Source organism: Aythya fuligula, chromosome 22 (assembly GCF_009819795.1).
Source record: "Aythya fuligula isolate bAytFul2 chromosome 22, bAytFul2.pri, whole genome shotgun sequence".
NCBI lineage: Eukaryota > Metazoa > Chordata > Aves > Anseriformes > Anatidae > Aythya > Aythya fuligula.
The window spans coordinates 4,188,051-4,326,357 of NC_045580.1; the positions used below are offsets into that span (position 1 = coordinate 4,188,051).

At 49.4% G+C, this 138,307-nt stretch overlaps 5 protein-coding genes across 6 annotated transcripts in view; all 5 read left to right on the plus strand.

Annotated features, from left to right (window-relative positions):
- The first annotated feature begins 12,129 nt into the window (after positions 1 to 12,129).
- OAF (out at first homolog) lies at positions 12,130 to 22,716 on the plus strand. Its single transcript, XM_032201878.1, has 4 exons — positions 12,130 to 12,411; positions 19,899 to 20,033; positions 20,551 to 20,731; positions 21,205 to 22,716. Exons 1-4 carry the CDS (start codon positions 12,181 to 12,183, stop codon positions 21,477 to 21,479), a joined length of 822 nt encoding a protein of 273 aa, XP_032057769.1. The 5' UTR covers positions 12,130 to 12,180; the 3' UTR covers positions 21,480 to 22,716.
- Positions 22,717 to 26,609: 3,893 nt separating this feature from the next.
- POU2F3 (POU class 2 homeobox 3) lies at positions 26,610 to 65,901 on the plus strand. Its single transcript, XM_032201951.1, has 14 exons — positions 26,610 to 26,817; positions 30,657 to 30,710; positions 31,435 to 31,503; positions 41,966 to 42,000; positions 55,129 to 55,233; positions 56,757 to 56,859; positions 59,734 to 59,816; positions 59,936 to 60,118; positions 60,466 to 60,607; positions 61,437 to 61,573; positions 62,791 to 62,952; positions 64,345 to 64,411; positions 64,889 to 65,021; positions 65,862 to 65,901. The coding sequence occupies exons 1-14, from the start codon at positions 26,610 to 26,612 to the stop codon at positions 65,899 to 65,901; spliced, it is 1,521 nt and encodes a 506-aa protein (XP_032057842.1).
- A 5,974-nt stretch (positions 65,902 to 71,875) lies between these two features.
- Positions 71,876 to 73,255, plus strand: LOC116497943 (TLC domain-containing protein 5-like). The gene is made up of 2 exons (XM_032202009.1): positions 71,876 to 72,071; positions 72,717 to 73,255. The coding sequence occupies exons 1-2, from the start codon at positions 71,876 to 71,878 to the stop codon at positions 73,253 to 73,255; spliced, it is 735 nt and encodes a 244-aa protein (XP_032057900.1).
- Positions 73,256 to 76,834: 3,579 nt separating this feature from the next.
- Positions 76,835 to 83,222, plus strand: LOC116497955 (TLC domain-containing protein 5-like). Its single transcript, XM_032202041.1, has 3 exons — positions 76,835 to 76,886; positions 78,930 to 79,129; positions 79,537 to 83,222. Exons 2-3 carry the CDS (start codon positions 78,931 to 78,933, stop codon positions 80,073 to 80,075), a joined length of 738 nt encoding a protein of 245 aa, XP_032057932.1. The 5' UTR covers positions 76,835 to 76,886; position 78,930; the 3' UTR covers positions 80,076 to 83,222.
- A 6,988-nt stretch (positions 83,223 to 90,210) lies between these two features.
- ARHGEF12 (Rho guanine nucleotide exchange factor 12) overlaps positions 90,211 to 138,307 on the plus strand; it is a 69,490-nt gene continuing 21,393 nt past the window's right edge. Inside the window, exons 1-17 of one of the 2 annotated variants that reach the window (XM_032201761.1) lie at positions 90,211 to 90,403; positions 119,515 to 119,538; positions 120,027 to 120,115; positions 121,710 to 121,766; positions 128,901 to 128,999; positions 129,471 to 129,520; positions 130,351 to 130,408; positions 131,101 to 131,279; positions 131,909 to 131,986; positions 132,628 to 132,747; positions 133,361 to 133,495; positions 134,677 to 134,748; positions 135,526 to 135,618; positions 136,235 to 136,345; positions 136,836 to 136,934; positions 137,568 to 137,610; positions 138,006 to 138,111. In XM_032201761.1, the coding sequence (XP_032057652.1) occupies positions 90,372 to 90,403; positions 119,515 to 119,538; positions 120,027 to 120,115; positions 121,710 to 121,766; positions 128,901 to 128,999; positions 129,471 to 129,520; positions 130,351 to 130,408; positions 131,101 to 131,279; positions 131,909 to 131,986; positions 132,628 to 132,747; positions 133,361 to 133,495; positions 134,677 to 134,748; positions 135,526 to 135,618; positions 136,235 to 136,345; positions 136,836 to 136,934; positions 137,568 to 137,610; positions 138,006 to 138,111 (1,445 nt within the window). In that variant the 5' untranslated portion in view covers positions 90,211 to 90,371. The remainder of the gene's footprint in view (positions 90,404 to 119,514; positions 119,539 to 120,026; positions 120,116 to 121,709; positions 121,767 to 128,900; positions 129,000 to 129,470; positions 129,521 to 130,350; positions 130,409 to 131,100; positions 131,280 to 131,908; positions 131,987 to 132,627; positions 132,748 to 133,360; positions 133,496 to 134,676; positions 134,749 to 135,525; positions 135,619 to 136,234; positions 136,346 to 136,835; positions 136,935 to 137,567; positions 137,611 to 138,005; positions 138,112 to 138,307) is intronic. The other variant, XM_032201763.1, reaches the window with a different exon arrangement.

Here is a 138,307-nt window from a genome sequence, read left to right on the forward strand (position 1 = left end):
CGGAGGGGTTTTGCTGGGTGTTAGCTGCAGTCAGGGTCATCGCAGCTGTGGTCCCCCGAGGGGTTTGGGGAGCTGAGGAGCAGAACCAGCTCCTTTCTCTGCCCCGTACCGTGTCTGGGGCTTGGTGGGGTGCAGGGGCATCACTCCAAAGCTCAGGGCTCTCAGTGCAGGGTTTTGGGGTGGCTGTGGCTGCTTGGGTTCCTCTCCTGCCCCCTTCTCCCCCCGCAGGGCTCCTTCTCCCTCCTCCAGCAGCTCCTGCAGCTGGGCCGCAGCAGGCAGCTTTCCTTCCCTGTTAATGAGAAACTCCTGCACTTTGTCCCTTGAAACGCAGCCACGTTGGCCACGTGATTGCGGGGAAGGGCTTCGGCGAAGGCTGCGGGGGAAGAGAGGGAGGCGAAGGGCTAAGCTGGCTCCCCTCGCACACCCCGTCCTGTGCCAGGGGCCGTGCCGGGAGGGGAGAGGAGAGGCTCCAGCTGGAAACCAGTTGCTGGGGAATGGGAGCCTGCCCGGCCTCACCCTGCTGACCCCACGCTGACTCAGCGGCTGTCTGCGCCTCTTCCCTTCCTACCCGGGAAGGGGAATTCAGCCCCACGCACCCACTGCCTCCCCCAGCCCCGTCCTCAGCTGTGATGAGCACGCAGCGGCCGCCGTGCGCGTACCAGGGGCTGTAAATCATAAACTGGGGGGCAGCTTCCTGGAGAGGGGGAGCAGAGGTCGGCCCTCACCTCCTGGTACAGCTGGGCCTGCGTTTGGGAACAGATTTGGGTCAGGATAAGGGAAACCCCCAGCCTCAGCTTCCTGGCATCACTGAGGACGAAATGAGATTGATTTTTCTGCTCCCCCAACTTTGCTGCCAGTGGTGCCACAAAGCTGCTCGGCATCCCTGGGTGGGGGGCAGCTTTCCCTGCCAATCCACCCCCCTGCTGCAAAAACCTTCTCTGAGCCAGCCAGCAGGGCACGGGGCCCCTGTGAGCATCCCTCTGGGTACAGGACGTGCGCCACCAGCCCCGCACAGCGCCGGCCCCGCCGCCCCCCCGCTGGCCCCAGCGCCTCTTATCTCGAGCTGAAGGCATCTCGTCTCTCCCTGATACAGACGAGGCTGCCCCGACCCTGCTGTGGCTCCGTGCCAGTCCCGGATCCTCTTTCTCTTGCAATCCTGCCCCAAGAGCTGGGAAGGGAAGAGGATGCGATCCCTCCCGCAGAGCTGGGGCAGCCCCATTGATTTGGGGCTGCAGACCTCCTGCGGCAATGTGTGATGGATCCTCGTAGGGTTGGCACTCTCAGCGGCTCGCAGGCTGCCCAATATCAGGTTTTGTCCTTCACCAAGCTCTGAGCTTCGTGCCACAGTGCCCTGGGCAAAAAAAAAAAAAGGGGGCTTCCCAGCTCTGCCTTTTGGTTTTTCTTCACGCCACCCTGCTGCCATAAAGGAGTATGAAATAGGATGAACTCGGGATTTACCCCCCATCAGGACTGAAAGGGACATCGTAGAGTTACTGCTGGAGCCGAATCTTTTCAGATTTTGGGGTATCAGAGATTCAGATCCCAGCTCTTTGGGTGAGGGAGGGCTTTGGGAACAGGCAGCATCCCCAAAGGTGCTGCTGGTTTCTCCCACATGGCGCAGGGCAGGCAGAAGAAGGGCACGGGAGGGAAGACAAAAACTCCCCAGCTCCGAAGGCTTCCCGGCTCTTGCACTGCTGCTTCCCCCACCTCCTCCTCTTTAGGGGGGCTGGCAGGGGGGAGGCAGAGCAACAGGAAACTCTCAGCCAGCTGTGATTTTTCACCAGAATCCGAGAAACCGCCTGGAAGCGGCAGCTGCGCTCAATAAAGCTGGGTCATTAAAATGACACAGCAGCTCCGCGGGGAAGGGGAGCCAACAGCACCGGGAGGGGAAAGCCTCTTGTCTGAAGTGACTGGGGACAGAGCAGAAAAGAAAAGGGCCCTTGGAAAGCCTGAGGAGGGAGAAGGAAAATAATCCTCAGCTCCCTGGCCACGTGCCCAGCCGGTGAGATGCCGCAGCTCTTGGCCACGGGTCCGGGAGCTGGGGGCAGGACAGGACGGTGCAGAGGGTTACCTGGAAGAGTTGGGTTTCCTCTGCTGGCCTCGTGCATCTCACGCTTTGTTATCAGCCCCCCCGAGGAGCCCTGGAACCGAGGCCAGGCAAGGAGGGGAAGGTTTTTTTTCTTCTCTGCTCCAGCCCCCGAACGCCACATCAGCAGCGAGCTGCAGGATGACCTCGATGAGGAACAGATCATCCCCTGGCCTGCTGCCACCTCCCTGCCCGCGGGGACACCGGGACCTTGAGGGGGGGAACGGGGCTGAGGCCGGGTGGGCTGCACCACGAGCCCCCCACTGGGGATGTGGGCACCCGGAGCCGAAGCAGCAGCAGCTTTTGGGGCAGGAGCTGGCTCAGGGGGGATTTTTTTCCATCATTTTCAGCCTGATGGCAGTGCCCAGCAGAGATTTCCGAGGGCTGTGATCAGGTGGTGAGGCCAGCTCGTGAGATTGAGCAGGGGATGCTCCTGGCACCACTTTGGGCAGCTCTGAGAGGAGCAGTGTGGCCTGGAGAAGCCATCAGAAAAGTTTTAGTGACAGCACAGGGTAGGAGTTTTGTGCTTTTTTATTTTATTTTTTTTATTATTTTTTATTTTTTTCCCATCTCATTTCATTCCATCCCCCTTGGGCTGCATCAGCCTTGAGTTTTGGGGATGCCGAACACCCGCCCACCTCCTCCACCCCAAAACCCAGGCAGGGAGGTTTCGGTGGAGGCACCCCACGACGGCGGTGAGCCTGTTGGGTCACTGCCCTGCCCAGCCCCAGCTGGTGAGCCCAGTTTCAGGCTGATCCCATGGCTAAACCCCCACATGGCTTTGCTGAGACGTTTACATAAAGTCTCTTTCCAAAGAGCTTTAAGGCCACGTAAGATTAGGTGACACAAAATGCAGGGCATCTGTCCACAGAGGATGTGAATAGTCCTTTCAGTCAGCCTGTTGCTTTTTTTTTTTTTTTTTTTTTTTTTAACTTTTTTACTTTTTTTAAAGCTATTTGGTTCAGCGGGCCCTCCAGTCCAACAAACTGCCTAATTTTGCATTAACGTTCCAGGAAAGCACAGGAAACGTTTCCAGCTAAATCTGCAAGAAAAATATTTGCATTTCCCTCCAGGCTGATTTCTAACCTAGATTGCTGGGGTTTGGGGGGGGGGGGGGGAGCCTGCTTTTTAGCAAGTTTCCACAAAATAGATATTTCGCTTTACTCTGGAAAAAAATGAAATTCAGACCACTGCAGATGCTCCAGTGCCAAATGACTTTCAAGCATGATAAAATTCTGAGATCCTAAGCATAAAACATATGGCACTTTGCTTTGGAATAAGATTGAAAGGGAAAAGCTCAACTGTAAAGCTGAGCCGAGGACATTTTATTATTCAGAATGCTATGAAAAAGTGTTTTCTTTTAGCCAGAGGAAGACAGAATTTTGAGCGGGTCTGTTTTCTGAAATTAATTTTTTTCCGAAGACCAGCAGCAGCCTTATTATTTATTTGCATTGTGGTCATATTAGGTCAATTATGAAATCGCTTAAATGCAAACCAAAAGCTCCTTAGGAATTTATTTTATGTGAAAGTGTGGATGAAAATGGAAACGGCCAACCAGATTTTTCCAGTTTAAGAGAGAAATATTAACCACTGCCTCCCTCTGCAAGCGCAGATTTGGGGCAGTTTTGCGTTTCGATCTGGGAGGCGCAAGAGGGGGGAGGCGTTCGCTGCTCATAACTGGAGGGGAAAAAATCCCCCGGATATGTCATTTTCTTTCCTTACCGTATAGAAGAAAGGTTTAAATGGAAAAAAATGATGGGAAAAAAAAATAAAAATAAAAATAAAAATTCTGATTGATTCAGATCTCTTTGAGCCGCCCCGAAACGTGGCTCTGAGCCCCTGGCCAGCATTGCTGCGTCAGGCCCCACAGCGTCGGGTGAGCGCGCTCAGCCGTGCAGGGATTAGGCACATTCCCACGAGCTCCTGCTCAGCCGAGCATCCCCCAAATCCCTCCATCCCCCAAATCCCTCCATCCCTGCAGTACCGGGACACCAACCAACCCCAGAACCTGGGGCTGGGGGCCCCTGGGGCTCCCCCGAGCAGCGCAGGCTTTATCCTTGCCGCTTTACTCTTGCCCTCTGTGAGCTCCCCCAATTTTGTCCTCCTGCCAGCCGCACGCCGTGAGCCAGAAGCGGCTGTGGCTTGGGGCTGTGCTCAAAGAGCAGCTTCCCTGACCCCGTCTGCAACTGCAGATTGCCCCAGAGCACCGTGCCTAATTAACCTTGGTTTGTTCTTTGTAGCTGCAGGTGTTTTCCTCGCTCATAAACCCGTCCCGGTCCTTTCTCCAACTATTCACATCTTTTGTGCGCCGTGATTCTTTTCCAAATGTCCATTTTATAAATCACTTTAATTAGTTTTATATCACTCTCTTATATTTATATCACTTGATTTAGTTTTCACGCTGCTTCCATTACATCCTATATGTTGCTTTGATTTTATTTATGGTGTTTCTAGTGCATTTGCATTACTTTCCTGAGATGGATATCATTCTGGCTGGATTTACAGTGTATTTCTTCAGTTAGATTTATATCGCTTTAATTAGATTTATATCCCTTTAGACTTTGAGGGCTTCTCTTAGATTTATAATATCTCTTTTACTAGGCTTGTCTTGCATAGGAGATTTGCATCCTTTTTTTGTTTCAAAGGGTATTGCTTAACTCAACACCGGTGTTGTTTTACCAGGACTTTGGTCAGTGTCCCAGTTAGATATATGAAGCAAGAGCTCACCACCAGTGCTTCCATCCCCCACCCCCACCAGTTTCCACTGGGATTGTTCCAGCATAAATTGTGCTGATGTAAATTGTCTAAATTAGCCTCTTCCAAGTTGGCACTGGCTTGACTGTAGTGGAGATCTCACTAACCGGATTGCTTAGAGAAACCAGGGAGAATCCAGCAGATGAGATGCCATTTCTGTCCCTTCCTTTCCTGCCCTAAACGCCCCCATCACACAAAGCTGAGCACCCTCTCCCAGCACGGCAGCAGACCAGGACTCTCCCAGCTGCAGGAGCAGCCTCCACTGGGGGGATGTGGGCTCCAAGCTGGGTTTTCCCTCTCCCCAAGTGCCCTAATCAAGAAGAAACTGGGTGTTGAAAGAGAGATACCATTTCCTTCTGCACATTTCTGTTTCAGAACATGAAATTCCCTTGCCAGCCCCTTGGCACCACAGCAGGAGGGCAGCAGCAGCGCTCCCTTGAGCTGCTCTTCCCCCCAACAGCCCCCGAGGACCTGGCTTTGTGTTTCCACCCAGCTCTGACCACATCAGCAGAAGAAATCAGCTGGAAGGGCTCCAAATCCACATGCTTCAGGGCAAAAGCTGACCTCTGGCTGAGAAGGGTCAGTGGACATCCCCTGGGGGCTGCTGGTTCAGATGCTCGCAGTGGGATATTCGGCTGCTTTCCAGCAATGTGGGGCTCTGTCACAGGGCAGGATGGTGGACGTCTGCTCCCAGGACTTATCCAGGTTTGTCTCTAAACCCGCTGAGGGCCTGAGCTGATGGGAGTCAATTTTTGTGTGGTTTCCCAGCCATCAGCACTCAGTTTGCAGGGGTGGGCTGCGCCCAGGGGTCTCACAGGCAAAACCAACCTCCTGAATCTCTTCTTGCCCAAAACACAGCCAGATCCTGGTGCTTACTGCATGTCCAAAAAAAGTATTAAAAGAGGATTAAAAACAGTATTAAAAGAGATGCAGCACTCATAGAGCTGCAGCTCTGCGGGTCTGGCCATGGGAGATACCTGCCAGCAGCAGAGCAATCTGCCCGGTCACCTATCTTATTATCCCATCCCTTCCTCTTTGTTTTCACTCCCCCTGTGAACAGGACAAGCCCCGTGAGGCACAAAGCAGCGAGGGAGGTGAGGAATGTGTTACAGAAAGCCTCTTGTTTGGTAGTTGAATCCAGATGTTAGGGGAAGCGGCGGAGTTTGCACGAGCGGGACAGAAAAAGGCTGGAGCGGGAGCAAGGCGCACGCAGCTGCCCTCCCGGTTACCCCATGAAACGCTGAAGGGAGCTGAATTTGACTCTTTAGGAGCAAATTCTGGACCAAAAGGGCAGCCGGCCCAAATCTTCAGCGCAAGGGCCGACCCACAAGGAGCACAAAATCCTGCTCTTTTACCCCAGGGTGATGTAGCTTGGCCCAGAGCAAGAGGAGCCTTCTGCAGAGCCAACGCGTAGTCACGACCCTGCTTCACCACAGCAGCTTTACTTTTGTGGGGCAGTCCTGGCCACCGGGGAGATTTCCCAACCATTTCCCAGTAACTCTCCATGAATCCACCAGCAGGAACGGGGCAGAAGCCCCCTGCCCCCTCCCCGCCTGCTCTCCCCCACCCTCTGCCTCTCACCCTCCCTGCAGCCGCACCCGACCTCTGCATAAACGAGCGTGCTATCCCAATTAACGTGCAGCTAATCAGGCCATCGGCATCTCTGGAGGAGAGGCTGCATCCCAGGCCTTGGCTGCAGAGGTCTGAGCACGCTGCTGCCTTCCCCGTGCTCTGCCACTGGGCCCCTTTCATTTAATTACGCCCAGGCTGCCGTACGCCTCAGCCTTTTAATTGCCCAGGGCAGAGAATGGGGCGAAAAACAGGTCGGAAGATGGATAAAAAAACAGGATAGAAGATGCTGGGTATTGTTTTAAGACAGTAAAGCTGTTTATAAACACCACGGAGAAGCTAGCTTTATGTAATTGCCGAGAAAAGGAGGGCATTAAGGGGGGGCAGCAGGGAACACCCCAAAGGGAGGCTGAGGAGCTCTTAATTAACGAAAAATGACTCGGAGCCTGATCCACCTCTGTAACAGCAAGATCCCCACTGAACACTACCGCTACAAACCCTTTCCCGGAGCTTCAAACCAAGCCATAGGCCTGTAGGAGTAGTCCCAGTTGTAGCTGGGATTTAGTCAAAAATTTGGCTGAATTTAGGGGATTGGGAGGGTAAAAAAAATCCAGCTAACTCTCCCTGAGGTCTGTTAGTGCTGTGGTGCTGGGAACAACAGAATAAAGCTGACTTTTATGTGTTCACATCCCCAAAAAGAGTTGCCCTGATTGAACACTTCAAAAAGCACTGATGATTCTTTCATGTATCTTTAAAAGTAAGAGTTTGGCATGGAAATGAAAACGAAGGATGGAAGATTAAATAGATCAAGGCAGAGCGTTTGGGTCGGATCCCTGACCTCAGTTACACCGCTTTTAGTTGAAATTAACACCAGCACGCGGAGGATGAGAAACTCGGGGACTGAACAGGCAGCAAAAGCTCGTGCTTGGTTGGTTTTCATTTGGAAAGCTGAGATCTCCCAGGCTCTTCTGGAGCACGGCTGGGTGGGTTTTCGGAGCACAACCACGAGCCTGTTCTTCCTCCCTTGCCTTTTTGCTCTCCTGATCCCTGTCTGCGCAAGCAGCCAGCCAGAGCGCTGCAAGAAAAACTCTGCCTGGCTCTCAGTGTGTGCGCAGAGCTCGGTCCAGCAAGGGAAATAAACCTGATGAGGCCAGGGCAGGGGATGGAAAGCCTGGTAAGCCACAGGCAGGCTGCCCGGCGGAGGCTGGGAGAGGCTGGGCGGCTGTCGGGATGTGCTCGCAGGGTTAGCAGCCTGCTGAGGGCTGCAGCACCAGGATGTTTCACGGGCTTCTGCTGAGCTTTGCAGGCACACAGATGAGCTAACTCTGCAGTGTTTTCCCTGCTGAAAGCTCTGCAGGGAGGACTGCAGGGCTGGGAGAAGCTCCCAGAGAAGTGCGTGGCCCCAGGACCACGGGGAAGGCTGTGCAGAGGTGTGTGCAGCAGCTTTGATGCCAGCTCCATCCATCTCCTCCACCAGAACAATGCACAGTTCCTTACACACAGCCGAATAAATCACATCAGTGCTTTGTTTGAGCTCTGGATTGGAAAGGACTCCGGGCAGCATGGATCCTGAGCACTCCAGCAGGCACTAATTGCCCTAACGAGCTTCCCCCAGGCCTTGCCCCATGCTTCCCACTGGCCCCCCAGCTCCATTTAAGCTCAGACCCAGGTTTCCTACCTTTTTCTGAGCAGCTGGAGTGGGACAAGGCAGCATCTCTGCCCTGCATGGTGATGTGAGCAGAACAAGCTCAGCAGGGACAGCTGGCACAGCCCCGTGTCACCAGGTGAGGCAGGACCAGGGGATGCTGAGGACACTGGTCGATATATCAGATGTAGGAGGGACAGGCGTGGTTGGACCTGCTGTGGAGCTCAGGTAGGGGATGAGGAATGTGGTCTGAGCTCTAGCAAGGCTCTGGAGGCAGGGCAGAGGTCCCAGCAGCAAGGTATGGCCTGGACCTTCTGTGGGTGCTGCAGCTGGAGTGGTTCCTTCCCCCGCTGCTTCCTTGCCCATGAGCTTCTGCTCCACACCGTGCATGGTACTAGAGGCAAAGATAACCTTGAAAGGTGAAGAAGAAGCCTTCTGAAGAGGCAGGGAGGTTATGTGGAGGAGGGAAGACTTCCTGGGAACCGCTGTGGCTGCTGATTCAGCAGGCTGAGGGGAACCCCGCGGGCAGTGACCAGGCTTGTTTCCCAGCAGCAGGGAGCTGGGGGACCTGCAGGAGGCTCGGTGCTGCATCTGCACCACCCCCTTGCACCCCTCCTGGCACAGGCAGAGCCCCTTTACCCCTGCCAGCCTGTAGATGAGGACAGGAGGCCACAGCTCTGCCTCTCGCCCCTCTGAAGGTGATGGATGCAGAGACTGCAGTCCCTGGTGAGCTGTTCTTCCCAGTGCCCAGCTCCCCGCTGCCTTCCCGAGGTTGTTTCTCAGAATAAGTGGCTCATTCACAACAAACATCCCCGCTCTTTGATGTATTGCTGGTGCTGTTGTTGTGGTGCGTTAAGTATCTTGGTTTCGTGCTTGTAATAAGGAAACTGGCCGCAGAGCCTTACTGTAAGCTGATGAGAAAGTAGCAATAATTATTGCTCTCTCCTCCATGGGAGGGTGAACTTCAGATGCTAATGGGCTCTGGAGTACTGGCTGCTTACTCATGTTGGGGTGAAACAGCAAGGACCTTCATTCTCCTTGGTCTTAAATGCTCCTGTTTTGGGGAACAGGGCAAGAAATACCCTGAAGTGCACAGGAGGTGGTTGCAGCAGCCTGATTTTGGGCTAGGAGAGGGAAAATTGCGTTGTGTGTGTGGCGAGGGACAGGGCAGGTGTATTCCTGGAACGGGAGAGGATGCTGCAGGTGTTTATACCTCATCCAGCTCAGCACCAAGTGGGTGGCAAGTGGTGAAGACAGGGTGGCAGCAAACATTTTTCATTCACCTGGTAAATTTGCATGGGGTGCAGGCAGGGCTCTTGCAAGCAGCTTGCCCATAGAGCCCGAGGTGGGATGCTGGAGGACTTCTCACACTTTCTGCTTCTATTTTCCCCCCTGCCTGCTGAGGTTCTCAGCTTCTGCAGTCCAGCTCTCAGTGGGCACGACTCCCTCCCTGGTTTTCCACGGTGCTGGCGTGACGCTGGGCTGTAAATGAAGTTTTGAGGTGAGGAAGAGGGAATGAAGATTTGCAGCCTGGCCAGATATTAGTGGTTTTCCACAGGGATGACAAAGGATGCATCCAAGGCAGCGAGGCGAGCCCCGTGTCGAGCTAATCCCCTGCTCCCACGCACTGCCCTGCTGCAGCTTCACAACAAAGTGCAGCGGAGAACATTTTCTTTTACCAGCATATTTTTCCTTAACCTCGTTCTCAAGCATGGCTGAGGTATTTTAATGGAAATTTCCTCCCAGTAAAAAGGGCGGCAGCACACGCACGCATACCAGCGACGAGATCATTAACATTCACGAAAACTATATGCAGCTCAGCAACTGCTCCTGCCGTGGGGGCACTGAACCAGCAGGCAGTTTCCTTCCCGATAGCTGGGAGAAGAGATTGAAGAGCTGCTCCATATTAGCAGATGTATAAACAGCAAAAGTAGAAGCTGACACCAGTGAAGAATTGATTTGGTCACTCAGGCTTGTCCCAAAGCTGTGCTTCCTCTTCTCCAGCTGCCCTTCATGGCCAGTAATTCTCCAGCCCCCGCTAATGTGCCCAAACATCCCTTCCTGGGATGTGACCCAAGGTGTCTGTCCCTTCAACAGCAGTTTTTAATCCCAGCAGAGCAGTATTTCTCCTCTCCTCCTTTCCTTGGTAACTTTTCTGCTCTCTGCTCTTACTTTCTCTGTCTAATGCCAGTGTTTTGTTTCCTCATCCCCTGGTATTTGTCTCTGCCCATTCATTTTGGGGCTGGGATTGGATCTTCATTCCAAGCGTCAAGGATCAGTTGTGCCTTGGTCAAATTGTGATCTGCAGGGCTAGGGTTTCTGGTGAAGTGCTGAGCCTTGGAAAGAGGCAGTCCCCTTTCTGATTTCCTTCCCTCTGGGAGGTACCAGGAGATAAAAATGATATCCCTCGCTCCAATTCAGGCAAGGATGGCCCTAAATTACTTATTGCACCCTAGGGTCCTGGTATGCAGTGGGCACTGCTGATGCCTGCAGCCAGGAGCATGTTCCTGTGGCTGTGCAGGGAGCAGAGGCTGTAGCCCCACTCACCTCCCTTTGTCCTCCAAAACAGACCCAGGACCACGCTGTGCTCCAGTTTTGGGGGCTCAGTGGTGAGGTGCTGGACCTGGGGTAACCCCATAGCGATGGGGAAGCTGATCCCAGATTTGAGCTGGGCGAGGAGTGCAGCCCTTTGGCTGGAAGCTCTCCAAGGGTTATTTGTGCGCGCTAACCTCGTGGCACTCTTCCTTCCAGCCCCTGCTGGGGTCCTCCTGTCTTTTTGCATAATCTCCTCTGAATAAATAGACCGTGAGCGGGGCCTTCTCGGCGGCTTTTGTCAGGAGGAGCTGCTGGGTGTACGTTTCTACCTTGTGGGCCCTCCCTCTCTTTCTGTGGCAGAGCCGAACCATTTCTTTCCTCCCGTTTGCACCTCTTAACTTTCTCTGCTTGCCTGCTCTGATTTCTTGGCCCTGCTATTGTCCTGAAAAGCATTTGGAGGATAGAGTTTGTGAGAAAGCCCTTACATTTTCTTACATTTTCAGTCTAAAACTTAACTTGTGTGAGGTCCCACAAAATACATTACTTGGACAAAAGTGATCTCTTCTCCTGGAAGCGTGGATTTAAATGGTTGCTCCTAGACATTTCCGTGCTTCTTGCAAAGCTTTTTCTCTGAGGCCCTAATCCTGCTGCCACAGTGACCTTTGTGTTTGCAGGGAGACCTTTTGAAATCAAAGGGGCCCTTCACGAGCATCTGCCCATCTGGAAGCGATTGCAGGAGTGGGCGGGTGAAGGGCAAATCTGGAGCCTTGTGGCTGGGCTGCGGAGTCTGAAGTGCCCCAGGTCTGCGTGGCTGGGAGAGAGGGGCCAGGGAGAGCCCGAAGTGGCTTGCACGACATCCTCGGGGGCAGGAATACCTCTGGTGTGCCTGAGAGCAGCCCTGTGAGCCTCCTGTGTGCAGTGTGAGCCCGAGCAATCATGTAAATGTTGTTTGATTCCCAACAACCGCATGTTTAGAGGACTCTGATTTGCGTGTGTTTGTGCAAACAGGAGCGCTGGGCTTTGTTATTAACGCTGACCTCTCCTTTCCAACTGCACTTTGGGGATAATTATTTATCCCATGGAGTAGAAAACAATAATTAAAAAAAAAGTGCAGGAGAGCCCAAAAGCTGCCCAGCTCCTGCTGGAGCAGCCCCCCCTCCATCCTCTTGCCACCCAGAGCACCGGGGCTCAACGCAGGGCGGCTGCTTGGGCCAGCTTATTTTTTTTCTCGCCCTCGGGCGAGCTCTGCCTCTCTCCTTTTTTTTTTTTTTTTTCCCATTATTATTCCTCGCTCCCCTCCTCCCCTCCGCAGCTGGGGAGCAGCTGCGGGCCCGGCCTGGCCCTTTAAAGGCGGGGCGGCGCGCCGCTGCCTCTTTAGGGCCGGTCCCTGCCTTTGGGGGAAGGAAGTGTGGGCCGGGGGGGGGCCCGAAAAGCGGCGGCCGAGGGCTCTGCATGGCCGGGGGGGGCGCGGCGGGGCGCTTTTCCCACGCTGCGCTCCGCGCCCCCCGCCCCATGCGGGCCGGGGGCTGCCCCGAGCCGTGCGCGCCCCGCCGGGGGTAACGGTGCGGGGCTCCGGGGAGCAAAGGGGGGGATGCTCGCCCCCCGGCTACCTGCGCTGCCAGCCCTGCTGTGGCTAGCGTTAGCCCCGCTGCCCGGCTCTCCCGGCCCCGCGGCTAAGGCTGAGCTGCGGGTGCGGGTGCGGCTGCCCGGCGGGCAGGTGGCGGAGGAGAGCCTGCAAGCCGACAGCGGCTCCGACTGCATCAGCCTGGAGCTCCGCAAGGCCGACGGCGCCCTCATCACCCTCACGGCCGATTTCAGACAGGTGAGGCTCCGGGGGAAAGCCGGAGGGCGGCCCCGGGATGCTGCGCTCGCCCCGTGGTGGAGCGGAGCGCCCCGAGCATCCCCTGGGTCCCGGGGAGCCCCCGCTGGGGTTTGGTGCTGGGGGGGTCTCCGGTGGGTCCCGGCTGGGCCCTTCGAGCCTTGGGGTGGTCAGGAAGAGGCTTGGGGCAGGACCCTGGTGCTCGCTTGGTGGGGTGATGCTGTGCGGGAGGGTTTTGGGGAGCTGAGACCTGCCTGGAGCCTGGGGAAACCCAGCTGGGGGCTCGGGAGCCCGAGCTGTGGCTGAGGATGGGGTCCTTCAGAAGTCCTTCCACCGATGAGCCCTGTTGGGGTCTTTGTGGTGCACCCCGCAGGCAGCTCCCGGGCATTTGGGCAGATTCTTGGCCCCCTGTGGCACTGCTGCAAGCTGGGCTGCCCGGCGGTGAGCGTGGTGGGGGAGGATTTTGGCAGGATGGGTGGCAAAGCCTTCTCCGTGCCCGGCTGAGCGCAGCAGGTCTGTGTGTCCTCACTGAGCCAAGAGGAGACACGGGTTTGGGTGGCAGACAGCAACGGGGCCAGGGCAGGAGTCCCCACGAGCTGAGGCTCAGGTTCGTGGGGCTCTGCTGTGTCTCCAGGACATCTCGCTCCAAGTGATGGCTTTGGGGAGCACGTGCGTTTGGGGTGTGGGCACTGTTTGAGTGGCAGCTCGCTCTGGGACTGGCAGACACCCAGGGGTCCTCCTGGCCCCCTCCCAGGCCCCTCTGCAGGGAGGTGATGCTGAGACCTTGTGCTTCTCAGCAGGAGATGGGAGCTTTTGGGGCCAGCGTGGCGTCCTTCAGTGCACCCCTAGCCTGGCTGGATGTGATGAGTTTTCATTTCTCTTGCTTGGGGATGAGCTGTGAGCTGTTGCGTGGGTGGCACGGCCACGTTATCTCGTTCCAGCCCTCTGCTCAGGCTGTTTGCTGGGTGGACTTTGGTTCATGGCAGGAGGAAGCTCAGCCCCATGAGGAAGGACCGTGGTGTGCCCCGTCCTGCTGTGAACCTTGGAGCCCTCTCCCAGGCGTGTTCTGCTGGCTCTTCCCCTTCCCACTGCGAGTTTTGGTCCTGGTTTCCTCGTGAGGCTCTCGGATCGCCCTTGGCCACCTGGAGGGAGCAGGGCCTGAGATGCTCGCAGAAGCCGTGGCATTTTGGGGTGTGATGGTGTGCTCTGTGCCAGCACGCACGCAGGGAACCGGTGCCACGGCTCCTGGGGGAGCACGGGGCTCCGAGGAGACACCGCACACCAGGAGGCTTTTAAACCTCAGGAGTGCAAAGCTGCACGGTGTGTTCCCGAGCAAGGGAAATCCCAGCTCTGTGCAGACCTTCTGGGTGGGCCCTTTGGGATGTGACGTGGGGGATTTAGGTGTCCTGTTCATCCCTCCAACTTTTTTTCCCCGCTAATTTCAGCTCTCACGCGGGGTTGCTCTCAAATCTCCTCCCCAAACCCAACAGCGTGTGGTAGCTCTTGTCCTGCTCTCATCCTGCTTTCAGCTGAGCTGCTTCTGGGCAGGTTCTCTGAAGGTTTCTGTCTCATATTTTGAATGCTGAGCTCCATGCAAGCCCTCAGCTCCTGGGAGCACACAGGAGACAGTCCCTGGAAGGCTTGCAAGCATCAGCCTCCCAAAATCTGCTCCTAACCTTCGTTTTTCCAGCAGTTGGGTGCTGCCTGTCTGCTCATGGCTTTGCTGGAGCAGAGCTGAAGAAAGCCAGAGACAGAAGGGACCGAGGAGATGGATTTGTGGTGCAGTGAGTAATGATGTGAGCAAGCAGCTGCCTGGCCAGGCTTCCCCCTCTGACCTGTTCTCCTGGCTGCACGCAGGCATTTCCCTGCCCTGCTGCTCGGCTCCCCAACATTACACAACTTCTCCCCTCCAGAGAGAAGGTCTGGAGGCTCTTAGCCTTTGTGAAAGCAGCTGGGGTTGTTGATCTGGGTTTCCCAAGCAAGATTGTGTGGTCATGCTGTGGCCAGGATGCTGGCTTTCTGCACAAATGATTTTTCCACTCCTCTGGCTTAAACTGCAGGGGGTTAGTCCAAAGGCAGATTTTTTTTTTTTAATTCTTTGCTGACAAAGAGTTGCTGTTAGACCGTGGGGCTGGAGAGCAGAGGAGTTACAGTGAGCTCATGGCTCAGTTCTCCCTTCTGACCCTGGTGGAAGCTGAGCAGTGCTCCAGGGGCGCAGTTCTCCTTTCTTCTCCATCCCTACCTCCCATCCAGAGCTGAACCTGGAGGAGCAGTGTCCTCAGAGCACCCCAGCCTTTATTTCATTCCCTAGAGCACCGCAGACTGGCCTTTGGGACTCCAAACTGGGTTTTGCTGTTTACTGGGATTTTGAACTATTTCTTCCCAGGCGATCCGAATGGGCGCGATGAAAACCCTTCTTTGTCGACGTGGCACCGTCGGGGACAAAACTTACTGTAAAAAGGATCGAGGGGGTGGATCGACCCTAAATGTTGAGTCTGATTCCAATAACGTGATCTCGCCAGTTGTTAAACAGCGGCCTGAGAACAAAGTGGGCGGTTCTAGCCCAAGGTCAGCACACAGATAGAGAAAAGTTTCTTTTTTCCTTCTGGTTGCTGGAAAAAAAAATGCGTTGGAAGTGGCTGCTGGTGTTGTAATGCTTGCATCGCCAGTCCTTTTGGGGTCCTTTGTTAATAAAGCTGGAGTTATGTGATAGTCGGGGGGTGTGGAGGCTTTCCTCGTGCCAGGGATTAATTGTGTTAAGTGCTAAATGACCGGGGGGCGCAGGGAAGCACGTGGAGGAGATGGTGGCTGTAAAATACAGGAGGCTGAGCTCTGCCTGCTGCCAGGGCTGCCCCTTTCTTATGCCATGGCTTTGGGCAGGTCGCTCACGGGGCAGGACCCGGTTTGGGAAGCAGCTTTGGGATTTACTCGTTGGCATCCCTCAATTTGTAGGTGCTGAGCGTGAGGATGCTTCGCTAGGGGATGTTCTTCCAGGCACTGGTAGGAATGAGGTTTTCTGGTAGGAGAGGGGTTAAAAAGCATAATCCCCTCCGAGTGCGGGTAAGTCAGCCGGCTGGCCCCCCAGCGAGGATGCAATAACACATGCTCTGTGCTGTACAAGCAAAACAACTTCCCGGCCAGCTCCAGCTGCTCCCCAGGGGAGTGCAGGCAGGGCCACGGCCACAGCAGAGGCTGCTGGCACGGCTGGGACCTGGCTCTGGGGGTCCCCAATATCCCCAGCTTCCCTATCCTTGTACCCCCCCATCCTGCTCAGACATGGACAGCAAAGACAAAAGCAGGTCCCACGGCAGCGCTGAGCTCCTCGGGGGGAGAGAAGTTTGGCAGGAATGCTGCCTGGGTCGGAGGGAGGGAGGCACCGAAATAATTTATTTCCCTGGGAACGGGTTCGCTCCACGCCGCGTGAAGCCGAGGCGCCGGGCTCGGCTCTGGACCACACAGGCTTGTAGGGCTGCACGGGATCCAGCCCCGAGATGGAGGCTGGGTTGTTCCTGCACCCCAGACAGCAGCCCCCGGGGGGCTGGCTGAGGATGGGGAGAGAAAACTCATTTCTCCATGCCTCCACGCAGCCTGGTTCTGTGCTGGAGTTTCATACAGGCAACCCGGGCTGGTGGGAGCTGGCTGCACGGATTTCCTTTCTCCTCATGCCCCAGGAGCCAAGGCTGTGGTTCCCTCCCATGGCACGGCAAGGATACGGCCCCAGAACTGCCTGTTCCCTGCCCCGCCAGCGCCGTGGCCAGCCCCAGACCTGAGCTGTAACCGTACCCGGCACAGCAGCGCGGGTCAGGGCCAAGGATTCTCACCGCCCCCGGGATGAGTTCATCCGGAGAGTCCCCGCGTTGCAAGGCGATGCTCTGTCGGGGCTTGTTCCCTGCTGGGAAATTTTGCAGAAACCCAGAATTGGAGGTGCGTTTCGCTGCCTTGGCACCGGCTGATCCCGCTCTTCCTGGTGGGAACCGGTGAGGTGCCTGGGGAGGGCAGGGCGCTCTCCAAGCACAAAAAAACTTCGGTGGCTCTTTCCAGGTGAGAAGCGTGGCATGTTTTTGGTGTGATGAGCTTCGGTTCTTGCTCCAAGTGGTGTTGTGTAGCCAGGGAAGAGAGAACAGGGAAGCTGGGCACGGGTTTGAGAGAGGGAGGTGAGGCAGGACCTGGGGAGAAGTTGGAGCTGACCTCTTGGTCAGGAGAAAGTGGCCCCTGCAGGGCACGAGACTCCCAGAATATGGTTATCTTTGCTCAGGGATCCACAGGGAGGATCAGTTTGGGTTTGCTTGGAGCCAGGTAAAGGTGGGATTTCTCTCATCAGAACAACACGTGCCTTAGGAGCCGGCTCCTTGAATAAAACAGCCTGATTAAAGCTGGTTGGTGGCTTGCTGACTGCTGGAAAAGCGCACCAAAGTGGCATCAAGAAAGATACCTGCAGTCCCTGACCCTACAGCACCCCACACCCTGAGTTAAGGCAGCACCGCAGCCCTCTGTGTGCCGGAGCTGCCTCCTTTGGATGCTGTGGGGTGAGACCCACATCTCCGTGTGGCTCCAGCCCCCGTGCAGGGGAGCTCAGATTTGCTGTTCAGATGCAGTGATGCGCTTTTGAGGTATGTTGCATCCCTTCCTGACTTTATAGAGACCCCAGAAATGACGGGAATAAAGGGACTGAAGGTGTCCAGCAAGCTCAGCTCAACCCCAGGAGCGCTCGCAGGGTCGCTGTGTTCCCAGGGAGCCCTTTGAACAGAGCTGCTGGAGGACAGAGGTGGCCAAAAGCCCTGGGGACATGGGGAGGAGAATAAATGCCCCCTCCCTGGGGTCCTGAGCCTGGCGTGCGTGGGGTTGCAGCTTTGATGGTGGCGGCTCGGGGCAGCAGGGTTCGTGTAGATAAGGATCTGGCCTTGCTGTTTGATCTAGGGGCAGCCAGGCGCAGAGCCGCCCTGTTTTTGGCACCAAGGGGCGAGCCTGCTGCCTGGGGGGAGGAAAGGATGGGTCAGGGGCATTGCTCCCCCTCCGGTTCCTGTTGATCTTTGCCATTTTACCCCCTGCTCCCTTCTCCTCCAGCTGTACCCCACCGCAGGACCACCTTTCCCTTTCTCTCCCTCCTCCCCTCCCTTACCAAGGGGCTCTTTCAGGGCAGTTTTTGCAGGGATCTTTACCCGAGGTTCCGTGGACCCGCTGGCCCATAAATCAGTAAGCACACACAGACAGGCAGATAAATATTTAGAATAGCTGAGCGGCGGCCCTGGGCTGCTCGCTGGCTGGGGCTGGAGGCACTGCGGTGCTGTGCGGGTGCTTGTGCTGCTTCCACCCTGCTCCTGCTGCCTGCCTGGGGCTGGAGAAGGGAGCAGAGGCTTGTATTGATGCCTGAGAGCTCCTCGTTTGCTCCACGGGTGGGCTGTTGTGGTCCTGAGCTTGGTTCTGCCTCCCTCGTGTGCTCAGGACCCTGAAAACAAAGCACCACTCTCCAAATTCAACGCTTAGTAAAGCTGCTGAATTAGGAGCTGCTAAGCTGGGAAGTGCTGCGCTGTTGTTAATCTCCTGCATCTCCTTGAGGTTTGCCGTCCCAGCGCAGAGCATGGCTGTCCCCGTTTGCTTTTTCCAGACGGGTTTCTGGGTGTTCAGAGTGAATTGAGATGAAATCCACATGTGGAGGAGGTGCCAGGGTGAGCTGCTGGTTTCGGTCTTCTTGGCCCAGGCAGGAGCTCGCAGCAGAGCTCAGCTGGGAGGCAGCTGGACTGAGCACAGATGGGAACGTGGCTCCTTCAGTGGTGCCAGGGGCTCAGTGGGAACTGTCCCCATTAAAGCAGGCAAGAATCACGATTGAGTCATAACATCACATGCGTTTCTGTGGAAACTTCGTCCTGGATTTTTCTTGGTTGGTGGGAAGTTCGGGAAATGTTGCTTTCTTCTCCGTCCCCCTGCTGTTGTACTGCTCCAGCCGTAACCCTAGCCATTTGAAAAAGCTTAGCTTCTCTTTTCTCATATTATTTTTGTTTTCCTTTGTGTTTTTTATAAATGCCTTCAGATGCTCTTTTAAGACCCTGGAGAACGCAGCAGCTTTGAGCTGCTGGTGATGCCTCCCAGGCGATGCTGCACTTTCGGGTGTTTCCCATGTCTATACAGAGGTGTCAGTCAAACCAGAGCACTAAAGGCAGTGATTAAGAAACCCTCACGTTTGTGGGCAAAAGCAACTGGTAGCCCTTTTTCCGAATCCCCTTCATGTCCTGTTTTGTGCTTGAGTTTTCAGTGCATACAACAAAGGCACCCAGCAAAATCCTTTCCCCTGTCCTGCAACCATCCCAGATCGCAACTATCCAGATGTGCACCAAGTTGTGCCTCCTTTTCTTGTGTGGACAGGGAGTAATTCCTCCTCCAGGACACGAAATTGCTCAGAAGCAAGTGAGGGAAGGCAGCAGAGGCAGGTCGGGACTGCTCGCCCCCAGTAATGCATGGAGATAACAGCTATGTGATATTCATTTAACCAAAAGAGGTGTAGGTTTGGGCTGTGCGCAATCTCAGCTTGTTATTAGCTCGTCGGTGAAAGGAGGACCTTTGCTGTAATGAAGACTCAGGATATTTTTAGTTGGTGGCAGCAGATGGAAGCTGTGACCAGCTGCCCCCAGGGGGCTTCAGTTACAGCTCGAAAAGATTGCGACCTGGGGGGGAAAAATGGGCCTCCCTCGGTGCGTGGCGTGATGGGGATATGGTTACGGAGGTTTAGGTCCCTGTCACGCTGCTGTAGGAGAAAATCCTCCAGCCACCCAGTCCCAGTAGTCCTGGCGCTGTTGTTCAGTGGGATTTTTGGACTGTTTCTTGTCCTTTCACCCATTTCATGCTCACCCCCGTGCCTTCCTGCCCACACTTGTGTTTCCTCTCGCCCTTTCCCCTTTGCCTTCTGCTCACACACCAGTGGCCCCTAGCAGGAGAGGCCACGTTGCAGAAACTGGAAGCAGCAATCAGCTTGTTTAACTCCAGCACTAGCCCTGCCTAGGGCATTGGGGAGAGCCTTCAGGGCTTTTCCAGGCTGAAGGGCAAAAGAAATAGCCACACTCCACTCAAGGCTATGTGATATCCTCTCTTGATAGCTGGAGAACCCCAAGCGGTCAGTCTGAAGGTGAGCATCTCCTCCTGGGAGAGGACAAGACTCCTGGGAGGCTCACCTCTCCTTGTGTTCAAGGACAAAAGCCTTGAAAAAGCCTCAGCCTGCTGGCTGAAGGAGGCAGGGATGTGGGATGGGAGCTGGCAGCGACCTGTCCCTGCCCCAGTGGGATTGCGAAAACCCTTACAGCAGTTGTTGTGCTGCAGGCTGGGGTGGGATGGGACCTGGGAGAAGCCACCTGTGCTCAGAGAGCAGAAATATGAGACCTTTGACTTTGTTCTTTTGGCTGGAGCCTTTCTGCAAGACCCTGACTTCTCAATTCTCCAAAAGATGCCAAAGGCCTGGGACTAACGGCGATTTTTTTTTTTTTTAATTCTCTCTCTGCCAGGAGGTGAAGATCTTCCGTGCCTTAATCCTAGGGGAGCTGGAGAGGGGCCAGAGCCAGTTCCAAGCACTTTGCTTTGTCACCCGACTTCACCGCAACGAGATCATCCCCAGCGAGTCCATGGCGAAGCTGCGGCAGGTAGGAGGCAGCCCCGTGCCCCAAACCCACCGGGGTTTTTTGGAGCTGCCTGGAAAACCTTCCCATGCAGCTGCCTCGTGGCTTGCCTGGCTATTAGACCTGCCTTTGACCTCCCCTCCTGCTTGAGGAGCTCAGCATTAAACTAATTTCAGTAATAGTATTGATCCTGATCTGCTAATAAACATGAAGGGAGCATGATTGAGTTCAGCCTGAATCAAAGGGCAAGCAGATGCTTAGAGTAATCACCAGGCAAGCTCCTGCCCGACATTGTCCAGTGAATTAATTGCTGGCACCATCCATCACGACAGAGCATTGATAAATGATCCCAGGCAAATGGGAACAGCAATAAACCATCACGTCCAACATCACCCAGAGGTTTTGTACACCTCCCATCCAGATGGGATGCGGGTGCGCTCAGAGGGAGCATCCACTTGCACATCTGATGTCGGTGTGAAATCCTGACGTGCTCCAAGGGCTGATTTGTGATTTTTTTTTTTATTATTATTTTCCTTTGCAGAAAAACCCCAGGACGGTGAGGCAGGCTGAGGAGGTGCGGGGCCTGGAGCACCTCAGCATGGATGTAGCCGTCAACTTCAGCAAAGGGGCGCAGCTCAGCTCCCACATCCACAACGTCTGCGCAGAGGCCAAAGAAGCGATTTACACGCGAGAGGACGACGTCAAATTTTGGCTGGAGAAAGGTAAAAGTTTCCTTTGGTTCGGGTAGAGCTGCTTGGGTCAGCAAGCTGGGGTGCTGCTGTGCTCTCCCTGCCGGCCCCTGGTGACCTGCAGGGAACATTTCAGCTTTTTGTTTGCTGTCTGTGCCGTGGGCAAGGCGTGGGCACTGCTTGCTGGCGTGCCATGCCGTGGTCATCGGTTCTTCAGCTTATATCTGACCTCGTCGGTGTCACCCTCCTCCTGAACCTACCTAGGCAGTATTTCCAAAGCAACCTTTCACCTGGTCCCTCACCCAAAAGAATGAATTCTTTGCATTCTTGATACCTCCTGGCCTGTTTCCCCTAATGCCCTTTCCTCTCCCAGGGTCCCTACCCAGCCACGTGCCCCACCACCCCCTGAAAACATTTTTGGGCTGGTTGCACCTAGCACGGCGCTGGCTCTGCACCTCCCCTCTCCTTCCAGCACCTCCCTGAGCAGGATTTGCTTCTTCCCACAGGGGTGGACGGCTCCATGTTCGAGGTCCTGCCGCAGACATCCGACCTGCCGGACCTGCAGCGCTGCAGGCTGTGTACAGACCGCTGGAAGCCCTGCATCTGCAGCTACTCGCTGAGCATCGAGTGGTACCCCTGCATGCTCAAGTACTGCAGGAGCCGCGACGCCACGGGCAAGGTCTCTTCCTACAAATGCGGCATCCGCAGCTGCCAGAAGGGCTACACCTTCGATTACTACGTGCCGCAGAAGCAGCTCTGCCTCTGGGACGAGGAGACCTAGCAGAGCCAGGCTCAGCTGCCTCCTGCCACCGCTCGCGATGCTGAGGGCCTCCCGCAGCATCCTGCTGCGAAGAAGGAACGTGGTTCACAGCGGTGCCTTGTGCCAGGATTGCTCTGTGTGTGTGCCTTTCCTTCTGCCCCCCCCCCCCCCCCCGTGGCTCCCTCCTGACCCCATACCTTGTAGTGGGATAAGCGGGCTCGGCTCGCTGCGTGGTGAAGCCGCAAGCAGGAGCCGTGGGTTTTGGGGCTGAAGCACCAGAAGGGCTCTGTTCTTCCCTGCTCTGGGGGTGGGGGGTGTGAAGGGGGACACTTCTGGCCAGTTTTCAGCCTCCAGCATCCTGAAGGGTGGCCAGGGCAGGGAGAGGAGCAGTCCTTGGGGTGTCAGACATCACCACGGACTTCGCCACCTCCTGGTGACACGACAGCATTTCCCGATGGGAATGTGGCTGAGTTATGGGACCACATCCCCTGAACAAAGAAGGTACGAATCCCACCCAAAACCAGAGCCTGCCTGTAGCTTTTTTTTTTTAGTGTCCGCCTAGCTGGTGTATCCTTCCCATGGCTATGAGATGCTCTGGGGGGATATAGCCCAGCAATTACTTCTGCCCCAAAGGGCTGCTAATTAGGGCTCGAACTTATCCCTATTTAGACTAGTGAAGGCCAACTTTTTGTGTTGGTTCTGGGACTCTCCTGCTAGGAAAGAGACATCTGGAGATTTGTGACTGCCATCGTAACCTTGTGGTTGCAAGGGGGGATGATCCCAGATGGGCATTGCAACCGTCGTTTGGAGGAAGATAACATCCTGCACCTACATCCACTTTTACATCCTACTCTGCCAGCTATTCACAAGAAGCTCTTAATTAACTGGACTGCTTTGCTGTGCCTTGGTTTCCCCTAAATGTAAAGCAGGGACGACCTTGAAGCTGACCCCGGCCCTGGTGTGTACCTGGAGGACATCAGACAAAAAAGTGCTGTAGGAGTGCTGCCTGCTTCCCGAGCTGTCTTCCACTCAAGTTTAGAACAAGCAGAGAGGGGAAAGAGGCTGTTGGGGTCATTGCGAGCCCCCGTTCCTCCTGATGAAAAGCCTTCACAATGTGCCTTTTTGCCTAGAATCCAGGAATTTTTGACAAAAATGAATTTGGTCACAATTATTTTTGTATTGATCAGTTAAGGGGGGGGGAGAAGGGAAAGGTATTTTAATATTGCAACATGAAGTAAAACACACTTGAATGATTTTTTTAAAAAAACAAATTATTTATCATTTGTAAGGTAAAAATAAACTTTTTTTTTTTTTTCTTAAAAGCATGCCTGGTCTAATAGCCTCTCTCATAATCTCTGGAATTGGGATTGGGAATTGCTCTCTGCTGGGTGCCAAGCCTGTGCCTTGGGTGGTGGAGACCTTGGGGCTGGAGGGGGCGCATCCTGCATGAGCACTGCTCAGCATGGTCCTGGATTGCAAGGGTACCAGCCATCCAGTCCCTCGTGTAACTGGGAGCTCTGGGGAAGCAAAAGAGCAGTGATGGAGACAGAAACTGCTGCAAGGGTCAGGCAGGCTGGGGTCAGTGGGGTCCCAGGGGCGTGTGTGGTATGGCTGGGGAGTTTTCTGGGACCAGCAGCATCAAATAATCTCCGTTTATTCCTCTACAGCTGAGGGGAGATGAGGGTGGCAGAGCCTGGGGCTGGTTCAGAGCTCCCAGCTCAGTGGCGGATCGCAGGAGAAGCGTGGAGTGCTGATTCCCCCTAGTGTGGTGAATGTGGACACAGGATGAGGGCGTCTGCAACCTCGGCCCTTCTGCACTGGAGCAGCTTACTGCGATTGCTGCTGCTTCGATTATGTGGTCAACATTTACAGGGGTTTGGTGCTGGCAGGCTGTCCCTGCTTGCTGGAGTTAAATCCAGTTGTGGGGAAAAAAGGGAGAGGATAGCAGGGAAGCTGCAACCTGCTCAAGCCCCGTTCCCACCTCCACCTCCTGCACAGGGCTGCTAGGAGTGGGCACGAGCTCTGTCTGGGAGCCTCTTGGTCGCATCCCAGAGGGCTGACTGTGATTATTTTATAACAGTGAGGCTCTGGGGTGCTGGGATCATGCACAGGGTGGCTGCTGGATGCTCAGCATGGAGGAGGAAAGGCAGCCCTTAAGAGACATCTCAGCTATTCTCCACCTCTTTTGGCCAGGGCACCTCAGGAAGGCACTGCCAGACCAGATCCTCTCTCTGTAGGGTGACTGAGGAGCCCGATATGAGCCAGACCCGTGCTCAGCAGTGCAGGTTGTTGGGCGTTTCTGGGGCCAGTGCTGTGTCATGGGAGCTCTTACCCAGGCCAAGTAAGTGAAGGACGTGAACTCTACAACAACAGACAGTACGTGCAGAGCAAAACTCGATTGCTGCTGCTAGATTTGTGCTCTGGGTCTGAGGGGAGCTGAGAAACCAGGGCACTTCCCTAAAACCTGGGGGCTTCACACCCCAAATTGCAGTCTTGGTCCTTGTGAGAGCTCGCTATCTCCCCGTCCTGCAAGAAGAGAACTGCAGTGCGGTGCAATTGCCTTTCCAAAGAAAAATTCTTCCTCTTGATATAAATAACACCCCTGAAGAGCAGCTGCTGCAGGTGGAGACAGGAGAAGTGCCTGGCACAGAGAAGTCGCAGTTGGCCGGGAGCACTGCTATAAATCCTCGCTATTAGGAAAAGCAGGAGAGGATTTTGTAACATCTTTCTGCAGTTTGTGCTTTCAGAGCCATCCACGCTGCAGAAATCAATTGCTATCTGCAGAGCCTGCCTTCCTCCAAGAGAGGAATGAACACTGGCAGTACGAGTGGAGGAACACATACACATGCTTAGGGTGAGAGCAGATGGGTCAGTCATTGATGACCATGGGGAAAATAATCAAAAGAGCAGTTGATTTCTAGCAGCAGCATATCTGCTGGCTTCCAGGAATAATAATTTCAGGACAAAGTTAAAATAAAGCTGCCTTTGCCTGGGGAAGGTGGTCTTATTCCCTCAGCAGACGGGCCTGATGGTGCTGTGGTCCTGCCTCTCTTTTGCCCCTCTGCTCACTGCAGAGCTGTCTCAGGTAGTTTAATGAGAAAAGCGGTTTTTTTTATTATATATATTTTTTATTTTTCTTTTTCTCTGACTACAGAATAAAAGCCAGAAGCAGCTGGAGGGTTCCTGGCTGCAGCCGGCGGTGTCTGTAGGGCCAGGAGAGGGCACTGCGGGCCTGCCTATGGCCGGGATAGCATCTTAGGATGCACAGTGACACCTGCCAGCACCCCAAAGGGGACACCCTGGGGCTCGGGGACGTGTTGCTGGGGTCTGGGGAAAATAATAATACGGATAATAATACAATAAAGCAACAGGGAGCAGAGGGAAAAGAGCTGCAGCAAGGGGAGCCGCCAGCTGGTGTGCGAGATGTGCTTTTTTGGGGGTGGAAGGAGCACGCTCATGGCCCCCCCCAGCCCTTACAGAGCCTTTCTCCTACCCCTTGGAGGCCCTTCAACCTGGCGAGGTGCCACCAGTAAATCCACGTCTGACGCAGTGCGGCCACCCGAGCGCGTCAGCCCTCGCCGCGGGGAAAACCCAGCCATGGGGGTCAGGCTGGCAGCAGGGGAAAAAGGAGCAGCAGCGGCCCAGGAACGCCCCGGGGAGCGGGTCTGAATGGCTGGGGCTCTGCCACAGAGCGGTGGCAGCAGTCCAGCCCCTCCAGCAGCTGGGGACAGGACGAGGTGTCTTGCGCCAGCCACCCCGTGTCACCTCCCTGCTTCCTGGAGCCGCTCCGAGCGCAGCCCGTAGCGCTCCCCCTTTAGTTCCTCCATCCTCAGACCCGGGAGCCTCCTTTTTGCTTCCCCTTTCCCCTTTTCCCCAAATTTCCTTTTTTTTTTTTTTTTTCTTCTTTTTTAACACATCCTTGCTGCCTGCTCCCCTCTCCCGAGGGCTCCCGCAGGCTCTCCGGCCCTGCAGCACCAGGCTGGGTTGGAGCTGAAGCCCGGGGAGCCTGCCTGCCCGCCCACCCATCTCCTCAGAGAAACCTGTCTTTCCAGGGAGGGAGAGCAGCATGTGGGAAAGCCGAGAGCCCTGGAACGTGAATTAGCCAGGGAGAGATGAATGTGCGATAGCTTGTACCTGGCAGCTACCAATTGAGTGTGTTAACACTTTCAGGAGGGGGTTGAGCAGGGCTGCAGGAGCTTCGCGCAATGCTCCCCACCACCCTGGGCATGGTGGAGGGGCACCAAGGTGGCAAATATGGCACCCAGACCCGTCAGGGTGACTGCTGGTCCCTGTCACAGCACGGGGAGCAGGCCGAGGGCCTGGCCTGCCCGCAGCACAAGGCAGCTGTAGGGGATTTTGCTCCCTGCTTTCCCTGGAAGTGGGCTGGATCCTGCAGCTTCAACCAAGATGGCGGCGGAGGAGGAGGAGGAGGAGGAGGAGGAGAAGGAGGAGAAGGAGGAGGAAGAGGAGGAGGAGGAGGCTGTTTGCCCCTCCATTACTTTTCTGAGGTGCTGTCTTGGCACAGCTCAGGCAAAAGGAGTCCCTGGGTGCTGACCCTGTGCCTTCAGCAGCAGCAGGGCACCTCTCTGCCCCGTGCTGAGCGCTTCGTATGGCATCCCTCATGTTCAGCCCAGCCCCACAGCAGCCAAAGACCACGCCGTGCAGGCCACACTCATGAGCTCAACCCAAGCAGAGCCCAAAATTTATCAGAAAAAAAACATGAAGGGGCCGCCTCGCGGGGGGCTGCTCTGCCACCTTCCCCGCTGGGTGCTGCCCAGCGTGGCTTCATGCCTCTCCCAGCTGCAAAGAACGGAGCCAGCAGCCTCCTTCCCCTCACCAGACGGCTTTGGGGCTGGTGTCAGAGCCCCTACAAAACCCCACGAAGCCCCCACGAAGCCCCCACGAAGCCCCTCTCCGCCAGCCCGGCAGGCAGGTGCTGCGGGGCGCATCCGAGGCGGTGCGGGCGGGCGAAGCGCCTCCTTCCTCCCTCCTTCCCACCCCACCCCACACCCTGGTAGCGCTGCAGGGACTCATCCATTCCCGAGTTACTAATATGCAAATGGGTGCTTTTGCATGGGCCGGGCGCCAGGCTGCTGGGTGTCAGGGCACCCGAGGGAGCCGGAGGTGGGGCGAGGCGTGGCGCGGCGCCGCATGCTCACCTGGCCCTGCATGGCAACAGGCAATGGAGCTCTAGGTCCCTTGGGGAGCGGACCCACGGCCGGTTTGAGAGGCAGCGGGTGGCAGAGGAGGGAGGGCAAACTGGCAGCCCCTGGCAACCTGGGGCTGACGGCAGGAGGCTGGGCGCACCGTGGATTTCCCTCCACCAGCAGGATGGTGAACCTGGAGTCTGTGCACGCAGGTAAAGGGCGCTGGAGGAAGGATCGGGCTGGGGCTCACCACGCAGATGAAACGTGGGCTCGGGCAGGAAATGGGGTTGCTCCGGTTCCCGTGACCTTTCCTCCCTCCTTTCCCTCCTCTTCTCTTCTGCTGGAGTCGGTGACGGCAGCCAGTGCCTGGTTAAGAGCCAGCTGGGGGATGGATGCTGCCCTGGCCCTATTTAGGGGGCTGCCGAGCTGTGCCCACAGCCTGGGAGCGCTGCTCAGGCTGCCAGCCCCAACGTGGGTTGTGGGGCAGAGCACAAATATCTCTTGGGCAGCTGGAGAATGGGCAGGTAGTGCCTGACCGGTGTCCTGAGTCATTGGGATAAAGCCAGGAGGAGTGAGAGGGGGGTAAAGTCCCCGAGGGATGCAGAACGGGTGGCAGGGGGTGGGTGAGTGTGAGCGAGGGATGGGACTGGGCTGGAAGGAGGAAGGTTAATGACAAAGAGGGAAAAATGAGCCAGGGAAGAGCTGTGGGAGGGCGAGGTGAGCGAGGAATGAATGAATGGGGACACTCAGGAGGAGTATCCGCGCCTTGCAGGGCTTTGACACGGAGGCACAGCCTCACGTCTCTGCAAGCAGCAGGGGAAGCAGAGCCACGGCTGCCAAATGCCTCGGCGCTGCATGGAGCTGGGGCTCATCCTACAGAGCCACTTCAGCTCCTGCCCTCTTCTTGAGCCCCCGTGCTGGAGGAGAGGGAACATCCTGAGCACGTGGGGCTGAGGGCAGTGCTGGCACGAGAGCTGAGCAGGGCTACGGCACAGGATGGATCCCGACAGCCCCTTCTGTGGCATGGGGGGTGCTGTGGGCAGGGGGCCACGTGCAGGCCGAGCAGGGCGGCAGGAGGCTGGCGGTGCCGGCACGGCGTGCGAGCCCGACTCGTCCGAGCACCTGCGATGGGCGTGCGTGCGTGAGCGGTGCCTCTCGGGGCCGCATCCCCCGCAGGCTCCCCTCCGCCCATCTGCTTTGCTTGTGGGCGACTCTTTCTTCATGAGAAGATTCCCCAAATCGATACTGTGCCCTCTGTCAGAGCCGGCGGCACCGCTCCCAGGGTGGATTTGGCCGGGAGCTGCGCACGCTGGGTGCGCGCTGAGCCCACCTGCCCCCACAGCATCCCACCCCGCTGCCCTCCGAGGGGTCCGAGCTTCACGCCGTGGTTTTGCAGGGAGGGAGATGAACCTGGGCCCAGCTGCTTTCACGTGCCAGAGCCCAGGGAGCTTATTCCCACTGCTGCAAAGGTGCCGGCGTGCTCAAGCTGGGGGTGCCGAGCCCTTTTTCATCCCCACTGCACAAAGGGATTGGGGGCTCTGCTCGCCCCCTTCCCACGCAGAGGCTCCCCCCAGCAGAACCTCCTCCTCTCCTCCTTTCCTCCTCCTCCTCCCCAGGCGTTTGGGTGTTTTCAGCTTCCTGCAGCCTCCGCGGGGGCTCGGGCACAGAAAATGCAGCAAAATTCACCAGGCTTCAGGTGCTGGCCCCAGCCAACCCAACTTCTCCCTGCTACCACCACTGGCTTTCGTTTTTTCCTCCTAAAGCCACCAGGCTGGTTTATTCTGGTGCCCATGTCAGGACAACTACTAGGAATAAGGGCTTGGGAAAGCTTTATTTGCTGACACCATTTGTTTCAGCCAAAATATAGATGCAGATATATCCCCAGAGAACTGTCTGCACTGGTAGAGTTTCTTTGGTCTGGGTAAACAGACCAGACTGCCTCTTCTCCAGGGATGTTTGCTAACTGAGGTAGAGCAGCACATTTTTAATATGGCCCAGGCCACAGTGGCGGCTCCTAATAGGTCTGTGGTTAAGTGTTAGGCAGTCCCAAGTTGCATTATTTTTCCCAGAGTTTTTTTTTTTTTTTTTTTTTTTTCCTAGCCTGCCTGTATATTTTTACTAGCCTGGGTGTATTGCAAAGCGGTGTGGTAGGAGCCTACATATTTTTTTAGCCTCAAAGCCTCGCAGCCCGTTTAGTCTTTAGAAATTTTGCCATACGTGGGGGTTCAAATCCAGCTGAGCTGTGTCTCGCTCTCCCTGGTTTAACGCAGAGGACAAAGAGGAGGAGTTTCCATCATCCTGGCTGCACTTGTGTGGGTCACCCCTCTGCATCTGCTCCCTGTTCTCAAGGAGCCCTTGGAGGATGGCTGCTGCAGCAAGGTTATCATAGGTGTTTGAAAGGTGGGCAGCCCCAAACGACTCCTATCAAGCAGGATTTGATCAAAAGGATCAAATTTTCTTCCTTTTTCTTCCTGTTTTGTTGTTGGCTTATTTTTTCCCCCACAATGTATTTAAACTATAATAACTTTTGCAGGTTTATGAGTGGAAATTGACTCTTTGTGACACTAAAACTCTTCTGCTCTGCGTGAGAGCATCACGGGTGCCTCGTTATCTCCTGACTGCAGGAGGAGGGGATTTCTCTGATGGCCTACAGCTGGTGTGTAAGCACTGGCAGCTGCAGGGTTATTGCTGCTGGGGGCTGAGGGTGGCTGCTGGCAGCCTAGGGCCTCACCTGGCGTGAAAAGAGACAGGGCTCCGAGCACCAGCCAGCTTATTTTACTGCCCATGCACAGTACAAAGTGCATGGGCTGTGGGAATTGGCTCCCTTGGGTCACTGAGGCTCCTGCAAAGCACCAGGAGGGTGCTTGGGTCCATGCAGAGGGGCAAGGCACAACTGCTGCTCATCCCTCCCTCTGCCCCCGTGGTCCTGGGGATGAGATAATTTTCTTCTACTAAGGCACGTTTGTAAATTGTGTGCCCACAAGGAAGCTTGCAGTAGGGTTTTTTTGTTGTTATTTCTGTTTTTTTTTTTTTTTTTTTTTTTTTTTCAAACGTGCAGCCGTTCTTGCCAAACTTCTATACGGGTAAAGGTTTTCCCTATTTTCTGAAAACTTGGCTTTTCTTAAAGCTTCTTCTTGGCAGCAAGCAAAACTTTGTGCTTTGTAGACTGCCTAAGTTAGGGTCCCTTGGCAGTGTTACAAGACAAGAAGATGTTTATAACTGAAGATAATTACTCTTCCCGCAGTAGCAATGCTTAGAAGCCCCACTAAATGTTCACGTCTTAATTGCAGAGGGATTGTTTGAAAAGCAACGCTTTTCTCTCTCCTTTTCCTCCCTCGCTGCTTAGACAATTTCAGGGAAGGAACTTTCTGAAGTGCGTGGATGTTGCTGCACTCCTGTGGCGTAAAATCTTACTTTTTTTGCTTCTTTTAGTCATTTACTGAGGGAAAAAGTTCCAAGCTTTAGCCTAAATAAAGTTACTCCGTTTGGGCCAAAAAGCAGAGAGTTTGCACACGGGAAGTTTCAATAGAGGGGGAATAAATAAATGAAAGCTCTGCCCGCTTCATCGTGAGTAATAGAGGGAAAGTGGAATAAAAACTTATGGGTCTCTCTTCACCCTTTTGGCCACTTGAAAATAATTCAAGGCACACATAGGAAAGAGGAAAAGGTTTGCATGATGCCTTTAAGAAGGCTTCCACCTGCCTTTTCTACCCCAGCAAAACCACAGCAAACACTCGCCCCGCTTCCACGCTGTTGTTATTCCCCGATGCAAATCGGATGCCTCCTGTGGCCGGGATTGGCTGCAGGAAGCACATGCAAATCACTCGGTCGGCTCTTTATAAAAATGTATTCTTATCTTTTTCCCCCCCCCCCAACCAGCCAGCCTGGAAAGAGTTAAAATTCCCATGCAAAGGGGAGAAGAGGGTGAGGGGGTGTCCGACTGAATTTGAATAGATATTCTTCCTTCTCTCACCCAGTGTGTACTTTGCCTCTTTTAAGGAGGCAGGAGCAGTCCAGTGCAAAGTTGACTATTCCCACCCTTTTCTTTCAGCTGTCCCCGAAGGAGAACGTGGCCCCGGGTGTGGTGGCAGCCATCACTTCAAGGGTAAATGACAAATTTATTGGCCTTGGAAAGGATGGAGGGAAGCATGGTGGCAGTGTTCTCCTTGGGGACATTGCTTTGTGGTCTGAGAGGGCTGTGAGCACGTGCGTGCGGGGCAGCACTTTGCCAAGAGATGTTCTGGGGAGAGCAAGCTGAGTTTGAGAGGAGGTGAGAGAAGAGAAGAGAGCTTGCTTCCCTCCCTGAGCATCCTGCTCTGCTTCTGCATCTCCAAAGCTGGCCCTGGCCGATTGCGCCCTGCACAGCACCAAGCTCTGGCCCGGCTGCACCATCCCCAAATAAAAAAAAAAAAAAAAAAAAAAAAGGAAGGGATGTGGGAGAGGGGAGAAAGCTGGGAGGGATCCCCTGCAGGTGTGGCAGTGTCACTGGCTGCTCTGGGAAGCCTGCATAAAGCTCAGGGGAGAGGCCAGCGGGGCAGGGAGGGCTCCTGGTGCTTCCCGAGCCCCTTGCAGAGCAGGAGGTGAGAGGCACAGCAGCGAATTGAGGAGGGGGGAAAGGAGCGAGGGGGGATGCAAAGAGCAACAGGAGGGAAAGTGCATCCTCAGAGCTGATGAATATTCTAGTGCCTGTATGTTGAGGAATCAGAAATTTGAAAGTCTGATGGTTTATTATAATTACACATTCATTTGTGCTGTTTAGTGGAAGCCACATGTGCCTGTTGCCTGGGACTGTGACCTGTTATTAAAATCAGTTGTGCCATCTTTTCCAGAGATCAAGATGAGCGGCGATGCGGCGGATTCCACAGACACTCGGCACGAGCCCGACCAGGTGGAGCCAGGTAAGGAGGGTCTGGGACACAGGGGGGGGCACCGAGGGAGGGGAAGGGATCGGGAGGGCTCAGGTGCTGGAACTTTCTGCTGGTGCTTTGCTCCTGTTGCTGCTGCCTTGCGTCCTTCCAGCCAGCCGGGGAGTTGACCAAGAATGCGCTCTGGGCTAGGATTGCATCGGTATCTCGATCAGCATGCAAGATCCTTCTGGGAGAGCCCTGAGGTTTGAGCATGGAAACACGCTCCCTTCTCTCACCAAATGAATAATGGCACCGAAATGGTCCCGGTCCACTCAGCTCAGCACAAACAGCTCTCCGTTGTGCGCAGGGTTCGTGTCAGGAACGTTTCCCCAGACAAAACTCCCAGGGACGAAGCCTGTTTTGGCCACGTATATGTAGAAGAATGGGAGGGACTTCTGGTATAGTCAAATCCAGCTTGGTAGCTCCAGCCAAAATGTATTGGTCTTCTTCTTGAGGCGTGATTGGGTTTCTCATCCCCACTACTCCCACCTGATGCTCAGCCTCTCCCTGCTCTGTGGCTAGAAGCCTCAGCTCTCCTTGCAGATGGAAAGCTGAAGAACTGGGCGATCCCATGAAGATAACAGCACTGGCACTACTGCTGATTTCTGCCAGTTTGCCTACCAATTCCTGCACTGCCACAGGGTGCGAGATACCCCCCAAAAAAATCCGTGTCGTGTTTTCCAGCATCGCTTCTGACTGCCACTGCCCGCAGTGGGTTGAGTGCAGGATCTTGAGGATGTGGCTTATGGTCAGCCTCCTTTCTAGGCAAATAAATAGCAATAAGAAAAGCATTAAGCACCCACTGGTTATAGTTGTAATAGAAGAAAGGTTATTAGAAACAGTGAGACTCATCTATAGACTTGGAAATAAACACTCTTCAAAACCAAAACTCATAGAGGCAATGCAGAATTGTTCTCTGAGTCATGAAGAGCTCTAAGCTTGGGGTGGGGGCATGTGTAACAATAGCTTAAAACTTCACATGGGATGATTTTACTTCTCCTTTTATTGATTAAGAGGATTTAGGAAAAAAAAAAATAAAAAATGAGAGAGAGAGATATCTTGGTAAAGGCAGAGAAGCCTAGGCATGTTTTAATGGGACTAAAACTGCCCCTTTATTTACACCGTACATTGAGGTCTAGAAATCCTCCGAGCCCTTAAGTTGGGTTATTTGACATAATCTAAGGCAGAGATAAAATCTGGTTCTATTCACGTCCGTGAACTCCACTTGACTTTGGTCAGGTCAGCCTCTGCTCATGGCTTTCAGCTGCCCCGGAGCTGGTTTTCTGAGATAAATCATCCAACGCCGCCCGGCAGCAAGCGTGTCCCGAGCCCTTCCAAAGCTCCCCGCTCACATTTTGGGAGAAACTTCCAAGGGGGAGGCAGTGGCTCCCCAAGCACCCTGTGCCCCAGCAGGGGCTGCTGGCTGGGTGCAATGCGGTTTTTGGTGTAAGCTTCCCAGACAGCCATTAGTGTGAGCTGTAGCACCTCTTTCTAGTGGTAATTGAGAGGAGAATGCGGAGAAGTGGAGGCAATTTGTTTTAAAATAACAAAAATGTTCAGCACTGCTCCGGGAGCCTTCAAATCAGGCAGGGAAATCAGAACAAGTAAATCTCCCTCATTTACAAAAGAGTGACACTTCCCTGCGGACTGATGCAAGCAACTTGTCTCAATCAGGCTCTCCTCCAAGGCTTTCCTCCACCAGGAGTGGTGGAGACCTTACAAGAACACACGTTGGGGCTCTGGGATGAGAGGCTGCAGGTGGTGGGACCCTACAGGAGATTTGGGGCCAGAGCAGCCCCATGCCCTGCTGCCACCGGTGTCTTTCAGGGCCTCATCCAGCCCCACCAGGGCTCAAAACCAGCCAAGCCCACCGAGGGCTGCCTCGATGCTGCCCCAAAGCTTTTCCGCCCCTTTGTTGGGTTTTTCCCCTCTTCCCGAGCATCCCGTTTACAAACAACAGAGGGCTTTGTGCTGAACTTCCCTGAACGTTTTTATTTTCCCCGATACACGTTGTTAGAGGGATATTTACTGCAAGAGTGTTTTGTTGACCAGTTTCATGTGGGAAAATCTATTTTCCAATTTCTGATTAACTGAAGACCCATTTCCCAGTGAATTGCACCAATGCACTGCTCCCCAGGAAATTTGTTCCCCCCTGGAAGGAGAGGGCAGTTACCAAACTACCAATATTACGGCTTATAAGGGCTGGAAATCTTTCTAGGTGCAGATCTACAAAGGCCTTTCATCACCAAAAGATGTAGACTGGCTCCAAAAAGAATTTAAAATAATAATAATATTAAAGAAAAAAAAAAAAAAAAAAAGGAGTTGGGTGCCAAAATGCTTTTGTAAACCAAGCCCTTGATCTAAAACTGATGCCTAAAGATCTGATGGGAAGTGGCAGTAGCAGAAGCATAATCTCATCCTTTCATATCTCCGCCAGTTCTAGGCTAAGAGGGGGAAAAAAAGGGTAATTTGGGGCATTATTTTACTTTGGAAGTGTTTAAAATAATTGTGGGACTTTTTTTGAGAAAAAAATTCAAAATTTCCTTTTTCATAGGAGGCTAGGAAAGCTTGCTTTCTTTCTTTCTTTCTTTCTTTCTTTCTTTCTTTCTTTCTTTCTTTCTTTCTTTCTATCTCTTTCCTTTCTTTTTTTTTTTTTTTTTATTTTTCCTTATCCACACCAATTTCATAAAAAACAAAGCAAAACAAAAAAACACTTCAAAGCTTTTAGTAAGATCTCCTCCAAAATTCCACATTTCTTTGTATTCCTTTTATCCCCCTGTCTGCTGGTCGCAGCGAGGTTCTGCCATGGTAGAAAAAGCCACGACCTCAATAATAATTAAAAAATAAATAAATAAAATAGGATATCCCCTACCCACTCCTGCAAATCCTAAGCCCTCCCTTGCTTCACCCCTGCCTTTTCTATCGCGGCACGTGTGTGAGATGCTCAGGTTATGCCCGTGGAGCTGTGCCATGCCGTGCCATGCCGTGCCATGCCATCCTCTCTGCCCTTTCCTGCACGCTGCCAGCTCAGGCTGTGGCTGGGCTCGCCGGCAGCCCCGCGGACTCCATGGGGGGTAATGACAAGCGCGAGTTTTGCGCTTGGCTGCGAGCTCTTTTCATCTTTTTAAACTGATGAAAGCCATGCCAGCAAGTTCTGGGTTGAGTTTTTTTTATGGGAACTGTGGGGGCTTGGCACTGCCGAGTGTCGCCCCTGGTCTTCCAGCCGAGAGGCAGAGATCTCCCCCTTCTTGTGGTTTATCTAAGCCCTCTGTATCTGATGCAACAAAATGCTGAGGTGGGACTTGCCTCTGTCTGTCTGTTTGTTTGTGTCAGACACTTGTTCCCCGTTTATCTGCTTGATCAAAACAGGTTACACCAAGCAAAGCTACTTCCCTTTGATTTCATCTGTTGAGGCTATGGGGGGGAAGCCAAAGCCTTAACAAAAGGGCGATAGGGAAGCTCTTCAAACACAACCATCGGTAACTGAATAGCTGCGGGCGCTCCGAACATCTTCCCTCCCCACCCTGCAACACGGGGAGCTGGACAGGCTGCCAGGAGCCCAGGGCAGGGTGCGCGATGGGCATCCCGGTGCACGGGGAAGGGAGCGGGGCTGCGGGGCTGCAGGCAGCATGGGACGGCCCTACAGTGGTCCCACGGCCCTAAAACAGCTGGTGTCGCTGCCTGGGATGGTGACGTGGCAGTGTGCACAGACGAGTTGAGGAGTGGGGTTGTGTGGGGAGGGCACGTGGAGGTGGAAAAGGGGCAACAGCACTGTGGTTGTCTCGGCCTCGCAGCCTGGGAAGCGTTTCTTGGTGGGTTAGGAAGCTGTAGAGCAGATTTCCCTTCTTCTGAAGGTCAGGAGGAGCCTTTCCTTTGAACCCCAAGGCAGGCCAAGTGGTAAGGAGCTATGATGCATCTGCTCTTGCAGGGGGGATGCTCCTTTGAGTGTCGTTCCTCTCCCCCAGCTCAACTCCAGCCAGCTTGTGGCAGTGGAAGGGTGGCAGCAAGAGCTAAAAGCCCACCTCCAAACGCTGCCACCAGGCCCCAGGCCCCTCCAGGCACCCCATCTCTTGATGTCTGTCCATGCTTTCTGCATCAAACCCACACGGTGGAAGACCAGAGCCCTTGTTTCAGTCTCTCTGCCACCTGTTCCCTGTGCAAATGGGATTTTCAGCCCCGAAGTGGGGGTCCCCAGCTCGTCCCCCCAATTTTGGCCAGGTATAAGCTCCCTGCTGCAGGCACAGCTCTCCCGGGGGCTGGGGTCACTGGTGTTTGTCGTATGGCTGTGGTAGGGCTCTGGGCTTGCTGGGAAGGCTTTCTTTTAAACTTCACGGCTTATGCTCAAATAGGATACGGAGGCTTTCACCTCAGCATCTGCTTCCAGCTCAGGTAGAAGGAAACATGCCCAAACCACGCCAGCAGTGTGAAATGGGTCGGGGGGTGCTCAGGCTTTGCTCTGCTCGCAGACACCCCCCAGCAGGCGAGCCCAGGGATGCCCAGGCTGAGCCTTCCCCTTTCTTCTGCCGTTACCTCCGCAGACAGGGCTGGAAATGGGCAAAGACTTTTGAGGAAACTTGGCCTTCCCCAGCCCCACGCCGAGCCCCGTCCTTGGCCGTGCCTCTGCTCGCCAAGGCGAGCTCTCCCCCGTGAACCTTCCCTCCGAGCCTCCAGGATTTCTCTCCTCTCTTTCCCCTGCAGCCACGAACAGCCCCAGGACAAGTCCCAAATAAATAAAAGCAGCAGCAGCAGCAGCCGGGCTGGAAACAGCTGGTTGCTATGGCAATTGGGCCTGCTCGGGATTTGCATAAGGCTGATGATTTTCATAGCACAGCCACATTTAAGGCAAGCAGGAGAAATTTCCATATTCCCAGCTCCGAGTCAGTTGGGGCGTGGGGGAGGCCAGGAGGGGGATATTTGAAATTCAAATGAAGGTGATTAGGGTTTGAGGTTGGGTTATTTTATTTTTTTTTCTTAAACATCCCATTATGGAAGAGGATAAAAAAGGATGGGGAGGGGAAAGGGGAACAAAAGGCTGGTTTGACTTGAATTAGAGGGGCAAAGGAAGAGCTGGTCTGATCTGCCTCTTGCCTCTGGTCTAAGAGAAGAGACTTGCCCTCTCCCAACACCTGCAGGTGAAATGTTTTCCGTGGGAACAACTGCTGCCCTCGGGTTTCCTTCTGGAAGCTGCCCGAGTCTCCCACACTCGCTGTCCTGCGTTCCCCCCGCGCCCTGCCCCACACGAAGGGTACATCGTGCCCGGAGCTGCGGTGGCACCAGGAGGTGGGAGTTGCGTGAGGCTCACAAAAGAAAGGCAATTTTATGTCCCAGGGGGTTTCCACCCAAATGAAACGCTCGAGCCTTTGGTGAAAGCTTCCCCTGCAGCCGTGCAGCCCTCTCTCTGAGTCAGCCAGCACACATTCACTTTTCCTGCTAACCGGCCCTGACTTTCCCATGGAGATGCCCCGATGCCCCGGTTTGGTCTGTTTGTGTTGTTAGTGCAAACAGCAGGAAAGCTGCAGCCCGATTTGGCTGCCTTGAGAACTTCCCATCCCGCTCAGACTTTCCCTTGCTCCTTTTAAGTAAAACTTCTGGAGCAAACCTTGGGAACAGGGAGCATCCCGGCAGGGCAGGTAAGGGTGCAGGGAACCAAGTGGTGTCTGCTCAGCTGCGCTTTCTGCTCCCCATTACCACTGGGCACAGGTGGGGGAATCAGGGCCAGCCACTGGAGTGATGACAAGGTGATTTAAGAGAGCTTGTCCCAGCCAGAGCTTGTGCTGCTAGTTCTGCAGAAGTGGCTGGTCTGGCTGCTGGGAATGGCAGAGAGGTTGCTGATGGTGTTTGCTCGAGTATCCAAAGCGAGTTAAATTACTGAGGAGCTGAATATTTTTGGCTTAATAGAACCCCATCCATCTCAGTGCAGGTGAATGTTTTGCTTCATTTACGGTGTGTGGTTCGAGTGTTGTTCATAGCGATAATGAGTGTCACTGCTCTTCTCTTTAACTGCTCTTGGATGTTGTTTTAACTTTACGCTGTGTTTTTGGTGAGGGACTGGATTCTTGCACCAGTCAACGTGAACGAGTTAATTCCTTAGCCTCTAGAAAACGTGTACTGAAAGGTGCTCTGCATCTGGCCTGCTTTGTCAATCTCTAACGGCGTTGTGCTTTATCAGCTGGGGTGCCAGAATACTTCAGGATAGGTGAGATTAATCTTAATTTGAGATATTCAGCACTCTGAGGCTGAAGCCTGACCTCCTCACCCCGGGCGCCTTGTGGAGTCAGCGATGAAAATAGGCATCAGCAGAAGGTGATTCATCTCTCTGCCCTCTGTCTTGGGGGCGAGGTGAGTTGCCCTCTGGAAGCGCCGGCTTCCTCTCCGTGGCTGTAAAGGCAGCCTAGAGCAATTGGCTGGGAATTAGACACCTAAAAGTTAGACATCTGAGCCTGAATCCCCTGCCCGGTGTCTGCCTGGCACTGTTCCCCCATCGCCGTTCAGCTGTTCTGAATTTCCCTCCCAAATGCACGGGCAGAAAACTGATTCCCTGTGGGAATTCCCCAACACCTGCTGCAGATTGAAATCGCCTCCTCATTCCCTGTCCCTTCTGCAAGATCAAACTGCGGGGCACATCAAGCGTGTGGCTGGGTGGGAAGGGGAATGAAGCCTTCTGCTTGCAGCCCTGCTTTGTCGCGGGGCGAAAAGCCACGGGCAGCTGTCACAGCCCGCGGGTGACATCTGCATGTTCCTGCATGTGTTGGCCTCGCCGAGGCGAAGCCGAGCTGCGATCTTGATTTTTTTTTTTCCTTTCTGCCATGGTTGGGGCTTTTATCCTCAAGAGCCGGACTGGCTGGGCAGCTTCCAGTGGGAATCGGGGCGGCTGCGACGGGGCGCGGGGGCTCGGTTTTCACAGCACGCGAAACCTTCCAGACAGGGGGGGAACAACAGGGGTGGGGGGAAAAGCCGTCCGGAACTGAGCTGCTGCTCCCATCCCCAGAGAAACCTCCCCAGGCAAACTCGCACCAGATCTGATGCCAGTGCTATGCAAAACAGCTGCCAGGTGAACCAAGGAGAGCAGCGCGGCCCTCGGCTGCCGTGCTGCGGGGAGCCGGCGGAGCTTATCGCTGCCTCTCCCCCTCCGTCCAGGACACCCACGGAGAGGGCAATGGATGGGGAAGCTCCTGGGAAAGGTAGAGCGAGGAGCTCAAAGCAGCCCTGCTCCCTTTAAATCCCAGAGCTTCCCAAATTTGCTGCAGCCGAAGGAAAGGAGGGCCGTGGTGCCTGGCTGGCGTAGCTGGAGCACGTTGTTGGCTGGTGCCGAGCTCCACCAAAACGAGCGGCGTTCTGGCAGTTTGCAGCAGTTGAGAATCTGCCGCCACTTACACTTTTCTTTCTTTTTATCTCCTGGAGCTAGGAGAGATTAAATCTTAAGTGCAGATCCGTGCTGTTTGAACAGCCCGTTCCTTTAAGGAGAGGAATGACTCCTTCAGCGTGGGTCCTGATGTTGATAGAAACGGGGAGGAAAGCAGCCTGTTTTTTAAAATATTTGTAGGAAAGTCAGCGATTTAGCTGGAACAAGAGAGTTGTTATCCCTATCACACCCAAACCTTGGCTTGCAGATGAAGTCATTTTAATTTCACTCGCCACACAAGCTTTTGCTGAAACAGAAAAAGATGAGATTTGTTTGCAAATAAATCTGCGCGCAAACACTCACTGATCCTGCTGAAAAGCTGCAGAGATTTGTGTATCCAGCCCCCATTTACATAACCACTGGGAGCAGAAATCACCTCGCCCAGTTTTAAATATCACACTATTGGACATCTAAGCCTGAACTAGTTGCCCCTGGGTCCCTTTGTAGTCAATAAAAAGAAATTGTCATCTCCAGAGGGCCATTCATCTCGACTTAGATAGGCGTCTAAGATAGGTCAGATGAATGGCCTCTGGAGGTGCCTATTTCTCCTCGTTGTCTACCAAGACAGCCTGGGGCACTTATCTCAGACTTAAGACACCCAAGCTGCAAATGGGTTCCTATTGATCTCCATGCATATTTCCAGCATGTTCCACTGTCACGGAAAATGAGGTATTCCCGAGCACCTGCCCTCATCTGGGGCGGGATGTGTAGGGTGCTGAGGCTGGAAGGAGGAGAGGAAGGGAAAAAGAAGTCTGAGGGCTGAGCTTGCTGGTGCAGGGAGGGAAAAGGGAAAGGTGGGAGGCTTGGAAGAGGAGGAAGGGATGTGCTGGAGAGCTTGAGCTTGGGCGCTTTGAACCTGCTGTGTGTTTTGGCAGCCTCGTTTGGAGAGTTTGGCTCGTGGTGGTAGGGATGCAGCACGAAGCTGTGCTCCAGCTGCGCATCCCGGGTTCCAGGAGGGATGTACGGTGGTGACTCAGAGCCCTCAGCACTGGGACCCAGGGATTTCCCTCCAGGTCTTTGAATCTTGCCTCATCAACATGCTGCACTTGAACGTGAGCGAAAGCCTCGCATCCAAGAAAGCAGAAGATTACCTTTTCCTTCCTGTTCTATTTTAGCAACTGGGAACTGCGTTTCCTTCTTCTCTCCTTCTTGCCTTTCTCCCCTTCAGCTACTGCCCTCAGATTGCATCAACCCCCCGTGGGTTGCAAAGGTAGAAACTGCAGGCCTTGAAGATCATCACGCAGCCCCGCTCAGGTGTGTGGATGCTGATTGCGATCATCTATTAGCGCTATCAGCATTCCCATCGCTTAGTTGAGCAGTCGTTGGCTCTCGGGGCTTGGAGCTGGAGCGCAATGAATGAACAAATTCCTGGGGCGGGAGCAGCCGGGGAGAGGTGGTCAGGGGGCAAGTGGCCACGGCCGGGGGGCTCACGAGTCCCTGGTGGGTCAGGGGTGGCAGCAAGAGCAGGGAACTGCGGGGAAGAAGAGAAAGACCTGAGATCGGGAAGAGAAAGAAAGCTTTGAAAAGCAGGTCGGGAGGAAGCCAGGAGGGGAGGGCAGGTTGCAGCACAGCAGAAATGCAGACGGGCTGGCGGAAAAAGGAGCAGACTTGGATTGGGGTTGAGTTGCAGGTGGTGAGAGGATAGAGATTTTGGAGCGGGGGGCAACGGCGTGCTCTGGTTGTGCCTGATAACGAAGACCTGCAGCTCAGCCTAACGAGAGCAACAAAGGCAGCTCAGTTTCCAACGCTGCTGCTGTTAACGTGCTGCAGATAAAATCTGCAGAGCAGTTTCTAGATAGCAGAGAACAGGGTGCCATGAAATGGTTCGAGTCGGCTCTAAAAGCATTCTGCCATCTGTGAGTAATTGTACCGAGAACACTCCCCCTGAGGATCTCAGAGCCCTGGTGATTCACCTGGGAATAGTACGAGCATGGCACGAGCTGAAGGACTGCCTGCTAGCTCGGGGTAGAGGCTTGCTTGGTTGAAAGCAAGCAAATCAACGGGAGAGCTGGGTTTGCACTCCTGGGTTTGCACTCCTGCCTGCACAGCCTCCCCGAACTGCTTTCCAATTTCTTGTAAGAGCCACTAACTCCCGAAAATGTGCTGAAGCTTGATCAGATCACAGGGCATGGGCTACGCTTCATGGGGAACGTTATACTGGAAAAAAATAAAATAAAATAAAATAAAACAGGAGTAAAAGGCCCCCGGGGGCTTGTGGTGGTGGGATGTGAACAATTTCAGAGTATTTATCACAAACTCAATTGGGCTGGAAGAGAATGACTTAGGGGATGGGTTGCAAAGGGAAAGGGAAGGGGTTTCTTGGGGTTGCCTTTGCAACTAAAGAGGCTTCGTGGAATCCCTTAAAGCATTCATATCTGTGGAGCGCACAGCCTTTCCTCTGTGATGTTCTTGATGAATTTGGCAGGTGTGATGGGGGGGGGGGGGGATGTTTATCATCAAAGGGGAATGAGTGAGGGCCTGTGCGGTACCTTCAGGCTGAAACCTGTCTGATTTTCCCCCTGTGCCTGCCAATCTCTTTTGGAATCAAGGAGACGCCTCTTGCGCACAACCCCACGGCACCCTCTGTTCCTTTAGATATCCCGTAATTACTTGGTACCACACAGGTTCCTAAAGATCCCTGGTTAACAGCCTCGGCCACCTGTTTGCTAGCCTCTCCCACAGTTAGCTCTTGCTTTATGCACGCTCCTGGCTCCCGGATTTCCCTGGAGATTTGCAATATCCTCCAGTTCACCCCCGCTGGAAGCTCCCTTTGTCGGTGAGCTCTCCCCCACTGGTGCTGCCTGGCCGGGTGTCTCCCAGGCAGAAAAACTCCAGCAAAGTCTGGTACCACCAAATGCTGCAAAAGCTGCCCTCGTGTTTCCCTGGCTGCTTTCGCATCGACTCCACCTCCCCGCTCCTCTCCTTGCTCTGATACTGAAGTGTGCTGGGCAAGCAGTGCGTCTTTGGTTACGTGGTCGTGAGTTGTGGGAGGTTTGGATGGATGCTCTCTGCCATTAATACTGAGACCTTTTTCTGTTTGTTTCGTTGTAGGAAGTGAGCAGAATGGGCTGGACTTTAACAGGCAGGTAAGATGCTCCCCGGATTCTCCGGCTTTCTTGAATTACAGTTTAACTGCTCATCGTGCTGAGTCCCAGGCAGCTACTGCTAGGAGATACAAACTCTTAGGTCACAAGCTGCTATTAAACAGGCCACAAAAGTCCTTCCTGATTCCCCTTGTGGGACAGCGTGGCAGATAAAACTTCTGGTTTCCAGGCCTTGCCATTTCATAGAAGTTCAGTTAATTATAGAGTTTCTTAAAGTCACCCTTTGCTTGAGGCTTTTGCTGGCTTTTTAATTTTTTTCTGATGCCATTTAAAAACAAAAGAGACCTCGGTTACACTGGCGAACGTGCAAATCCCGCCCCAAAGCTCCATGCATTTGCACCGTGTGCGACACTGGTGCTGAAAGCACTGCGGTATGCAAGTCTAGGAGCATGGGCTGACTCACAGGAGTATCAGCAAGGACTGCAGATGAGGTGGTTTGAGGTCTTGGAGTGCCTGGGTCAAGACCAGGCCTGCCTACAACGGCAGATTCCTCTTTGCAAGACGGTGGGGAAAGGGACAGCAGATAAATGCAAGCGTGTCTGATAGCAGCAGCCCTGGCTGCAGCACGTGAGGCTCTGGCGAGCTGCTGTCTTTGCTGTTAGATGTTATCTTCTGGCTTCATGCAGCTGAAAACAACCCCTGTCTCATGGAGTGCCTGAGACTTCCACACCTGGCTCTCTGAAATCCCTGAACCTCAAAGCAGAACTGCAAGGGGAGGCAGGTGACAGCCCTCCCCAGATCCCAAATTTGTGCAGAGACGTGAGAAAACGTGCCGAGTCCAGAGCCAAGGACTGCTGTGGCCGTCAGTGGGGCTGGGCTCAGAGCTCGCAAACAAAAAGAGGAGGTCTGGAGAGCAAAGGCACCCACCTGCTGCAGCGCCCTGGGGAGCTGGAGCGAGGAAAGCCAGCAGGGCTGCAGCTCCACGGACAATTACTAGCGTTTGAAGCAGATGTTGGCACTCCTAGCAATCCAGCAGCCTGCCTGCTTCCAGCTTTGCCTTCCCCGAGTTCAAGGGTTGCAATCCTTTGCAAAGGCTTCCTGCTAGCAGCAGGTGGGCAGCTGATGCCTCTCCCGTGACTTCTCTGTCCTCCGAGCTTGTTTCGGTGGCTCTGGTCCGACAGATGTCAGCAAGCTGCTGTTTGTTTGTTTGGTTTGGCTGCTCCGGCTCTGGGTGGGTTGTAACTTCCTATCAAAGGTGTCTTAACACGTTCAGCCATCTTCCAGGTTTTTGGAAAACCCAGCTGAAAACAAAAAGTCTTGTGTCTCCAGCTCTGTGGATTGCAGAGCCCAAAGCACAGGCTTTCTACAAGCCAAGAGAAGAATCCAATCTGCTTATAACGAGTGATAAAAGAAAATTCCCTCAAGATAGAAATAAGCTCTGAAAGTACAAGATCGTTACATGTTGCAAACTTTTCCTATGGCAACACCACAAAGATGTTAGAACTGGATCCTGGGCTGAGGTTAATCAAGGAGACGTTAGTGATGGTGGTGAAGCAGCGCTGGTTCACACCCGCTGGTGATTGGACTCATTATCTTCAAGGTCCCTGTCCCTTGCATGCCACTGAATGAGAGCTGCTGGTAAAGGAGGCAGGCAGCCTCGTAGTCACTAGGATTTGGGCCAGAGTCTGCTCGATTTGAACGTCCTGCCCCCAAAATGAGGTTGTGGTTGCATGGCACCACAAAGTCCCGTTCATTCGTGCCAGCACACCTGTGTCACCAAGCAGCAAACCAGATGGGGAACTGATGAAGGCTAAAAAAGCAAAAAGCTCCGAATAAGCTCATTTTGGTGGCGTTTTTTAGCTGCTTTATAAATCCAGGCTGTAGCAGTGTGGGTGAGTGGACGCAGCGGGTGCAGGACCTGCAGGCAGTGTGGCTCTCTGTCTCCCTCTCTTGGCCCTCTCCAGGGCGAGTTGAGCCATTCTTGGTATTATTTTAAACCAGTCTGAGCCCAAACGCACACCGGTTGTACACTCACGTTTCGGGTTGACCTCAGCTATTGGTGAATTTATCTTCAATTCAGCAAATAGATGCCGAGCGATGAGAAAAAGGAAGAGGGGAGATACGGGAATATCAAAGTGTTTTCATGTAAAACCAGATGCCGAGCTCTTTCATTACGGGTGGAGGTTGGTGGGTTTTTAATTTTGGTTTGGGGTTTGGGTGTATTTTTTTTTTTTTTTGTTACCTTGCAATTCAGGTTTTCAAACCGAAGCCAGAGCAGCATGGTTTGAAACCCAACTCCAAGCTGAACGCGAGAGCTGCCGAGCTCTCTTTGACTTTATTTGGAGTGCTGGGCGCTAATCACTTTGAAGATCATAAATCTCACATCGTTTAAGCCTCTCCCCCAGTCTTTGTAGATGGCCTACATTTCAGGTCTGTTTCCCTCCCCTGTTATGCTCCAGGCAGGAAGGGAAGGGTGGAGTGACCTGGTTAGACCCCTTACTTGCCTACCCGTTCCCTGCTGCGGCTGCTCTCACCCAGCGAACGGGGAGGAGGGAAACTCTTGCGGAGTTTGAGGTTTTCTCGCAGTTTGTGGGTCAGCCCTGTGCCTTATGAGAAAGCTGCCTTCTGATCCCTCAACCTATTTGGCAAATGTTCACTCCCCCCCCTCCCCGCTTAAACTCTCCTCCCACCTGGATGCAACAGTAATTTGTATGTGAATGAGAGGGGAAAGGGTGTGTATGGAAAAAAGAAGCATCTTCTGCCTTGCCTATCTGGTTTGGCTTTTTATTTAGGGAGTCTAATGCTTGTTGTTTCCTGTTTATATCAAGGGAAATGCAAAGAGAGCGTAATAAACTTTCACCTTCAGTGCTGGCAACCTGGATAGGGACATCTGCTTCTTAATGGGTTGGGATCGTGTCCAGAGTGTGTCAAGGAGAGGAGCGAGGAACTCGGCGGTGGTGGCTTCAGAGTCTTCAGACCGGGAAAGGTCCGGCTGAAAGTGTTGGAGTCAGAGCTTTTCTTCTGTCTTGTGGTGATCCTCACCAGGTGGTGACGGTCTGGTTTGTTTTATTTCCCCCCTTGCTAAACGCAGCGGTCACACTTTGGGGAAATACTGCACTGTTTGTTTTCTCTGTTGCTCTGCAGGGAGCTGTTCTGGAGAGCCGTGTAACTTGCCCTTTCTCTGGAGTTATAACTCCATTGCCTTCTGCAATCCGCACAAGTAGGCAGGGCTGATGGTTTGGGGAGAAAACAGGTCTTGTGTGTATGGTGTGCGCGTCGGCACCCAGTGCCATGCATCAACCCATAGCTAGGGAAGAACAGATTTAGGATCACTGGTTTCTTTTCCACCAGGGAAGTGATGTGTAGGATTGTGACACTTGCTGGCCCTTGCCGTTGAAGGCTCACATCTCCTTCCAGAGGAGGGAACAAGATGTCCCCTCCAAGCCCCTCATGCTCTCAAGCACAGAGCTGAGCTACAGAGTGAAATAAAGCTGAAAGGTTGTGCCTCACCAGGGCAGGAAAGGATCTGTGTGTGCTCTGCGTCCAAATACGTCTTGCAGTTTCGTTCCAGCAGAAGGCTAACCCTCGCAGACAGGCTGTCATTTCATTAATGATAATGACAGGTTTGATATTTGCACCAATACAGAGGTGATCCTGCCGTGAGACTTCCCAATATTGCAGGCACTCATGTGCCTGAGTAGCCCAGGGCTCAGCATAGCTTGAATTTTCCTCTTGGTTCTTTATTACTTTATTTTCTTTGTTTGACACCCATTAGGGCGTGTAATGTGGATACAGCCCTTTCCTACAGGCCTCCTAGAAATAGGATTTTGGGAAGGATTTACCTGAGAAAAGGAGGGAACTGGGAGGTGTAGTGGTGGTGCAGGAGAGATCTTCAGAGCACAAAGGGAAGCATCCAGAGTAAATTCAGGAGGCACGATACACGATTGAAGTGGGCTGGTATTTCACGTGCACATTAGCTCTATGCTTAAATTCCCACATCGGGTCGTACTCGGTGCCAATTTGTTCCTTATGATGGTAAGGGACAGATTTCACACGCCTTCTCTTCCAGTGACCGGTCAGCATCAAACAACTGAGCTGCTTAAGATTCCCAGTCAGAGGTACTCAAGCAGATTTTGGGGGGGGGTCAGCTGAATGTGCCTGCTGGTATACCCCAAAAGAGCAGTGAGGAACTGGGCTGTTGGAAAAATTCTTCCCTTCCAAAAGGATCTTCCTCCCAGCCCAGGATCTGCTTCTCTAACCTCACCTCCCTGCCCTGTCCGTATCTGGCAGGGTCATTTTCTGATGGACCTTGAATTTCTGAGGTTTGGGGGGCTTCCAACAGTTTTTTAGAGGTAAGAGACTGAGTTGTCTCAGGCCTTCACAGCTGATGACCTGTAGATTTGTGATGTGAGAAAGGAAAGCGGGCAAACTGCATCTGCGATGTGAAATCACAGGTGGCCCTTCCTCAGAGCCATTAACGCCCTGACCTTGCTGGGTATTTTCCGCCCACACGTCTGAAGGTTCTTTGCTAATGAATTTAGCATCCTCCAGAAGGTAGGGAGGTGTTTAACCCTGTCCTGCAGATGAGGCAGACAGAGGCTGACTCCCTGGCTTTTCCCAAAGATGCTGAGCACTGTGATTGCTGCCGAAATCAGTGGATGCTTTACGGGAGAGTTGCCTGTGGACATTGAGGTTTATTGTAATCCAGGGCCTTGCTCCCTGGCGGAGCTGGGATACGGACTCCGATTCTCTGATTCATAGTCTTGTGCTCAACCACAGACAAGTTCTTCCTCCCCTCCATCCTTTTGAAGGTGGAAAGAAGGGCCCAACTTGCTAGGTAGTTTGTTATTAATATCTGGGATGCAAAACTCCCTGCAGATTTAATTTTGCTCAATCAGGGCTTCCCTCCCCCCGGCGATCTCTCTCATAGTTTTTCATTCCACTTTGAGTTCCCACCTCCCCCCTAATCTCGTGTGTTCCCTATATGTCATTTCTGTTCCTGCTCGGCTCTTCCCTGTGGGTAGTTCAGGTTTCAGTCTGCCCTCCAGATTTCCATCCCAGTCCTGTTTTGCCCTCCTCTCAAGGGGAGGTTCACATCCTGCTTCCTTCTCCCCTCTGGGGATCAATTCAGATTTCACTCTCTCTTCTTCTCCGCATTGCCCCAGGGTGTCAGCCTAAGTCTTGCATCTGCTTTTCATCTCTTGAGCCTTCCCGAGTTGGAAGTGGGCCCAGCTGTCCATATCTGCCTTGACTGACACTGGATCTAAGCTGAGCGCTGCCTTGGCCTTTCCCTTTTGAAGTTCCCTTGCTCCGTCCTAGGGATAGACTGATTGCATAAATTTGTATGTGTGCTGGTTCTTCATTGAAATGCAGCCCTTTGGGAAAGCATCAGAGAAAGCCCTGGCTGGAGGGAAAGTCCTCTGTTTCTATATATGGCCCTGTTTTGCTTAGGACAGATATGTAGAGGAACCTCTTCTGCAGGCTAGTTTTGTTTTGGAGCCTTGCAGATGAGATTGCTGGGAACAAACTCCAAAACGTGCCGGTGACTCTCTTGCAAAGTTTGTAGGGGAGAAAAGAGAGAGAAGTAGGAGGAAAGGTTCTGAACCCCACACCCTCCGCTCCCAAGGGACGGATTGAAGTCACCAGATTTGTTTGCTTAGCCAATAACTGCTGACAACAGCCCAGCATCACTCCTGAGTTGGCAGGATTGTGCCTGGTTCTCAGATCCAGCCACAGCCCGTTCACAAACTCCTGCTTTCCTGCTCCAGGCTCCCAAAGAGCAACCTGTATTTAGAAGGTATTGCCCACACTTGTTGCCTTGGTCCACTAGCAATATATCTTGTGCTGCTGTTTCCAAGCTCTCTTAGAGTTGAAGCAGAGACAGGCTGGTCTTCTCTTTGTCCAAATTCCCTGCTCAGCTGGGCTATCGTCTTTTAGTGAATATTTTCTAAGCTTGCAGGCAACAAGCCCTGGTTTCATGGACTAAAGCAACCTATTGATTGTTTCCGCAATAGAAACTGAGCTCAGGGCATGGATGTCACTGTCAAGGTGCTTTTTAGGTTGCTTGGCACCTTTTTAAGTGGTGAGCTGCATGAACTACCGTGCATGGTTATGACTCTCCTGCCTGCTGGAGAATGGCTCATCGGTAATAAGGAGAAGACTCCAAATTCTTGAAGGCCTTTCATCTGGTGAGCTCCAAGAATTCAATCAAAAGCCTGCACCACCCAGCAAGGGTGGGGCCCTGCACCCATTTTGCAGAAGGGCAAGTCATAGCATAAAAAGGTGAAGGTGATGGGGTTTCAAGCAAGGCCTCTAATTTTGGAAGCCTGACATCAGAGTGCACTTTCTCCCGGCCCAGAGGTGCTGATGTGCCAGCACTCCATGTGAAATCAGTGGGTGAGCCGGAGCTGCTCGGCCCCTTGGGAGGCAGATGCTGGGTTTTCTCTTGCAGGACACCCTCTCGCCTGCTTCCCCGGCACGTGGAGGATGCCAGAGCCCCCGAGCTGGGAGCAGAGAACCGGCTCCCTCTTCCCTCAACCTCCAGCCTCCTTCCTTCCACCCCAACCGAAAAATTATGCGATACTCTCCAGCGAAGTTGATCTTTCTCACTCTCCCTTTCTTTTTTAATTATATGACTTGTGTGCGCTTAATGCAATTCCTCTAGCTGCTCTCCTTGTGTCCCAGTTCCCCGGGGCGCGGCAGCGGGTGCCAAAACTCCCCCGAACCAATCAGAGAAACCTGCGGAGCTGGGATGGAGCCAGCCCCAGTCACGGGAGCCGGCTGGTTCCAAGTTCATTCCTTTTCCAATGTGGGATGGGGCGGAAAGCGAAGGCTCCCTGCGCCACGACTCCCGCGTCTCGCCCTGCCCTGCGCGCGGATGACTGAGCCGGGGACATCGGTGCTGTGCAGCAGGGAGGCAGTGCCAGGTATTTAGGTGGTTTCTGACTGGTTGGCAGCCAGAGGGCACAGAGAGTACAGGATCAGCACGGTCTGCTCCTCCCTAGGCAAGGGATTCACGGGAAAGGGGAAATTTTTCACGTAGGGAATTGGTTAAAGGTCTGGTTCTGGACCCCGTAAAAGACCAAGAAGGCAATTTTGCTGCTGACTTCAACAGGAACATGACGAGGCTCCAGGGAACCTGTGCAAGCATGCAGGAGGGCATGGGAGAAGCAACGAAGCCTGGCATGTGTGAAATCGGATTGATAAGGAAAGGGGCAGGGATGCGGCCCAGGGTGGGAGCGGGGAAGATAAGCGCAAAGGTGTAGGCAGAGGTGGAGTTCTGGAGAGCTTTGGAAGTTGGGCAAGTGGAATCGGGAGATGCAGGAGCAGTGCTGCAACGCTCGGCGAGGCTGGGGCAGCAGCGATGGCAGCACCTCCGGGCTCAGGGCTGGGGAGGAGAGTCCTGGAGTGGAGCCGTAGGAGAAATTGCAGCCTTTATGGATAAAACAGTTTTCCATGTTCTGTTTGGAGGTTCTCACCATTCTGACCAAGAAAATGGCATCTTCCCCTCCCCCCCTTTTTTTTTTTTTTTTAAAATACTTCCAATTTGGCACATCCACAGGCCTTGGCAGGGAAGGCACCACATGCTTGAGTACCAACAGCAAGAGCGAAGATGCTCCAAGCTGTTGCTTTCCAGCATCCTTTTGCCAGCTCGGTGCTCTCCGACCACAGGTCACCACTCCAAGCCCTCGCTGTGCTCCTGGGGCTCGTGCAGAGGCAGCACAGACGTGAGCACAGCCTCTTGGGGCAGGTGCTCACCCCACCTCTGCCTTCAGTTCTCCTCTCCCGTGCCTGGTGGCTGCTCTGGAAGCCTGCTGTGCTGCACGTGATCGTTTGGAGGCTTATCGCCCGGCGTGGAGCAGAGGGATGGCTTCTTTCTTTTTCCTCTTCTCTGCTTCAAAGCAGAAACGCTTGGGAAATGCTGCATCAGAAGGCTTGCGAACGCAAAGCCGAGCGTGGTTCTGTTTGTTTCCCTTTGTGAAGCGTGTAGCTCGGTTACACTTAGTTTTGATTTCCCACCCCCACTTTTACTACGGCTCCGGCGCAGCCATTCACGTCCTGAGCTGCAGCTCAGAGGGTGAAGCGTATCAGATCAGACCTCAATTAACAGACTCAAACGCCTCAAAGCTCTGATGCAGGTGTGTTGAGGTTAGGGATTACATTCTAATTTTTCAGTGTGTTGCCATTACTGAGTTTTAGGATATTGTCTGCTAAGCATTCAGCGTGGGATTAATTCTGCTTTTGTCATGCTGACAGCTTCTGAAAATCCCACTCTTCACCGTGAAAGGATACCAAATTTTATAGGGCGAATATTGTCCTATTAACAGGAGGGCTTTCTGCTTTCTTCCTGAGTGTCTGTTAAGCCTCAGTGCATGTGCAGGATTGTACATGTGGAAATAGTAATTGCAAGCCCATTATTATTATTATTGCTATAATTCATTATTAGTGTGTGTTTTATTTTATGGTGCCCACGTGTGCAGGTAATTCACAGAAGTACACTTACGCCATTGGAAGGTGGGAAGGCTTAGCTGCAATAGCCTTGGATCCAGTTTTGATACCTGTTTCCATCGTAAGACTTCCTCCCTTGACTTCAGGCAACCCAGTTGTGTGAAATAATGCTTTGGGAGTGATTCAGCCCAGGAAGAAACGTGCTGCTCTCCTTCACTGAGGGGCAATCGGCTCCAAAGCCTCTGCGCAGCCGATCCTCTTCCCAACAGCCGGAGCCCTTTGCAGCTGCAGGGGGAGGGATGTGAGCAAGTCCAAGTCTTAAACAGTTGTGAATTGCTGACTCTCAGATAAGCCAGATACGAGGGCAGATAAATACCTGTTTCAAAGAGGTTGCCGTCTAAATAGAAACTGCACAACAAATCCGATTGTCTCCGGTTTTACAATGACGACCGCAGCTGCTGCTGGAGGAGGCTGGCGTGGCTTTCACTGCCTCTCTCGGGCAGGGTAGGGGCACCCCTTATCTGGGTTTGGGGAGAGCATCCCAGAAGGGTGCAGAATCAGCCCGTCCCACCTTAGCACTGCTCCGCCATCCTCTTCACTAATGTCACCCGTGAAGTGCTCCCAGCCAGCAGCAGATGCTTGCTGGCCTGGGGACCACGGCTGGTTGCTTGGTGCTCGTTAGCTGAATTGCTAATTGATCCTGTAGGCACAGGAATGCCGTGAAGCATCCCAAGCCACCTTGGCAGCTGTGCTGGGTTACCCCAGGAGGCTGCAGCCTGAGCCCTGTGCAACGGATGGCATCCTGCTGTTGCCTCATCGGATCAGGTGTGGGTCAGTCCGTCCGTCTGTCTGTCTGTCGGAGGGGTACGGCCTTCCACACGCTGAGATCGGAGCTGCTAACGTGAATCTTTCCAACTTCCTCGTGTAAGGCTGGCTTTTTACAGCTTTGCAATATGTCTGCAGGATGTTTTCATGAGCCGAATGTTTGCCAAAAGTTCACAGATCAGTTACAAAACAGATGTACTCTTTTTTTTCTTTTTTTTTTTTCCTCCCCTTCTTCCTACTGGTAAGGAAGAGTTTGTGCAGTAATTGCAGGCAGGTTGGGAGATGTTTTCTTCATAATTCTCCTTCTTATGAAATGTTTATGAAACACCTTCCACAAATCAGTTGCGCAAGCAAGCTGAAGAGCTTTGATCATTTTCCATCGCCCTCAATATGTTTCTTAGTTTGTTTTGCTTTTTGTTTTTGTTTTCAGGCTAGAGATAGGTAAGAACCAATCCATCATTGGCCGTGCCCAGCAGACGCGCTAGCCAACTAAGGAAGGGACTCCTTCCATCCAGTCACCCTTCCTGTGTTTTTCACAGGGATTGCTTGGGGGCAGCTGACCCTATTTTAAGGCTGTGAAAACATCCACTGGAGATTTGCAAGTGTGATTTCTCTCCCCAGCCCTCGGCAGCTCGGTGTGCGGGTGCCGCCACCTGCCGTTACCTGCTGCCCAGGGGCCCCAGCCCTGAGACTGCCCAGGTGCCTCCGAGCACTGCCTTTTTTCCCCCTCCTCACTTCCAAGTTCGTTTTTTTTTTCCTTCATAGCATTATTTTCCCAAACCCCATAGGATAGGAAGAAACTGAGGTTTATTCTCAATGCCTTCTTGTTCTTGCCCTGACCGCGATGTAAAAGCAAAGGACTGGGGAGCCACAGCAAAACCTGTCCCTGATTTTAACCCAATCACTTTTTTTTTCGTGCACAGTCATCTAGCACGGATCTCAGCAAACACCTACACAAGCTGATTTTGTTTCAACCGTCTTTGGTTCCTTAAGGAAAACTCTCACATTTGCAGAAAACAACAGCAAACGTGTGTCAGATGCACTGGGAAAGGAGAAAGGCAACTCCTCCCCTTGTTTTATTAGTTTGAAATTTACATTATTTTAAGGGAGTCTCATGATATTGAGTGGCCTCGCCCACAATGTGTGTGGTTTTTTGGGGTTTTTGGTTTGGTTTCTTTCTAACGTACGGTTGGTAACAGTGCCGGTTTAGCTGGGGAAAAAATGAAGGTGCAGGATTTGCATAAACCATCCCCAAAGTTTTGGATATGCCCCGAACTCTTGCTAATGAACAATTAGCCAGCTGCAGGCCTGGTGGGGAGAGGAAGAGGAGGGAGAAGTAAAATTGAGCCTAAAACCAATGAAAAAAGGTGCAGGGGAGAAGGATTTGTCAAGAACACCCAGGTTCCCGCCCACTGCACAGGAGAGAGCCAGAGAATTCCAGGGCCGGGGGAAGGAGCAGTGGGAGATGTTGTTGTTTTTAAATGGGGAACCGGTCCTTTGCCAAACCCACCTCCCGTTCTCATATTGTGCGATGCCGGGATGCAGCTACACACCCCTTTCGGCCTGGAACGCTTCCAGATCATTCCGCTTGGCAGCTGTAAAAATTGATTTCAGTTTGGAAATGGCTTGCGCTTCTTCAACACTCCGCTCCTATCGGGATCGTAACCCAGGCGGGATCAAGTGCCTCGTCCTCTAACACGCGGATATCTTTTCTTTTTGGGACTGTTCAGCCTTGGATGACTGCATTGTACGAGGCAGACACGCATGAATTGCAAGCAGGAGTAGCATTTATTTATTTATTTTTACTTTTTGGCTCGGATTATATATACCTGTATTTTTTTTTTTAATTTTTTTTTTTTAATGCACCTTCAGGAAAAGAAAGTGCATAAAACCATTTCCCTGCGGTGACTGGATGGCTCAAGGGTAACGGTGCGTTCTCCCGAGCCCTTTGCCTAACATTTAGTAACTTAAACCCTATCCACGTTGATAGTGATCAAGAAGCTCTTTCCATCTGATTTTTTTCGCCAGGCTAAGCGGGATGATCATGCCGACCTGAAAGGTAGGAAAGAACTGGAATTCACAGCATGTATAAGCCTTGTTGCAAGGAGCTGGTCTTATTGCAAAACTAGTTTCGGCAGGATCCAGAGCTATAGTTTAATTGAAGGAGATGTTGTAACTCTCTTCCCTCTGCACAGCACCTTCCAAAATGCAGAGGTTAATGTTTATCGGGTCGGCTCCCTGTGATCGCACTTTCTCTTTCTCTTTGGGGCACGGAGGGGTTGTGTAGTTGTTTGCTTTACTCAAACTGAAATAAAAGATCCTTCAGCCAAGAAAACCCACATGGATCGTTGTTTTTAACGGGGCATTTCTTGTCCCCCTCTGCTGGTAGAAGGCTGCACAAAACGCCGGCAAACACAACCCCGCTCAAATTCTGGGCGATGTTGGGCTCGGGGGTTAATTTATGAGAGATTGCAAGGTTCAGTCCTAGCAGTAAGAGTGAACCTGAGATGCTGGGTCTGTGGACAAGGTTTTCAAGACCTTTCCTATCTGTTTTCATCCTGTTCTTTCCAGTTTGTGGGAACTGGAGCCTCTTCCTGCACTGGAAAGGCTTGAATTAAGAGGGGACTGCCGATGTGAGCCTTCTTGTAGGCATGTTCATGCTGGGGGAAAAACTTGAGCCTGTCTGGGAACTCTTTGAGTGCATCTTTTATTAGAGAAAATGTGTTATAAGAGATCTCTATGACTTTTCTCATGCGTCTGCACAGCATCTGCACACAGACGCTCCTCAACTTTCAGGAATTATTCTAAAAACTTCTAAAATCTCCCCAGCCAGGTTGCTTCCTCTGAAGCTTTGTCTGCTGAAAAAAAATTAATAAAATAAATAAAAAATTTAAAAATATCAGCTAGTACAAAATGATGTAATTTTATTATTATTTTTGAATGTAGTAGCAAAGTTAAAAATTAATACTGTGACTACCGCGTAAACCAAATGTAAGGATTCAGTTCTGGTCCCTGGGTAAATTCTTAAGAACCCATATAAGAATGTGGACTCAGAAATAATGGTTTCTGTAGACTGGAATCTTTTTCTTGAACATTAAAATAGGCAAAAATGACCACTGGACAAAGGGCTGACACCTGTGAAGTTTGTCATTTTTTTCCTCACAGCTTCTTTTAGCTAAGGAAGCAAACTTTTTCCTTGCCAGTACAGCAGGACTTCCTCATTTCTTGTTGCTTTCTCATAGTTCTCTACATGTGGTGCCCAGGGTGGTGTATTTTCAAGTCTGGAAAGGTATACTGCTTTTTAAGGTCTTTTACTTCATGATCTTTCCTCTTCTTTTCCCTGGTACCACTCTCTGCTACCTGTAGAACAATGTGTGAGGCCATCTACAGACACCCACTATCAGGTTGTGAGTGGTGATCTATAAAGAGGAATTTCATCGTGTCTTCCTAACACCACCACAAAACGTCTTAGGGTTTTGTCCGAGGAAAGCACTCGCATGTTTTAAAGCCTGTGAAGTGACTGGAAACTTTCTCAAGTGTTTTAATTAATGTGATTTAATTGAGCAAACTGCAAGCTTCCCCTTGGTTTAGCAGAGCAGGAGAATTACTCCTGTTATAATCGTAGAATCATTTGGGTTGGAAAAGACCTCTAAGACCATCTAGTCCAACCTTTAACCTAGTACAGACATAAAAACATATAAACTGGAGAGCAGGAGTGGGGAACAACCCCTACCTTTCCGCAAAGCCAGAAAGGAGCAATAGGTCCTGATTTCTCCCCCTAATCTGAAAGCAATCCCTTCCCCGTCCCTTCCAGCCTCTCTAACTTCTAACCATCCCAGGCATCCCGTGGCCCATGTCTGTTCCCTAAGGCTACAACTGCTTTGCTCTTTTTTTCAGATTAAAACCGAAGACCTCAGTGATTCCTTGCAGTCTACGATCCCCCCCAGGTCAGGACACCTTGTTCAGGGATCATCAATGATGCCTGGAAGTCAAATCGCAGGGGTAAGTGCCTTTGGGGCATCAGGGGCTGAGTTAACGAATCTCCAGGGGAAAGGCTGGTTTCAAGAGACACTTGCCAAATTAGATGCACCTTTTGGCAGTGACAAATGAAGACTTGAGGACGTGATGGACAGTAAATTGGCAAAGTCTCCTCCCCAGCCTCTTTTTGCAGCAGCCAGGAGACCTGTGTAATGCCTTGCCAAAGGATGCAGAAAGTTTACATGGGTTCAAAGGCAGACTGGACACATACTTGGAAGAGATTTCCTTTGAGGGTTTTCTAAGCAGTCAAAACCACACCATGCTCAGGAAATCCCTTTGAGCTGAAAATAATTGGAGACTGAGACAATACCAAGGGGAAGCATTGGATATGCTTGTCCTGGTCTTCCTCTTTCCTGAATGCCTGGTTAATGTCATTGCTGGAGATACAATCCCAGGTTAGATTAACTCCTAATCTGAGCCATCCTTGAATATGTTGGCTCCAACTGATTTACATCAGAGAAGAAATTGATTACTTGAGTTTTTTTTTTTTTCCCCCTAAGGTAAAAAATTGGAGTTTAACACTTAACAATTGTTAAATTCTAATATAGTTAGATGCTGGAAGGCCACATGGCCGCTCAGTAATCTCTTCCCCCATTCTTTCATGGGGTAATCAGACCTCTTACATGACACAGCCTTGTTGAAGTTCCCCAAGACTTCATAACAGTTCTTGAGAAGCTTAAAGAGCTCTTCTTATAGAGCAATGAGCTCCTTCAAGAACACACCTCTCAGGAAAGTTGGTTTTATTGCAGCATTTTTCTCTCTACCCCAAACAAATGCAAACTCTTATCCCTAATCCCTACAAAAGACGTGGGACCCCAGGGATGTGAAGGAGCTCTGGGATGCACTCCCTGCCTCTCAGTACCTGTTGCCTCCTCTGCTCGGTGCAGGGTGGGGAGTCCCCATGGCAAAGATCAGAAAATATTTTGGATCAGGTGGCTGTGTCCCTTGCAGTGCGTTTTCTGGTGGTGCAGAGAATTGGGCACTTGCTGGGCTTTGCTTCTTTCCCATCCCAGCACACGGCTGGTGGGGAAGTCAGCCTTCTGTGCCAAGCAGGCTCAGAGCTGGGAGATGGGACAGCCCACTGCACCTTTTCTGTATTATTTTAGGGAGTTCATTCTCTGAAAAGAAAATATCTGTAAGAAACCGAGATCCAAGGGCTTTTGTTGTTGCTTCTTAATAAGGAGATTTTGATTTCCAGTCCCTCAAAAATGTTGTTTTTCAAGCATTAACTTTTTCAGTTAAAAGTAGACGTTCTCCCCGTGGATGTCTGTGTGCACAGCATTTTTCTTATAAAGCTGAAAAACTTCATATCCTTGAGTAGCTCTGGATCTGCAGCTCTCCTGTGCACGCATGTGATGTGTTAGCAGCTAAATGAAAAATGAGAAAGGGGTCAGGGACAGTGCAAAAGACCAGGGACAGGGGGAGATGATGCTGTGTGAAGAGCAGACGTCTCTGAGCATTGCTGTTCCCTTTTCTTTTTCCCATAGGATATGAGCTCTCTTCATACCCTGCAGCAGCTGGTATTGCTCCCTGGTCACATGCAGTCAGTTCCCCAGTTTCTTCTCTCTCAGTCCCAGGCAGGGCAACAAGGTAAGAGCAACCAAAGCCGAAAGGGGCGTTGTAATATGTGGGCACGTATCCAGGGAGAGCCTCCCTTCTCCTGACTCTTGCTTTCAAGCTGCCCTGTTCGATTTCCCCATCTTGATGGTGCCTGGCCCCTTCTGCTGCCAGCACCCACAGCTCCTGCATCCCACGAGTGCCCCCTTGCTCTGGTGGAAGGACGGTGCTGGCACCAGAGCAAAGAGGTCCAATCCAGCCAGGAGCATCGTGGGGCTGGGAGCGAGCTCCAAAGTGGGGCTGCCACTGCTTGTTCCCAACCTTGCTCCAAGGCATGGGGCGGGAGAGGACAGGAGAGATAACTACTTCTGAATCAGCATCATGAAAGGACAGTGCTTATTTAACGCAGTGCTTAAGAAAGACCTCGTGTTTCTATTTTTATCCCCCGTATTTTCATGGCATTTCTCCAGCCTCTGGGACACAGACATGCCATTGATGAAGCTTCATGCTGCCTGTGGACAAACACAGACGTCGATCCATACCCTGGCAGATGCAAAGGGACTTGGGTCCTTCACTCATTTTCAGCACAGAAGTCCCTCTATAGGAGCCCAAATTCAGCATTAGAACCATAACGTCTCTGCAGCTCAAATGCAATTGTACACATGCTCTGAAAGAGAAATATCACACTGTAGGCAATTGGGAAGCCTATTTCTCATTGACAGTACGTGCACTCTTCTCTCTGCCAAACGATGCTGAGCGATGCATCAAGAAACCACTGGATGTATATTTAACAGTAGTCTAGAATTTAGTTTGAGCTGTCAGGGTCGGGATAATCTATTGCTCGCTGCCTGATTTAATTCCTGTATACAAAATGCACTATGCTGGAAAATAGCATTTTGCTTCCTTTTATAGAACTACAATTTCTTCTGTTTAGTGACTTCCTTTGGCAGCTGCAGCCCTTCCAACAGATGGCCACTTGTTTGGCCATGACCCTTTTTTGGTTCCAGACTTGCTGCAGACTGGGTATTCTGGCCCACAGCCAACTTTTTGAGCAAGATCTCTTCCATTTGAATGGACGATTGTCAAGTTTTAATGATCCTCCGCTGCGTGCGTGCACTGAGGGACCAAAAGTGAAGGCACAGCTGGGTTTTGTGGCATGAGTGGTTTGGTAGAGATGCAGGTGAAGCACTCTTCATGCCGGTGAGGTGCGTGGAGTATTCCTGAAGCCATCCCTGGGGCCACCCCTCAGGAATATAGGAACATCTTCAACCTTTCCTGAGCTCTGACTGATGGATACATCCATCCACGGATTTCACAGCCAAAGGGACTTGGTTGTGGGTTTAACCTTTCCAAGAGGCCACAAGTCTGGGTTTGATTTCAGTGTTTTAATGTTCTTTTTAAGCCAGATAAGTTCCCAGGCCTGATTCATTATGCGCTGATCTGATTCACTGTGCAGCCCTTCAGACAGCTCATGCTGGCACACTTGGATGAGAGGGTGAGAGCTCAGTGCTGCAAAGGTGGAAACAGGCAGCCAGGGAGATGCTGGGAATACTCTCAGCCAAAATATTGCTGCTGAGGACTTCATCTCACGAAAACACAGCCTCCATCTCATCAGCTGTCAAACTGGTGATTCCTGAATCCAGTCCATAATTTTCATTTGAGCTAGAGCTTAGCTTTTGCAAAGGTGTTCAATCATGTTTTTAAAGACTCCAAATGACAGAGCATCCGCCATGTCCCTAGGCAAGCCATTCCAGTGATTAATTACCTTCACTGTTAAAAATGTGCACCTCATTACCAGCCTGCATTTGAAATTCAAAGTTGTTCCAGCATTAGAGAAGGCTTATTGAAACACCAATCTAAATAAATAAATGGGATCCTGCACATTCAGATCTAAATTAAAAAAGAAAAGACGGAGAGGGAGAGAAAGATATTTCGGAGATGATCTTTTTTCCTTTTTCAGCAGAAGTCCATAAATGTCTATAGATTTTCCTATAATTGTCAGTTCCAATCAATTGAATATATTGCCTGTTTCAGGAAAGGTTATAAATCCTCTCTAAATTCTATAAGCTTCAACCACAACAGACTTGAAGAACCTAACTAAATTTATATGGAACTACATTGCTTTGGTCTCTACTAAATCCTTTAGGACATTCCCTGTAAGACATATGGGCTTGCGCTCAGCAGCTTGTCAACTGAACAATTACACAGTGTCCATAAATACTACTTTTTGTTAGTTTTATAGATTTCCCTTCTTTTTTTTTTTCCTTTCATCATTTTGTGTCAGTGTATAAATTCCAAAAGAAATTCAATTTGTTTGAAATACAGTAGGGTAGAATAGAAAGGGTCAGATGGCTTTGAAATGACACTTCAAAATGAAATGCATAGTAGAGAGCAGATTGGGTAGGCTCATGAGATTAACTGTAGGATCAGGACATTTTTAACATGATAAAGTGCCTGAAAGTTGGAGTCAGCAAAGCTCATATTGGAAATAAGATGCACATTTTCAATAGTTACAGTGATTAAGTACTGGGAGAAATCACCGCTAAGGATATGATAAATTCTCAGCTACTTGACATCTGAAATCAAAGTTAGATGTCTATATAAAATGTCTGTGTCCTAGTTCAACCTCACGCAGGGATCAATGGCTGAAATATTTTACCTCCATCATCACTCTAAAAAGCTCTTTCAGGTTAAAAGGCCATGGAAAGAAAGAGAAATAAACCCTTGTCATTCTCATAACCCAGCTCAGAGCCATCCACACTTGCAATGGCCAAAATTCTCATATTTTGAACAAGAACGAGCTGACGTTTTCCATTCAGAGCTTCTCGAGGCTGTGCAGGGTGATGCTCAGCTGCCTAGGTGCTGATAAAGGAGCTGATCTGATCAGGTATCTCTTTCTCTCCCCAGCTTTACAGCCAAACCTCCTCTCCTTCCCTCAGCAGCAGGGCAGCCTTCTCCTCTCCCAGCCAGGACCCAGCCTGGCATCACAGGTAACTCACCCACCCTGAGAAGCTTAAAGCACTGCTCCACCGAGGGTGAATGGCAGTGAAAACCATGTGTTTTTTTCTGTCATTGGGACTCCCTGCATTTATTGCTGCTGTTTTAACAGGCTGTGGGCCGTTCTGGGCTCCCTGGCTCATCAGTTGAACCTCACCTGGATGTACCCCAGCATTTGCAAGTGGCGAAGCACCTAACTCCGTCGGGAGCATCTGAGGAGCCCAGTGACCTGGAGGAGCTGGAGAAGTTTGCCAAGACTTTCAAACAGAGGCGAATCAAGTTAGGGTTCACACAGGTGAGTGGCCTCGTCCGTAGGAACGTCGGTGTCACATGTGGTGGGTTGGGGGACTCTGTGGCAGAGGAGTGGATGGAGGGTAGGCTGGATTAGAAATAAATATCCCCTTCCAAATACATGGAAAGACAAACCTTTCCTAGTATTTCATTACCATGACCTCATCCCAAACCTTCAATATACAAAGGCTCAGGAGCATGGGGAAGACTCTGGTGGGAGGAGAGGTCCTTCTCTCTGGAGGGTGGGCATGGACACTCGGTGACATCTCTTCTGGACAAGAGGTGGTGACAGCAGGGAGCTGTGAGGGTTTTTTTCTGACTTCATGTTATGATTTGGGTCTTCTCTGGCAGGGAGATGTTGGACTTGCCATGGGGAAGCTCTATGGCAATGATTTCAGCCAGACCACCATTTCCCGCTTCGAGGCTCTCAACCTAAGCTTTAAGAATATGTGCAAGCTCAAACCCCTGCTGGAGAAGTGGCTGAGTGACGCAGGTGGGTGACTTTAGATGCAGAAACACCACTGATTTTGACCAGCACAGGCGAGGATCCATCCAGGAGCCTCCCACAAAAGCCAGAAAAATTTAAGACCTCTGACAACAGACTTCTTAATTCTGTTGATTGCGGCCTAGACAGCAAAGCACATCTGCTTTTTTGCTTTAGCAATGTGGGCTTCCCGTTGCCACTTGGTGTCTGGGGCAACCCGCTCCTGCAGCCTCTGTTGCTTGGCCTGGGGCAAATCTCTGGGCTAGTCCGTCCTGTCCCTCCCTGGGCAAACTGGCAAGAGTAGGCAGGGAGTGCAGTGACAGAGATTAGCCCATCAGCCCGTGAGCAGTGCCTAGAAAAGGAGGATATCACTGTGAGGGGAATCCCCAGTGGCAGCAGTACAGGGCTGGTGTCCTCTGCTGGCTGCAAACCAGCGCAGGAGTGGCACTGGTCTCGTGTGCCCGTCAGGAGCTGCGTGTTTGACCAATTTACCACGTCAGGAGGTGTCTCAGCTACACGAGGCCTGACCCTGGGGAGGTAAATCAACATCCTTAACTGTGTGACGTTAAAACGTCACAAAATCTGTGGTCCGCATCAGAGCATGATGGAAATTAAGATGGAAGAAGAAAGAATGGTGTTTTTATTAACATTTTTATCACTTATATTTCTTTATTGATTGATGGATCTGGAAGTGCTGAAGCAGTTTTAAGAGGAATTATGCATAATGTAGGAGCACTTCACTTATTTAGGGAGGTGCTGTAGTCCCCAGAAAGGATCTGGGAATGCAAATAACCTGTGATCTTCTTCAGTATCTCTTTTCCCCTTTCTCCTTCCCCAGAATCTGCTCCTTTGGATTCTTCCATGAGCACTCCCAATTCCTACCCCTCAGTGAACGAGATGTTTGGACGGAAAAGGAAGAAGCGGACCAGCATTGAGACCAACATTCGCTCCACGCTGGAGAAAAGATTTCAAGATGTGAGGGGAAAATGTTCCAATGTGTTGTGAACTGTCCCTGGGTTTGCCATTTGCTAGGTCGTAGTAGCAGCACTAAATAGTCAAAAATAAATAAATATATAAATTGTTTTGACAGCAGGTTAGAAAATGCTCAAAGGAGTTCAAAGGAAAAGTCAAAGCAAAGAAATTAGGCCCAATTATTTCCTTGGTGGATGTTTTGAAAGCAATTACGATTTCATCACCTGTTCTCTTGCACTAATCAGTGCCCTGGCCAAAGCTGACCTCCTACACCCACCTCTTGGCAATTGGGGTCACCCCTTGGCAATTGGGGTCAGCTGCTGGCCCCAGCACAGCAGGGAGGTGGGTGCCTGGCTGAGCAGCTCCTGCGAGTGCAGCAAGGAGCAGAGCATCGCTCCTGAGGGTGCTGCTGAATCCTTTCGGAAGCAGAGCCCATCACCAGGACCGCATCACCCATTGAGAATATTTCCTCAGAACTGTTTTTGACCAGCCCTCATTTATTCCTGTTTTCTCCCTCATATCTGATCATATCAAATTTTCCTCCTAAGACTGTTGATGAGAACAAAAGGCAGTCATTTTCAGATTGTTATGGGCAGCTCATTTTTTAGCTAGTATGAAGCGCTCTTTGTAACAGGAAAACTGTCTTGGCATCTCCGTGCTGGGTATTATTTTTCCCTTGAAGTCTCCAACTCAGATCAAAAACCGCAGAGCTAAATGCTGTCAAATGCACCAGAAAATAAGTGAGTCAGAAAAAAAAGGATGGGTACTATTATTTCCGTTTATAAATGAGGGATGGAGAAGGACAAAGATGAAATGGTTGTTGTGAGATGGTGCAGGCAGGTGTACAACCAGCACTCGGAGCTCGTGTGTCCTGTGTGGTGATAAGAAGACCACCAGTCATTAGCTTCCCCTCAAGCAATGATTTAGGGTGCTGTTAAGATCAAAGAGCTCGGTGCTTTATGCAATAGCAGGGCCAGGTACTGACTCATCCCCGCTGATTCCATGAGATCTGATGTTGAATCAGAGGCTCTTTCTGGTTCACAGAACATAATCTCTCACCCAAATGTTTACCCTTTGCCTTAGAAGCAAATATTCTCCCCTCTCCAGTTTACTTCCAACCCCACCCTCGTCCTCTGCCTTTCCAGCAGCAGAAGCAGGCAGTGATGCTGCAAGTTACAGACATTCGAGGCTTTCTTTAACCTCCTGCCCTTTCTTAGCAGAACCCCAAGCCCAGTTCAGAGGAGATCTCCTTAATAGCAGAGCAGCTCTCCATGGAAAAGGAGGTGGTTCGGGTCTGGTTCTGCAATCGGCGCCAGAAGGAAAAACGGATCAGCTGCCCGATGCCGTCCCCCATCAAATCACCCATCTACAACTCCAGACTGGTGAGAGACTTTGGGCTAAGGAGCTGCATGTGCTGCTCATGGAAGGGAAAAGGGGATACAGAACTGCTTTTATAGAACAAAGTTTTGCATTCTTTTAATGAAAATACTGGTAAGAAATCACAAGAAAAAAAGGCACATTTCCCAGAAAGTATAAGTTGGTCTAACTGCAGGATAATTTATCCAAATAGGGGTGCTATCCCCAAAATTCTCACTCTAAGACTGGCAAACAAAGCCTTCCCAGAGTTAATGGAGGAGGAATTCAGCATTCCACGGAAATAGAATTACATCCAGTGGTGTCAATTTGGTTGAGTCTGAAACCTGATAGTAATGACTTACTTCACAGCGTGGTGTTTTCCATCTGTTTAGAAATGCAGAACGCACTTCAGCAGCACTATTTGTCCTTCCCCCTTATTGTACATTCACATTTTGACAAGTGTATTTTCATTGCCAGGAAGGATGAGAGAAAGAAGCTGCTGTGAGAGTTAGTGAAAGCATGTCCCTGTAATCAGAGCGGCTGCTCTGGATAACAAGCTGCTATTGCATTTCTGCTACTTAATAGTTGTTTAGTTGCTTCCATGTAGAAAAGTGGCAGGAACCTCCCTACGGTGTTGTTGGTGCTGCAGCACATGTGAGTGGGAGGAAGAGTACACACGCACAAGCAACATTTTATCTCGAAATCTTCTGGGTTTTAGAATTATCCATTAGAAGGCAGAAAAACATCAGAAGAAGCTTGGTCACTTGTTGCACAACACGTTTGGGCTGCAGTCGCAAACACAAAGCGCTGCTTGCAAGCCGTGAATTTTGGAAGCAGCAGCTTTGGTGACTGGCTTCCCCGTGAGCGTGTCACACAAAGTATGGCTTTGCTCATCAGTCTTGCCTGTAGTTAAAGTATCACGGCTGAACACCAGGTGCCCCAGGCTCGCTTTGATTACAGCCACCAAATTAGTAATTGTCACATGAGGATTCTCACCCATCGAGAGCTCCTCAAAGGAAAAGGGATGATTTGTGCCCGAGACCAGAACGAGCTGGGGTGTTTCTGCATGAGAACATCCAGTCTGAAGCATCCAAAGGGCAGGGGCTCCTCCTGGCTGGAGCTCAGAGCTTTCAGGAAGCGCAGCAATTTCAGGCTTTTCCACAGCTGATCCATGAACCTAGACCTGTGTGGGGAGTATCAGGCACACATCATACTCATCCTGGTTTCTTTGCCCGACCCTAGAGATGGGAACTGTGCTGGCAGAATAGAGCGTGAATAGAAGCATTGGTGGGAGGCTCAGATGTAGATAAGTCTGCCTGGGAGCCAGCACACTCCAAAGGGAGCACGAAGGAGTGGCGTGTTGTGGTCTGCACCCTCGGAGTGCCAGCTGCTGACTGTCTGCTTCTGTTCCTCCCCAGGTCTCTACCTCAGGGTCCTTGGGGCCCCTCTCTGTCAACCCGGTGCACAGCACCATGCCTGGGACAGGTAAGCCGTGACAAACTGTCTCCCCCCTGTTCCTTCCCTCCTTCCTCTGCTCTTGCTCTCTTTCTGCTTGGCTTCCAGGCAACCTCTGCAGGCCCCTCTTGAACAGACCTTTGGTTTTGGGCAGGGAAATTAGCCTCATGTAGTGGGTGGACGGGGGATGAGAAGAGCTGAGTCTTTCTCTTGGCTGGGACAAAGACAAGGAAAGCATCCTGGGCATGGTAACACTCCCAGGATAATCCTAGCCAAATGTGACTGGGGTGGTGAGGTTTGGGAGCACCTGGAAGCCAACCAAGAGGGTGCTCGGGGGGCAGGTAGCTGCATTTCTTCAGAGGAGCAGTGGCAGAGGTGTGGTTTGCTCCGACAGAAACCAGACAGAGCAGGGTGCAGGACGAACAGGACAGTGGAAGGGCTTGGGCTTGGGCTTTCCTTGGCAGGAGAAGGGGATCCCAGCCTCACTCTGCTCTCTCTGCCGTGCAGTAACATCATCGTGTTCCCCAGGGAACTCCAGCAGGCCCTCGTCCCCTGGCAGTGCACTCCATGCCAGCAGCCCCAGCACAGCCCAGAGCAACTCCAAAGCTGCAATGAACTCATCCGGCTTCAACTCTTCAGGGTAAGGCGGGGGGACGTGGCTCGCTCTTTGGGTACTGGGGGGCTTGGGAGGAAAGCAGGGGGGCTTTAGAGAAGAGCATGCAGCCCAAAAACAAACAGTAAATCCGGTTTGCCTGAAATACTGTGCTGGTTAAAAAAGAAAAACAAAACAAAAACAAAAACAAAAAATGGATGGAAGCACTGTCCTTAAGGACTGTCTTGAATTAATTCTGTGTGTGGAGGAAGCAGAGGAAGGCTTATTTTGCTGCTTCTGCTCTGATAAACTTCTCCACAGCCAGGTTTCTCTCCTGTAGTGCCAGCCAGAGAGCTCTGCTGCAGCGTAATGATCCCACACTGGCAGATAAAACAAGAACAGCAATTTTCCTCTGCCCTGCCTTTAGATGCTACAAAAGGATTAAGCCGCACACAAGGGCTCAGAGCCCTTCTAGTTATTTCACTGACTGCTCCCCTGCTGCAGCCTGTGCTGCTGAGCTCTCTCTGCGCTTGTAGTTTCCGCGGCTCCTTGCACGTGGCACCAAGGCTGCTACGTTAGCAGGAAGGCAACCAAGAGCAGAGGGCATTACGTGTAGCTTCTGGGCTTTCTGAGTCACAGAGCATCCCGTGCCATGAATCAGACCTGCTCTCACCCAGAGGAAGTCCAGCAGCGTGTGAAATCCTGAGCTCCATGCAAGCTGCTGCTTAGAAAGATGGGGGCTTTGCTCCGAGCTTCCTACGGGAAAAAGGATCGCTTGCTGGCTGCCAGGTCTAAAAAGGGTCACAAACAGAATAGGAATGATTGATATTTCAAGGGAAAAAGTTAACAGCATGCAATTGTAGCTCTTACTCCCTGTGTCGCAAACAGATCTTGGTACCGATGGAATCAACCTACCTACCTCCACTGAGATGACTCCTCCATCGTGTGTAACAGGAGCTCTGACTTCTAGCTATGGACCAACTTCTCTAGGAACAATGCTTGGGGCAACATCTGGCGTTCCAGTGCCTTCAAACTGCTGCCAAATGAAGGTCTTGGTTAGGGGAGCCCAGAGCAGCAGAACTCTCCAAGGACTCAAACTGCAGCTGACCTTCCCCAAGGATTCTCACCACCACCAGTGACATTTTAGTACTCTGCCATGCATTCACTTCGAGAACGAGCCCTTGCTTAGCACTATTAGCATGAAACACTGCCCTCTGCTTGCAAATCTCTGCATTCACACTGGATTGCCTGGCAATCCCTGATCTGGAAGGATTTCTGTGTCAGGACCCTCTTTTTTTCCCCCCTCACTCATTTCAGAGCTTCCCACAAGAAGGGTCTGCCATGCTGTTACTATCACGCACACGTACCATAACCCCCAAACTGAGCCGAGGTTACCCAGTTCATTTCACCAGAGACCCGTATCTAGACGTGAGCCTTGGTTTTCAATAGACTTCCAAGGTCAATGGCACTGTGCTTTATCCACCACCAAACCTGCTTTGCTTTGAGCCCTTCTGCCCTGTTTCTAAAGTTTGTTTCCTTTTCCTTTTTTTTTTTTTTTCCTTTTTTTTTTTTTTTTAAAGTATTTTAGAGCTTTTTTTTTTTTTTTTTCCTTTAAAAAAAATTGCCTCCTTTTGCAAAATCTGTGTCCAGGTCTTGTTATTGCTCACAGCTGGCCTCGCTGGAGGATGTCACTGTAGGAAAACACTGGGTGCACTTCTGATCCAACTGAACACAACAGCGGCTTGTGTTGGTTTGATGGGACGAGGATTAGTCTTGGCCGCCCCTTCTTCTTTCTTTTATTCATCCTTTGGGCTTTATCTGGTACCAAACGAAAGCAACCTCTCCGGAGCAGAGGGGTGTGTGTGTTGTGGTTTGTCCTGAATTGTAAGTGATGTAGCCGGCCTGATCCCTGCAGCGTGCCCTTCGTTCCTGGGGGACAGGTTGTACTGCTCAGGTGTGAATCTCGAGGATTTTGTGTGCAAGGTTTCTTAATATCATCAGACGCCAAAGCGTAGGAAGATTCAACTGTCACAGCATATTGCCAGGGAAATCGTGGTTACTTGCAACTCGCCTCTTAAGAAGAGGCAGATATTTAATTTTGTAAAAGCAGACTTGAGTAATACAAATTCCTGGTCAGGTTGTCAATGGGTACAGGTAATTAATTCAGTGAAACTAGAGTAAATGAGCATTTGGTTCAGAGGTTGTAAATAGACATTTTTGAGTAGTAGTCTTTTTTTTTCCAATTACTTTTTTTTTTTTTTAGGCAAATGTGAGCTTTTTTTTTTTTTTTTTTTTTTTTTTTAATAGTAAAATTTATCCTTTGTTACTTCTTTTGGGGAAAAATGTATTTGATTTGGTTGTTTCTTATCCTACTCCTTCAGTGCTGTGTGATGACACTATTGCCGTAGTGGGTCTGTGGACCTTAAGAGTTTCTCAGTTACCTTTACACAAAGTGTTGAGTCCTACAAGCACATTGTACGTGGAACTGCATTTGTCGCTTCAAGTGTGGTATGGTATAGAAGCAGACACTGATAACAATGAGAAAGGATTGAAAAAGATTAAGGTAACATCTCTTGAAAAATAGAATTTGAGAAATATTTCCTTTTTAAATATTAAATCACTTTTTAAAAATGTTCTGACATCAGCAAAAGCAACAGCAACAAAGAACGGAGAAACTGTATTTCTGTTTCCTGCATTCCCCACATCACCCATTTACCCCTAACTAAAACATTTTCGTCATACCATTTTTTTTCAGTGGAAACATTAAAATTAAATGAAACTTTCTATTTTTTGCAACAAAATCTGTTGTGGTTTAAAAAGCATTTTCTGGTGGGAAAGCAAGAAATGTAGGTGGGAAGTATTCATCTAACTAATTGCTATGGCCCTTCTCTCTGCCATTAATTAAATGCTCTTATTATATGCTTGGAGGGTTGATTTCAAGCCTTGTTCTCTATTGCTTTCCAACTTTATTTAGAGATGGGAAACAAATTATTTGAGTATAATTATTCTAAAGGCTTTGACAGGTTTGGTACAGCTGTGAGGGTGGGTTTTTGTGGCATGTTGTTTAGGGTTCCCATTGCCCCCTATAGCAGGGACTCTTACCAGACCAGTATTGTGCAACTGGAGTAGGAATTCTTCATGATAGGAATTAAAAAGATAGCTTTTTGCACTGTGTGCCGTAAGCACGGGATTTTTGGTTGGGGTTCAGGGGGAGAAATGAATCATGAAATGATCCTCCAGCAGTATCTCCAGGTGGCTGGGGCTTGGAGGAGCGATGCTGCGCATCCCGAGCATGAGGTGTGGGTAAGTGGGAAACTGGTGATCCCCCTGGAGAAGCCGCCTCTGCTCTGAAGCCTTGCATAGAAACACCTCCCTCTGCACTGAGGATCCTGCACATTAGGGTGAAACAATCGGGCTGGGGGGTTCATGCCAGCCTGAGAAGTGATTAGCACGTGGCTGCACCGAGCGTGCCACCAGGCTATGAATAAAGTCAGCAGGGGTTGGGTTCTGAGAAGGGCTGAAAAAGAGCTGTGGCTGTCACCTGCTCTGGCACTAAACAGACCCCTAAGAAGATCCCGGAGTCAGCAATAATTTTCTGATCCTTATTCAAAGCCAGCTCCATACGACAAAAGTGCTCAGGTAGCACGAAGGGGCCTTGCTGTGGCCTCTCCCTGCTAAGGTGCAGAATTCTTGCAGCTAAAGCTCTGCTGCATACTGGAAACGTGCATCACGCTGCTAAGACAATGACTCTAATATTTACAAAAATTCTGGCAATTACAAATATGTAAAGGCTAGCGTAAGGGAAGAATGAATTTAAACCTGATTCTGTGCTTTTGGGCCACCTTTCTTAGCTTACAGCCTATTCACTCACTTCCTGCGTGACCTTGGACAAACCACTTAATCCCCATTAGGCGATGACAATCCTCTCCTCCTCCCAGTCCTCAATTTGCGCAAAACAGCACAGGTCACCACTGACGAACATCACAGCGGATTCTGCTGCCGTCAGAGGAGACATTTATTATACTAAGAGGAAAAACTCAGGTTTCAAGCTCATCTGTACTGTGAAAAATGTCCGGTAAATTATACACGATTAATTAAAAGCTCATAAGTGGCTATTTTTATTGCCTTCATAACCCTAGCCTGAAAAATTTAAACAGCGTAGCTGGTAGCTGAGCTGTTGATTTCAGAGGCAGCTGAGAGCCTGCTTAAGCCCTTGGTGAAGGGTCCCAGAGGTTTATGAGCCTCTTTGCCGAAAAACAAAGAAGCAAACAAAAAAAAAAGAGAGAAGCAAAAGGCAATTTACCGTTTGCAATCATGTATTTATGAGTTTCTGTACATGTATGCATTTTAATAATATAGACAAGATGCATCAGTATCAAAATCCAGCTGTTAACTAATATTTCATTTTCAGAAATTCCCCTACATAATTTGCTCCCACAAAAGCAGCATTAAGTAAATTTTCAAATAGGAATCCTGAAAGCTGGGGAGGGGAATTACAAAGTTCTTGGGTAGCGGCACCTGCACATTAGTGTTGCAGCTGAGATCAAAGCCGTGCTGTGCCAGGTGTTGTGCAAACACAACAGGAGAGCTGATATCCGCTGGAAGGTTTGCCGACACAATAAAGTGGCTCTCAGGTTTATTGATAAACCAGTCCTGAATGGGAAAACAAACCCAGCAGCTTATCTCTTTCAGAAAAAACTACGGTTGGAAGGGAAAGGTTTTCATTCCCCTGTCTTCTAGGAATAGCTCCAATCTCTCAGGAGCAGCTAAGGGATTAAAAAATACACAGGGCAGGAAATTCCAGCTTTCCAAGACCAAGAGTCACCTCCCACAGCCATAAATAAACAACGCAGGGAACAATTGCTCACAAGCAGAGGTGCCTCACGGTGGCTTCAAGAACTGACACCATCTCCTGGATCTGACCTGCTGCCAAAGCAGCCCTGGTGCCTGACAGCAGTCTCTGCACCCCGTCCCTGCCTGTCTCTTTGAGGAGAGCTCCTCCACGTTAGGACTCAAGCATCAGTGATGGGACCCCTTGTAGTAAATGAAGAGTCGGTTGTCAGCTGTCCCCTATCTCTATTCCTTCTGAGAATGAGGGGTTCAACCCCCTTCATGTTTTATCTGTTGTCTGGTCACTCGTAAGCTTGCTGGAGAAATGAGCCAGATTCCCCTTCACATAAAAGTCAGGACGAGGGCATGGCATGCTCTTGGAAGTTGGGCTCCTGCTCTTCTCAGCCATAGGCAGCTAAATCAGAATCCTCAGAATACGACATGAACAAGTTCTCCTGATTTTCCTCTCTGCTGCCAGATGTGTGCAAGGGGCAGGGGGTGGGATATCAGGATCCAGAGGTTGTGTCCTTCCTGGTACACCCACGCTGTTTGGCTGTGCCTGAGTTCAAGCAAGATTGGGAAGGGTTGGAAATGGAATAATTTGCTGTTGGTGTTTCTACTCATCCTCTGCTTTTCCTCCTCTGCTTTCCACCTGTGAGAAGAGTGAGAGCAAGCAGGGAGAGCAGGGCTCAGTCTTTGCCCTTCCCAGTTTTCCCCATGACCTGAAGGGTGTCTGAGCATTTTCTAAGTGTCTAAATGCTCCCTTCAGGTGCCCTCATCATCCCTGATGCTCACAGCCTTGGGGCTTACCTTCCTGGTAGTGTAGAGCCTAACCCTAACACTCCTACACAATGCCATCAGAAGCTGGGCTTAAATTCAGGCTCACTTTTATAGATCTGGGTAGCTTGAGCCTGCAGGGCTAGAGCTGCAGTGAGATCCCCCCCCACAAAAAAAAAGCACCCTTAGGTGAGGACCTAAAGCTCTCCGTGATTGCTTCCACTCCCTGCGCGGAGCTCTGTGGGAAGGTTTGGGGTTGCTGGGGGCACTGAGTTTCCTTCAGGCAGATTTTTAAGTGACTTGAATAAACAGAAACAGCGTGGCACTGACTCCAAGCTCATCACAAGGACCTGGAGGAAGTGCAGCCCTTCATGGTACAACCCCCTGCCCTCATCGTTTGCCCCATCATTTGCCCCATCTCTCGCCCCATTCCCCGCATCCTGCCTCTCCCTCTCCCCTCTCCTCCTCTTCCTCCTCCCTCCATGCAGTCACCTCCACCAAACCACGCAGGAAACTTCAATAGGGACTCCAGAACACTTTTTTTAAAAAAAAAAAAAAAAAAAAAAAAAAAGGACAAAAGCACCTCCCCTGCTTGCCTGAGCACCTTTGTTCCGTGCTTTCTTCCCCTCCACTAGGACGCAAAGCTGCCAGCCCGGAGCTCGGGACTCTTGCGGTGAGGAGGCTGGAAGGAAAAACCCCAAAAACCTCTCCCGATTTACTCCCGCGACCCTTTTCCCCCCCCCGGGGCAGGAGGTGCCGGCCGGGGGCGGGGAGCAGGGAGGGACGGGGGGAGGATAAAAACCTCTCGGGGAGCCCCAGCGCCGCCTCCCCGGGCGCTCCCGGAGCCCGCAGCCGGTCCCCAGTGGCCCTGAGCTCGGTAAGGAGCCGGAGGGGGCTGCCCCAGCCTCCAGGGGGTCCCTTCCTTCGGGGGTTCCTTCCCTGGAGGGTTCCAGCCGTGCCCGAGCAGGGCAGGGAGCTGTGGGATGTTTTGGGGCTGTGGGGATTTGTTTGTTCCCACTGGTGTTAGGGCTGTGGGAAGGGGGAAGGTTGTGCAGGAAAATGGTGCTAAAGAGGGTCCAGCTCTGTTCTGCAGGGTGCTGTGCTCATGGCAAGGTTGCGAAGCATATCTGGGACTTTTTTGGTTGTTTGCATGTGGCTTTTTTTTTTTTTCCCCTTTTCTTTTTTTTTTTTCCTTCCTTCCTGGTTTTTTTCCACATGAGTAATCAGGGCCAGGTGATCACCCCTCGGTGACGGAGCTGCTGCGCTCACAACTCCCTCTCTCTGCCTTCAGCAGGATGGTGTCCATCGTTCTCGAGGTGGCGTGCAGCCTGCTGGCCTGGCTGTCCCTGTATGCTGCCAGCTGCCACTGGCACAGGCACCGCTCCCGCGAGTGGAGCTGCCGCTTGGTCACCCTGCTGCACGGCGTGGCTGTCACCTGCCTCTCGGGCTACGTTGCTCTCCTGGATGGCCCCTGGCCTCTAACCCATGCAGGTATGTTTGGAGTCTTGCCCTGACACACATCCGTGTCACCTGCTGGCAACACGACTCCTCTGGTTCTGTGCAAGTGGAGTGAGGATCCGGCTGATTTTGCTGCTTGTTCTTCTGTTTGTATGTTTGTGGGGCATGGCAAGACTTTGTTCAACTCCCTTGCTTGTTCTCCAGGCTCCTAACACTACTTATTTTTAATCTTGCTGCTGCTCTTTTCATGTACTTACTGAAGACTTTCAGGCTGAATTTATGGTGTTATTACTGCTAGGTGTGGCAATGTGGAGAACAGACTAAACGCTGTTCGCATCTTGAAGGGTATAATAACTCCTGGCACTTGACTGTGGGTTTGTTCTTTTCTATCGTTAAATCTCACACAGCTCTGCTGGTGGGGTCGGGCTCTCCCACCCTGCTTTCTGAAAGGGTGGAGAGAAAAGGAGAAGCCAAGCGTGGCAGGATGGGATGACCTGCATGGGTTTTCTGGGTGGGCTGAAGTCTGAAGGGAGAGCAGAGCCAGGTGTCCTGGTTCATGTCCTGTAGGATAACCAGGGAAAGCAAGGAGGAAAGAGGCATGCTGGCCACCTGTTTGCTATGTATTTTAGAAGTCTGTCTTATTTAAGACCCCAGGCTTATGTTCGTCTTTCATTTCAGGTTCACCAAACACACCTCTCCAGATCCACGTGCTGGCCCTGACCTTGGGTTATTTCATCTTTGACCTGGGCTGGTGCCTGTATTTCCAGACAGAGGGGGACCTCATGCTGCTCCACCACACACTGAGCATCTGTGGCATGATCATGGTGCTGGGGCTCGGCAAGTCTGCCACAGAAGTCAATGCAGTTGTTTTTGTTAGCGAGATCACCAACCCCCTGCTGCAGGCCCGCTGGTTTCTGAGGGAAATGGGCCGCTACCACACCTTGCTGGGCGAGGTGGTGGATTTCTTCTTTGTGCTCCTCTTCCTCGTGCTGCGCATCGCAGGGGGAGCGCTGATCATGTATGCGATGCTGGCGTCCCCTCAGCCCAGCTGGCTCCTCAAGGCCGGGGGCCTGGCCATGTACCTCGTATCTCTGGGGTTCCTGGTTGAGATCTGCCACTTCGTGAGGAGGAAAATGTTGAAGAAATTCCCTTCCTGGACAAGCCTGAGGAGTGTGAATGCACCTGTGAAAACGAACGGGCACCTGACAGCTCATTAATGGTGGTTGTGGAAGGGGCCCTTGGGATGGCTCCTGAAGCCCATTTTGGTGACGAGAACTCCTAGAAGTGGCACAGAATTGGCTTTCTGGTGCCAGCAGCTTTCCGCCACCTACAGAGAAGATGAATCGGGTGTGCAGAAAAGCTGGTAGAAAGGAGATTTAAGTGTAAGTGTGAGGAATTGAGCATGTCTGCTGCCTTCTCCAGCAGCAGTGCAGCCTCTAGCAGGGCACTAATGCTGGGCCTGACCAGCCTGCAGCTATGGTGTAGGGCCAGAAAGTCTAATCAGGAAAATCCCATCCCCGTGCTGGTGTAACCAGGTAGTGGGGTGACCTAGCCAAGACTTAGCTCAGCCTCACTCTTACCTAATCCAGAAACTGGGCAAAACATTTGACCAAGAACTTGGATGAAAGTTTGAGAATCAGAGTACTCACAGAGGTACAGTGGAGTTGTCCTTTGTGTGAAGTGATGGAACTTGAGGGTGAGGCAATGTTTTACCTCATTGTTTATAATGATACATTTCTTTTTATTTAGATGCTTGCATTCAAGCAGATATTGATCTCAGAGCACTGTGACCTCCCTGAGTTTGACTCTGGCACTTACAAGGCCCTGTTCCTTGCAAACAGGAATCCAGAACTGGGCTTGTGCTGATAAGCTCCATAAGCAGGTGTTTACCTAGCCTTGGATTATTGTTTTTCTTTAAGTAGGCACTTTTTGTGTGAGAGACAATAGATCTGAGCCCTCTCTGGCTGCTCTCTGTTCTGGGACTGACTTATTACAGATCAATTAAGCTGAATGCGAGGCCAACAAGAATCCAGCACGTGTCCATGTTGTCAGTGGTGACAGGGACATTTAGGCAGATCTCAGTGTAATGTCTGCTCCATACCAGCAGGTCTCAGAGTATGGACCAGTTCTATTGTTGTCTTTACCTCTCAGAACTTTGTTCTGACTTTCCCCTGGGGTTTTAATGTGAATTTCCCTCGTTCTGAGGCTGCAGTTTGGATCCCTCCGCTTCCCATAAAAGCCTTGCTTACAGCTGGGAAACAAATGGCCTCGAGTTCCCCTCAGGCTCAGCGAGGCTCGTTGCCTTTCCTTCCCTCCTGCTTTTGAAGACTTCACTGAGAAGAGCATCTTTATAGACCTAGGGAGCCCTGAGGCTGCTTGTGTGGCACTTTCTCCTCCTGCTGCAGGGTCACAGGAGGGGAAAGGTGGCGGTGCTGCTGTGGTGGGGTGGTCCCACCAGCTCTATGCCTCCTGCTCTGCCTGGTGCTGATACCTGTCTCGGCTGGGGGCTGCAGGAAGGTGTCTGGAGAGATTAAATGGCATGAGGTAACTTTAGAGGTGTCCCCTGAACGCGTTGCAGTTGTGAACCCAGGCGAGGAAGTGGATTAATATGGTCAGAAAGGCAGGAGGCTTGCAATCCTGATGGGTCTCCAGTGTGGCTTTGGGGGCCTGGCCTGGGGAGGTGGCAGCTCTTGGAGTCACTGTGCTCTTGTGAAAACTCCCCTGAGTGATAATAATTCCAATAAAGTCATGTTCTCTTTTTAAAAAGAAACAATTGCTGTAATTTTCTTTTGTTCTGCGTCTTAAGGAGGGCAACTGAAGTTTTTCCTGAGCGAAGCAGGCTTGAGGGAAGGCTAAGCATGCCAAGGCCAGTAGTCACTGGCAAAGCTCTGGCTTGTGCCCTTTTGTGCAGCTTGGGAAGAAGAGACCTGGTGGGCAAACAAGCCTGGGCAGAGCCATGGGCTCTGGCTTGAGGTCTGGAGGATGAATGAGGGTCAGCTGAAGCTCACAGTTGTGACTAATGAACCCATAACCTGCCTTGCCAATGAGTCAGGCGGTGCTTGCTCTTGATGGGCATGGGTCATGGAGCTCCTGTTAAATTCTGGCCGTGGCCTACTTCCCAGGCTGCCTCCTCTCTGCAGCACCGGTGCCTTTGCTGCTGTATATTCCCAGTTCATTTTTGGACAAATAGTTTCCAAGTGAAGGTGAGCTAATAAATCCTGTGACCCTCTTGGTGCTATAAGCTCTTGTTAGAATAGGTACGGAAAGAAAAGGAAGAACTGAATGATGAGCAAGGGTATAGCTATACTATAATGGGCAGTAGTGTGCAAATAACTGTTAGGAGAGGTTCCTGTCCTGAGCTGTTTTGCTGAATGCTATTCATCCGCAGGCAAAGTAAGCCAGTGGAACTCAGCCTGCCTATTGAAACAGCTGACTCTGCACGAAGCAAACAAGAAAATTAGCGTAGAAACTGCACCTAATTTCTGGTACAGTCCACTGGGAGGTGAGTTAGCTTGCCACCTTGTATCTCACTGTATGCAAATGTCTCACATCATATGATCTTAAAAATGTAAAATAAAACCACAGAAAACCCCTCCTCTAATACCACCCCTGGCAGTAAATAATCCTTGCCTTCTTGAGACTCTGTTCTTTTGTGACCGTCTCTGCTGTTCTTCCTGCCTGCTCAGTTTCTGTGCCGTGAGTCAACATTAGTCCTGTAGCTTTCTGTGTACCCGTGCTGTTCTTTATCCTAAACTGAACGTCAGAACAGCTCTGTCTCATTTGTCATTGAGGCTATTAGGGCTGGCCTGGTGCCTGGTCCAACAGAGGTGGAGGAAAGCAAGATGAGACCTAAGATTTGTCAGGGAAACAAGTGTGCTATTAATGCTAGTAAGGATGTCGTGTTGAAATAGCAGAAGGATGAGCGTCTCGTAGCCATAGGAATTGTGCCTGGCTTGAACTGGAAAGGTGAGATAGGGAGATACCCAGCTGAAAACAGGATGGTTACAAGTGTCATGAGAGGCTGACATGACACTCCCACCATTTGTATTTCAAAAGGTAAAACCCGACAGGATGAAAATACATACTAATCCAGGGTGTGAGAGATTGCTTTGATTGAAACTTAAGAAAGAAATAAGTCTGCTGGTCGGAGGAAGATTTTTTTGTGAGATACTTGAAGCACCCTGTTTTGCTGCTCTGTTGGGGGGGGGGGGGGGGGGGAAGGTGGAAAATAGGTGTGTTTGTGCCGAATGCTTGCAGTGAGAAGAAATCACCAGGCTTTGCAACTGCTGCATAAGCACAGGCTGGGAGGGTAGGCTTAGGGCAGGGGTGTGTGCTTTCCCAGCTTGCTGAAGCTGCACGCTCCGTGCTGTGCTGGTGACGAACCCCGCGGGGTACGCTGCCTTCACGCTGCTGCGGTTCGGCAACTCCCGCAGGAGAGCCGGTTCACGTCCCCTCCCGCCTGGATGCGAGCAAGACGCGGCCGTGGCTGCGCCTGTTATCTTTGGGACACGAGATGAGTGATGCCGTGGCTGCGTGGGGCTCATCTCCCGTGCCCGCAGGCCACAGGGATGCTCCGTGCGTGCCTTGTGGCTGCCTCGCTCCGCGAGCAACACCCCGCTGACCACCAAAACCAAGGCCTGAGCGGACTGGGGGGGGGCACAGCCCTGACCCCAATCATCCCTTCCTGGGGCTGAGGGTCTGGGGGCGAGCACCGGGCCCCTTCCCCAGGGCTAGCCGCCGTCCCTCCGCCCCGCCAGCGGGCGCCCCTCGGCCGCCGCCGCCACTTTCTCTTCCCAGGCACGGAGCGTGGCCCAGCAGCCGCGGCGGCGGCCGAGCCGCTTCCTGCAGGTGGGTTTGTGGGGAGGCCCCTGTAGGGCTGGGGGGACCCCCCAAGGGCCCTCCACCACCCCAGCCCTACAGCCCCGGCCTTGCTTGGCTCCGGCAGCCGGCTCCGGGTGCAGCCAGGCTGGGGAGCACCGAGGCGAGGCCCGCAGCGGGGCCTCCGGGGGCTGGAGGGGATGGGGCCTGTGCACGGTTGTGGGGTGATGTTGGGGTGTTTTTTCCCTTTTTTTAGAAAAAGGAGGAGGTGATCCTTTTCTGGAGATGTCCGTCAGGGGTTGAAGCTCTATTGGGGTGAGCAGGGCTGGGATTTGAGGCGCGTTGGATTGTTCTGCTTTTATTCGTGGCTCCGGTGCTGCTGATAATGCAAACAATGCTGCTCCTTCTAAAGGGGTGATATGGATAATAATATAATTACTGCCTGTTTTAAAGGGTTTTGCCCTTTTCAGTGTGCAGTGAGAGGCAGAATTGACAGATAAAATATATATTGTACATGCTAATGACAGGCATTGAGCTTTGATGTGTAATTGAAAGAAAGCCCCTTCCTTTTTTTTTTTTTTTTTTTTTTTTTTTTCCCCTGGGGAAATACAGATTTTTTTTTTTCAGGTGTAGGTGTGGAAAACACCTCGACATGCTTGCCCTCTTTTGCAGGTTCAGGTGCCCTTCCAGGAGGCTTATTGCCCTCTTCTGCAGGTTCAGGTGTCCTTCCAGCAGGCTTTTGGCCCTTTTTTTGCAGGTTGGGTATCCTTCCAGCAGGCTTTTTGCCCTTTTTTACAGGTCAGGTGTCCTTCCAGCAGGCTCCTCAGCTCATCAGTCCCTTCTGTCACATCAGGATTCCTCCTGCCTTACCCCGACTGTGAGTGCATATGGGCCTCGAGTACCAGGGATGCCAATGGAAACACCCAGTCAGAGCAGTTAATCACATCCTTATTTCATCTCCCCGTGTTCCCGAGGCCCATTAAAGCGTAATGGTTTTGTTTATCCAGCCTCCTAAGTCATGCCTGGTCACACTTAAAACAGGCCAGGCAGGAAGGTTGGGAACTGCACCTCTGACTCTGCACCATGCGTATCCTCTTGGTGTTCCCCAGCCGTGGTGCTCAGCGAGCCCCAGGACCGGCGGTGCTTTTGGCACAACTGGAGACCTGCGTGGCCTGAGTGTGACTCAGCTTCTTTTGCTGCACTTCCCTGAATGCCCAGAAATAACGAGACGTATCTTGTATGTCTTGGAGAGCTTTTATAAACATCAACAAGCATGAGGGAGGACATAGAAAAGAAGGACGGGTTAAAAAATCTTTATGGGCATAGCTGCTAATCCTTTGGCATCAAAAAGATTTGGAGGTCTTGGTGCCAGAAAAAAATTATGTGAAGTCTGCAGGTAGGAGAGTTCAGTGTGTGGACCTAGCAAGAGACTGTGTTTTTTGGGTTTTCTTGTTTTTTATTGCGGTAGAGGAGGAACCAGCCTAGCAAACAGCAGGTGGGATAAGTAGATCTGGTGGGGCAACACAAGCAGACCATTGAAGTGCAGACTACGTGGGCAGGGCAGTAAAATGAAGGGGCTGGAGTAGCTCTGGATCAAAGCCTTGTCACTAGATGTGGAGCTCCTCAGCCTGTCCCTCAGGCAGTGCAGAGGAGCACTAAAATATCCCAGCAGATCCTGCACTGTAGACTGGTTGGGGAAGTCACCTGAGGTGCGTTACCAAATTCTGATGTGTTTTCTCTTCAGTGAGCTAGGAACTCACTGTCTTGCAAGGAATTGTTTTCGATGCAGCCTCATAGTTGAGGGGGTTCTGGTGGGGTCTGTGTGCTGCTGGCCCCATGGTGAATCTGCCCAAATTGGCAAGAATTGCTCTTTGGTGTGGGCCTTTCTCCAGAGAGGCTGCAGTTCCTCTGCAGAAAAAAAAAAAATAAAATTGTCAGGAGCAAACAACACCATCAGGAAACAGCCCTGTACGTGCAGTGCTGGGATGGCTGCTGGTGAAATGCTCCCCAGGGTTGTGTTAATGTTGAAGGTGAGTCCTTCTGATGCGTTTTGTGCTTGTGTTCCTGTGTCAGGATGCTGTTCACCCTGCCCCTGCGAGTAGCCTGCAGCCTGCTTGCCTGGCTCTCCCTCTACGCGTGGTTCTGCCATCGCTACAAGCACCGGAGTTACGAATGGAGCTGCAGGCTGGTCACGCTGACCCACGGCATCCTCGCTACCTGCCTCTCTGCTTACATTGGCTTCATCGATGGCCCCTGGCCTTTGAGTCACCCAGGTGAGTGGTGAATTTGTGCTCCTGAGCCCCACAGTGGGTGCCGGCACAAGGTGGGATTTTCCTGTTGCCTTGATACCTAGCCCACGTGAGGGATGTTGGTTGCAGGGATATCTGAGGTGCTTTGTGGTTGAAGGTATTAGAGAAAAGGGGAGACTGGTGCTGTGTTTTGCTGGCATAATGCCTCCCCCAGCTGCAGTCTGATCACGTTGTGTGGCCATTACATGGCTGCAGCTGTTGGACTAACAATTGCAGTGCTGTGGCTCATCTGACTTCTCTGATGGAGCTGTGACCAGTACAGGACAATATCAGCCTGCCTGTGCTGAAGATGAATCCCCTCTCCCCATCTCAGAACCTGCCTGCTGGTTGCCTCCTTGCTCTAAAGCTCTCCTGGTGTCTCTGTGTTTCAGGATCACCAAACACAACTCTCCAGGTACACGGGCTGTGCCTTAGCTTGGGCTACTTCCTCTTCGACCTCTGTTGGTGCGTCTACTTCCAGACAGAGGGTGCCCTGATGCTGGCCCACCACCTGGTGAGCATCCTGGGCATCACAGCATCCCTGGCACTCGGGGAGTCGGCCGCAGAGGTCAACGCTGTCATCTTCGGCAGCGAGATCACGAACCCGCTGTTGCAAGCCCGCTGGTTCCTGAAGGAGACGGGGTGCTACCACAGCCTCACGGGCGACGTGGTGGACTTCTTCTTCGTGGTCCTCTTCACCGGGGTGCGGATCGGAGTGGGGGCCTGGCTGATGTACTGTGAGCTCGCCTCTCCCAAGCCCAGGTGGTACATCAAGCTGGGTGGTGTCATCATGTACGCCGTCTCCTGGGTCTTCATGGTCAGCATCTGTCGCTTCGCTAGGAGGAAGAGCATGAAGAAGTACCACGCTTGGAGGAGTCGGAGGAGTGAGGAGCTGTACTTGAAAACGAACGGCCATCTGAAAAACCACTGACTGGATGCTGAGTAAAAACTTCCTCGAGTTCACGGGCTGGCAGGAAGGGGATCATGCCTGAGATGCCACTGTCGGGAGAGGAGCCAACACACGTTAGCAATTCTGGAGCCAAATTTATCCCTGGCATAACTCCATTGAAATCCATGGAGCTGTGCCATGGATTCATCGGATCTGCAGTGTTTGGCCTGGCAGAGGCTAGCTCGGTGTGTACGTAAGCATACGCTAAATGATAGGGGTGAAAGAAGGGCTAATTTTACTGACTAACTGTAACTGGTCCAGCAGTGCAGGTGTAAATAGCAGTGTTAGCAGCTAACTCCTTCGGCATTGCTATGGTCTTGGAAGAGATGAGAACATAACACTAGATGTCGATGTTCAGTGTCCTGTACAGTCTAGGCAGCTGGAGTGACGACGTACTGCTAGGAAGGAGTGTTTTATTGTTTCGTGGGAGCTGGGATTCCTGGCTCTTCCACCAACTTGTTATGTGACCTTGGGCAAGTCACGTAACTCTCCAACTCTGTGCCTAATTTCCCCATTTGTGAATTGGGGGTGATGGAGCCGATCCATCTGTGTTATGCACTTTCAGATCTTCACTTGAGAGGTGCTATGTAAATGCAGAATGGTGGTTGTTACCTGCACTTTGTTCATTATCCCCGTGGTTCCTTTGGGAGAAGTGGTTCTGGTGGTTGAGCTAGAGCGTGACTCTAGAAGGGACAGTATTTTAAGCAGGTCACTCTTTCCTACCCTAATTTCTTTCAATAACTTATTTAATAACGTATTGGTAACTTATTTTTCAGTAGTGTCCAGAAGCTCTGGTCAGCACTGGCACCTTGCAGGACTCGGTGCTCCATGAACACACCCAAAGATGCAGCCCCTGATGGGAAGCGCTTTTGTGACGTTTTTCCCCCTCTTCACTCCTGACTGTTAAAGCTCTGCCCACGCCCTCTAAATTCTGCTCCTGGCTCCGTGAGTGACCAACGCTCTCCTTTATGAGAAGCCCCATCAGGACTTGTAAGTGGTTTTCTGACCTCCAACACGGGCCCAGCGCTGCTGTGTCTGCAGAACGGCAAACTTCCCTCTGCTTTATTTATTGGCCCAAATGCAGGCATAGTTTGGAGCAAGCCTGAGACCCAGTGGCTTGTCCTGAGACCCTCAAATACCTTCCCCAAGCTGTAACTTCTAAAAACAAGAGCAGTAAATGTAGGGTGTATTTGCAGATCACTGCAGAATAATCTGTACTTGCCGTTTCTGGCAGCCTAAAGGGAACAGGGTGCAGAACCCGACTTGTAGTAAAGGCTGTGTATTTCTGTTGCTCTTGAAGGTGTCAATCCAGATTCCTGTCACTGTGTCTGAATCCAGAGTCTGTCCCAGCGTTTAAGGACAGTGGAGGACTGTAGGTGGAAGTACAAATACAGCTCACTTCAAATGAGCATTGATGTTTTTTCCAAGGACCACAGACAACAGTTTTGACAAGAGAGTTTCTTCAGATCCAAACTGGGATTTTGGGTTAAAGAGTAATAAGGATACATATTCAAAACCCACTAGTTAGGGTGGGAGAGACACCCAGCTCCAGATCTGTCCTCTGCCCTCTTCAAGCCAGAGACCTCATCTTGGCTTTTCTTCATCTGCATTGATGCTTTGACCTCTGGGCTTTAAATTCACTTCTCCTTTCCTGATTAGATCTGGTTCACTTGATGAAAGTGAACATTTACAGGGTAAGAGAGACTTATTTTATGGCCCAATAATTAAAGAAATGAGAGGCACAGAACCTGGCATTTTTTTTAAGCAGAGAAGTGTACTTGTCCAGAAGAAAACATGTAAGTTATCTGTCTGGTTCCATTTACAGGGGAAAAATACCTGCTGCCCAGCTGGCAGCAGCTGCCGTTTGTTTCCCTGTGTGTTCTTTAAGCTCTGTGCTCAGCACCAGGGCTGTCGTGCTGCTGCCAGCCTTGCCTGTTGCAGCCAAAGGGCTTCCGATCAGCAGAGCCAGCTGGTGATGAGCTGGTCTTTCAACCCAAACTTGACTCATTCGGCACAGTGAAGTGATGTGACTGCCTTGGAGGGAGGCAAGAAGGGCTAGTCAGGGCTCGCCGGTTCCTTCCCAGCTCTGCTGCGGGCGTGGGATGTGTCAAGGAGGCTTTTTGCCTCAGCTTACCCCCCTCGTGAAGTGGGTACAATATTCAGCTACCTCGTGGGGTGTTTTCATCTGTTACCACCAAGCCACCTTTGATTAAAGCTTGGTGGTCTCTGTCAAGCTGCGCTGTATAAAGGCGAATTGCTGTTGCTCGGAGTGAAGCACTTCTCTCTGTGGCCCATATTTAGTTATTTCTAACCTGAACGTGACACTTCCCAGCATCAGGCTTGTTTAAAAGCATGACTGCAAAGTGCTTTGCAGCATTGCTTATGGGTAAGAGTTGAAACAAGTGAGCTAGACATCCATGTAAAAGTGAGCCCAGGTCCTTCTTGTTCAGCTAGACTCCCAGGTTAAAGAAAGGATGCCTGGAGGGTGTTCCCTACTGAGGACTGCAACAAATCCGGAGTCAGAAGAGTTTCGGCAGCCAGCCTGACCAGGGAATAAGGGCTAAGATCGCAGGGAGGGCTTTCAGCAGCAGGTCCTGAGGAAGCGCAGCTGAAAACGGAGCCTGTTCATTTCTCAGTGCACTTGTCTTGCCCAGCAGGAGCAGTTTCCCGAGCAGACTTGGTGATTCGATTGCAGGTATCCGTGAAGCACATTGCATGAAAATACTTCTTTGAACTGGGGGGAACTGGGTTGGAAGAAGTGATCAATGTCGAGGCTTTAGATGCTAAGCAAAGGCACCAGAAAACAAAACAGCAGTTAGGAATGGCTCTGTGAGGTAGAACTAGCAGTGATGTTGCAGAGCAAGGCTTCGTAGTCTGCCTGGTGGGCTCCAGCATAGAATCACAGACCCAAGCAGAAGTATAACCTGTAAGCTGTGGAGCACACGGTGGGACCTGTCCTCAGGCCAGTCCGTGGTGCCTGCAGCAAAGTGTAAAAGGAAACTGCAGAACTAGTGTGAAATAATAACTTGTGTTTGCATTACTGTGTAATAGCAACTAATGTTCCACCAGTGAATGGTGTAGATGCTTTGTATTATGTTTTATAAAATAAAGATTATTTAATTATATGAGGAATTTGGTTTTCTGTCTTTGAATGGAGTTCTTCTGTGTACTGCTGCATGAGTTGGCGTTGAACAAAGCTGGGGGCTGAGAGGTGCTGGTCTGTCACTCCGTGTGCTCGCCAGGGTATTGCTTACATGCTGGGGGGCTGCTTTCACTCAGGGCCAGAGAGAAACTGCAGGTCTGTGCAGCTGCAGGGAGCTGTGTACATCCTGTTCTGTTCGTGCCCCAAAGCTCCCCAGGCACTTTGTCACTTAATCTGCTGTGGGAGGTGCGAGCTGCCATGAAGATGCTGCGCAGGGCTCAGATCTGTTCACACGGGGGTTCTTCTGCCCTTAATGCGACAGCTTGGCACTTGGAAAGCCAGTGACATGGGGAACATCTTCATCAAATGTGATTTAGAAAGGTGCCCTTTCAAAAGCTGTCTTCAAATGGTGCTCCTGAAACAGGAGAGGAAAATGTCAGTGGTGCTTTCAGTGAGACACCCAGGCACTGTGCAGACCCAGAACCAACTCTACCTTGCTTATGGTCACAGTATTTGCCAGAGATCTATCATGCCAGAGTCTGTTTTCTATGAACAGCTAAGTGAATTTTGTTTGAGTGTAACCCTAAATCTACCTCAAAATCCTCCAGCACTGCGGAGCAGCTGTGTAGTGTTGAGTCCTCTAGAGTTACTGGCCTGTTTAACACTCTACAAGCAGCCTGGCTGCATGGTGAAGTGGTGTCAGGGACTGCAATAATTTATCCTGGGAGTTTGTTTAACCTCTGAGGTAGTCTGCAATCGGAGAAGAAAGCACAGTAATGTTCTGCAGCTTTGCTTTGGAGCTGCAAGCATCTTCCAGGTTTCACAACTTCGAATTACACACTAGAATCTAGTCTCAAGTTCATGAGCAAAGGTGCTTCACTGTAAAAAGTGACATCTGCCTCCCACCCAATTTATTTCATTTTACGTCTTCCCATTATTTCTTTTAAACCCATTCCTTCCCCGCTGCCTGCTTTTTGCTTCTACTGCAGGCCCTGCAGTGGAGCTGTATAAAGCTAACTTCCTTTTGGTCCTCTGCCTTCTCTTTATAATTAAACTCCTTACTTGTATTTGAAGAAATTGCTATTTTGTGAAATCAGAGGCTTTATTCCCTTGCAACAGTAGTCCAAACACTGCTCTAAAAGCAGAGTGGTTTAGGTCTTTAGAGTCTGGTTTTAGACTAATACCAGTGCTGTCAGCTGGTCTGTTGCTTGGGTATGAAAGATAAGAGAATGCTTTAAGCTTCATGGTAGTTGTGTGTATGCTCCTGATACTTGCAGACTTTGTATAGCTTAGCTGGAAGTAAAATAACAAGTCTGCTGCCATTCCTAAGGAAATCAAATTTCAGAAACCAAGAGAGAATTAGAGTCAGCATTAGCCTCACATTGCTTAAGCAATTTCTAGACAAGGAATAACTTCTTTTTGGTTATACCAAAAGGAACTAATTCTTTTCTCTTTCCAAGTCAGCTTCAATATGTGCTCTTGTAAATCTGTGCAAGAGAAGAAGGTGTCAGCTTTTGCTGGCTTTGTCCTGTTTCCCTCAAGCCCCAGGGGCAGTTTGGCAGCTGGTAAGTTGGCAATCTTAGGCATCTTTAGAGAATGACTTCCAGAAGCAACTGAACAGATCTGGAAAGTGTGTGCAAAACCTTTCACAAGTTAGAGCAGCTTACTGGTAGCTAATCTCACATAGAAAAGAGAAAGTGTCCGTTTCTATTGGTTTTCATGTGTTAAAAGCTACAGGTTTTCAGGAAAGTTTGTGGTATGTTGTTTAAATCCTGTATCACTTCAGAAGGTGAACGTCTGTTCAGTGTAACTGATAGCCCTCAAATGTGGTAAGAAATTTCATTCTTTATTTCTTTTGATTTTACCCCAATAACAAATACCTCTTTTTTTCCCATTAGAGGGTGTTGATTCTAGCAGGCAGCAAGAAGAAAGAGTCCATGGCAGAACGTACAGCAGCTTTGTCCTTACACACGCTGCTGCTTTATTTATGCTGATGTGGAAAGAAAGCTTAGTGCTATAAAAATGCTTACTGTGATGTGGCTTATCCAGGTTTAGGCACTTAATAAGCTGTCACAGTGGAAACCCTGGTAGATTAGCCTATCTGTCTCTCAACAAAGTCAGCAAAGTATTGCATGTGTCCAAGTGACTTAAAAGCACGGGCCAGCCCTCTATGCATTTCCAGCAAACTGGACACAAAACAAGCTGCTTGTCTCTGTAGGTAGTGAATCGTGGGCCTATTTTAAGGCATGTGAACTAAAAGGCTTTGAAATCTCATAGCAATGTGGAGTGCAGCATGAATTCATTATTATTAATATATATTTTCTTTCAAATCAGCAGTGCATCAGCATGGCCATTAGTGGCTGTTGGATCTGTCTTTGCATCAGCTTCTGAAGCAGGTGGCATCCATGTCACGGTGTACTTGGTGAGGAACAACCCAGCAACAGCTGGAAAATTCAGTGGATGGCCAAGCAGATAAACTGTCTGAAATCCAGTGTCTATCATAACATATTCCACTCTCTCAAAAGCAGAATCTCAGCAATTAAGGAAATCCCCCACAACTTCTCAGCTGGCTCAGCAGGATCTCAAATGAGAGGAGTTCCCTGAAATATTTTTCTTTTTTTCTTTTTTTTTCTTTTCTTTTTTTTTTTTTTTTCCTCAGAGCCTTAGTAATTTGTGGCATTATCAACTGAAGTCTAAATACTAGTACAAAACCCTGGTGCATTCTGACACTGGTTTTAAATTGATTACCTGTAAGCAGCAAAGCACAAGAGGCTTAATTCCGTGATCTGCGCCTTTCAAATCATACATAACTTAAGGTTAGAAGAGTCCTTGTCCATTTCATTTTTATAATGGAGGTCAGCAAAACTCAGCTAATAGCCCATCATGTCTGAGTGGCAGCAGGCAGTTTTACAAAGCTATCTATTCTTTACTTAAGGTCTGCAGGGGATCCTTTGCACTCTCAGGTAAGGTGCTTTAATGCTTGATTATCCCATCCGAGATGTGGTACAAATTTTTCCCAGACGAATGATTACATTCACTGATGCTCAAAATTTGAAGACAAGGCAAAGCCTGATACATCTGGCATCACGGAGTTAAAAATCTATTGCCTTTTGCTGTTTTCCAACCTGTGTTTAGACTGAGCCCATAGTGGTGCAACTCCGGATCAGAGCGCAGCACCTGGAGCACCAGAAACTCCAGAAGCTGACTCCGGTTTCAGGACTCGTTTCAAAAGCAGCTTGGCGGTGAGCGGGCCCTGCCTGTTAAAATGCCGGAGGAAGGTTTCAGATGAGAGCAGCCATGCGAGGATCCTCCAGCAGATGGCATCAGGTCCCCGGGTGAGCCTCTGGTGCCAGGCTGGGAAATGAGGTCTGGGAAAGAGCCTTAGTGAAGCCTTTCTGTATGGGTATGTCTTTCCAGGAGTCCTGTATAAGGCATCTCCAAGGATTTTTGTGCCATCCTTTACTTAAGGCACAATGGGAATTTATAGCTCATAGCACTCGATGTTCTTCACATCAGGGTCCTCGTTATTTCAGCTGTTTATCTCTGCTCCGAACCCTATAAAAAATACAAGTGGGGGGAACGGGGGACATTGGTGCTTGGCCCCAGAGACACGGAGTGATGAGCTAAATGTGCAGCTCCCACTTCCAACATCTACATTTGTATGACAGTCCTAGCTGTAAATTCAGGCTAAGTGAGGACTTCATAGCTACCAAACGAAATCTATTTTAATTGGTACTGCACAATGTAATTGCTTATCGATTTTTTTTTTCTCCCCTGGATTTCACATTGTAAAACTGCCCAGGCAGCAGAAGTGTCATAAATAGACATGTATATTAACATCAGTACACAATCAGCTTTCCCACAAAAATAATCATGTGCAGGAAGGAGAAGCAATTATGGTATCAGAATCTACTTTGGAATTGTTTTATTATTGCTTTTTCTTTTTAATTGTGGCATTAAGCGTAGCAATATGAATGCAGCCCATTACGAGCAAGAGTTAATCTACTGAACAATATGCTATAAGGGTTTTATGCTTCCTTCTTGTCTTTGGTAGAGTTTTATGTGATGCTTCTTTTGACAATACTGAGCAGATTCTTTGGCAAATGTTAATCAGTGTCACTCCACTGAGTTTTATGTCCTTTTACTGCAGCTGAAGAAGCTTCCTACTCTTTTTTTTTTTTTTTAAGGATTTCCTCCAGCTAATTGTTATTGTCATTATTTTGTCATGCCCAATAAAATATGATTAAAGTAATAAAAAAGCATCAAGGCCTAATATGCAAATGCTGGGCCTGTCCTGAAATAAGAGGTCTCCCAAGAGCCTTCCTCTCTCTCAAGGCACAGTACTGTGTGTTCCCTGCCATAAAGGCAGGGAGGGACTTATTGCAGAGAAGGTGCAATAAAGAATGCAATAAAGAGATATATGATAAATATAGATAGATAAATAGAGATATTTAGGTACTTCATTAACACCGAGCAGTGTGTCGCACGCTGCTGCAGCGTTGGAGGCGGCTGTGGGTGCACGACTCGCACCCCCCTCTTTTTCTTTTCTCAAGCCTCTATCTTCCCCAAAAGGAAACCAAAAGAGGAAGCGTAAATGCTCTGCGTGTCTATGTCAAGTACCATCTAGAAAATGATTTCATCCCACACTTCCCCTCTTTGCGCCGAACTTCTTCAAAACAGCAAATTCATCAGGCTATCAAAGAGCCCCCGGGCTTCCTGATCCCGGCTCACGTCTCCGCATGAGGAAGCAGCTCCACGTCGGGGTCCCGCGAGTGCCTTGGGGCAAGGTATGGTGCTTACTGCCACGTCTGCGCCTCCCTCCCCAAAAAAAACTCTTTTCCAGGCTCTTTCCTAGTGCAGTGCCTGGCTTTGAAAAAGTGCGTGGAGGTAAGGCTAATTAAAGAGAAGGAAGGTGGCCGACATGACTGGGATTAGCTAATAATATTCCTATTTTGGCCTCTTGTTGGCATCTGGTAGGAGAGGCTGACGTGAGCCTCACCCCAGGGCCTTGCCCAAGCTCTTGGCTCTGGGAGGCCAGGCAGGGGTGCCACGTGGAGCCGTCCCCTCCATTTCATGTCTGGTGGTCACTGCCTTCAGTTCGTGGCCACGCGAGGCTTGGTGGCTTGGAAGGTTCACGAGCTTCTGGTATATGGACACACTTATCTAGGTGTTTGAGAACAAGTGTGCCTGGCTGAAATCTGCTCATTTATCCCCACACGTTGGCAACAGATTTGGGGATTAGGTAATGAACCTCGAGCTCGGCATCTGGTCTGTTACCACAGTTTGCCCCAAATCCAGTGTCCCAAACGAGCCGTGCTGTTTAAACCCTGGTGGCATCGAGACAGACGCTGCTCCAAACATTTATTTGTTGTACGTGGTGTAAGCACCAAGGAGCTACAGCCATATATCGACGTGGGTGTGTTTCTGGTGGGAGCTATGCCCCATCCGTGCATCTTGAGGTGCTGCTGTGTGAATATCCTGCATTTATTTATTTATAATTTATTATCCTGCTGCTCACCCAAAGTGCTGGGGGAGCAGGAGCGGGCCTGAGGCGTGCTGGGGGGCATCCATCACACCGGTTTTGGGGTTTTGAGCGCCTCAGCTGTGAGAAGAAATCCTGAGGAGACACATTGTGTGCAGGGGTATGGGGGAAGGAGGGTACAGGGGGATGCAGAGGGGGGCTGTGGAGGCTGTGATGGAGGGGGATGAGGGGATGAAGGCTACAGGGGGATGCAGAGGGGGGCTGTGGAGGCTGTGATGGAGGGGTGTGAGGGGATGAAGGTACAGGGGGATGCACACAGGGGCTGTGGAGGCTGTGGGGCTGAGCTCCTGCCCGCCGCCTCTCCGTGCCACATTTTCCACACCGCGCATCGCCGGCTCCGGGCTGGAAAGAGGAGGAGGAGATGGAGAAGGAGGAGGAGGAGGAAGAGGAGGAGGAGGAAGAGGAGGAAGAGGAGGAGGAGAGGGCCCGGGCGGGGCGGAGCGGCGGCGGAAGGATCCGGCCGGAGGGGCGGGGAGGAGCGCTGCGGCCGGAGGCTGAGCCCCCCCTCAGGAGGCCAGGGGAGGCCCCGGCTCGCTTCGGCCTCCACGGGGAGGCTCCGCTCCCCCCCGGCAGCAGCGGGGCCGGGCCGGAACCGGGAGGAGGAGGAAGAGGAGGAGGAGGAGGAAGAGGAGGAGGCAGCAGCAGGAGCAGGAGCTCCCCTCGCAGCAGGACTTTGCCCCGCCGCGCCGTGCCCGAGGCCTCCCCGCGGGTAGAGGCCAGGAACGGAGCCGAGCTCCCCCCCCCCCCCCCCCCCCTTTTGCTTTTCTCCATTTTTTATTTTTTTTTTCCCTTTCCTCATCGCTCTCCGGTTTCGTTGGACAAGCGGCGAGAGAGAGAGGCCGGGCATGGAGCCCCGGGCCTGAGGACAGCCGGACAGACACAGCCGGACAGACAGCCGGACAGCCGGGCAGCGGCTCCCACCCGCCCGCCCCCCCCTCCCCTCTAAACGGGCGAGCCGGCGGGCGGGGGGGGGGGGACACCGAGGGGACACCGAGGGGACACCGAGGGGACATGGCACCCGGCTTCGTCTCGGCGACCCCCAGGACACCGGCAGCCGGCGGGAGATAGAAGGAAAGGGAGAAGAAAAATCCTAAAAAAAAAAACAACAAAACAACCCAAAAACAGCGGCGGGGAGGGGGCACCGCCTTCCCCCCCCCCCCCCCCCTCGGGGCTCAGCCCCCTGCCCTAGGAGCACCTGAAAGCTCCCCTGAAGCTTTCCTCGCCCTACAGGCCCTTTTTCCCACCCCCTTCCCATCTCTGGGGGCACCTGGGGGAGCAGCTTTCTTCTTATTATTTTTTGGGATTTTTTCCTTAAACAATTCCCCCCCCCCCCCCTCCGCTTCCCCTCCACTTCCGTGGTCTGGATATTCTGAGTGACTGCAAGAAGAGTTTGGGATTTCTTTTTTCTTTTTTTTTTTTTTCCTTTTTTTTTTTCTTTTTCCTTGCCCTCGAACTGAATTTCTCTGTGCATGCCTCTTCTGGAGCGAGGCTGGAGCCTGAACCTCGGTGCGTGTGGGGGGCCGAGCCTCAATAATATTCCTGCACTAAGAATAAAATGTAAAGTGGATAATACGACTTCTTGCCAAAGGCTCCAATGAGTGGCACACAGTCCACAATCACGGACAGGTCAGTATGAAATAAGTTGTGTTTTTTTTTTTTATGAAGTTTAGGCTCTGCCTGGCACTTGCGTCCTGCACGTTTTGACTTCGGTGATGGGAGGAGAAAATGGGGATTAAATCGTATTTCTGGGAATCGGGATCAGCACGGCCCTGGGGTGGCAGGCTGTCAAGGCGCCGGGGTTCGCTTTGGAGAATTTCAAGTCCAACTGCTTTCACGCCTGCCAGGGCTTCTCGTTCTGCTCCCAGCTCCCAGGCCGGCGCGGTGCTGGTAGGAAAACCCAGGGGAACCGCTCCTGCGCCAAGCAAAGCAGGAAAAGCAGCACGAGTTTAGGGCACGGCTGAAGTCTCGAGCTGAAAAGCTGAGTCGAGGACACGCTTGCTTCTCGGCAGGTCAAGCGCCGTAGCCTTGCACGGAGGTCACATCAGGTGAGGGCAGGAGGAGCAGTCGCCGAGCAGGAATGGTGCTGGTGGCTGCACGACCGTAGCAGCCAGATTTTTCCTGCCTGAGATACCTGCTCGGGCCTCTGGGCTCCCCTGCAGGTGCTGCCACGTGCATTTTGTTAGCAGGCTGGGATTCTTCTGCTCCGATGCTGCTGAGGCAGGTGAAAAAATGTGTTTTGTACGTTGAGGGGAAAAAAAAATCCAGTAGGAAACTCCTTCAGTGCTTTGGAGATGGAATTTTAGATATTTTTTTTTGGTGAGAAGGAAAACCAGCTTGTTTTGATGCTAGCAAGCAAACCCAACTTCTATTTTATTATGGATTTCATTGAGTTTTCCATTAATGTGAGCGTTTGGTGGTTAAGGTACAAATGTGTGTGAGATGAAGGCCTCGCCTCTTGGGCCTTGCACGACCAAAGCGAGCAGCTCTGGCACAGGAGGCGAAGCAGGGCAGGGACAGGAATGATGCTTCTGGGTGCCTGCGAGCCCTCGGAGATCCCAGGTGTGGGCAGGGAAGAGCAGAGGTAACTCCCGTTTACACCTTTTTGCAGAGGTTGAGCAGGACAGCGAGGAGCCGCGTCGAGGCGGTGTTTATTTCTGTGCTGTTCTCAGAGCAGCGAGACTTTGAGATGAGCTGCGTAATATTTTTGTAGCAGCAGAGGAGGTGAAGTTGTTGCTGGCTGTGGGGCTCCTTGCTGTTTCAATTCACTATTTCTTTTTTTTTTTTCTGTTTGTGGTGTGTGTGTATGAACACTGCAGATATTCTGGAGTTGCAGGATGCTTTTCTGCATCAGGCAAGACAGTGGCAGTGAAAAGAAGGTGATGTTTCAGTGGCTTTGCAAGAACATTGTACTCAAGAGCATATATCTTAAGGCAGGCTGTAAGATACCAGAAGGAACAGCAGGATTTTGGTACCAAGAAGCAGTTGTGTTGCATGGGAGGGGGAGCACGAGGACAGGGAGTTGCGTTTGCTTGTTAGTGAAAACAAAATACTTTCCATTATCGAACTGGAACAGCCAAATTAAAACTGTGGCAGAGACCAAAAAAAAAAGAGAAAAGTCTCCATTTTCTTTTCCTTTCGCTTACATGGAAGCGCCTGTTGCCGTTCGGTGACCCGTTAGGGTTTTGGTTCAGGTGATTTAATGCCGAGGGTTTTGTAATGCTCCCAGGCTGGTGGGGACAGGCTTGGGTTCCCATTGTGCCCAGGAAACCTCCGTGCTGCCTCTTTAGGTCCCTCTCTCAGGCTTGGAATGCAAAGCAGGTGCAATATAAATAAACTCCGAGCTCCTGGTGTCACTGGATCCGCGCGGCACGAGTCATCTGACGTGTTTAATGCTCCCCTTATTTCCCGGTGACCTTCCTTGGTGCCACCGAGTTGGGAACTGCCTTGAAAAGAAACCCAAAAACTCAGCTCGCACCTCTGCCAAATGACATTGGGAGCATAATGGGGCAGCATGGGCCTGCGTTTTTCTCCATATTAACTTTCTGTAGTTGCCTTTTGCGTGCGTGTAGCTGCTTAAGACAGCAAATACTTCCTTTTGTGTCCCGTGGGGTGAAAATGAAATGAAATCCCGCATGTTTTGATAGCTCTTTGGCGTTCCTGTTGTCCAGGTTGCATTGCACTTGTCCTGTCCCTCACATGCCCTTTGGTGATGAGGTCATGCAGGGCACTGAAGTCTGCAGAAATGAGGAGGAATTAGGAGGAATGGCCATTTCTGGTGCTGCTCTCTAGCCAGGATGATAAAGGAGATTTTCATTAATTGGGAACTTTTTTTTTATTTTGTCTCATGGTGTTTTCTTTCTTTTCCCAGCAGATTTTAGTAGCTGCCCACCTGGCACAGGCCCTTCCTGGTCAGCTTCTTTGCTTTTGGAGAAACATGCAAAGGGTGCAGGCAGAAAAAAAAAAAAAGGATTAATTTATGAAGTAGCACTTGAGATTTAAGAATACATGAGATTTAGGAATACCTGGACAAGCAGAGGGTATCCTAGGACAGCCATGGTGGCTTCTGCTGCTGCTGTGAGAGCTGCAGACCCCCAGGCAGTGCCATCTACTTCCCCTTCTTTCTTTCAGGATGTTCTTGTACTTTGTCAGCTGCTTTTCATAGCGCTGGTGCCCAGCGGACCATATCACACAGTTCATCCTCAGCCTTATTGCTCTGCCACCTTGTCTGTAAACATTCACGCCCTCTCAATTTAATCGGCTCTGAGCTCTCCTGGGTTTCCTCGGAGGCCTCCCGGGGTGGCATTTATCTTGCTTAAAACGTGGTGAGATTTTGGGTGGGCACCTGTATTTGAGCTTGGGGGTCAGATTGCCGTCGGGGTTGAAGGAAAATGGGTGAGGGGACCCGGAGCAGGCGGGTGAGACCGAGTGCCTCCAGCTCTGGGTTTAGGATTTAGGAGGGAGCAGTGCCTGTTAGCCTGCAAATTCACAGAGTTTTGTCCTCAAGCTTCTTCGTTATTGCTCTCACCAGGCTGGCTCCTTCACAACACAAACTCCCAGCACCCAGCGTTGCCGTTTGGGCAGGGGGATGCTTCCCAAAGTGCCCCCTTGCCTCGCAGCAGAGCTCTGCAGCCGCCCTGGGCGTTGCTCTCTGCGTGGCAGGCGACACATGGCCGGCCGAGATAAGGCTTTTATTCTCCGCAAGGACGTCCCGGAGCTGGGATGAAACCCAGCCCTTCGCAGGCCCCGGTTGGCCGCCGAAGGATGATCACCACTGGGCTGTATCCTGTTATGACACTAAAGAAACATTTGTGTGCGATTAATATTTTTTGCCTCGCAGTTAACTCTATTTTTCTTCCTGTCGCCGGTCCAAGCGCTGCAGAGCGAAGCAACTGCACGGCTCCGGGACTCGGCCGAGGTTTCTCCCTGCTTGCTGAAGCCCTCCGAAAGCAGGGATGCTCTTGGGTGTCTTTTTGGGAGACCCGAAAAAGAGCGGTTCCCATCGGAGGAGCTTTATTTATAACCCTGCTGTAGTTTCTGTTGCTACGATTGGAAAATAGGAGAGGTAGAATTTACACGTAATTATCCTGGAGAGGCTTTTAATTGCTGATTCGCTCCTCGCTTGGTACTAAAATAGGCCCTAATTGTTTCTTATCTGCTGAGATGCACTTTCGCTGTCTTTGGCTGTTTGCAAGTCCCCTGGTAATTGGGGCTCCTTTAACCCCGTGGTGGGGGAAGAAAGCAGATTTTCTTCACCAGGATAAGAGTGAGAACTTCTGAAAAAGTCACAGCTCACTGTCACCGAGCAGCTAGGTGCTGTTACTGTGTGCTTTCTTAATTAGGGGAGTTTGTAAGATTATTTAGGGAAAGCAGGCTGCGGTGAAACATCCATTTCTATTGCCTAAAAAGCATGATTTTAGGGGTGAGTGTCCCTGCCCATGCAGGTTGCATTTAAATAATCTTTAAGGTCCCTCCCAGCCCAAACCATTCAGTGATTCCCTGATAATGGGCATCACAGAAAATGCTCTTGTTTTCTCTCTGTTTCACTCTGTTTGTAAATCAGCAGTTGACATCATCGGTGCGTAACCTCCTTTTTTATTTATTTCTTTTTTTCACTGAAGCTGTCAGAAGGGGCTGCTGGCTGTGATGTTTACTACAGGCTTGGAGAGAAGCGAACGCTACCAGTTGGTGCTGCATAATGTATTAGGGTTTTTACTAGAGACAGAAGTTGAGGTGAGCTTGATTTTCTAGTTTTGAATAGAGCTGTGGGCGTCGTGATTATTTGGGTGGAGGCAGGAATGATATTTCATCTGTTAGCCCAATTGTATAATTCTCCCTGCACACAACTCCTATTATGGCATTTATTAGTGTTTCAAATGGGCAGATGGGGAACCGGACCGAGATGTTGGCTAGTTCAGTTTCAGACTTTATAAAAAAAAAAAAAAAAATCTTGTCCGGATCCGCAGGAGTCAGGGCCCGATTCGTTTAGCTGCAGCAGTACTTAGCAGAGCTAATTATGGAAAGCCTAGAGGGCACGGGGGATTGCAGGAAAAGCTTGGAGAAAGGGTTTGGTGACCAGCTGAGCTCTGCAGATAGATACCGGGGCTGCCTCTGCCTCCCCGTTTCTTCCTGGGAAAAGCATTTGCACGTCGGAGTGCTTCAGGGTCACGGTTTGCTTTGGTGATGTCTGCTGCTGCCCTATAAAGATCCCTGGTAAGAAGAGGGCAACTTGGAGCAGTTCCCCTAGGACTGCTGAGCTCCGTGGGTGTTGTTGGTCTGTGTCCTTACACCAAGCTTTGTAAACCCGACCTCTGTGCTGATGAGCGTGGCACGTTTAGGGGAAAAGTTTGTTGGCCCTAGGAAGACTGCTCGGTGCTGCTGCTCCCTGGTTGCTCTCAGATCCATTACACAACAGGCAGTAAAAATAGTGATTTCGGCATTGAATTTAGGCATTGGAATATTATTTGGCAGCCCACCTGAAGGTGATGGAGAACAGGGATCACACCTGTACCCGTTATTTTACATAGAACTATATCCCAAGATCTTTTCGGGTTATTTCAAGAAGCAGGTCTCTGGGTGAATTTGTGCTCAAAGTGCTTCGTGTGAACGCTGTTTGCTGAGTATTTTCAGTGTTTCTTGCTGCCCCAATGCTTTCCTGAGAAGCTTTGGTGTATAACCACTGGGATTTCTGCCACCAGCTCTTTTCCCCCCTGAGTTCTGGGTGGCATCGCTTCCCTCTCAGGGGTTACAGCCTCCATCCCCCACCCTGGCCAGCAGCGTGGTTATGCAAAGTGTCTCAAAGAAGTAGTGTTTGCCTTGGTCTGGAGACTGAATTCTCCACTTAAACCTCTAGGTGGTCCTTCTGGGTCACCGGGGAAGTATGTTGGCTCTGCTGCTTGAAAGATAAGCTTTGGTTTTTGCTTTCAGGGCTTTAGCCTCCAGGTTTCCCACTTAATACCTCTTTCTCCCCCCTGAAAATTGTTGGTGGGAGGCTCAGTGATGCATCCCGTCTGTATTATCCTGGAGTTTGCAGGCTGGGTGATCCGAGGTGCAGGTAACAATGCTCCTGGGAGCATTTGGAAGGCTGCACAAATATTCCTATAAGCACTCTTTTTTTCCTGCACTCTCTCTAATCCTGATGTTTTACCTACCTGGAGAGAACCAGATCTTGCTCCAGTAAGAGACACCAGGAGCACTAAGAGAAAATAAACCTGAGTGCATGCTTTCAGGTAGGTGATCCTGTGTTCTGTTCTGTTCTGTGGCCCTGTTCTGGATAATTACTAGGTGGAAAGAACAGAAATGTTAGTTCATGTCTCAGCTTGATGAAACTAAGGGTCAGGAGCCTGTACGTGGATAATGTCTCAACGTAAGGACAAGGGAAGGAGTAGCAGAGGTCCTGGTTAAATGAAAAGGGATAAAAAACCTGCAAGAATGTACGAAGGATAAAGGCAGGATACCAAGAAAAGGTACAAAATAGGAACAGCGCATTTAGAAAAAGGCAGGAAGAAACACGGTTTACTTTTTTTTTTTTTTTTAAATTAAAATAAATACATTAAAATGACAGGAAAAAGCAGCGTCCTTATTTTATGTTGAAATGTAAGCATAATTATAAATAGTATAAACAAAACAAACAATGTTCAGGCTGTGACATTCCCAAATAGTCTCCTAAGCGTCGCTTGTGCTTTGTTATTATTCTGCATCCTTTTCTTGAGTATTTTCAGCGTTTTGTCTGTTTGACTTTTAAGACCAATGGGCAGGAACCCTTCCTTGCAGAGCGGCACCGCTTAGCGAAGTCTGGTAAGTCAGAAATGATGCTGTTTACATTTGCTGGCAAATGCTTCAAAATTATCTGCGGGGCTATTTTCAGCTTTGTTTTGACAACGCTGAAGCTTGTGGGGCTCCGCGATGCCCGTCGGTAAGGGACCTCGTGAAACCGGGCGCTGGAAAAAGCAAATGAATGGTGTCACTGCCGGGGCCGAATACGTGAGCTGGAAAAGACCCGAAGGCACAGCATGTGAGTTCCTGTGCTCCCAGTAATTGGGTTGTAAGCCATCCGAATCGTTGTCACCTTGGTTAGCCGGGTGCTGTCGAACGTCCTGCTGACGGTAGGTGCTGGCCTAGAGTGTGCTTAGGTCTTGTCTTCCAAATGGTTCAGAAAAATTCACGTTTTTTGGATGAGAGCTGCCCAAAAGATGGGCTGAGCTGCGTGAATGGACCAGAAAGGGCCTCTTTTGTTGGCTGCAATGACGTTGAAGTGTTGGTGTTGGGAACTTAGGCGAGCATCCCAGGGTATGGGAGGTCTGGGTTGCGTGCAGTTGGCACAAGAAATAGGGTTTCTGCCAGGGCAAGGCTTGAATTGATTTCAGTCTGCTCTTGAAGTGTATATGAGGAGTCTGCAGAAATGGTGGTGGAAACCTGTCTTTTTCTCCACGTCCTGTTCCTCCTGGAAACCGTGAGCAGCAGCACAAGTAATCCCGTTGACGTGAGAGGCTGCTTTGGCTTCTGTTTGTAAACTGTGAGCCTCGGTTTTGTGGTATCGCAGGCAATCACGTTACCAAGAGCTCGGTTGCCTTCCCACCACGAACCAGTAACCTAGGAAGAGCCAGGTGCTCTTTTCTGGAGTCCTGAGTGAGCTGCAGTGCTGGAGGAGCGTTGGAAGGCTTCGGTGGGACCTGAATTGACCTGCGCAAGCATTTCCCAGTCTGGAGGACGAGACCCATCTGAATAAAGCTGCAGTCTGCTCCAGGAGAGGTACAGGATTGGGAGTCCACCCCTCCCATAAACATACAAGCTCCGACCTGCAAGCCTCCCTGAAGGATCTGATGGCTGCTTGCAAGTCTTTGTACCGTGTTATGATAGTGGCTGTTGGTGTAGCTTGTTGGCAGCACATCAGACGAGGCGGCTCCTCTCGGTGCTGCTGTGGCACAGAGGCACCATCGCCTGCCCCCGATGCGCCCAGCTGCAGGAGGGCACTCCGAGGAGCCGGGAGGGAGGTTAAAGGCACCGGGAGAGCGTCGGGGAAAAAGGGGGAGAAGGAGAGAATCGAGAGAGAGGAGCTATAACGAGCACGGAGCAAAAGGAAATAGGAAAAAGCTGCAGCGTAAGACATGCGAAAGTCAATAGGAAATGAGTGAGAGGGAGAGAAACGGGAGAGGTGGTGGCAGCGGCCAGATACGAGGGAGGTTTCCTGCCTGTCGCTGCCTCCCGAAGGCACACGCCAGCAGCAGAGGGCCAGGACCTGCTGCGTAAGGCAAAAAAAATGACAAACGGTGCCAGGACCACAGCCCTGCTGACTGCTGGGGGGGGACGGGAGGTGTTTGGTGCCTGGGTACCCCCCTGTTCCTGCAGGAGGGTACTGCGGTGCCTTCTGAAATTGTGCTCTGCTCGCAGTGCCAGCAGTGCCCCCGTGGCAGTATCTGAGCCGTGCTGGTGGCAGTTAGTCTTGTTCTTTGGGTACGTGGCTCTCAAAGAGGAAAATAATGTGGTTTTCTGAGCCGTGCAGATAAGGCAGCTCTTTCCACCCTCTGAAAAATTATTATGCACAGCCTGAAAGGAGATGACGACTTCAGCCAAAAGCAAGTCGCTGTTCTCAGGTCTTAAAAGTGTGTTTTTTTTTTTCCCTGCTGCTCCAGAGCACGTAGCCATCTGACCTGCCTCGGGCAGCATCATAACAACTTTGGGAAAGGTAGTCAGGGGGTGCTGTAAAAGAGAGGAGAGGATGAATTTGTACGATGTGAACTCCCGAAATGATGGGGTGAGAGGGAGCGACGGCTCGCCAGCAATACCTGTGTCAAGGAGAGGAGTTCTTAGACAGCTCGGAGATCTCGCAAGCTGGCAATTTGTTCCTGCTGTATGTTGAGAGACACAAAATGATAGGTTGTGGTTTGCCCTGTGTAGTCCCTGTGGTTTCGGCAGCGGAAGTGGTTCGTGTGGGTGCAGATCGGATCTTAGCAAACCGACGAGCTCGATCATTTTGGCTGATGGAGGTGGAATGGGGATGCTGCAGAGAAAGCCATCCGCACGCGTGGGGTTTCCCTCGGTTCTGTCGAGGCCGTGCCAAAGTCTGCGGGGTGCTGCTACCACGGACACCTTCATCACGGGCTTCTTTTCTCCCTTGGAGATTCTGGAAAGTGCCTCGTGATAGTTTGGGGATGGACACGGGCTCGGAGAGAGGTTTGCTTGGTGTCTGGTCGAGTCGCTGCAGTGGCAGGTGCCGTGGTGTATGGGTGCACCGATCCTCTCTCCGCAGCTGGGAAGTACAAAGCAGCCTCCAGATACTCCGGAGAAATCCCAAGTTTTGTGCTCTGCAAAGTTCTCTGCAACATTCAGCCCGCTTGCATTACGGACGTTGCTATGAGAAGAAAAGCCTGGAATACTTTAAAAAAAAAAAAAAAAAAAAAGAAAAAGGGAAAAAAAAAAAGAGCAGGCATGCTTCTCTGTTCTTCCAGCATGGAAAGATGGAGGAATGTTGGTGATAGCTTTAAACTCCGGAGCGGTGTTTACTTTGGATGTTACCCAGTGCAGCTTCAGCTGTATGTATTGCATAGCAAACCTTGACCTCCTCTCCCTTTTCCTTTTAGCAGGCTTATTGTCAGGGTTTGCAGTCGTCGGGGAGACGTTAACGGTGGTTTTTTTGGTCTCTGCACCTGTTCACCTGCGCTTCGGCCTCCCTCTCTGTGGCCAGGGCATCAGCACAGCGAGCTCGGGCCAGGAAAATAACTCCTGTCCCTGTTCCTGAGAGGAAGCAGCCTTGCGACAGGTTTGAGTTTGGGGCCGTCTGCAAGCCTAAATGCTTTTTGGCTGGAGTTCAGCCAGATGGAAAGGACCTGCCCCTTTCCCCCTCCTTTCTTTTTTTTTTTTTCTGCTTCCTGCAAGGACGGGAACATCGCGCTGGCTCGGCGCGCTGGAATTCCTGCTCCAGCTGCTGCTGCTGGCCGACGGGAAAATGGCTCCTCCGGATCCGTGAGGTGCTCCCGGAGTACGAACGGGTTTCCATCAGGTGGAGCAGCAAGCGACTTCAGAAATTTGTGCGAGTTTAACGCCCCCAAATGTGCCGGTTCCTGTAGTTTTGTTGGGAAGTCGGAATATATTGTCCGCAAAATGAGCGTTATGCTAGGGTGTGGGGATTTAGGGCTCTCCCTCTGCTTTCCCTTCTCCCTCTCAATGAAATTTCTTTTAAATCAAAACCGAAATTGGCCCCAAAAGATCATTTTCAGCAACTAGACAAAGAGGGAAAAAAAGAGTATACAAATAATGAGCTTTGAAGAAAGGGGGGGGGGGGGGAAGATTTGTAATCAGCTGTGAGGACAGGCACAGAGGGGCTCTGGACACTGCACACAAGGAGGGCCCTCCTCAGGGACCTTGTTTACTTAAATCCCTCCATGAAATCTCTTCATTTTCATCTCCAAGTCGCGTTTGGATCAGTTTGCCGTGGCAGTAAATTTAAAACCCACTGATTAGCTGAGAAGTCTACTGAAGGATCAGGAACCCCAAACGCAAAGCTCGTTTCCTGCGGGATCTGAAGAAGATCTGCCCGCGGGATCCGTGAGTGCCGCATCCTCCCTTTGTCTCCATCACCTCTCCAGCTGTGGCCACGCTGGGTTTAGCTGTCAGTCCGCATGAGTCTGGCAGGAATAACCCTTTTGGGGGCAGCCCCTTGGCACCGAGGAGCACTTGGGCTGTCGCTGCGGCCCCGGGATCTTTTTCTCAGTGGCAGCCAACCCAATGCGGTCGCCTGATAACGCCCAGCAGCAAATGGATTTCGTCTTGTAAGGCTGCGCCCCTCCTCTGCTCTCCCCCTCCTCTCCCTCTTTTCCATCACGTGGAGATGTTTGCTTTAGATAAAGCACCGCTGGTGACATCCTCGTGCTCTCTGTGCCGCGCGGGGTCTGGTTGCAGATATTCCCTTCTGGAACCCCGGGCAGAAAACGCCTTGGAGAAATCGCCTTACTGCAGGCGGGGCGTAAATGCATAGAAAATATTTTCCTTCCTGATGCGATGCCCTGAGTGCTGATGTTCTCCGTGCTTTATTTTCACGTTTTCTGCTTCCTTGCACACGTGGGATCCGAAATCATCGCAGCTGCCTGCTGTGGTGCTGCACAACGTTTTGTTTCATCCACCGAGGGCGTTTGAAGGCAAACAACCACTGATGGGTAGCCAACGTGTTCAGTACTAGTGGGAATCGGAGAGGGAGGGCTGTGTGTTGGCATTTAGGGCATGCTTTGATCCAGCACTGAGGGAGCTGCGGGTTTCTTGCAAGCATGGATGGCTTTCAGCCGTAGCTGGTAGGACGAGAGAGTGCTTTCAGGTTTCTGTAGGCAAGGTGTGTGTGTTCCCTGCTGAAAGGGAAGTGCTAATTGAGTATATTTGATCAAATGCTCTCAGAGAAATAGCTGCTGTTGTTGTGTTCGGATTTGCTGGGCTGCAGAGCTGCTCTCCCTGCAGAGGTCAAAGCAGGAAGCCTCCTGCCTGGCGGCAGCGGTGCCCAGCTGGTGAGCAAGGACGAAGGAATTCGGGTGAATCACCTCCCGGGCCCCATCAAGGTGTAGCCCTGCCTCATCGAGGAAACACACCGTCATAATTACACCGGTGTAACGAGCTCCGTGAGCGCTCTGGGTTTGGGATTGGAAAAGAAAACTCTTGTAATTACAGTGGTAAAACTTTCGTTGAGATCCCAAACCTTCAGTTTTCTTCCTGACCCCTCGCGTGGCTCCGGTGGCGCGCTGCAGGCACGATGCTCTGCTCCAACGGGGAGATGGAGGGCCCTGGAAAAGACTGCTCATTATGCACTGGCTTCAGGGCAAAGGAGAAATTGTCAATAGGACGGACTCTGAAATAAAATTAGTTCTGGGGAAGCTAAAGCAAACTGGGATTTGGCTCCCAGACGATGTCTGGAAACACCGCAAGCTCGCAGCATCAGTGCTTGTGCTCCCCTTGTCGTGCTGAAGCAGTGGGAGGATGAACGTAGGTGGTAGTGCCTTGAGGAAATGGATCTCTGCGTTTTCAGAGTCTGGGGCTGTGAATACAGGTACTGCCTTCTGCTTTTGGTTTTCGTCCTCCTTTCAGCATTTGGAAACGTGAGGCTACAAATGGGGAACACAGGAGTGATAAAGCAGTGCTGACTGTCACTGATGGGATTGGAATTGTGATTCATATCCTGACATTTTGGGTCTTTATTGTAGTACGAAGCTGGGGAGAGCTGAAATCTGCAGTGATTTGAGAAGGATCAGCAACAGTTCCTGGGAAAGAATGAGTCAAGCTCTTTTTTTTTTTTTCTTTTCCCGGTTCTCGGTACGTTGTGAGCAGTTGGTAGAATTTATTAGGCCTCAGAGTATTTATTACTGAAAACTTCCTGCTCTAGAGCATTCCATAACAAGGTGTTATCAATGCTAAAACCATGTTATTGGTCTTGCTTTTTATCTCTGTAGATTATAACACAATTTTAGCGACTGTGTTCAGCAGCTTGCTGTGAATGAAGTAGACTTTGTCTCAGAAAATGGGGCGTCCCTGTTCTCATTTTCCTCCCTTTTGAAAATGTGAGCTATACAATAACTGCTTGTCTCCCTCTTTGATTTAGTATGCTGCTTTGGCATTGATTCACATTTGAATTTAGTGGCTGGCATAAATTTTGTATTTTGGAGCTGTTTTCCCCCCCCGCTATTGCAGGCTGACTGAAATCAGTTGAACTTACTTCAAAGGCAGGATAAGCAAAAATTTGTTTTTATACAGGCTGTTTCAAAATGTTTAATGGCTTCTAAAATTGCTCGTGGTAAAAAATTAAGGAAGGAAACAGTGTGACCTTTAAATGAAGCTCCATATATCCCATTTTCCTATGCCAGAAGTCAGCCCGGACAATGAGAGATTGAACGAATTAGGGTTCGTGTTCATAAAGGGTCTTTTGCTTTTTGCTTTTGCAGATAGGTATTTTTTTTATTTGCATCGCAGATTGAACAGACTTTACAGCTGCCTTTTAATCAGTTTCCATATTTGAGCCCAAACTCTTACTTTAATTACTGTCTGTTGGAAATCGAGTAGCAGTTGTGTGTCACAGCAGAAAATGGTGGGTCCTTCTGTAATTCTTTTCCTTTTGGTTAGCAGATCTTTACTTCAGCAAAACCTCTTAATAATAAATGCTTAAGCTTGATAATTGTGCTTGGAGTTGTAATGACTTTGGCGTTTTCTTAAAAAAATATTTTTAGCAGTGCTTTCTGCCGAGGGTTAATGCAGCCGTGCGTTAAAAACAGACAGATGTGGTTCGGTCTTGCAGTGATCGACTCTAAAGTCGGTTGCCCATCTAATCCCAACGTGTGCCGATAGCTGCTGCTGGGCATCAGCTGGAGCAGAGGCAGAGGATTTGTGCACCGATACCTCCGTGGGGTCATGTCTCGAGTAATAAATTGGGAGCTGTTGTGTTTTATCCTCCACCCTTATTTCTGTAGTTTTCCACCCCGCTGAGTTTATCTGCTTTTCCAGTACCTAAATCATCCTTGCTCGTTTCTTTCTGGGTAGTTCTCCTCTGGAGCTTGTCTTACATTTGATTTCCTCCCCTCGTTTTCTTTCAGACAGCTTTCAGTTTGAATTTTGCCTGGTTTGAGTTTTTGCCTGGTGGGTGTTAGAGTTTCACGTAGCAGGTGGTGAACCTGTGGCCACTGCTGTGCTTAGGAAGTAGAGGCATTTTTAGGGTGTCCAGAATCCTTAAAGCTTTCGGGTAACTCGTGTCAAACTACTCTGAAACCTGGAAGTCTGCAAATCTTTTAGTTTCTTTGTCCATTGGTAGTGCTCAGTCCAGCTTTCTGTCCCAAGCCATCGTATGCACCAAGCGTCTGTGGCTTGTCCTCAGCTCCTTGCATCGCCACACAGGCATCTCTTCCTAATCTTTAAAAAATAAAAATTAAAAGATTGCAGATTTAAGAGGGGTCAGCATCCAGCCCACGGACACGGGCGGTGGGAGACGGAGGTGGGTCTGGAGCAAACCTCAGGAGTGCACAACTTGAAAATAAGGCAGCAGGCATGGAAGAGGTGTGGTTTCAGCGCCTGAAGTCACAAGGAAGAAGTGTCGTGGTGTGTGAGGGATAATTCTGACCCTTGTATAAGAACAAAAATCAGAAGTCTCGTGTGCTGCTACTCAATCAAATGGATTTGCACCAAATAAACGTTCGCCTTGCTTTCCACCACTACGGTGAAGTTCACTGGCTCTGATCTCTCTGCAGCTTCTTGGTGGGGTATTTGCATGCTGACGAGCTGCCTGCTATTTTTGTGCTTGGAAACACACAGCTGTTTCTCAGTTACATCCAGAAGGTGCGGGCGATCTAGTGGGCTCCGTGTTCTTGCGGTGTCTTGCTGAAAGAGGTGAGCTTTCCTGCAGATCTTTGCCTGTACTCTCAGATTTATTCTCTTAAAAAAAAACCCAACCCTATGCTAACGAGGCTTTTGCAAGTTCCTGTTTATTTAAGATGAGGGGATATCTTTTTGTTGCCTTATATCAAAGATAGGAAAAAGCAACATCCTGAGCTCGCAGCGCATGGCTCTGAACCGTGTTGAGACCCCTCGGTGGGGCAGCTGGACAACCCTGCTGCCCATCATGATGATCCTGGGGTCTAAGGAGGTGTCATATGGAGCTTTCTGTACGTTGATGTGCTGTGTTATAATCCTAGGGGCTCTCTGATGCGAGATGCACGCCTCTCTGCCCTGTATGCTGATGGTGTTTGGACTGAATCCTTTTTCAGGACCGGATTTCTTCATCCTCTCTGAGCTTCTCCTAAATAGTGAGAGGTTTGGCGCCCCGATGCTCAGCCCTGGGGTGTTGAGGCATTGCGTTTCGTGGCCCACACTCCTCCCGTGATGGCAGGGATGAGATGTGGAGCTCTTTTTTGCCGCACGGATGCTGTTTGCAGGGGTGTGGAGCCCGTCCCTCGGGGACCACTTTGCTTCCGCTGTAGGGAGCTCTGGGAAGCTGCTCTTTTCCCATGCCTGGCTCCTTATTGGGGTAAAGGTCTGTGAATGCCGCATAAATATTTACCATATCCCATCCTAACCAGCTGAGAGCTGCTGATGCTGTCATTTAGCAACAAGGAGAGCTTTGCAGGGCGTGTGGTTTGTGCATGGGCAAGAAGCAATGGGTTCCCTAATCAACAGAAAGCCTTATAACTTCCAGTGTGATGTGTTAGAAGCACTTAAAAGTAAATTTTCAGTCTGGATATTTCGTTAAATTGGCTAAATGAGGAGCATCTGCTAATTCTTTCACTGCCTCCCCTATGTTCACAGGAGGTGTTTATTTAAATGGTGATATTCCATCTACAGTCCCAGCCGTATCGTAGCTGCCTCTCATTTCTTCTAAAAACCTGGTTGTGCCAGACGGTCTTCCTAGCTTTTTTGCTCAAAGATTTATTTTATTTTTTTTCCAAGCTGTTTTCTTCTTCTGTCCTGTGGCTGAGAGAGTAGGGCGGGAAGGAAATCTGGGAAATCAGAGTAGGAAGCAAGATAGAAGCTTCCATTCCTGAACCTTTCTTGTTTTTACATTGTTTCCTGGCAGCTGCGTTGGGTCGGACTTGAAAGGAATGCATTGTGTTGCTTTTTTTTTTTTCTTTTTGCAAAATCTCTAGATAAAATATAAATCAAAATTAATACAGTCAAATTATAAGCTTGGTGTGTACCGAAGCCAAAAACTGCAGCCAACTGTTGGGTCTTGCGTCACCGGGCTGTGTGGTTCTGTGATGGTGCTGGATGATAATCCCGGGGAAAAATCAGTTTTTTCTCTGCCCATCCCTGTCGTGAGCGAGTCCAGAACTTTGTCTCAAGTGCTGATGCGTGCCACGTTTGTGGGATTTTGATCCTGGACGTAATCTGCTACAAAAGATGATGGTTGGTGCTTCAGGAAGCAATGTTCTTCCAGAAATTGGGTATTCCAGGAAAGGAGCAGGCTCTGGGCTGGCTCTGCTTCCCCCGGCCTCCTCGGCGCTGGTTTTGCAGTGGGAAGGAAACCTCAGAGCAAGAAGCGAACAGAAGTGCTGGGAGGCTCAGGAGTTAGGAGCTCATTCCTGTAATAGTTTTCCAAAAATGTTGCTGCTGCGTCCTGGGCTTAAATCCCTTCTCTACTCAATACTTGCAATACGGTGAGATTTGAGTATCTTCACAGTGTTTATGCCTTCCTTGTGATTCAGAGGAAGCTGCAGGACCTATTCCTGAAGCTTTTAGCACCGTTTCATGGTACAAATGCTTATTTTTCCTTTACTCACTGACCTGAGGGGCTGCAAACCAAAGACTTCACCTCCAAATCTGAAAAAGCAAGCACGGAGTTTTGCAGGGAGGTAATAAATCCTACCCTACAACGTTATACCTGTTGTGAAGGTTGTAAAGCAACTTAAAGATGTTAGCCCAGTGGTGTTTTGCTCTCGTATGGCAGGGAAACTGAGGCACGCAGCCGTGAAATGTGGGTGTGCGTGGAGGGGAGTAGAGCTGGGAATAGGAACCTGGTTCTGCCCATCCGTCCCAGGCCCTGCTTGTTGCAGGGGACAGCAAGTGAATGAGCTGCTCTGAGCAGTGAAAAGGGGGAAAGCTGTGTTTTAAGCAACATGCAGTTTGCTGAAGTCAGGTGAATCCTCCTGCTCACGGCGTTTCATCAGTGCTTCGTTTACCGGTGATCATTAGGGACACAAGGTAGGAAATCTTCATTTTAAAACATAAACCAGCTTTCAAACTCCCTCTGCTTTGAAACTCTCTTTAATGTCTCAGCAGTGGCTTTTTGTGCACGTGATTCTCGCTCAGGCATGAGTAAAGTGGCGATGAAGCTCTGCCCAGGGATTTGCAACGATTTTTCCCTCACTTCCTAAGGCTTTGTGATTCCCTGTTTGCTTAAAAAAGGCACTGGCCATTTTTTTCCGTGCTTTAAGCCAGACACCAGGAGTGTTAAAGGAAGAGGTGCTCGCCAGCGAGTAGCTGAGCAGCTGGCTACTCGCTCTGGTTTTGTTTTTTCCTTTCCTCCAGTTACCATTTTCTTTCTGAGGGCTGGCATTTTCTCGTCTGATTCGTGAAATTCCTGGAAAATGAAGAGCTGAGCAAATCTTTCAGAGTAAGAACCAACTAAATACAGCTTAGGACTCTTTAGAAAATGACAATGCACGCCACAGGGAGGATGGAAGCATGGAAAATACAAGCTCAGGCTGGGAAATTGCTGCATGTTTAGAGCCGTGGAGCAGATAGGGGTAGGAGTTGATTTCTTTGGCTTCCCGTCTGCTGTGTAATTGTAGCCTTGGTGCAGTTGTGGCTTTGAGGTTATATTTGGTACCAGCACGCATTGGACTGGGCAGCACACGAGTTACGGTGAGTGCACTCTGTAATATAAGAAATCAATCCTGAGTGACTCTTTATTAATATATTAAAGTGATTTGGGCAGATTCAGCTTTGTAATTTGTAAAATCGCCCCCGTGATTTGAGGAAGATGTGGAGGTTAGGGGTGGCAATTCAAATCCTCCTCCCCCAGATATTTCCCTTGAATTGGGCGTTTTTTTGGCAAAGGCTGAGATGGAAATGGTGCTTTTTGGTGCTTTTCCCCCTCTCGTCCTGCTGCGTGTGGCGGCTAACGGAGTGCCAGGCATCGCAGCGCCCGGGGCATGGTTGGAGCCCTGGGAAGATTTACATTAATCAAACACAAACAGACAGTGTAGCGTGAAGAAATTTCTATCCCGCTAGCAGCGCTCGCAAACTTAATTAGGTTATTGGGGCAGAAAAAGAAAACAGCCCCTTCACCCCTCCGCTCCTTCTTCCCCAGGGCTGGAGCAGCCTCGGAGCCGTACGAGCTCGCTGCCCCCCTGCTCTGACCTCCCGGTTCCCTTCCTGGGATGACAGAAAGAGGTGTGTTTTCATCCTCACCCCCTTTCCTGCCTTCCTCTCTCCCAAAACAATACCAGGGCTCTGTTTTCCTGTGGCTCTGTGCTTCTCAGGTGCCACGCTGGAGAGGGGCGTTTGGAAAACACCCGCAAACAGGAGGCGTAACGTGGCACGGCTGCGAGGATCCAAGGAAAAATCCGGCTGCGAGAATCCAAACCCTTTGCTCACGTGCCTCATGCGAGGCGATTGCTTTGATCAGGGATCTGATTAAAAAAAATTAAAAAAAGCAGGATATTTCTGCACATAAATGGCTAGGCACACACGCAGAACGCATCCAGAGGCACCGCACACAGCTACGTGCCTTGCAGGTAGGTGTTGCTCCGTCCTTTGGCAATGCAAAATGTTCAAATCCCAGCTCCCTGCTGGCTGCACCGCCTGGAGCAGCTCCGCGGAGGAGGTGGGAAGAGGAGAGGTGGAGTTTGGTCCCATCCCTCGAGTGGTCAGCCGGGCAGATGCCTCCCAGGGAGGCTGGATAAAAAATAAATCGGCTTCGCAGGGGTGGTTGAGCTCCTCGAGGGGCTCGGTCTCAGCGTGCCCCCCCTGGGAATGGGCCTTTGGGATCTCCCTGTTCAGCTGTGTCTGGTGAACCAGGTAATCGCTGGGGGTCTTTGTTCCTTTTTTTCTGCGCTCTGTGAATATGCTGAAAGATGAGAAAATAGCTGCCTTGAATGCAGAGGAGAGGGGAAGAATTTTTCTTTCACTATCTGTCGGAAAAAGGAGGGTGGGAAGGTTTAGGTTTTTCTCTTGGAGGGCTTTTTTTTTTGTTTTTTCCTTCTTCTTTCCATTCTTTTAATGGCTGGTGCGTGAACCTTAGTTACTCTTTTGTGCTTCCATTGTACAAATTTGCCAATTAAATATGATCGTCGGGAAAATCCGCCTCGGCATCTCAGCTGAAGAACAAAGGTTTTGACAGCTGGGAAAGAAGCCTTGGGTGTCGATGCAGGCAGCGGTACCTTCCTCCCAGTTCCCCGTGCTGGATTACGTGCACGCGAGCAGAGCCTTCTCGCCAGCAGGCTCAGGGGCTGTGCTTTGGTGAGCTGAGAGCTGAGGATATTAAATCCTGGTGCTCAAGAAACCATCTTTGAGGTGCGTTTTTTTTTCCCTGAAAACCGTTTTGTCTGAAATTTTCCTTTTTTTTGGGGATTTTACTGTCTAATGTTTAAAAAATTAAGCGATCCGTATCAGCAGAGGATGCAGGATCGAGACAGCACTAACACAGCCACCGGGGCTGCTAGCGAGAGCTCCTGCTGATGCAGGGCACAAAGATTTGATGTAAAAAGGGCTTGGCGTGTGCTAACCACTGCTAGGGCTTCTGTTACACGTAGTGTGTCTACATTTATATGTATATTTATTGTTTTTTTAGAGTGGGTAAGCTGTAAGGTGGAGAGATGCTCATTCCCATGGCAGGCAGGTGTGTGGGTGGCTCGGCCACCGACAGGTGACCCCGAAATCCCGAGGGACAAATCCCAAGGGACAAATCCCGAGGGACAACCCACAGGTATTGCAATTGGGGCTGGCCCCACAGCGCTGGAGCTGGCGGTGCCCGCGGGGAGGAGGCAGCAGGAGCTGGTGGCAGGGCAGGGGGTGGGGAAAGAAAAGAGCTGATCCACCCGAGGCGTCCCATAGCCCGATGAGCTCTGCACCGCTGCCACGTCTCGAGGGATTTCGCTGCCATCACCTCCTGACAGCCGGTAGGTTTCCTACGTGACTGATTTTTTTCCTTTCTTATAGCTTTATTTGAAGAGAACCAAGAGGTAAACACTCACACAAACACATCCGGAGACCCTTTAATAGCCGGGTGTTTGACTCATGTTGTTCTCAGGGTCTTGAGCCATGTTACAAGCAGCGTGGCTTCACTGCTGTCTTTTTCTGTTGTTCCTTCCATTTTATAGTAGAAGAAACGGGGCTTGATATTACTGTGAAATCCTAATCCTGTCTGCTGCTCCAGCCCTTTACGGTTGGTCTCTTTGGATTTATCCTGGGACTTGGATGAAGGGGAGGATGAAATGCTGGGGAGGAAAGCTGCCTGTCAGTGGCGGCGTGAATTGTTTCACTTTTCACTCCGTGTATCCCGAATCAGTCTTTTGCCTTGTGCTTTACGGGTTGCCTTGTGCTTTACGGGTGAGACCTGCGTTTGAGGGGAAGAGGAAGTAATGGGTCTGTGTGTCACAGACACGGCTTTGTTTTTCTTAGGCAATGCAAATAAGATAGCTGTAACTGTAACTTCAGTGGGTAGCTCAACAAACGTCTGTGCCGTTCAGTTTACATCACTCACTTTCTTTTTTTTGTAAATTCTGATGAACTGGGACATGCAGTTGGGAAATTTTCCGTGGATACTTTTAAAAATCAGAGTTTATACCAAGAGAGAATCCCTCCTTGGAAGTGCTGAAGCAGGTAACGCGAAATGTTCAATTAGCTGCAAATGCTTCATTTAGTCTCAGGTAGCTGAGACTCGTGATGTCACGCTGATTTGGTCGCCCTCAGTGTTTGCATCTGCCTTAGTAAAACCAGGAGAATTAGCTACGTTAGAAGCTGAAAGGCTACGAGCTAATAATCCTCTGCACAGGTTAAGCAACAATGTGGTAATGATTTCTTGCTCCTCTCTCTGCTACTGCTTTCCTTTGCCATGTAGTGCGTGCATCCAATTTTTCCTCGGTGTAAATTAGGCCACTGGGAGCACTTTGCCGTTGGGTAGTTGAAGATGTATTAGCTGTAAATTAGTTTATTGCAGCTGGCAAATATTTAGAAGCTTTGCAAAGGTCGTAAGGGTGAGTGTTGCCTGCACATCCTATGCAGGATGGGCGTAGTTTGACCAAAGGTTCACGACTGGGTGGGAGAAGCAAAGGCAGGGCTGAAACTGCTTCGTGGTTGAGCGCTCAGCTCTGAGCTGATAAATTCCTCCTGATGAGCCGGCAGGTCTTGGGTCTGGAGTGTTGGCGTTGGGTTTCTGGGGCGGTTGATGCACGTTAACCTTTAAAACAAGCTGCCAGGAGAATCCGAGGTAAACCCAAATGAAGGCAAGGTGCTCCTGGAGCTGGTATCCACCATGCTGACCGCATCTGCTATAGGGGTAACCTTCTGTGCAGTGGGGCAAATAAACTATCCTGATCCCTTTTCAATACCTAAATCCATCAGTGAGGGTGTTGCTGATCTATGTTCTGCTGTTAAGGTTTCCAAATTCCAGTAAAATCGGTATCGAGACCAACCTGCAGCGAGCTGGGGATGAGTCAGATAGGAGCTCGCGGTGCCAAGGAGCAGAAGGACTTAACCTCGCTGGTTCTTTTTTTAAACAGCTCGTGAAAGGCACATTGGAGGAGGGTAAATATGTCTTAATGTGATGTTAAATACCCATAAATTAAAAAAAAATGGAGACAGATGGTTTGTCTCTGAAAGCTACAGAGGGAGAAAAATCCGCTCACCTCTTGGAGTCTACGCTGAAAGATGGGTTGTGAGGGCTCAACCTGTCCTGCATCCCCTGATATTTATGTCAGGTCTCTTTCAGCAGGACCAAGGCTTCTAATTCCGAATTTTGGCAGCTGCTGGAGAGCAGAACCGATTTCTTACTGGTATCCAGAGCCCGGGGTACGCGTGGGTCCCACAGGCAGCAGAGGTGCGGCGTTCCCGTGCCAGGCACTGTGCTCACTTACCAGAAATGTGAACTCTGGGCCAAATATTCAAATGGGGCTCTGAACCTTGTACATATATTTGCAAAACTTAAAGCTGGATAATTGGACTTAGTGTTACGGTCTTTTGAAAGCTACATTTCCAGTTGTATTGCATGCGCTGTTGTGTTTTTTTTTTTCTTTTTTTTTTTTTTTTTCCCTCCTCCCTTTCTAATTGCTGTCTTTTGCTGTTTTCAAGACCTGCTTCCACACAGCAGCCTTGTTGCTGCTTCCCAACGACCACAAGCGAGGCACGGCATCAATAAGGAGCTGGGCTGGGTGCCTAATGAAATGCAAAAAGCGCCGGGGCAGCGTCAGGAGCCATCTCCCAGCCCTTCTGCATGCGCCGGGTGACAGCAGATCCCACGGCACTCGCTGGCTTCGGGTTCCTACGGTTGATTTAGGAAAATCAAATGGTCTGCCGCAGCGCCCCGCTTCCTTTGTGCCTTGCTTTGATTTTCCCGTGCATCTAACTAGAAAGCTTTTGCAGACTCCGTGTAGGAGGAGTGGTTGCAGGGAGGCGGGGAGCGGGGCTGCCTCCATTGAGCCAGCTCTGTATTGCAATTACTGGCAGGCCAAGCAAACATTTCATTTCCCCGTAATTAGCTACAGTTTACGGAGGCAGGTTAATTTGGCCCGCCACGCCCTGTCTGCGCAACAAGCCCTCCTGCTTTATGGGATTCTTCCATAGGCAAAGGGGTTTTTTAATGGATTTCAGAAAAGAAAATTAGGGAAAAAAATCACAGCACCCATGTTCTGCGCTATTTCCCCCCCCCCCCCAAAGAGCTGAAGCTCAGGTTGCCAAGATTGTATGAAAATGGGGAGAAAAAGGCGATTTTGGAGCTCCTGTTCTATTGTCACGCTGTGTTTATCTCAGCCGCTTTGCCTTATTTCAGCTGCTTTCCCTTCCTTCAGGGAAGCTTGGGCTCTCTGTGCCTGGGAATCTTTCTCTGTCGCCTACTTAAAAATAAATAAGCAAGAAAAGTGGGTCATAACTTCTGAAATCGCAAGGCTTGACCTTTCTACTGTACGTGGTCGATGCTGCTACATGCGTAATGCGAGAAAAACGTGCAGCAAATTGTGAAGAAATCGGGGGCAGTTCTTCTTTGCAGAGCACTGGATTTTTGTTAAATTTTTTATGATGTTTTCTGAAGGCCTTTCAGAAAATATTGGGCTTTCTATAAAAAAGGTTTTCTTAATGTTTAATTTATTTATTTATTTATTTATTTATTTATTTCCATTTCAAAGATGTGAATCTGGCTTTCCCGGTGGTGGAAACCGACTGAATTAGGAACTCGTAGCCAGCCGCATTGGGAAACCAGCAGAAAATCCCCCAAATCTTGCAACCTCTCTTCTCCAGCTGTTGCTGAACCGTGTTTTGAGGGCAAACCTCATCGAATCTTGCTTCTGGGCTCCACCTGAAGGCAGCAGGGGGGACACACACGAGCGTCTGGGTTTATTTATGCTCTTTTCCAGTGTCCCCCTCCCCAGCCCCGGTTTGTTTGTCTGCTCCTACCCGGTCGTGGAGGCAGGAAACAATCGGTGGCCTTGTTGGAAGGCTGGAGCTTCAGGCCCCGAGATGCAAAGCTGATGCTTCTGAGCCTTGGAAGTCGGTCAGGAGAGGCAGAACAGTGCTGAAAATGTCCCCGTCCCCTCCCCTTTGTAGAGTTTCTGAGGGGACTGAGAGTTCTCGCAGGGTCCTGGCTTCGGCAGCGGAGCAGCACAAAGGCCACATTGAGAATAGCTGCTGGGGAAGCCCTCCTTCCTTGCCGGCCCTGTAAATGCAGTTCTTTCTCCATGAAAAGCCCTGACATCAGCTCTTGGAAAAATCCAAGTGCTTGTGTCATGGAAAATAGCTGAGGCACTTGCTTGGGCTGGGACTGAATGAGTGGACTGTGGATGAAACTCCTCTGGAGATGCTTTCCTTCTGCCCCTTCCAAGTGCTCCTGTTCCTAGAGAAATAGAAACCCTTCCCTCCTGGACGTGGGACAGCAAAGGGTTTGTCAGAAGGAACTATCACGGGCTGCAGGAGACTTGGACTCTTTAATTTAGTTATCTGTTTAACAGACTTTATTGGAAGCTTCTTTAAAAGCTGAGTAGATCTAACTGCAAAGTCAGATTTCCAAGAGGGAACAGTTTTAATTTAGATGGATGTCACTACCTGCATCATCAGGAGATCCCACGTACCTCCTTGGATGGAGGCAGCATCTCCATGTTTTTGCAATACATTTCATGAAGACCTACCTTTGCATTCTGGTTTTCTTTCATTTCAGTGTTTTTTTCCCAAAATCTCCGTGGTGCTACAGTGCGGCAGCACTCCTTTAGAGCCCTGACCTTCTCTTCTTAGGCCCTCAGAAACCTGCTGGCTTTCCAGACTTGCAAAAAAAGCATCCTTTTCCCCCTCAATTTTATCAGAACTGATCTTAATCCCATCTAAATGCTTAACTCAGCACTTCTGGCTGCCGCAGTGGTCTCTTGCATTGATCCACCAAGAAGCACGTTGATGGGCCGTGTTGGCTACTCCTCATTTTCCAGCCTTAAAGGAAAATAAAATAACACATTCTAGAAACACTGGAGGGCCAGAAGAACAAGCTGCAGCATTAACCAGGACAGAGGAATTTGCTGATGCTTTCTTAGGGCCAATCCAAGCTGCTGGGAAGGTTGAGAAGATGGAGAGCTGTGGGGTCAGCCCAAGAAGACGCTGCCTTTAGGGGCTCTCAGGCCACGGCTTTATGTTTCTGGGTTCCTCCTGCGAAGGCAGAACTAAGCCTGCTGGCCAAGCCGTCGGTAATCTAAAGCTAATAATGCCACGAACGATTCTTCCATGAGTCATTGCATCAGCTGGGGTTGTTGCCTTGGACTCCTACAAAAATAACATGCAAACTTTTAGTGCTCAGCTCGGTTTCGCCTCCTTGTGCACTTGCTGTGGTTTTAGGATCCCTACATCAGCTCTGGGTGGTCCTGGGAATCCTTTTGGTGCCCTCCATCACTCAGCTGTTACCTGCACCTTGCATTGTGCTCTGTTTGGGGTGTTTTTTGAGGAAGAAAACTGGTTTCCTCAGCTTATCTTGTCCTTTGACACGGGGAGGAGATGGTAGTGCACAACAGACCCGACGTGTTGAATCGGTGGCATCCACAGAAGAGCTGCTGTGGTTGCAGCTGCACATTGTGGGTAGCACAGGGGGCTGGCAGCCTCGTGTCTGCGTTTTTTCTTGCTTGCCAGTAGTGGCCAGCTTGCTGCATCTGTGTTTCTCTCGATCCGCCTGTCATTTGCTATCTCATCAGTTCCTTTTACTCGCCCGCCGCCCTATACAGAGCGCGCCTACCCCTTTTTGTGGCGGCAGAAGACTGCCTTTGGCTCTATATGAAGGTCACATTGGTACTGCTTTTGTTCGGGTCGTGTCAGCACTCTGCCACAATACCTTTCTCAGGGCTTTTAAGCCCAGCAAACAAGTGGCTGGTGGCTCTGTGCGTCTGCAGACCGGGGGAATATAAACATACAGATTTTTTTTTTATATTTTTTTTTACAATCAAGTTGTGAAACCGGTGATGTTTAAGCAAACGGGCTTCAGCCCTTCCATTGCAGGATCTCTTTGGGGACAGATGAGGAAGAGGAGAGCAGGATCCGGCTCTTCCTCCCAGAAATAGAGGGGGCAGCCGACCGATTCTGTCCCCAGCATCCACGGAGGTGGTGCCAGCAGAAGGCCTCCCATTGCCTCGTCACTTGGTGCAAAGCTGCTGAAGTAGGATGTAATTTTAAATAGCTACGGTTTGGGGCTTTTATTTGGGGTGAGGATAAAACTTAACCTTTGGTTTTCCTCTTCTAAGTGTGCGGACAAGACGAAGGACCTGTAATTATTTCTCATCTCTCTTGGGTTTGGGGTAGTTGGGTGCCTTTGTTTCTTCTTTTTTCCAAATGCAGGATTCTCTCAGAGGGTTGGTCTGCAACGAAGCAACGCCTTATTTAAATGAAACTAATAAAGCAAGGAAGGAGCTTCTATTGCAACTGTTCGTCTCCTAATTAAAGATCAGTTCCGTCAAGCAAGCAGTTTTGGGCTGTTCTCTTTTGTGTGGGTTTCACAACATTTCTTACTCATCTCAGCACAAGTTGTAGTAATTTAGGCTTCCACCGAAATACACACAAGCTTCATTTCAGGCATGTGAGTAGTCCTGCTGAAGTAAAGGGAACTAAAGTTAGGCACATGAGTAAATATTTCCAAGGTCGAGGCTCTCGTCTGAATCTAAATATTTTTTTCTTTGATCAGGTTTTGAGATAGCAAATACTTGAAATCGAGCAACGTTTTAGCATGGGAGGGGGAAAAAAAAAAAAAGGCAAAACAACAACAAAAAACACACCAAGAAACCCAACATGGTTATCTGAGCGCTGTGCTATTTATGGGCAGATATATTTTCAACCTCCAGGGCTGGAATGGAATGCTTTGGGCTGCAGGGAGCTGGGAATCCTTCCTCGCTCTGCTCTGTTTTGACACACGAGGTCTTAAAACTCTCTTTTTTTTGCTCTTGGCTCGAAGGTGGCTCTTAGGCAGTGGTCCAGTACTGAGTGGAGCATGCATGTGTGAGCTAACTTGGAGAAGTGTAACTTTTAATCCGCAGTGGTACTGGTTGTAGGTACATTTTTTCTCACTTGGCTTTCCGGTAAATAGATTTTACTAATGCAGCATGACTAACAAGCCATACTTTTCGTAATTTGATGCATTTAAATTGCTGAAATTATTTGACCCAGTATTTTAAAAACAGAATGTGACTTGGCTTTTAATTGTTCCTGGTATTTGGGAGTCGAGCGAGTGGAACAGCTTGTTTGAAAATGTGCTGATGTTCATCACTTATCAGACAAAATGTCTACGGGGTTTTATCGTGGAGCCTAAACTTGCCAGCTCGATCTGGAATTAAAGCTCCAGCTGCTAACCGCGCCCTGCCGTGCCTGCAGCCTGCCTGGTGTTTGCAGGAGTGGGTGAAATCCATTTAATATGTTATAAATGGTGCTGAATGAAATCAAGCAGCAAGAGGAGGCTCAGTAGGACTTGTGGTGTCCCAGTGAAGGTCGGTGGCGCCTGGGACACAAAGAGCCATGGACGAAACTCATGGGGGGCTCTGTTGTGTGCTCTGTGCTCTGTTTATCCGGTGGCACCGTGCCATGGTGTGTGAGGGATGCGGTGACTGGGACATCTTCAGCTGGGAAATGTCAGGTAGCGTTCTGCTAGGGCTTGGGGAAGAGAAAGGGAGCTTCTCCTGGCTAGCGTGGATCTTACAGGTGTATTTATACTCTCAGCCGCCTCTTCCATCTCTCATTTTTGTGACTTCACACCTCGGTGGGCTGGAGCTGTTGCAGGTCTTGGAGGGGAGTTTTTTGGGGGTCTTCACCTGCAGCCCAACCAGCCCCTTTTCTGCTGGTGGCTTCACCCAGCACCTCCGTGGCCATGCTGGGTGCAGGATCATCAGGGGACAGGGACTTCTCTGCTCCCCCTTAACATCAAAGCACAGGAAGAAATCCTGAGGGTTTCAGCTGGGGCAAGAATACAGCTTGAAAAAAACTTCAGTGTTTCCTTTATAAATAACATCAACAGCTTGTGTACGGTAAGTTGAATCGCTGATCGGAACTCCTAGACCTCGAAAATCCATCCTCTGCACTTGGTGCTTGAACACATAATAAATAGCTCGGAACCAACCAAAACAGGGCAGCAGGGAGCTAATTTTGCTTTGGAAATGGTTTCTTTTGCTGTAGGAGCTTAAACCTGGAGTTCTGGGTGCTTGAGAAGGAAGCCTGCGGAATAAAAGTTTTCCCCATCGAAGTATTTGTTAGTGGTGCTAGGAAATTTTTATGTAACTCACAAGCAAGTGCATTAGATTAAAAAAAAAAAAAAAAAAATAAAGAAAAAAAGTATAATCTTAACCATCTTTCCCTGCCTTTGAAGGGATGATGGTTTGTCTGCCCCTGGATTTCTTTGTTTCCCTTTCTGCTCTTTGAAAGCGCCGCGTGGTTATTGCTGCATCTGCTCACCGTGCGGCATTCGGGCCGGCTTGGCCTGGGATGACTTTTGTTTTGCTTTGCTTTGGGCTTTTTGGGCTTTTGTCCCGCACGGAGCAGCTCTTTGCTGCCTGGGATCCACAAACGGCAGGGCTGGGTGCTGGGGCTTTGCAGGTGGAGCAGCGTGAGGAGAGGCTGCGCTCACAGAATTGCCTGGGTTGGAAGAGACCTCAAGATCATCGAGTCCAGCTCGCTGCACCTTGCTTATCTGAATTCGTGGATTTCCCAGCTTCTGAGGTGAAAACAACGATTCCTGGCTTTTTGTGGGGGAAGAAGAACCAGCAATTCAGTGGAGTCCGGGTCCACCTTTCCTTTCACCGAGAAACTTCACCCATCGGTTCCTACAGCTCATATCATCCAATCCATCCATCCCCGTGGTTTTGAAGCCATCGGTGCGTTTCAGCTGCGTTTGCTGCTGCTCTCTGAGAGATGGCAGGAGTCTGGCTGCGTGTAGTTACTGTCAGCAGCAGGCACAAAGCGCTGCCGGTGTCATTGGAGTTTCTCTTGCCTCGTGTGTCATTGGGTGCTCATCTCAGAGCCTTGCGTAGGGGCTCGGCGAGCGTGAGCTGGCCAGCGCTTCGTCTGCCCGCAGTTAAGTTGTTCTTGGAAGCGAGGGATTACGTTGGGTGCTTCTTCTCTGTATCCAGTTATGTTTTCCAGGTAATCGGGAAGGAGTTCGCAGCTCTCAGCCCGTGCTGCTCCCGGCTGGGCCGCTCAGCGTGGCACCGAGGACGGGAGGTGCTCCTCCTTGGAGAAAGGAGCCCGAAACCCGAGGTGTGCGTCGGGGCAGGCTTGTGGGCAGTGCTCGAGGCACCTGTGTTGTAATGCTGGAGGTGCTCCTGGGGAGCGCTTTGCTTCTGCCCGTTGGAGCAGCTTGGTTGGGCAAGGCTCAGCTCAGCTGGATGCGGTCGGAGGTGGTGCCTTTGGGAGCGTCCTGCTCCGGTGGCAGGTTTGTTTTCGGCTGAGGAATAGTGTTCTTTACTAAATAGGTCAGCTAAAAAAATAAAAAAAAAAGGCATTTAATGCCCTGGTAACTTCTGCAGTATTAGATTTGTTTTTACTTGAGGCTCCTCCTGACCCTCACCTCATTGCTTTTTGGAAAGCCTGCGTAAACAGGAAAACCCAAGTGCAGTAAGGATAACTGGTGTGTGTGGGGGGAATTATCAGCTACAAGTGTAGATGTACTCGTTGAGAACAAAAGGTGATTGATCCTTTTTTCATCGGTACACGTACAGGTCTAAATGTTCGTATGGCTTTTCAGCCGAAGGACCTGAAAAACATTTAACAAGTAGCCACGGCGCAGCTAAATTTCTGAAAAGTTTTGAGAATAAAGAGTTGTTTTAAAAAAGCAGAGCTTGGTACCTTAATTTAGGTGGTGTACACCTTGCTCTGTCATTTTTTTGGTGATAATTCAATGGGAAAAAATCCCAGTTTGATGTCTTACTTGGTTTTATACGTGTTACATATTAATTAAAAAATGCATATACACTTCTGCCTCCCTTTAACTCAGAGTTCCTGTTGCTTATGTTCTTTGTGCGTCCCAGAAATAATATTTGGAAGAGTTAATAGAATTTCAGCTTCACTTTGTGCTGCTGTACTTGTCTCAAATTTGGCAAGTTCCTAGTTTCATGAAAATAGTTTGAGGTCTTGTTAGGAGACGTCAGCATGAGCTCCGATATTCCTGGACACCACCGAACCCACGTGGGAGGGACGTAATGGGAATGTCACAGCTCCAGGAGAATTTTCAGTGGGATTTTGGGCTTTCTTGGACACCAGGACAAAAAAAAAAAATCAAGTTATATTAATTTGTATTGTATGGAACTAGTTGTTAGGAGAGGAAGGTGATCCATGAGCTGCTACGCTCTGATGAGGAAGGCCTACTGGACACGGGATTTGGTGGCACAAATTCAGCTTCTGTTCTTTATTCTGTTTGAAACCTTAATCTTGATAATTTTTTGCCTAGTTGAATCAATGAACTAATAATTTGCTGAGGCAGAAGAATAGAAAAGCCTTGGTTGTTCTCTTTGGAAGACGTTACAGAGGTGTAAAATAACTTTGTATTTAAGAATAAGTGTTGTTATCAAACATAATATTGAGAACCAAAAAATCAAAGACAGTTCATTAAACTTGTTGTTTCTTCTTTTCAGGTTTCCTCTCAAAAAACCTACAAGGTGAGTAGCTGAAGTTTAATTGTTTATCTATATTACAAATTACGGTACAGCATTTTTGAAGGAGGAATGGGGCTTGAGATGGGCAGAGAAACGATGCTGTGCTGGTGCATGATGTGCAGACACTTGCTTTGGGGGGTGTGGGGTGGGTATTCTAAGTCTTTGATTTTTGCATCTCTAAACATTTACTGTTTGGTGGGAGAGGAGGTGGAGTTAAGACTCGAGGAGGTTTTTCAGTCTGGAACTATTCTGAGGGAGATCATTTTTCCCCTTGACCTCGCTCTGGGAAGAAATTCAGAGCTGAACCTAATGTGTGCCTTCTTATCTAGATGGCCTTAGAGGTCATTCCCAACCTAAATGATTCTGTGATTCTATGATCCAAACTTCTTGGTAGCAAACAGAACTAGTTAAGGTTATTTCCAGAACTAGTTAAGGTTGAGCAGTGCTTTTGTGGCGTGATAGTCAGGATCATCTGCTTTGCTTTGACGCAGACACGGCAGCATTCTGAGCAGAGAGTCTCCAGCTGACAAGAAGCAGAAGGTTGAACGCTGCAGCAGCACACACGACTTCGATCCGACAGGTAAAGTCTTAAAACTTCACGGCTGAAGATCTGGGCTTTGATCTGAAAAGTGCTGGGGATCGGAATGAAACCGGTTTTAATGTGTCAACAAATGTGGTTTGTGAGAGTTGTGCTCTTCTGTGCTTGCAAAGCCCTCCGGAAGCATGCAGGCATTGAAATGAATACAGGCTTGCTTTAAAACGTGCTCATCGACAAAGTCGTTGTTAATTATGCAAGAATAAACCTAGATTAGTGGTATCAGTGAGTAATTATACCTCCTTCCTCTTTCAGGAAAGTTAGTCTGAAATTTCAGGAGGCAAATACTGTAATTAGTTGTGAGTAGTTCCCTGGCTGTTTTAGTACAAAAAAGTGTGAAATCTGAGACCTTACAGACTTGACTAGCTCTGGTATTCCTTGTAAATTTTTTCTGAAGGTTAGTGGATTTTGAACCATCTCCTCTGCAGAGGGAATTTGTGCTTTCCGACATGCTGTATTTTAAGATGAACTTCTGTTTTTTTCAAGGATATGCTATCCTATTTTTTAACCTTCTGAAAGGTTGGATCTGGGTCAGCTTGGTCAACCTGTCCAGTGCTGTCATGGAAATTAGGATGCATGCAGGGATTCTTCCTTCCCTCTGCGAAACACTAACCCAGTGACTACTGTGTGTGTTCATGAAATGCATGACAGGCTCTTGCCTGAGCCTCCTGGCCCCATGCAATGTGCTTTTTTCATGTCTGTGCATTCTGCTGTTCAGCCCAGTGATTTCCCTGGGGCTTGTGGAAGAGACAAGAGTTGAATCTAAAGGTTGTAGAACTTGTAGAATGTGTTTTTGCACAAGGCATTTGAAGCTGATGTTTATAAACCGGCCTGTTCGTTAATGCTTCCTGCCACTAGCTGCATGACTCCTTCCTAGTGTGCACAAAATAAATTAAAATGGGCTTTTAACATTATGTTTAAAAAAAAAAAAGTCCTTTAAGGGAGAGAACCTAAATTAGTGGTTGTCTTCTTTTCCTTAGTCCTTGGGAATACATAACGTAAAATTATGTTGGCTGGGGGAGATCTCGGGCTCTGAAGTCGGTTTGCAGAAAGAATTCTTCAGAAGCAAACTTCAGGAATTTTCTCATCTTAAATTGATGAAAGTAATTCCGATTCGAGAGCTGCTACCTGGCACCACTGTACAATGGTTGTGATGTGGTCTAACAGATGAACTCTGTACTGTAGCCTTCATAAAATTCCTTTCTTTTTAAGGGGTAAATTCAGAATGCTGAACCACTGTGCACATGTTTATTACTTACTCTGGAGGTGAATGTTACCAGAGTTTCTGTGCTTGGACTGTTTTTTATCCAGAATATTTTCTGTAGTTCATAGCCAAGAACTTCTTTTATTGTCTCAAATCCTGTAATAGATTCTTTGTGGTGTTACCTGTGTCTTCATGCTTGTATTATTCACCCCTTATTCCAAGTGTTTCGCCTACGTTTTGTTCACATCCTATTTGTGTTTTGCACGATTTAACCTAATAAATCAGTCTGTGTTTTTCATTGATTTTTTTTTTTTTCTCATGTTTGGTCTCCATATTTTCTATATCTCTTTCTCCTTTTCTCCTGCTCTCGTGCAGATAGCTCCTCCAAGAAGACAAAGTCTAGTTCGGAGGAGAGTAGATCCGAGACGTATGGTAAGCTAAAGCAGCCGCTGCAAGCCTTGCACCTTTGCAGTCTGCTCCATGCTTTCTGTCTGTGCACCCGAGGCTTTTATCCTTTACGTGATCCGCATGGTTGGCTCTGCAGCAAGGAGTGGGAAACTGGGTTTACGTGTTGCTTCAGTGTATCAGCTTGTAGTTCTTGTAGTGGCTGGAAACTAACCCGTACATGGCAAGCACAGGCTGGCACCTATGTTCTCCTGTTCTCCGTTCCTAACTGGGAAAACCTGGTGGGGCTGCTGTTCTCGGAGATCTTGTGCCACCGAGTGTTTTTGGCATTGTGCGAAGACACGGCTCGTGCTGGACTCCAGCAGAGGTTTTGTAGTTGGAGAAAAGTCTGGGTCTTGCTCTAACTGTAGAGGTTAATCTGGGTGAGCTGGTAACTCGTATTCTGCATTATCTGTAGAGGATCTTTTATCAATTTATTTTTATTTTTCACAGAAGTGAAAAAAACATACTCAAAAATATTTTTTTTTAAATGTGAGAATGTGAACTTAAATCATTCCTCATATGAATTTAACCGTTCTTCATTCCAAAGTGGGGCTAACTTCCCTGGTACTCCTGTATTACTCTATTACTGCGTAGTGAGCATATAGGCTGGAACAAATTGGCGTATAACAATTTGGGACAGGAGGAGCTCCACGTCATTTTGTTGCCAGCACACCTTGAACCGGTGCTGCTGGAAAGAGTGTGCACCAAATGGAGCCTGTTTGCTCGTCTGCCCTTCTTCACCTTACATCAGATACATCAGTCTTTAGACTGTGACACTCTCTCCATCCTACCTTTATGTTAATGATGTGTTGAATTTGTGATCCCTATTTGTTCTGGTATTTAAAATAGTCTGTGATATCTTCTGATTTTTCTCCTGTTGATAATTTTGCTTGCTGCATAACCTTCTGTGGGCTTTTGGACAGAGGCACCGACTCTTCCAGTATCAGTTTTATTATTTCACTAGAATAAAACTGCCAGGTGTTACTGTGAACCAACATCTTAGACCAGCTGTGTAACACGAAATGATGCTGGCGTAGCTCTGATTGTAAGGAACGTTGAAAAAAAAAAAAGCAAAACAAGCAACAAATGTGTGGAGTTCCTTCTCAACCACTACAGCCCTTCAGTTGACACGGCTTAGGGAGGTGTGTCTGTTCCTTCTGTCAGATCTCTCCTAACTTTCCCTGGAATTTGGAATCACATTTCGTATTAAAAACAACCCAACCGACCACAACCAACCAACCAAACAGGGGTAATACGACAGTTATGCTCCTCGGGGTGTGAGACTTCCACAGAGCCTGCAAACAGGTTTGGAGAGAGCTTCGGTAGGGCTGGAAACTCATCCCAGAGAGACCTGGCCTGCTGCAGCTTACGTCTTCCTCCTCAGAAACAACGAACAAGGAAACAACCTGCTCAGAAAGCACGTAGTTTAGGATGATGTTTCTGATGAGCTTATGCTGAATCCTTGACTAGTTCTTCCCTTCGCCAGGTTGGTGCTGGCTGGGGACAGCGCAGGTTGACTAGCTCCCTATGGCTTGAACCTTCATTAGGTTTTGCCTCACGCTGCTTACCCATAATATACTGGAGGTGCTGTCAGACTATTCTAGTTTAATTACAGGAAACATTTGGTATGCTTAATGGAATGTATCTGTGTTTATACTTCTCCCTCAGTCTGTACAGTGTCCTGGTTTTTCATGTATGGCAGAAAGAAACACGACTTCCGAACTTAAGCCTTCACTTCCCCCAAAGTTTCCTGCAGATGCTCTGTCCGTGTCCAGTATCTATGGGAGCAGTTTCCACTCATCCTTCCTTTCCAGTGGCCTTTTCTGTTGTGGACCTTGCCCTGCCTTTTGTCTCTACCCTCTCCTTTTCCCAGGTTCTGTGGTATGTGTAGAGAGCTTTGCTGTTTGCTTTGGAAGGGACCAAAATATTTAAAGACCTGCAAGTGGAAATACTGTACTGATATTTTTCTTGCCGGTGACTGGATGGTAACTGGCTCTTTTTTGGCTAGCCCTTGGAAGGTGACTAATAGAAAAGTCTTGAATGACAGCAGAAAAAGGAGGTGTGGCTCTGTGTGTTTGTTCTTACCTCTCAAAATTCTTAATTAAGGAGCAATAGGCCAGAATTCAAAGAATATAAGTGGCTTGGCTGGGGAGAGTGGTTAGGTAGGGAAATTGTTCTGATAGACAGAAGTTGATTTATAGCTGTATCAAACTTAGAGGGAGGTATTTTCTCCCATAAATCCAACCATCTCGTATCTGTGTACTCAACAAGGTCTAGCTGATGAGAAGAGAGATTGAGTGTAATTTCAGGTATGCTGTAATTAACTAATTAGTGCTATAACCATCCACAATGCTTGACACCTCTTCCTTGAAATAGAATTCCCATCTCTTAAACAAACTTGAAAATTGATTATAGCTTTGAGGGTGAGAGGTTAGATATTGGTTACTTGCTCCCTAAAGATACCTTCCTTTATATTTACTAATCATAAGTTTCTGACTCCGATTCTGCATACTCTTCCACATATTGCCTCCAACTTTGGGGCAGGTTTTTAGTTTTTTTTGCTTTGCAAATCCAGATTTTGCCCCTGTTGACGTGTGTTTAAATCGAACCCTGCAGAATCTGTCCTTACTCTTCCTGTTTTGTTCCTCGCAGTTCTTGTCAGCCTTGTGTCTTTATGCTGTGACCATTTTTCCAGCCTCTTAAAAGGACTCTGGGGAGCCCCTCATCGCTCCCCTTATAATAGCCAGAAACGGCTCGGAGTGCAAGGGGCACTCGACCACAGGGATTGAATGTGTCGTTGCCATGGGAGCAGATAGTCCTATTTTTAATGGTTAAAATACATTGTTCTTTTCTTCTAGAAAGGTTACCAAGCTTTGTTTTATGAATGGTTTTCAGTGCCATTGTTATTAGCAGCCTTATCAGGACATTATATGCTGCAGTAATTTCCAACAGGACAGTTTCTGCTCAGGCTTTACATGACTTCTGTTACCAAGTTAGTGGAAGAATCTGAAGAATGCTGCAAATATGTCATTTGGTATGAAGAACATGGTGATAACTCGAATGAAGTGAAATGCAGAATTTCATCCGATGAGAAATTGCCGTTATAAAAGCCGATAGTTTTATTTATTTTGTGGAGCAGGGTTTCTGGAAATCTTTGATGGAAATAAAGCCTCCCAACTGAAGTGAAACAGTTGGACAGTCTCAAAACCCCAAGGAGTTTGTTTTTGTTTATTGAATGATTCATTTCAAATCACTATATTAAATTGCATTTTCCCATTGTGGCCTCATGCCTCCAGGGAGGTTAGAGTTCACGAGGCTCCTCCCGTGCAGTGTCCCACACAGTTTGATCAGAGGAAAAGCCCCATTATGTTATGGGAGATGTAATTCATGGCTCCATTCTCTCTTGTGAGTTAGGTTTTCAGAACAAACTCCTGCTGTATTTGTTATGCCCTGCTGGGGAATTGAAATTTCGTATTTAACTGAATAGCTTCAAAATATTTAGGATCCGTAGAGAAGAAGATGAATGGTCTCTTAACTGAAGAAGTTCATGGACATTGAAAATGTCCCTGTTGGGACTGTTCAGACAGTCGTTTTCACCACCATGTGTAAGTGACCTTGAGAGGCTGGGACTTTACCCTTTCCTGCTACCCAACAGGCTCACTTGTAAGGGGGCTGGAGAAGTGGCCACAACGTCTCGGAGGGAATAGTGCCACCTATTGAAGACCTGATAGTTTTAGTTTTTCCTCTAATTCCACTTCTAATCTTAAACCTCTAACTACAGCTAGTAGCAGCTAATGCAGTTAGCTGCTTTGCTGCACTCATGGCTTGAGTAACAAACAAGTTTGGGGAATTGCAATATGCATGAAGATGAAAAAGGATTTTTAAGATTTCTTTTTCTTCTACAAAATGTTATGAATCCACTCAAAATACAAATGTCTGATTTTTTTTTTTTTTTCTGTACTTAAAACACAGTCACGGTGATGTTTCCTTATGTCAAGATACTGTCATGTGAAAGTGAATATGGGACTAAGATAATTATTGGTTTGATTTGAATGTTGTCAATGATGAGTTCCTTTGACCTTGTAACTTTTCTTAAGCTTCAGCTGGAAAAAAAATGAAATACCTTGGTAAGGTTCTTCAAAAAGAAAGACTCATGATTTCCATCCAGAAAACACTGAGAATTGGAACACCCAGGCAAGGAATGAATGAATTGTGCACCAAAAGCTGATTGCCACTTGCTAACGTGGGCTCTTCGGTGTTGCACCGACCTCGTAGACTTTACTTGAAGAGGGTGAAGTTGCTGCTCAGTGTTTTAAAGCACGAGTTCCTGGAGGTACTTGTGATATCGAGGCATGGCAGTAACAGCTGCTGAAAACCTCACGGTGTGTGTCAGTGGGCTCTGGGTGGTTTGTGCCATTCCGGAGTGTCTACTGAGGTGCTCAAGGTACCAGATCTGGGTGGTGAAAACACCACAGCTCTGCTCTTAAAGTTCCCCCACGAAGCAGATTTCAGGTGGAATGTGTTTTATACAGAAAGAACACAAGTGAGCGAATGACGGGTTTGCTGGGGAGGTCCTGTGTGGCTCTGTCCCCACAGCAGAGCACTGGAAGCTGCTCTTTTTGGGTTACCTGCCTCAGCCTGGCACTGCTGTTGAAGCTGCCCTGGTTCTGCAGGCAGCGGTACCTTCAGAAAACTTTCACATTCATTAAAATCACCGTAAAGCTGCTGCGTATCTCCATCAAGCATGGTGTCTCAGCTGGCCTGTGTGGTCCTCGCTATTTTGTGTTAGACCCTTTTATATCATGTTAGGGAAAGGGCTAAGTGCTTATTTCTGATCTGAGGTGAACAAATACAGGGAAAAGGCAATCCTGGAATAATTTGGGTTCTGTTACCTAATTTCTGTTACCTCCCCATTGTAAAATTAAAAGGCGGTCTTGGGTCGAATTGAGACCTGTGGTTTGAAACTGGTTAATTCGATCATTCCTAGAACTGAAGTCATACTCAGCAAGGCCAGCTTTTGTTGCATCTCCTAACGCACTGCCTCTGCGTTGGCATCACGTTAATTCCGGGAGGGAGCTTATCAGTAGCCTAGATCCAAAGGTTGTTGGTGCTGGTAAAGAGAGAAATTCCGTGGAAGAGCAGCGAGTACACAGGGCTATGCTGTGCCTTTAAGCAAGGAAAGTTCTTATGAGTCAAAAGATTAGTTAGTGCCTTACTCATAAAACCTGCACGTCTGGCAGCAAGGTTGAAAACGAGCTGTTTTTATGAAATAGCATATGTTCTCTTTCCCACACCCCGCCCTGGGGCATCATTCTTGTGAAGTGAGACTTGAAGAAGCTTGGTCATATAGAAAAATGGGAGGTACAAAAGGGAGAGGCATGTTCTTTCACTTGAGCATATAAAGAGGGTGTGAAAGGTGGTGTTTTTTTTTTTCCTCTTGTCTGCTTTCCCCTTGCATCCATTCCATCAATTTACTGCGGATTGCTGCGGATGGAGTAATTTGTTTCTCCTTTATCAGCACAAGGGGAGTTAGCGGGATGGGATTCTGTGACCAGATGGCTGGAGAAGTGCTGGAAAGCAACCTTTTCCACCGCTCCCACACCTGTCTCCATGTATGCCACACTCAAGGAGAACAGGGCTGACTGGGTGGACAGTGTTTGCACTTGAGGCTCCTCATTTCCATTAGGAGTTGCTCCAGAGACATAAAAGGAGCTGTGCTGGTACGAGAGTGATTTAAAGCATGGATGTGACTCCACGGTCTCTTCCAATTCATTCCTTGAAAATGATTCCAGCAAAGGCAGCTTTGCTGGGGCAGCATCTTCTCAATTTCCTTTGCCCCCTCCACGCTAAACGACACTGCTGCAATTTTGGCAGCTGATGTGGAGGAGGACTCCAAGTCTTTCTCGAGATGCTGGTGTCAGAATTTCGCCTGATGTGGCTTCAGAAATGAAGCAGCAAAGCAAGCTGTTAGAAAGCAGGCTGATGTTTAGTAGCTAGTGGTTTCTGCTATGTAAATAAAAAAACATCCTTGAAGCATTTTGCAGAGTTCCTAAAGTTGCTTTTCAAGATAAAGGCTCCATTGTGGTAGGCTTTTGCAGCTGCTCTTAGGGAAGTGCTCTGCAAGGAATATGCTGGGGCTGCTGCTTTTTTTCCCCTTTTTTTTCCTTGTTTCATTTTCAGGTGAACAGTAGACATAGCTATTGGACTAGATGATCGTAGAGGTCTTTTCCAACACGGATGGTTCTGTGATTCTGTCTAGCACTTCACCTTCTCAAAGTGCTGCACCTCCTGAGGACATCTGTCTCTGCTGGCTATTAATGTTCACAGCGTGCTGAGGATTCCTGGGAAAACAAAAGACAATTTGCCTTTGATGTCACACAGCAAGTTAGAGGAGGAGCAGATTCAAACTCACATCTCCTGGGATTTTGGCCCAGTACTTAGCCCAGTAATAGCTCAGTGGGAAGCACGGTCTTGATTTCAGAAGACTAGTTAAGTGTAGCACACGTGGCTCGTGCTTTGTTACTGCTACTGATCTGCTTCTCTTGAATATTCTCACCTGGAACAGAAGGTGCCCTGAGATGAGGTTTTTCTAGTATCAGCACAAGCTGATTTTTCAGTATTAGCGCAAGCCATTTATGCTAGTTTGAGAGCTTTGTAACCCGGTTATTTATTTATTAAAAGTAGCTTGTAAAAATCATTTGGTGCTTTTGATGGTGTACGGGAACATGACAGCCCCATGCTGCTCTTTGAAGACCTATTGATACGGACAGAGGGAAATTGTGCTCATTGGTTCGTGGACACTGCTGCTCCTCTTTACAAGCTGCTTTTACCTCAAGTTGTGTCTGATGTGCCAGAGCTGTCCGCATCTCTGCTGTTGTATATCTCTGTTTTGTGTAACTGAAGCAATAAGCTTGACCTGTCTTGACATTCCTATCTGTTTCTGGACTGCTGCCCTGTTTCTGTCTCTCATATATTTTTCCCTCTGTTGTCTTGTACCAGTTTCTTTCAGTGCTCTGTGATTATCTAGGAGGATAAGGTTTTGGACTGATGCCTAGCTTGTGTCTCTTTGTATTTCTCTCCTTCTCTTTCTTCTGCCCTTTCCCCACCTTTCTTATGCAGGTCTTGTTCAGCGGTGTGTTATTATCCAACGGGATGAAAATGGATTTGGGCTGACAGTCAGCGGAGACAATCCAGTCTTCGTGCAGTCCGTCAAAGAAGGTAAGCAGACATGCTAAATATGCTAGCCAGAGAGCAGCCTAGAGGGTTTTCGTGTGAATCAAAGAAATATGTGCACGAGTTGGAGTAGAAAACTCCAAATTCTTTCCTTATGGGTGGGATGGCTGTAGCTATCACAAATTTGGGAAGAGATGTGCAAGGACAAAGAGTGTCACACTGCTGGGATGCAGTGAACCTCCTGTGTCTGATGGAAATGGAAACTGACCTCTTGCAATTGAAGGGAACTAAGTTTATGCCTGGTATAGAGGTGGATTGTGGTTTAGCCTAGCCACTACAAAACGGGAACAGAACTACTTTAGTGTAGATACTCAGAGATGTTAATCTGACAAAGAAAGAAGAAGCTTGGGTGAGTGTGGGAAGTAGCTTTGCATGGAACTACAGAAGTGCTTCAGCTGTTTTTGGTTTGGATGATTTGTATTGAAATTGGAACTAAATGGTTTCTTGCCTCTGTAGATGGAGCAGCCATGCGGGCCGGAGTGCAAACAGGTGATAGAATTATCAAGGTAAGGGCATTCACATCATCCAAGAAACAGATCCTTTGTATTAAATGAGCTCTTTCCCTGAAAGAAGGTCATTGAAGGCTCTGCACTGATGTTTGCTTTTTGCCTGTGGGATAGAGGAATGGTCTGCGTTTCCCTGTTCTGGGCATGTACAGTAACCACTGAAAGCCCACTGCTGAATGTTAGTTTTGTTTTGGATCACTCTTATTTCAGAACCTCATTGGCAAGTTCAGCATCCTACAAGGTTCAGTTATCACATGTACAGAGAAATAGAGGTATCACGGGAGAGGAGCAGTGTGTGACTGATAATTACCTGCAGATAAATAATTGTCTTGGATTTTATTGTTACTCACATAACTGCACCCCAATCAGTGTTCTCTTTTAGTCCCAAACAACTAAGAAATCAAGTCATTAGCTAAAATGATTATCTAAATCAGTGCTGCAAAATGATGGCTGTGCTAGAGCCGCTTTGACACAGATAGAGCTGGGATTTCAACCAAGCATATAAATTAATGGATAAAGTTAACTACCCTGAATGTCCTTCTGCCCAGTCGGAGGTGGGTTGCTTTCTCACGTTTGGTTGCTTGTTTTTCTTTGGTACGTGTGTATGCCTTTCTTTTTGTAGAGCTCTGCTCGCTGAGATAAACTTAGAGGGACAAATTGTTTCTCTGTTAGTGTCTTGAAAGTCATAGTAATAGAGATGAGAGGAAAAAAATACTGTTGCTTGTTCTATTACATTGCTTATTGTGTAGTGTGTGGGGACCCAGTGGGATTTTTTCCTTGGTTAGAAATCAGGAGCTAACCAGTGTTTACTTTCTCTCTCATATCCCCAGGTGAATGGCACTCTTGTAACACACTCAAACCATTTGGAGGTGGTAAAGCTGATCAAGTGTAAGTAAAGGCATGTTGCTATTTTCATCACTGTGCTCCTTGAAAAAGCATGAAAAGCATAATTCTAAAGGCTCGATGATTGATTCAGCTATCAAGTGACAAGGACAATCACATCCCATGCTGAGAGATAAAGGGTGTGTGTAAAACAGGCAGTGAAGTGAAACATGGGCTAATTTCGACTTCTTGGACTTGAGCTGATCCATGCTCCTGTAGTTTCTCCTTTGCTTGGTGTTTGAAATTACCATCAAGCCTTGCCCATGCATCTTCCAATTTTGATTTCACCTGAAATGCCACAGCTATTCAGGCACTGTTAATGCAGATTACTTTAAGTTGCTTACAAAGTCCTGACATTTCCAAATAAGTGAATTCCTGGTTGATTTTCTTGTACTATGAAGAAAGCGTTAGCAGTTCCTTCCACCCCAGCACAGTTTATTTTGTGGTGTGAGCCTATGCATACTGTAAATGTAACCTGGTAGATTAGAAATTGCCCTGCATTTTCATTAAGGTTGGCTATCATGAAATGTTTTGGATTACCTGATATTTAAATAGAGATCTCTAAAACTGAGCTGACAGTGCTCAGCGGTGCGAAGAGTGAACAAATGAAGAATGGTCTGAGTTGTGTCTCTAGGGGTGAGAACCTTAGCAATCTGCAAGTGTGTCTGAAATGTGTCTTCTTCTTCTTCTCCCTGCAGCGGGTTCCTATGTAGCTCTCACTGTTCAGGGGCGCCCACCAGGGTCGCCCCAGATTCCCTTGGCTGAGTCTGAAGTGGATCTGGCAGCGTTTGGGCATATGTGTCCCGTCATGACATCGCCCCATTCGCCTGGCACATCAGGAAATACAGAAAGGATTACTAGCCCAGTGCTTATGGGGGTAAGATCTAAAGTACTCTTTCCAAAGAACCAGTTCAGCAGTGGAAAAAATGTAGTCATTTTTCTCAAAGGAATTGTTTTGAGCTTCTTGCACAAATAATAAATTGGAATTACAGTATTTGTCTGGCCACCCAGTGGGCATTTAATCACATGGGAAAAAACATATTGCAAGGAAATGCTGAGATAATGCAAAGAGAGTTGAGAGGTTATTCATAGGTTGTCTTTGAGACAGGCTGCAGTTTGTATGGTGTGAGTTGACACAGTGTCTGCTCAAAGCCAGGTATTCTGTAATTTCTATTAAAAATTGGACTGTAAGACATGCAGACATGACAAGAGTAAGGAAAGCAAAGACACTTTTTTTTTCCTTTCTTTACCTCTTTCCTTCCTTCTTTCTTTCTTTCTTTCTTTCCTTTTTGTTTAACATAGATAGCTATGTTCAAAAGTAGGAGTGAGTGATTACATTCTATGTAGGATAGGGTTTGCAGAAACTTGAATTGCCTTTTGTTGGTCTTTTTCTGGGCCCATGTTTAAGAAGTAGGCAGAAAGCAGCCATATCCATTTTCCTTATCTTCCTTCACTCCTTACAGTTCCACCAAAAAAATGGACCCTTAATTTCTCCATATTTTCTAGGAGGAGAATAATATTGTCCACAACCAGAAGGTGGAGATTCTGAGAAAGATGCTACAGAAAGAGCAGGAGCGGCTGCAGGTACTGGAGTTGTTGCATGCATGCAGGAGAGGTGGAGGGAAGGGGCTGATGCGAATTAAAAAGATGGGTTGTTGAATCACTATTAAGTAGCTTATTCAGCATTCCTTTGCGTGGCTTGTGTTTTAGTTTAGCTTTTCTATATACTGGCCTAGCATCAGAGATCTGTCTAATTGCTTGGACTGGTCAACTCTTGAATTTTTAATCTTTGACAGGACTGGAGAAAAAAAAAAAAGTGGTAGTTTAAGTGGAAACGTAAAACCCAGTCAATCTGGTCTAATCCTAGGACATGTAAGCATCTTTGACTAACTGAGAGTGAGTCATTTCTCACTGGGAGCAACAATTGGCCCTGTGCTCCTTGGTGGTGCTGAGTTATTGTGTCTTCAGCTCTATGCTCGATGCGGTTGTGATTAATTTGGTAAATCTCTAGAATGGAGTTATTTTCATATGGCACGAGGCAGAGGAGAGCTGGATAAAACACACATTCCATAGCAGTTATCTGATATGACAGTAGGTGTGCAAAGGTGCTGTTTCTTATTTTAGATGTGTTAATGGAATGAAGATTAGTAGTAGGCTAAGATTAGTTGTAAGCTTTGATATTGAGCAGATACTGAGTGATGAAAGCTCATAAAATTACTTTTCAGTCTCTGCAAGAAGAGTACAGCCGATCGTCCAGCTCACGACTGCTCAAAGAGATACAGGAAACAAAGAAGCACATTACTCAGCTGCAGGAGCAGCTGTCCAAAGCCACAGGCTGTACTCAGGTAACACAATGTGTCAGGCTTCTCTGTGGTATGTTCTGGTTGAAAATTCTTGGGGGATGATGGTGTTCTGGGCAAGCAGGAGTTCCCTGCCACGCTCTTCAGTGCTTGTACAGCCAGATTGCACCCTCTAGAGTTGAGACTGGTAATTAGGCTGGCAGAAGCTGTCAAGTAATACAGTGGAATGGCAGTATATGAAGTGGACTTTACAATGAACTTCCAGACAATCTATGAAGAACTGCTTTTAAAGCAGTAAGTGCAAATTGTGAGGTATATTATTTTGTCAATACAACCTAGCAGAACCCTCTGTAGTCATTCTTGCCATGAAGAATAAATTACTGGAGGCTTAAAACCAGCTTTTTTTTTTTCCTTTTTAAAGTTGTATTATTTTTCCTCTTTTTTTCTCTGCCTTTAAGGTTATAAGTCCTGAAAATTTGGTGTGATTTTCTATTGTCTTCTCTTAGAAGAACATTGCAACTTTTTAAAAATACATGAAGGAAGTTTAATAAATAATGTGGGCTGTCTAGGTTTTAAAAGAGCTAGTGTTTGAGTATAACAGTCTCTTGAAATATTTTACTTGCTCTGTGCTGCTCCCAACTCACTTTTATCTTTTTAGGATGGAGTTTTGTCCTCCAGGTCAGTGACAGAATCGCTGCAGATCAGTGAAGTGGAGGCAGAGAGTGGGGATGGTCTGTGCAAACTAGATTACAGCAGTGACAGCCCGTCCCGACCAAACAGTGACATAGCTGATGTGAGTACTGAATGACACCATGACTTTGTCTCTATACCTCTTAGGTTTGGTTTTCTTGTGCAGATTGTTTAAGTTTGTATTGTTCTGTGTATTATAGATCTGTAGTGTCTCAGTAAAGGTGTGTATTACTAGAGTAGGCTTCTAAATACACACCAAAAATATTTCCCTGGGGAAGCATACTATATTGGTTTTCCATTAGGGACTGAGAAATAAATAGTGTGGGTTTTGGGTTTTCATCCAGGATTAGATTTTCCTGGCACACTCCCTGTAACCAGACAAAGAAAGATGGATGCCAGCATCTTTCTCAAAACTGAGAGATGCCAATTAGAGTATCTTTTAAGAGCATGTTAATGTTCCAATTGCGGTAGCTGTGACTCAGATCCAGTCACTGGGCAAGTTGCCATGAAAGTGAGGAAGAGCCTTACTTTTACCAAATAAGCTTCAATTATTGCCAACAGTAAATACTCCTAGTCTGTTCACTCATCACTTATCAATCTGTGTGCTCGTATGGTCTCCTTATTGCAGTGCCTTAGCACCTAATCCTTAATTAAGCTGCTATCTGATTAGCGCAGAGGAATTGAGACTCTTTACTCGCACTTTGGCCTAAGTTTGTTGTTTAACTTATGGAGGTGGGAGCTAAATCTGTACGAGCAGTTGGAAGGGAGAGGAAGATGGGTCAGATGTGCCTCCAAAACATGAGCACAGATGACTCTATTTTGAAACACTCCCTCACCAACTCCAAATCTGACTAAATGTCACTCGTGTTTGTATATAATAAATGCAGAATAGAATTCGTAGCTGTCTTCCTTAATTCTGTCAGAGTTGATGATAAGTGATCACTGGAGGTGGTTGACACACCAAACTTGCAAGCATTTCAATCCAAAGTGACGCCGAGAAGCTTAAGGACTGGGGGTAATGGAAAGCTCTCGAAATTCATGGAGTTCAGAGTTCTACAGTTAGGGTGAAATAACTGCATGCAGCAATACAGGCTGGGAACCAACAGCTGAGTGGTAGCCCAGCTGCAAAGCCTTGGTTATTACTGTGGGCACACTGAAGATGAGCCAACAGCTCATGCTTTTTGCCAATAAAGCCAAATGTCTGCAGGGCTACATGAGAAAGAGGATTGCCAGGAGGTGGAGGGAGGTTACTAGCCCACTAGTAGTTACTTTCTTCTTCCCCAGAGTCCTCGCAGTGGCCTGAAGGAGCGGGTTTATCTGGATGAGAGCCCAGAGAAGACTGAGGTTCAAGATACTGTGAGTCCAAACCATAAAAAATAACGACAGCATCTCCTGTAATGGGCCTATTAACATCTTGTTTTCCCCCGCTTTCTAGATGAAGCACACATAAACTTAGCTTTAGAAAATGAAATGCAATTAAAATTGTGCAGGGAATGTTAATTAGCTGAATAAATGTTTATGGAGCTTAAGAGCAGGCCCATTTAGAGACGAGAAATAGATAATCAGCAGTAAAACAGCTGGACCTAAAATAGCTGTTGTACATGTTTTATTCCTTGAGTCCAACCCTAAATGAAAACCAGTCTTTAGGATATTCAAGTAATTATAAGGCTGGTATTATCAGGGATGGCCTCAAGAATGGATAAAAGTGGAACGTAGACGAAGTTCTGAGCTATCTGAAAGTACTGCTGTCTTTCACAGGATGACTTCTGAAGTATTTTTCCTTCATTTGCATGACTTTCTGTAGTCATATTTCTCCATTTGTACAAAGCTGTCATTTGTCATATGCTCCATGTTTAATGTACTCAGAAGTCTGCAGATGATGCAATTGGTTTTGAGTCATCTGATTTGACATTTCTGAATGCTTCCAACTTGGGAGAAATATTCCAAAGGGGATCTCGCAACTATAAACTCGGACAAGGTTGAATAAAGGCACATGGGTTTCTTTTGCAATTTGAAAAGAAGAATTAAAGTGATGGTAATATTTTTGACTAGGTAAAGAAAGTTTACTGTTCCAAGACACTAATAGAGCTGTACTTTTCATCCTTCCCTTCTCACATTTCTGACTCATCCCAGGATTCTCAGTCAAGTGTTGGAAGTCCTTCGTCCCGCATCGGGCCTCAGATCATTGGAGCAGAGGATGATGACTTTGACACTGAGCAGGAGCAGGTGGGAATGACTTTTAGCCCTCAGCCACCCCTTCTCCCTACTTCAACCAGAATTATGTTTTTTTCTGTGCCTAAACTGCAAGGACTCCATTGCTTCTTTTTATTTAACAGTTTTCATGTGGCGAATTAAGAATTAAGGCATATGATTCTCATTACTGCTGATCATACCAAGTAGTAACACTTGGGGATTTTATGACAATATGCCGTCTTTGATTCTTTCTGTTACTCTTTCTTCTTACAACTTCAAGCTTTTTAGAAATTCATTTGCCTTATTTGATTCAATTTCGTTTATTAAGTTTCTATTAACAGTTCTGCATTATTGTCACAGCAGTATAGCTGCTATGGCTTTTGACATACTTATTCTGAGTTATTTTAGCTCTCCTTTGCTCCGAGCTATATGTCATTATATTGTAGTCAGTGTACAGGGGTGTATTTAAAAGAAATATTCCCATTGTAAACTCTTCCTGGGATGTTAGAATGGCATTGCAAAGGCTCTGGAATTTTTCAGTTTTTATTTTAATTAAACAAATGAGGAGCTAAGCTGTAGGAAGAAGCTTGTTATTTTTTGCAAGGTAGCTTTCTTGAATAATTCAAATAGTTTCCTTGTATCTCTGCAGATTAATGGACAGTGCAGCTGTTTCCAAAACATTGAGCTCCTGAAGTCTCGCCCAGCTCACCTTGCTGTTCTTCTGCATCATGTGGTGTCCCAGTTTGACCCTGCAGCATTGGTAAGATGTTCTGGACTTGTTTTTGTGGCCAAAATTTGTAGTCTTAACCCGAATACTTCAGGATCTCCTTGTTCTTGTGTAGCATCGCCAGTCACACTGCTGGATCAGCAAGGAGAGAAATACAGGTCCTGTGCAGGCATGAGGGTGTTTCAGATAAAGGAAGAGAAGGGCAAAGAGGACTGTCTCCCTTACATTCAGCTGTTTACAAATGAATATTTAGCTCTAGAAAGCATTTAATTCCAGCCTAAGGTAGTGGGATTAGTTACCTACAGGGAAGGTCTGATTTCCATCTCTCTTTTCCCTTCCCTCCTCCACTGATTACAGGGTCAGTGATGAGGTTACCTGTGCAGTGTAGGTGGCTGAGGGTATCTAGGAAGTCTCTCAATCCAGCAATGCTGAATTCTTTGAAATAGAGCAAAGGAAGATTTGAGTTTGGTGTGTTAGAAGAGTTCTCATGGTATCCCTTAATTTCTTCTCCTCTTTCCCACAGTTGTGCTACCTTTACACAGACCTGTACAAGCAGACCAACTCCAAAGAGACTCGGCGTGTCTTTCTTGAATTTTACCAGTTCTTCTTGGACCGAACTGCAGTAAGTTCCAGATCTTTCTCTCGTTTTCAAGTGTATTCAGGGAGTTGACTTTTACCATTCTCTGTTCTCCTGAACTGGAAGAAACTCAGGAGTTATATAAGTCCTCCAGAATCAATAGTGGTTTTTTGTTTTTCCTTTAGTTTAAAATGATACCACTAAATACGGCAAAATAAATGATAAATAGGCTCAGATGCCTGGTTAAGTCTGTATGTCACAGAGAATGCATTGTCTGATAGAAGTATTTCTGTGATGTGTAAGCTAGCGTTAGGTGTTCTACATTCCCTTTTTGTTAATAACCGCTGCGTATATTGATGTGGCAAGGATTGGGCCATTTTGTATGTTTGATGGAAAGCCTGCGAAGCTTCTATACCATCATAGACTACCACATAGTGTAGCAGCAGCTAGTATCACATGCTTAGATGAAATAATTGTGTAATATAATACATATTTGTGTAATATAATACATATTCAAGATGGGAGCCTCCCTCATGATAACTTTAGGTGTTCAGGTTGTAGGTTTTGTTTTTTAAGGGGATTGTATTGTATGTGTTGTGTTTAAGTGGGGTGCTGTTTGTTGTGTATGTTCCCCCAGTCTTTTTTTTAATGTCTTTCCATTTTTTTTTCTTTTTACAGAACCTTAAAGTTCCAGTTCCAGATGAAATCTCTGTAGATCTAGGTAAGTCACTGTCTACTTCTGCAGCTTCTACTGTTGGAGGCAGTCCAAGGAAATTTCTAAAATGCGCTTGGGATTACTTTGGATAGACGTTATCACATGTTTACAGGAAGAGACAAATAAATATTTGTTTCTTACAGAGGGCATTATGCATATTGTAATATGTTCATTAATAGTGAGATGCACTGGCCACATTGACATGTCTATTTTTTAGTCTAATACTGGATGTGACTAAATCTGTTTACAGATGCTCTAAAATTCATATTATCAGTAAGTGAAAGGCAAAAGGGTACTCTTGGATGGGTTAAAGATGTGTATGAATGACTTTATTCTAAGGTAGCGTGGACTATTGCTGTTCTCAAAAGAATAATCTGTTAACTTTCTCTTCTGGCTTGCAGACAAAAGAAGGCCAGAGCTCATTCCTGAAGAGCTTCATCGCCACTATATACAAACTATGCAAGATAAAGTTTGTCCAGAAGTTCAAAGGAATCTGGAAGACTTCAGGTAACAGTTGCCTGTGCAGTTTTAGTTAAATTCATACCTGCCCTCAGTCAACGTGTCCATTAAGGGGGAAGTCCAAACTCAAGGAATGTAGTAATTCATCTCGGACTGAACAGGAAGATGGCAACAGGGCATACAGGGTCACCCTGATCAACACTTGAATGTTTTCTGACACTGTGCTGCAAGTAGTTCTTTGCAA

Bases quoted from the DNA above. Each gene is read 5' to 3' on its own strand.
- OAF (XM_032201878.1), top strand. From the start codon at position 12,181: ATGCTCGCCCCCCGGCTACCTGCGCTGCCAGCCCTGCTGTGGCTAGCG. The intron at 12,412-19,898 runs GTGAGGCTCCGG...TCTCTCTGCCAG, and splicing joins TCACGGCCGATTTCAGACAG to GAGGTGAAGATCTTCCGTGC. The intron at 20,732-21,204 runs GTAAAAGTTTCC...TTCTTCCCACAG, and splicing joins CAAATTTTGGCTGGAGAAAG to GGGTGGACGGCTCCATGTTC.
- POU2F3 (XM_032201951.1), top strand. From the start codon at position 26,610: ATGCTCACCTGGCCCTGCATGGCAACAGGCAATGGAGCTCTAGGTCCC. The intron at 42,001-55,128 runs GTAAGATGCTCC...TCTTTTTTTCAG, and splicing joins GGCTGGACTTTAACAGGCAG to ATTAAAACCGAAGACCTCAG. The intron at 61,574-62,790 runs GTGAGGGGAAAA...CTTTCTTAGCAG, and splicing joins TGGAGAAAAGATTTCAAGAT to AACCCCAAGCCCAGTTCAGA.
- LOC116497943 (XM_032202009.1), top strand. From the start codon at position 71,876: ATGGTGTCCATCGTTCTCGAGGTGGCGTGCAGCCTGCTGGCCTGGCTG. The intron at 72,072-72,716 runs GTATGTTTGGAG...CTTTCATTTCAG, and splicing joins CTGGCCTCTAACCCATGCAG to GTTCACCAAACACACCTCTC.
- LOC116497955 (XM_032202041.1), top strand. From the start codon at position 78,931: ATGCTGTTCACCCTGCCCCTGCGAGTAGCCTGCAGCCTGCTTGCCTGG. The intron at 79,130-79,536 runs GTGAGTGGTGAA...TCTGTGTTTCAG, and splicing joins CTGGCCTTTGAGTCACCCAG to GATCACCAAACACAACTCTC.